General features: G+C 46.0%; 1 protein-coding gene across 1 annotated transcript; it reads right to left on the minus strand.

Annotated features, from left to right (window-relative positions):
• Positions 1–13,482: 13,482 nt before the first annotated feature.
• LOC141273610 (beta-microseminoprotein-like) lies at positions 13,483–65,880 on the minus strand. The gene is made up of 4 exons (XM_073685676.1): positions 65,727–65,880; positions 29,879–29,984; positions 17,424–17,529; positions 13,483–13,712 (listed from the first exon to the last, which is right to left on the minus strand). Exons 1-4 carry the CDS (start codon positions 65,727–65,729, stop codon positions 13,583–13,585), a joined length of 345 nt encoding a protein of 114 aa, XP_073541777.1. The 5' UTR covers positions 65,730–65,880; the 3' UTR covers positions 13,483–13,582.
• Positions 65,881–144,179: the final 78,299 nt, after the last annotated feature.

Below are 144,179 nucleotides of genomic sequence, written 5' to 3' on the forward strand. Positions count from 1 at the left end.
CTGTACTCCTTGGTTATCCAACGAACTGTGACCTCTGCCGCCAGCGTTTTCAGATGGGAATTTTTTTAATAATTCCGCAACAAGGGCGTTCTCGTACTGCCCCATTTTATTAGAACTGTCCTGTAAGGGAATAAGAGACAGAAAGTTCTCCTTGTAGTGTGGGTCTAGAAGTGTCACCAACCCATAATGAGTGTCACCGAAAATTTGGACAACGTGAGGGTCACGGGAAAGGTAGCGTAAAATAAACTCAGCCATGTGTGCCAGACTGCAAAGAAACAAGACTGCCGTGTCCTCACCAAGAGGATGACTGACCATGCTCTCCTCCTCATCCTCCTCCTCTTCCTCCTCCTCCCTGTCCTCAGGCCATCCTCGCTGAACAGATGGTATGACAGTTGTGCAGGTAGTACCGTCTGTAACACAGGAAACTAGCTCCTGTTCTTCCTCCTCCTCCTACTCTTCCTCATTGTCACCCAATCCATGTTGGGATGAGATGAGGCTGGGCTGTCTGTAATCACCCTGTATGGTTCCTTGCTCCATCTCATCGTGCTCCGCCTGCAATGCATCCTCTTTAATTGTGAGCAGAGAACATTTCAGAAGACAGAGAAGCGGGATGGTGATGCCAAAGTCCTCAAAGTTTTGGAGGATGGTACAAATATCTGAAATCCATGTTCACTCCTGAGGTTTTAAGTGTGGAGTCTGACCTGAACACCGACACCTTGTTGATGCTGGTAGTCAACAACTGCCCTGCAGTTCTTCCAACTTGTGACTGATGTGGTCATTTCGGAGATGGAGACTGAAAAAGGAGGAGGAGGTGTAGGAGCTGTAGTATGTGGAAGCAACCCTGATTGACCCAGGGCCAGCAATCCTCCGCATCGGGAGGACGTGTTCCGTCCCAAGGACGGACTGGGTCCCGGCTTCCACTATGTTAACCCAGTGTGCCGTCAGCGAGATGTACCATCCCTGCCCACAAGCACTTGTCCATGTGTCCGTGGTTAGGTGGACTTTCCCAGTAACTGCGTTGTTGAGGGCGCGTCTAATGTTGTGGGACACATGCTCGTGTAATGCGGGGACGGCACACCGGGAGAAATAGTGGCGGCTGGGGACTAAGTGCCAAGGGACGGCCTCCACAATCAGGTTGCGGAAAGCTTTAGTCTCCATGAGCCTAAAAGGCAACATTTCGAGTGCAAGCATTCTCGAAATGTGTGAATTTAGTAGTGTGGCCTGTGGGACGTTGGCTGTATATTTGTGCTTTCGTTCCAAGGACTGGGGTAGGGACAACTGAACGCTGCGCTGGGACAAGGACGTGGATGTGCTTGCTGATGGTGCTAGTTGAGAGTGTGCAGTGACAGGTGCAGGGCGGGAGGCATCTTGGCATGCGCCATGGATAGGGGATTGGCATGCACGCACAAGAGCGGAACAAGCAGTGGTGTCACCCGCAGACACTGTTGCTGGACACTGGGGTTCGGTCCACTTAGTCGGGTGCTTTGCTGACATGTGCCTGATCAAGCTGGTGGTGGTCAGGCTGTTAGTTTTTCTACCCCTGCTGATGCTGGCCTGGCCTTTTTGGTGTTATCTGCAGAGTCTTTAAAAAATAACCAGACTCGAGAAGACCTAACAGTTGTACTGGCAACTGCCGTCTTGTTGGTGTTACGAGTAACTCTTTCCCGCCTTGTGTCTGCGGCCACCACACTGCTTCTTCCTGCCTGTTGTGGTGCTACGCCTCCCTTCCCCTGTGTGCTGCTGTCCTCGCTCTGTATGTCCCCCTGCCAGGTTGGATCAGTAACTATATCATCCACCACCTCATCTTCCACTTCCACACCCTGGTCCTCCTCCTGACTTTCTGGCAATCGTGTCTCATCATCATCATCATCCATCATCCATCATCCACCATCATCCATCATCATCCACCATCATCCACTTCTTGGGACAGTAATTGAATTTTCCCACCGTCGCCTTCGTGTGACTGTGGCTGCTCCAATATTTGGGCATCGCTACACACGTTCTCTTCTTGACTCGCTTGATGCTGGCCGGGCGAGAGGCATGGACCCACAAATGGAAAAGTGAACAGCTCTTCTGAGTGTCCAAGTGTGGGATCAGTTGTCTCCGGGCACTCGGCATGGTGGGAGGAAGCTGGAACAGGGTGAGGAATATGTGGTCCAGACCCACGGCTACTGAGACTTGACCATGTGGAAGACAGGGTGGTGGTGGTGGTGGTGGCAAAGTGACTGGAAGCATTATCTGCTAACCAACCAATAACCTTTTGACATGGCTGTGTGTTCTGCAGTCCCCTAGTAATTGGGAAAGGAAGGTCGAGCGACAAGATGTGGGTGTTTGTTGTGGCACAATTTCAGCTCGCCCACGGCCACATCCTCTGCCTCGGAATGCACCATCACGTCCACTTCCCCATCCCTTGCCACGCACCTTGTCCATTTTTAATGGAGCACAATATTTTCCACGTTCACGAGAAATGGCTGATTTTGGAACGCAGTTATATGTGATACGTCTGACCGAGAGACACAATTTTAAATAGCAGGCCTGTAATTTGCTGATACTACCCTTCACAGACATCTAGTGTGAATAGCTTAACCGACACACTGCAACGGGATGGAAAAGGAGGCCAATATTTTCCATGTTCACTTTAAATTTCTGGATTTTTATTGCTGAAATATGGAACAGATCTGGCTTTATTCTGCAATGAGAACAACCAAATGAAGCAGAAAAATGGTATACTCTGGATTGCTTTTTAAGCAAATAACCAGGATTAAGATAAAAAAACAAATTTCCCTGGCCCCTGATATCTGTGGCTATGTCTACAAATATCTGTAAGAACAGAAGCAGTGGACCGTCTTGCATTACCTCTTGAAACTCATCAAGAGAATGCCAAGAGTGTGCAAAGCAGTCATCAAAGCAAAAGGTGGCTACTTTGAACAACCTAGAATATAAGACATATTTTCAGTTGTTTAACACTTTTTTGTTAAGTATGTAATTCCACATGTGTTAATTCATAGTTTTGATGCCTTCAGTGTGAATGTACAATTTCCATAGTCATGAAAATACAGAAAAATCTTTAAATGAGAGGGTGTGTCCAAACTTTTGGTCTGTACTGTATATGCACTGCAGTCTGCCACATGCACTGCCTGCCTGCCTAATTCTAGCTTTCATCACTGAATATATGCAGCTGGATTAGTCCTCAGAAGGACTATTAGTTCAGATGGATATAGATACAACCCCTCTCAAAAATTATGGAATCACCGGGCTCGGAGGATGTTCATTCAGTTGTTTAATGTTGTTGAAAAAAAAGCAGATCACAGACATGGCACAAAACTAAAGTCATTTCAAATGGAAACTTTAGGGCTTTAAGAAACACTAAAAAGAAATCAAGATTAAAAATGTGGTACTCAGTAAGGGTAATTTTTTTCAGACCAATCAGAAGGAAAAAATTATGGAATCACTCAATTCTGAGGAAAAAATTATGGAATCACCCTGTAAATTTTCATTTCCAAAACTAACACCTGCATCAAATTAGATCTGCTCGATAGTCTGCATCTTAAAATGAGTGATCACACTTTGGAGAGCTGTTGCACCAAATGGACTGACATGAATCATGGCTCCAACACGAGAGATGTCAATTGAAACGAAGGAGAGGATTATCAAACTCTTAAAGAAGGTAAATCATCACGCAATGTTGCAAAAGATGTTGGTTGTTCACAGTCAGCTGTGTCTAAAATCTGGACCAAATACAAACAACATGGGAAGGTTGTTAAAGGCAAACATACTGGTAGACGAAGGAAGAAATCAAAGCGTCAAGACCGGAAACTTAAAGCAATATGTCTCCAACACAGGAAATGCACAACAAAACAAATGAGGAACGAATGGGAGGAAACTGGAAGAAACCTCCTAAAGGAAATGGGATTTACATACAGAAAAGCTAAACATAAGCCATCATTAACACCTAAACAGAAAAAAACAAGGTTACAATGGGCTAAGGAAAAGCAATCGTGGACTGTGGATGACTGGATGAAGAGAACATGCAAATTTCCACAGTCATTGATGATATGGGGCTGCGTGTCAGGTAAGGGCACTGCGGAGATGGCTGTCATTACATCTTCAATAAATGCCCAAGTTTACATTAATATTTTGGACAGTTTTCTTATCCCATCAATTGAAAGGATGTTTGGGGATGATGACATCATTTTTCAAGATGATAATGCATCCTGCCATAGAGCAAAAACTGTGAAAACATTCCTTGAAAGAAGACACATAAGGTTAATGTCATGGCCTGCAAATAGTCCGGATCTCAATTAAATTGAAAATCTTTGGTGGGAGTTGAAGAAAATGGTCCATGACAAGGCTCCAACCTGCAAAACTGATCTGGCAACAGCAATCAGAGAAAGTTGGAGCCAGATTGATGAAGAGTACTGTTTGTTACTCATTAAGTCCATGCCTCAGAGACTGCAAGCTGTTATTAAAGACAGAGGTGGTGCAACAAAATACTAGTGATGTATTGGAGTGTTCTTTTGTGTGTTTGTTTTTTATGATTCCATATTTTTTTCCTCAGAATTGAGTGATTCCATAATTTTTTCCCTCTGCTTGGTCTGAAAAACATTACCCTTACTGAGTACCACATTTTTAATCTTGATTTCTTTTGGTGTTTCTTAAAGCCCTAAAGTTGCCATTTGAAATGACTTTAGTTTTGTGCCATGTCTGTGATCTGCTTTTTTTTTAACAACATTAAACAACTGAATGAAAATCCTCCGAGCCCGGTGATTCCATAATTTTTGCCAGGGGTTGTATATGTAGTGGAATACCTATACTAACAGGACGTTCAATGGACCCTCTTGTGCTGTATAATGCACTGCAGTCTGCCACATACACTGCCTGCATGCCTAACTCCTGCTATCACCACTGAATGAATACATGCAGCTGGATTAATCCTCAGAAGGACTGTTAGTTCAGTTGGATATATATATATTTGTTGTGGAATACCTATACTAACTATGAAGAAGTAAATCTCCTCCTGACGCAGCAGCAGCTCTCCCTACTCTGCCTGGTTCCGGAGTAGACTGTGACGACCATGGCGGCGCCCAGTCTTATATACACCTGATGATGCTGTGCGGCCAGCCAATCACTGTAATGCCCACAACCAATATGGCTACGGCCTTACAGTGCATGGCAGGCAATCCCTGCATGTTGATTGGCTCTCTAAAGAGCCCCAAACATGCAGGGAGGGGACCTGAGCAGTGGAGAGCGCATTCGTTCATCACGAATTACTACACGTGATGGTTTCTGTGCCGTACAAACAACCTAATAGTAATGATTCTGGTGAGTGCATGTGGGATGATTGGTGTTGCTAAACTATATAAGGTTACTCATTTGAGTGTGGTGTCACCCCAGAAGAAGGCTGAAATGGCCGAAATGTGCGTTGCGTCCTTGTTGCCCCTCAGCCCCTTGTCAGGTAATCTGCTTTTCTAGTTTATGTAGCTCGGTTATTAGATAGGACATCTACTGTGCAATGGGTTATGCGATAGCCCATTCCATATGGGTTAACCACAAGGTCGTATACAAAGATTGGTACCCCAGCATAGTGACTATTGGACTACTAACCATTGAGATCTCTATTCCTATAGATCATAGTAACTGATATTGTGGGCTGTGGTGCCACCTGGTGGTTTCCCATTTTTTAAATTGTTCTGTGTTTTTAACGTTTTGTAATTTTCATAATAAAGATTGGTTTAAGATAAATTTTCTTTGTTAATATTTTTCTTTTTGATCTGTTCTGATCTACACTGTCCCTCTATATGATATAAGTCCTATGTGTACAGAACTATGTAGGATATCCATGTAGAATTCTACGCATAATATATGACTCTATGTATAGATATAATAATGCCGTGTGTGTGGACATTCTTGAATGTCCGTATTTGCGGTCCTTAAGAAACAAACAAAATACGAACATACAAAATGGATGTGTGAAGGGGGCCTTATTGCATGCAAAATGGACGTGTGAAGGGGGCCTTATTGCGTGTATAGGAAGAGACCAAATCTGTAGGTTAATAGCTGTTTTAGGACATGACAGGTTTTCTTAAATTATTAATGGCTTGCCTATTAGTTTCTGCAAAACTGTGCTGCCATTAATATGTAACTTTTATCAGAAAGCAAGTAGCTTGCAATTCAGTTCTATTTATGCAAGGGAAGTCGCTTCTCCGCAGATGCATATCGGATGTGTGCACCATGTATGTCAATTGCTGTGTGTTATTATCACAGCTTGAAAAAATGTAACTAGGAAGGATGGAAGGTAGCTGGAATCCAGTATATATTCAGCATACAGCCTGACCATTGCAGTTGTAATGAAATGTAAAATCTTACAGTCATCTTAAAGGCTTTATCAGACAAACATGTAATAATCAGTCCTCATGCCATGTTGATCGATGGCCTGCATCAGAGGCGTAGCTAGGGTTTTGGTTCAGTGGGGTGAAATTTCTGAGTGGGCCCCTAACCAGGTAATCCTGATTACAGCTATGGTGGTGTACCTGTCGCGCCCCCATGGGCCTTACTGTTTGGGGACAGTATATATATATATATCACGGTGGCTGGCCCAGGGCGGATAGTGCACAAAAGGGGTAGCGATTACTATTAAAGTTTGGAGAAATTCATGACGCCACCTGTGGTGTCTGGTGATGGTCACCAGCACTGCAGCAGTCCTCTGAGGCAGGTGACAAGGCAGCTAAAGTTGGTACAGCTCCCCACAGGTGGAGCGGGCCTCAGGGCAGTGTAGATAAATATATGGTGGGTGCGCTGGGCGTTGTTGTGCAGGTAGAGAACGCAGCAGGAGAAACGGACAGAGCCAGGGAGTTTTGCTTTGTTACCTTTACTGGTACAGCTGGTAGATACGGTCCAGGGTACTCTAGGTGAAGGGCGCACTTTTGGACTTCTCCCCAGGGAGCGGGTATAAGGCCTCCTGATCCGTGTCTGCCTCTGTGTAAGCTCCTGGCCAGCCTGCAACTGGGCCTGGCTTCTATGCTAGATCTCTCCTTCACCTGATGACTTGGTAGTAGGACTTTCTTTTGGCAATCACTCTCCCTGGACGCTGGGGCCTTCGTGATTCCTAGTCCTGTATATGAGTTCAGCTTGGTCGACCTGGGACCTGTAGTTTTCCAGGGGTTCCGGTTGTCCCTACTGGGCGTAAAGGGTCCCTGTAGTCTCGGACCCGGTAAATATACTGGGGTGAGCCTGGTATGCTCCTCTGTTCCACTCTTTTCCTCCTCGCCGTCGGCCATGCTCGGGGCCCTCACTAGGCTTCAGGGCTGCTGGAGGCCTAGCTTGCCTCACACAGCAGCCTGCGTGCTACTACATCCTGAGCACACTCTAAACTGTCTGAAGACTAAACACTGACTGAGCTTCCTGGCTCCACCTTCCTTTTATATATCCCTATCAGGGCTCCCTCTGCTGGTATGAGGTGGAAGGTGGAGGTGTTTGCATGTAGTGAGGGCCTCTTGTGGAGAAATCCATCCGTGCACCCTTTTGGGTTCTGTGGCACCAATGCGCAGCAGGGGTGCCACATACCCACATAGTGGATGTAGGAAAGCCTCAGCAGATGACAGCACTGTTAGCGGGTGTGGGGCCTCCTGTTTCTTGCCTTTTCCTGATAAGTTTATGACCTGCCTGGAGCTAGGCCTAACTTGGTCTCTGTCTTGCACCGGCTGACCTGGTGGTATGGCCTTCTGATGGAGTTCACACTCCCTGGTCTCTTGGGCTTCAGTGACTTCTGACCCAGGTATATCAGTCAGCTTTTGGTGTTCCTGGGACATATAGTTCGCCAGGGGTTCCGGTTGTTTCTGCTGGTCCTAGAGATCCTTGCAGACACGGACCCGGTGTCCGGTAAATGCTTGTGGGGTGAGCTGGTTAAGCTCCTCTGCCCCCCATGTAGCTCGCTACTCCACTTGCCTTCGGCCGCTCGGGGCCCTCACTATGCTTCACTCTGGCAGTAGGCCTCGTTACTCTTCACCGCTCTTATGGCGTCGGCATGCCTTAGGCTCACTAACCTGAGCTCCCTGAGTCTAGGCTGGACTGGCATCTTCTCTGGCTGCAGCAGACTGACCTCACAGACTAGACTGAACTGCCTAGCTCCACCTTCCCTTTTTATATCCCTATCCAGGCTCCCTCTGGTGGTCTGAGGTGGAAGGTGGAGGTTTGTGAATGTTACGAGGGCCTCTTGTGGAGGAGTCCGTCCATGCACCCCTCTAGGATCTGTGGCACCAATGCACAGCAGGGCGCCACATATACAGTGGGGAAAAAAAGTATTTAGTCAGCCACCAATTGTGCAAGTTCTCCCACTTAAAAAGATGAGAGATGCCTGTAATTGACATCATTGACATCATAGGTAGACCTCAACTATGAGAGACAAAATGAGAAAACAAATCCTGAAAATCACATTGTCTAATTTGGAAAGAATTTTTTTTCAAATTTGGAAAATAAGTATTTGGTCAATTACAAACAAGCAAGATTTCTGGCTCTCACAGACCTGTAACTTCTTCCTTAATAGGCTCCTCTGTCCTCCACTCATTACCTGTAGTACTGACACTTGTTTGAACTTATCAGTATAAAAGACACCTGTCTGCAACGTCAAACAGTCACACTCCAAACTCCACTATTGTGAAGACCAAAGAGCTGCCGAAGGACACCAGAAACAAAATTGTAGCCCTGCACCAGGCTGGGAAGACTGAATCTGCAATAGGCAAGCAGCTTGGTGTGAAGAAATCAACTGTGGGAGCAATAATTAGAAAATGGAAGACATACAAGACCACTGATAATCTCTCTCGATCTGGGGCTCCACACAAGATCTCCCCCCGTGGGGTCAAAATGATCTCAAGAACGGTGAGCAAAAATCCCAGAACCACACAGGGGGACCTAGTGAATGAGATTTGTTTTCTCATTTTGTCTCTCATAGTTGAGGTCTACCTATGACCTCTTTGACCTATTTGACTTCTGTTATTGCCAACAAAGGATATATAACAAAGTATTTAGATGAACTTTTGTAATTGTCCAAATACTTATTTTCCACCAAAATTTGAAAAAAAAAATTTTCCAAATCAGACAATGTGATTTGCAGGATTTGTTTTCTCATTTTGTCTCTCATAGTTGAGGTTTACCTATGATGTCAATTACAGGCCTCTCTCATCTTTTTAAGTGGGAGAACTTGCACAATTGGTGGCCGACTGAATACTTTTTTTCCCCACTGTATAGTACCTTACAGCTGACGTTCTTTCTGATTAAATTGTTCACTTTTCCATCTGGCCCAGACCGACACGACAACGTCTCCATCCCAGACTCAGAGTCTCAGGTCTGCAGAGATCACAACAAAGACACATTTGACTCCTTACATTTCGGGCCCCGTCCCCATCTATTCCCAACCTGCACAAAAACCCCTTATCCTGCTGATAATCCAATACTGAGCCTCTGTTGCTGTATGTGTCCCTATTACTGCACCTACTGTGTGCCCTCTAGATGGTAAAACACACCTCTAGAATATAGTAATGCTGTGTGCAAGTGTCCTAGAAAACAGTGCCCACATTGTGCCCCCTAGAAAGTAATAATGCCCTCTGTGTGCCCCATTGACAGTCACAATAACCTGAGTTCCCCTCCAATAATAAGTGCCCACTTAACATTTAATAATGTCCTCAGTCTTCCCCTTGTACAGCTCCCCTATATACAGTATGATGCTCTCTTATACACAGTATAATTCCCCCTCACTGCACAGTACCCCCATACAGTATTCTGTCCCCTTAGTAGCCTCCAAACTGATGGCTCCCACACTCATACCTCCCAACTTTTAAAGAACAGAAAGAGGGGAAAATAATGCACGCCGCGGCAAATTTTGGCCACGCCCCTGGCCACACTCCAATCCACGCCCATTTACCATTATCTCCCCGCTATCCCCAGGAGGAGTTGTCAGAGGGGCGCTGGTAGTGAGGAAAATTCAGCAGACGCCCGAGACAGCAGGTTGTAGACCCAAACCCAGGACTGTCCACTGTATCCGGCACAGTTAGGACTAGAGATAAGCAGATGGATTCCTGGGTTTCTGGTCCAGCATCCAGGTCAGTGCCACCTGGTGGGTGGATGAGAGGCCGTGAATCTTTTATCTTCTGGGGCAGCGCGACGTCATCTGTGTGTCCTGCAGATGTCCGCACCAAACTACACAAGAATAATTTTCTTCCCCTTATTTGATGCGTTTTGGTGCAGATGTGAAGCCGTGTTTTTAAGGTGCTTTCTATAGGACAGAAAAGCTTTGATTTTGCACTTAATGAAGTATCTGTGTTTTTTTAGGCTCCACATAGAAACGTCTGAAGAGCGAGATGAGCGAGCGTGTATTGTTAACCCTTTCGGCAAGCATGCTCGGCATTTATGTTTGTGCCGCCACACACATGCAGCCGCTGCGGCTCAAACTTAGATGTCAAACACGCAGAAAATACTCTGCAAGCACCTGAGCGTGCTTGCCGAAAGGGTTAATAATACATGCTCGCTCATCACTACTCTGCGGTTTTGGAGCATTTTCTCTATAGGCTCCTTCTGAAAAAACGAATGAAGAAAAAAAACGCCGCTTCATTTTTAAGTGCAGAATCAAAGCTTTTCTGTATTATTAAAAAGCGTTAAAAACTCTGCTTCATATCTGCCCCAAAATTGCATCAAATAAGCGGGAAAACGCATGAAAGAAACGCAGCAAACACACAATAGTCATAGAAGAATGTTATTGTGTCGTGTGGTGCGAGCACCTGCAGAAAAAAAGCAGAAAAAAAGAATGCGGCATTAACGCTACATGTGAACATGGCCTCAGCATTACAGTTTTATTACATTTTTTATGGGTTTAATATAGAAAAAATATAAGTTACGCCACGGTGGCGCAGTGGTTAGCACTGCTGCCTTGCAGCGCTGGGGTCCTGGATTCAAATCCCACCAAGGACAACATCTGCAAGGAGTTTGTATGTTCTCCCTGTGTTTGCGTGGGTTTCCTCCCACACTCCAAAGACATACTGATAGGGAATCTAGATTGTGAGCCCCAATGGGGACAGCGACGATAATGTATGTAAAGCGCTGCGGAATATGTTAGCGCTATATAAAGATTATTGTTTTTTTTTTTTTACGCCATTTACCAATCCCCATAAATAATCTGATCGCTGTGTTCTGCGGGTCGTTACGATTACAGGGACACCAGATATGTCCATTTTATTTGCTGATTTGTGATGTTCATTATTTTTTACAAAACTCATTAAAAATGACCATATTTATTTCATTATCAAGTGTTTTTCTTTATAATTTTTTAGCAATTTTATAGGATTAAAAAAATCTCTTATTCTGCTGTGTACAATGTATGTATAAAAATACATTCATTATACACAGCAGTGTATTTCTATCAGCCTAGGCAGATTCTGCAGTACAGATGAAGTAGACAGAATTCTAGCACTGATCTCAATGACACAGGATAAGTGTCTGTGTCAGTAATGTTTTGAGGTTGTGGGTTCAAGACCAGAGACTCACAGAAAAAAAAAATGTAATTGCTCATAAATTTACTTATCTTATTTATAGGGCCAAAATAATCATTTTCTTCTGCTCAGTATACAGGCACCATAGAAGTACATTGTTATACACAATGTATTTCTATGGACTTGTATGAGCTGCTTCTGGATGTATTGACTGCATTGCAGAGTCAAGTTAACTTAATCCTCCTATGTTCACCATTGGGAGCTGTAGCTCAATGGTTAGAGCTTCAGCCTCTGGATTCTGAGTCCTGGACAGGTGTCGTCACAGGAGAACGAAGAGGTGAGTAATATAATTTCATTTATTCACTGACCAGTTAGCGGCTACACCCCAACATTGGAGAGCTTCTATAAATAGAAGCCGGGAGAACAGCTGAGCTGTGACTGAGCCCTTAAATCGGGAGAGTCTTGCAGAATACTGGGAGCTATGCACACTGTATGATGGCCTCCACACTGTATGACCCTAACTGTAATCCCCACACTGTATAAATAGCCTACATATAGTATAATGAACCAGATAGTCCTCAATATAGTATAATCCCCCCCATAGGCAGAGTCTGTAGCATAATCCCCCCCATAGGCAAAGTCTGTAGCATATTCCCCCCATAGGCAAAGTCTGTAGCATAACCCCCCCCATAGGAAAATAAATAAACACAATACTCACCTCTCCTCCTCATTCCCTCGCTGCTCTGAGCGCCCACACACCTCTTCAGAACAGCAGGTTGGGCACCAAGTGATGACATTAGTGACATCAGACACAGAGGAGGGACTGATGGGAGAGGGGGCGTCGTGCTCTCTTCTCATCACTGAGCTTGCGGTGATTATGCTGGCACCGGGGGCCCCCCTCCTGCTCAAGGGCAACATAGCGGCCACCGGGCAGTGCAGGGACATCGAGTCTCCCTGCTCTGCCCCGGAGTGTAACTGTATCGATACAGTTACTCTAGCATAGTGCCGGGTGGGCCCCTCAGAGCGCGGGGCCTGAGGCCACCACCCCCTCTCCACCCCCCAGTAGCTACACTACTGGTCTGCATATTAGAAATCTCCACATGTACTACTTTGGTAATACTAATCACGGTTTATTACAAACATGCAAATAATTGAAGATTCTCAGATAAACTCTAAGTAGAAGTATGATTTTCTATTATTAGTTATAAATATAATAAACCAAATTTTAACTTCAAACTTGTAAAAAGAGTTTCCATAACTGGAATATTTATCACCTATTCCATCTCTCCCATTTGCTATTATCAGGCTGGGATGAAACAGAGATATGGTCTCTGAGTACAGATAACTCTTGTTCTCTTGATTACAAAGAAGGACTCGGAGCCCCTACTATTTTAACCTTTTCATGAATGGGGAATTTTATGTTTTTGATATTGCAGATTTTCTGCACCATTTCTGCACATATTAAGTAAATTTGGTTACTTGCATTTTTCCATTGCATTTTGAGTGCAGTTTTTACATGCATTTTTATCGCATTTTTGATGTTGTAATTTTGTGTCTCTATTAATACAGTCATGTGTGCATGTGCGTTTTTAACCTGTGGATTTTCCTATACTAATGCAATTCTATATGGAAAATCTGCACATAAAACTCAGTTTACCCGCAAGAAAAATTGACATATTGAGGATTTGAAACATGTACCACAGCTCAGTTTACACTGAGTTAAAAAGAAGCACAGTGGGCAGGAAATCTCTATAAATCCCCTCCAATTTGTTGGAAATGTAAGAAGCTGCGTTTTTGACGCAGAAAAAATGTGCAGCGTCAAAAACTCATCGTGGGCTCACTGCCTTACTCCCCTTCTTCTAAGAGCTATAACATTTTTATTTTTTGTAGATGTAGCTATATAATGGCTTGAGGTTTTTTTTTTGAGGGATGAATTGTAGTTTTGAATAACCCCATTAATTTTACCATGTAACATACTGAAAAACAGGAAAAAATCCAACAGTGGTAAGATGGTGGAAAAATCACATTTTTTATTTGTGTGGCTTCACATTGTTATTTATCTTTTAGAATCATGAGCATTGAGGTGGTCGTTACAGACAATAGACTCATCCCACCATTCCATACGACAAACACTGTTTGGTTGGATCTTCATTTGGAATCAGTTTGTATTCACAATCCTTGTTGTCAAACACGAATTTGCATCTCTCTTCATCATAATTTACTGGTCTGCCGTAACTATATGGAACAGAAGAGCAATAAAAATATATTATGTATTGCAACTGTGAAGACTAACTACTGTGCAATGCTAGTCACATGTATGCAGTATTATGTATAAGATGGGAAACAACACTTTAGCCCTTATTCACACTTCAGTATTTTTTGGTCAGTATTTCATTAGTAATTGTAAACTAAATGATATGTTTTCCAACCCTGTTTTGGCATAACAATACTGATGCAATAATACTGGCCAAATTCTTACATGTGAATTGGGTCTAATGTATTTTATATGTATAGATCCACAATTATGATAAAGGTGAGGTAAAATTAGGATTTATATTTCTGAGAAAAAAAATGGTAGTTCCAGCAACCGCAAAAATAGTTATATAATTAAAACATCACATTTATTGGAACCAATAAAACAAAGGAAAAATTTAAATCATTGGTAAGACCAAAAGGCATAACCAGATTCTCAAAATGACCCACCGGAGTGTTAAAAGCAATCTTCCATTCATCACCCTCCTTCATTCGCAACAAATTGTATGCCCCCCGGAGATCAATTTTAGAGAACCACTTGGCCCCCACTAACTGGTTAAACAAGTCAGGAATTAACGGCAGTGGGTAGGAATTGCGTACAGTAATTTTATTAATTTCACGAAAGTCCAGACATGGACGTAAACCGCCGTCTTTTTTTTTTTACAAAAAAAATCCAACAGCCACAGGTGACTTAGAAGGTCTAATGTGACCAGCAGCCAAGCTCGTCTATATGTATTCCTCCAAGGCTTTTCTTTCAGGGATAGTAAGATTAAATAAGCGACTCTTGGGAAGAGTAGCTCCAGGAACAAACTCAATGGTGCAATCATATTCCCAATGAGGAGGTAGAATTTGCGACTCCTCCTCTGAAAAAAACTTCCAAAAATCCTGAATAGGTACAGGTAATTCCCCTCTTTCCACAGCAGCAATGCGACCATTACAACATTTATCATAACACTTAGGACTCCAAGATTTAATCTCATTAGTAGACCAGTCCAGTAAAGGATTGTGCAGTTTTAACCAAGGCAAACCTAACACTACTGGAGAAGGTAAATTATTTAATATCACTAAATCCAAATTCTCTTGGTGAATACCATTAATAGTGAGAGGAAATTCAAAAACCTTGTGAGTAACACATTTCAAAGGAGTGTTATCAACAGCAACCACAGAAATAGGAGATGACAAAGGTTTAGGTTCCAATTTAAGTTTTTCCAAAAATCCCTTATGAATCACATTCAGTGTAGAACCACAATCCACAAATACCTGAAATTCAATCAACTCCTCCTGCAATGAGGTACTCCCTGAAAGAAATACTCCCTTAGTGTTTAAACAAGCAATACGGGCGTAACTGACCTTTTTTTCTTTGTTTAACAGAAGCTCACAGTTCTTAACAAAATGGTCAGATTTACCACAATAAAAACACAATCCCTTGGAAAACCTGCAGTCTTTTTCCGGAGAGCGGAGTGACATCGCCCCAATCTCCATCGGTTCTCCGTCGTCCGAGCAGACCCTCTGTTGACTAGGAGCTGCCATAGCAGGAGTTTTCTCTTCATTAACCCTGGCACGCAGTCTCCTGTCCACCCGTATAGCTAATTGCATGGCTTCTTGCAAGTTTCCAGGTGCAGGGAAAGCAATCAGCAGATCCTTAACCCTTTCACTTAGACCATCAAGAAACAAACATTTTAGTGCCGAATCATTCCATCTCACTTCAGAAGACCACCTTCTGAAGTGTGTACAATAATTTTCAACATCACCTGACCCCTGCTTTAAACGTCTCAGTTGTGTCTCAGCAGAAGAGACTCGATCAGGATCATCATACAACAACCCCATAGCAGAAAAAAAATCTTCCACTGATCTAAAACACGGATCATTAGGTTGGAGAGAAAAGGCCCATCCCTGTGGTTCCTTGCGCAAAAGTGACATGATAAACCCAATGCACTGTGATTCATTCCCAGAGGACCTGGGTCTCAAACGAAAGTATAATAAACAAGCATTTTTAAAGGAAAAAAAATCTTGTTGTTTACCATAAAAAAAATCAGGCAGTCCTACCTTCGGTTCAACAAAATGCGCTCCAGGACAGCTACTCACGTGTTGCTGGAGCTCGGCCACCTCTAGAGACAATCCCTGCAGGTGTTGAGCCAATTCCTGAACAGACACCATGTTGATCTCCGGATCTCGTTCCTTAGGATTTTTTTTTTTTTTTTTTATTTTGGGCTGGACTTACTGTTATGATCTGCTACAAGAACTAAGGAAAGATAGGAAAACTGTCCCTACAATAGGACTAAGCTGATTCCCTACGATGCAGCGGGCAACCTGTTCGTTGTGAACAGACCCGCCTTCGTCCTAAGCTAGTCTGAACGCAGACCTATAGATATAAGGGAGGGGTCCCTAAAAGTACTAAGGACTGGGACAAAATTGGACACCTCCTAGCAGAAGTTGTAGCGGAGCAAAAAGACAAACAGACAAAAATACTTAGAGGTCCAAGGATCAAGCAAACTATAGAGATAGGTATAAAGCACCTGGCTAGATTAAGAGTCAAAGTAACACTGAAGTCCAGCAAAGCCAGAAGGGCGGAGCTGGAATAAATAGGCAGCAGATCATGTGACCACAAAATAGAAAAAAACTAACAGGAGGGTTCTAACACTATGCACATGGATACTGCAAAGGAGCCCTGTTGTGAACTATACTTTGGGACTGAGATTGATTCTAATTCCTGCTTACACCTGGAAGGGCGGGAGAGCTTGGTGAGAAGGAGAAGCTGATCAAACCCTGTGGCTGGAGATCAGGGTCTAATTAAAGGTTTAGTTTGTTAACTGTTTGTATATGTATTAAGTCTGAGAGATTTCTCTTTGCTCTTGTAAGAAGAGAAACTGTATACTGTATAGGTAACGCGTTGGTTAAATATATATGAGTTGTCTCTAAGGGGAAAACAAGGATACCCAGATCTCATTGTATTATTGTGAGAGGGAGGTGTAAGGTTATATTCCTGGGAGGACCACGTGTCACGTCCGCGGTAACATCCTGGGTAGGCCCTCTACTGAATAAGGGTGGGAGCGGCATAGCCCAGGGGTAGTTTGGCTCATTCCCGCAAGATTGGCACTTGGGCTCTCTCGAGCTGCATAACTTGTATTTTGTGTTAGTGGCTGTTGTGGCCCATATTTTGTAGAATTGTTTAACCCTGTCAATTTTTGTGACCAGTATAAAGAAAGTTATTTGCCACTATACAAAGTCCGAGTCATTCATAGCAGCGCCGTATTCCTCATACACATTCGACCGGCGTTCCGGTTGTTACATAAGCTCATCTGAATCTGAGCTGTGTGCTGCCGTACCTAAACTTTTTCATAGGCTTATTTTCCTATTTGTAATTTTTAAAATGTAAAAAATGATTATATAGCTATGTATATATATGTGTGTGTATATATATATATATATATATATATATATATATATATATATATATATATATATATATATATATATACAAATATTTGGCCTAAAATATAGCCCTTTTACAGACCATTTCATCTTCAACTCGCTTAACTGTTCACAATAACAGTAATTTTGACCAGGGGTGCCTGAGCTTTTACATGCCACTGTACATGCATTTATTGCAAATGTAGGGCAGATTTTATCATACAGAGTTCTTAATGCTGATATACTATTAATTATGAATGATTAGTGAAGAGGTTATCTTACGCTGTGCAGCATTCGAGACTCCCATAAGAATTACATGAACAGTCTTGACAATCTTTAGTCCGCCATTCACTATTGAGTGGATGCATCCTTCTCCTAAAGTAACACCCTAGAAATAAAATTATTGAAAAAAATCAAACCAAAAGACTTGAACTGTATTTTTTACATATTTAAAGGTAATTTGATGGCAGGTTTTTGTTATCCAGCCATATATCACTTAGGGTACAGGGTCCAGCAGTTATGATAGGTGCACACTGTCCCTGGCACTCAGGAAGCCAGAAGGCTGTGGATCTGTGCGCTTCTCAATACAGACAAGAAAAACTAAGTGGTAGACCCAGGGTACATGATGGGTTAGGTCAGGGATGGGATATCTTTTTTCTGCCAAGGGTCATTTGGATATTTATACCATCATTCAGGGACCACACAAAATTATCATCTTGAAAATGATTCTGTTATATTTGGTCTAACAGTTAATTAACTCACCCCTAATGTAATGTGATTTCTGGAACCGCTTCTTTTTGGTAAGATGTGTGATGTTAGGTGGTATTGATCATGTTGCAGTGCTACTCACTGCACAGTCAACTCTTTAGGATAAGTTTTGCAAAGAACTTACAGCAGTAAGTTTTTCTGAACACAGATGTACATGTGGTAAAGTAGTAGCATGTGCATAACAGGACTAGTGTTGAGCGAGCACTAAAATGCTCGGGTGCTCGAAGCTCGGGCCGAGCTCACCGTGATACTCGGATGCTCAACCCGAGCAACGAGCCCAATATTAGTCTATGGGAGACCCGAGCATTTTTGCGGCGGCACCTCCAGCAATCTGTAGAAAGCCTAAAAAGTGCCTAAAACGATAGTGACAGTGCTCAAATGACATGGGGACAGCATGGGGATCGCCCCAGGAAGCATTTCTGACCCCCAGGTCACTGCTGTCAACAACGTGGTCAGAGGTATTAAGCCACTTTTACGGGCTCACAATAAAACGTTCAAAAACTAAACTGAAACGGTTTTCCTGTGAAATATGTTAAGGAACATCCTTTCCAGGGTAAAGACTTGTGTATAAGGTAAAATAAATAATCAAAAACAAAAATACTCCTCCACACCTTGGGCTATGTTCACAAGTAGCATTTTTTATGCATTTTTGCACTTTTGTATTGCTTTCAACCGTGACAAATGCATTCACCGGGAAATGTTATTTTAACATTTTACAACCTTATCTGGCCATGTGCTGTGTGACACATGCATACAGTGCTGAAAAGACATGGGAACAGCATGGGGAAGACCCCTGGAAGTATCTCTGGCACCCAGGTCACTGCCTAAAAGTGTGCCCATCAGAAGTGATCCTTGCCGCATCAGAAGATACAGACTTGCAGCTATCCCCGTGCAAGTCCTTGTCCCAGGGCAGTGTTCAATTGTACCTCCCCCATTCCTTGCAATGCAAGTGCAAGAATACAGCCTGACCCCCACCCACCCCCAGGCTGCAATACCATACTGCTTGCACTTGAAATTGGGCCTTTTAGGCATGTGGAGGCGGAATCTGGCCACCACGTCATGGCTACGTCGGCGGCCTGGTATCCATACTCAGTCCCCAGCGGCCCGGCGGCCGGGTGTCCACGCTTGGTCCCCAGCCACCAGAGGGTGGCTGGGTATCCATACTCGGTCCCCAGCCGTCCCATGGCCGGGTGCCCACACACGGTCCCCAGCCGCCTGGGGGCGGCCGGGTGACCATAAACGGTCCCCAGCCGCCCCTATTTGTCCTGGTGCGCCTTATACACAAGCGCGCATACCAAAACATTACCTGTGCCCTCCCCAGTGCATTTAGTGGGAAGGACAGCCTAACCACAAACACGTGGACAAGTGAATGTGGCCAGGGATGGTCCATCTCACTGACGCCTTCACACTGGGTTAATATTGTGGAAGCCAGGACACAGTTGGACACTGGGATCCAACATGTCCTCCAGACATAGAGGATTGCGGGTCCTGAGTCAATCAGGCTTCAACACAAAGTTCAGAAGGTAGACAGCAGCAGTGATCGGCCTCCTACACAACGAGTAAATTATTCATGATCATGAGGCCATCCATCTCCTTAGCTTTCTGTTCCTTGGAATGCAAGCTCATGTATGTAGTAGCCGCTAGGCCTGAGGTGGTCAGCGTTTTGGCGCATATCCTACCTCCTCCGAGGATTGCTGGATGTTTTCCTGCTACTATCCCAGTTCTATGACTCCCGTTAAAACAAAGCTTCAGGTGATGAATGATGGATGAGGTGGTGGCAAAGGAGAAGGAGCAGGAGTAGGTGGTGGCAAAGGAGAAAGAGCAGGAGGGGCCGAACCCGTACTAAACTGATAATAACCTCGGCACTCAATGGATATGAAAGAATAGGATTTTTTATTATTCATGCAGTCCAACCAGAAAAATAAACGTTTCGGTCACAATTGACCTTCATCAGTATTGCTGACTGCCAATGAAAATGTACGTGGCTGAACGGCCCGGACAGTAAGTCTCTAAGGCTGCCTGTATGGTGACTTGGATATGGCTTGGGCTACGCGGTATCCTCCGCTGGTAGAGAGCTGTTCAGCCACGTACATTTTCATTGGCAGTCTGCAATACTGATGAAGGTCAATTGTGACCGAAACATTTATTTTTCTGGTTGGACTGCATGAATAATAAAAAATCCTATTCTTTCATATCCATTGAGTGCCGAGGTTATTTACAGTAGCTTAATATGACGGATTAAATGCCCCTTGGAAGAGTGGTGGAGGTTACAGTAGAATAAAAAGACAATACCAATGCCCCATGGAGGAGAGGTGGAGGTCACAGTAGCTTAACAAGACGGTTTTAATGCCCCTTGGAAGAGTGGTGGAGGTTACAGTAGAATAAAAAGACAATACCAATGCCCCATGGAGGAGAGGTGGAGGTCACAGTAGCTTAACAAGACGGTTTTAATGCCCCTTGGAAGAGTGGTGGAGGTTACAGTGAAATAAAAAGACAATATCAATGCCCCGTGGAAGAGACGTGGAGGTCACAGTAGCTTAACAAGATGGTTTTAATGCCCCTTGGAAGAGTGGTGGAGGTCGCAGTGGAATAAAAAGACAATATCAATGCCCCTTGGAAGAGACGTGGAGGTCCCAGTGGAATAAAAAGACAATATAAATGACCCTTGGAAGAGACGTGGAGGTCACAGTAGCTTAACAAGATGATTTTAATGCCTCTTACAAGAGCCATGCAGTACAGCATATTAAAAACATTATTCCCATTATTGGGGAGTGGGTCTCCCATAGTCTTTGCCTATGCCTTCCAAGCAAAAGCTGCCAAAAATTAGGACGGAGGAACTTGCAATGCCCCTTACAAGAGCCATGCAGTACAGCATATTAAAAACATTATTCCCATTATTGGGAAGTGGGTCTTCCAATTGTCTTTGCCTATGCCTTCCAAGCAAAAGCTGCCAAAAATTAGGACGGAGGAACTTGCAATGCTGGCAACATGGACCACGGTCACCCTGGTGGTATAGTGGTGGTGGAGGCTGAGGATAAGGAGAAGAGCAAAATACAGCCGAAATGAGGAAGAGTATACTCATGTGTGGGTGTGAAGCGGTGCATGGGAATACACCTCCCGAAATAACACAGTGGATTTGACTTTATGTTACTCTGCTGTCATTTGGTGGTGATGAGAAGTCTGGCCCAATCCAGCCCTTGTTCATTTTGATAAGGGCCAGCTTGTCAGCACTGTCAGTTGACAGGCGACTGCGCTTATCAGTTATAATTCCCCCAGCGGCACTAAAAACACGCTCCGATAACACGCTAGCGGCAGGGCAGGCCAGGACCTCCAAGGCATACAGAGCGAGTGTCCAGCTTCGATACCCAATAATTAAAAGGCACAGAGGAATCACGGAGGACGCTGGTACAATAGGCAAGGTACTCCCTCACCATCTTTTGAAACTTTCCACTCCTTGTGAGAGTACCCTGCGCCTCAGGGCCTGTAAGCTGGGTGGGTCTCAGAAAACTGTCCCAGAACATTGACAGTGTTCCCCTGCCTCTGCTGGATTGGAGTTGCATCTCTTTCGCCTGTACGCCTTGGTTTGGCAACGAACTGTGACCTCTGCTGCTAGCGTGTTCAGATGGGAATTTTTTTTAACAGTTCTGCAGCAAGGACCTTCTGGTACTGCCCCATTTTTGTAGACCTCTCCACCTCAGGAATAAGAGAGTGAAAGTTCTCCTTGTAGAGGGGGTCTAAAAGTGTCACCAACCAGTAATGACTGTCACCCAACATTTTGACGACGCGAGGGTCACGGTTAAGGCAGCTTAACATAAAGTCAGCCATGCGTGCCAGACTGGTAACGGGCAAGACTTCCGTGTCCTCACCAAGATGATGACTGACCATGTTCTCCTTCTCCTCCTCCTCCTCCTCCCCCCTGTCCTCAGGCCTCCCACGCTGAACCGATGGTATGACAGTTGCACAGGTACTACCAACTACAGCGCATGATACCAGCTCCTATTCTTCCTCCTCCTCCTCTCCCTCATTGTCCCCCAATGCACGTTGGGATGAGATGAGGCTGGGCTGTGTGTAATTGCCCCCTACTGCTTCTTGATCCATCTCATCATACTCTGGCTGCAATGCCTCCTCTTTAATTCTCTGCAGAGAGTGTTGCAAAAGACAGACAAGTGGGATGCTGACGCGAATGATGGCGTCATCACTACTCACCATCTTGGTGGACTCCTCAAAGTTTGTCAGGATGGTACATATGTCAGACATCCAGGTTCACTCCTGAGGTCTTATGTGTGGAGTCTGACCTGAATATCGATGGCCTTGCTGCAGCCGGTACTCCACAACTGCTCTCTTCTGTTCACAAATCCTTTGCAACATGTGGAGCGTAGAGTTCCAACGTGTGGGGACATCACACACCAGTCGGTGTGCCGGAAGCTGCAAACGCAACACAGCAAGGGCGGCGGAAGCTGTAGCCGACTTCCGAAAATGAGATGACAGGCGGCGTACTTTGACGAGCAGATCTGGCAACTCGGGGTACGATTTAAGAAACCGCTGAACCACGAGGTTAAGCACATAAGCCAGGCATGGTACGTGTGTGATCTCGCCTCGCCTCGCCTCAGAGCCACCACCAGGTTGCGGCCATTGTCACACACGACCATGCCTGGATGTAGGTTCAGCGGTCTCAGCCGCAGATCTGCCTGCTCTTTCACAGCTGTCCACAACTCACAAGCAGTGTGAGGTTTATCACCTAAGCTTATGAGTTTCAGCACAGCCTGTTGCCGCTTGACTGAGGCAGTACTGCAGTGCTTCCAGCTTGTAACTGATGTGGTGATATCTGAGATGAAGGCTGAACATGAGGAGGGGAGGAGGATGATACGCAGGAGCTGTACACTGTGGGGGCAACTCTGACTGACATAGGGCCTGCAATCCTCAGTGTGGGGAGGATGTGTTCCGTCCCAAGGTTCGACTGGGTCCTGGCTTCCACTATGTTTACCCAGTATGCCATCAGGGAGATGTACCATCCCTGGCCACAAGCACTTGTCCACGTGTCCGTTGTCAGGTGGACTCTCCCAGTAACTGTGTTGTTGAGGGCTCGGCAGATGTTTTGGGACATGTGCTTGTGTAGTGCGGGGATGGCACACCAGGCAAAATAGTGTCGGCTGGGGACCGAATACCGAGGTACGGCCACCGCCATATGGTTTCGGAAGGATTCCATCTCCACCAGCCTAAAAGGCAGCATTTCCAACGCAAGCAGTCGTGAAATGTGCGAATTTAGGACTGTTGGCTGCAAATTTGCGCTTTCGTTCAAAGGTCTGGGATATGGACAATTGAACGCTGCGGTGGGACGTGGACGTTTATGCTGTTTCTTGAGAAACTGCCATAACACGTGAAGACTGAGAGGAGGGGGATCTTTGCATGCAGTATGGACAGAGGATTGCCTTGCACGCACAACAAGGGGTTCTCTTACATGCACAACAGTGGAAGAAGCAGTGGTGACACCCAATGACACTGGTCGTGGACCCTGGGGTTCGCCCCACAAAGTCGGGTGCTTTGCTGATATGTGCCTGATCATGCTGGTAGTGGTCAGGCTGGTAGTTTTGTCACCCCTGCTGATGCTGACCTGGCAGGTGGTACAAATGGCCTTTTTGGGGTTATCAGCAGAGTCTTTAAAAAAATTCCAGACTCTGGAAGACCTACCGGTTGTACTGGCAACGTCCCTCGTGTTGGTGTTACGGGGAACGGTTGCCCCCCTTCTGTCTGCAGCCACCACACTGCTTCTTCCTGCCTGTTGGGGTACTCTGCCTCCCTCCCCCTGTGTGCTGCTGGCCTCGCTCTGTGTTTCCTCCTGCCACGTTGGGTCAGTTACTAGATCATCCACCACCTCCTCCTCTTCAAATTCCGCACCACAGTCCTCCTCCTCACTTTGTGGCAATTGTGTCTCATCATCGTCCACCTCTTGTGACAAATTGCCAGCGTCGCCTTCCTGTGGCCGTGGCTGTTCAAAGATTTGGCCATCGCTACATGGCATCTCCTCTTCCACCACTTCAAGTGGAGCAGGCGAGGGGCCCAAATCTGGAAATGGACCAGTGAACAGCTCTTCAAAGTGTCCAACTGTGGGATCAGTTGCTGTCTGACGACACTCGGCATGGTGGGAGGAAGGAGCATCAGGGTGAGGAGGAGTATGCGGTCGAGACTCACGGCTACTAAAACTTGACCTTGTGGAAGACAGAGGTGGTGGTGCCCAGGTGACTGGAAGTATTATCTGCTATCCAATTAATAACCTGTTCACACTGATCAGTTCGCAATAGTCGTGTTGTTGTGTGCTTCCATAGTAATTCGGTCAAGAACTGGGAGCAAGAAAATGTGGCTGTTGGTTCTGGCACATTTTCACCTTGGCCAAGGCCCCGTCCTCTGCACGCACCATCACCAGAACGTCCAGTTTCACGTCCCTTGCCACGCGCCTTGCCCATTGTAAATGAAGTAAAATAGCTTACACTCGCACTATCAATGGCAAAAGGGTAATATAAAGGAGATTAGAACCGTGGAAGAGGAAAACCACAGTTCTAGTTCTCTGGCCTACACCAGAATCTTTTAAACAGATATATTTGTGTCTGAACAGTCAGCGAGACACTCAAACTGTTTTTTTTTATGTAAAAAAGGCAAAAAGGTGGAGTATTTAGATGAAAAAAAGAAGGATTTTTCCTGGCCCCTGAGACCTGGGCCTAAGTCTAGCAGCAGCACACAGGACTGTAATGCAGTGTTTGCTGGTATAACCACTGCGTCTCCTATACAGCCTGCCTGCCTGCCTGATATCTGAGATGGATATTAGTCCTCAGAAGGACTGTTTGTTTGATTTTGCAGGCTTTAGAGACCCTAAACTACCTATTTCACAGTATAAATCTCTCCCTAGCTCAGCAGCACTCTCCCTACACTGTCTGATCCGGAGCGACTGTGTCCAAGATGGCGGCGCCCGGTTTTAAATACTCGAGGTGACGCTGTGCGGCCAGCCAATCACTGTAATGCCCACAACCAACATGGCTGCGGCATTACAGTGACTGGCTGGCAATCCCTGCATGTTAATTGGCTCTGTAAAGAGCGCCAAACGTGCAGGGCGGAGACCAGTGCTTCAGCCCGAGTAACCCGAAAATGCTCGGTGTTCGCTGAACATCCCGAGTAGTGAGATGCTCAGGCGAGTACCGAGCAGTGTCGAGCATGCTCGCTCAACACTAAACAGGACACATTGGGCCTGGAGTATATATATCTCAGGAGAAAATGGGGCTTTGTAATATGCATCACTGGAGACACGGTGGCTGCTGTTGTTTTCTTCATCTGTGGAACGCGAACGCATTGCACGCTAACTCTACCAACAAAATACATCCAGACGCTAACACTGGCCAGTGTCATGATGTATTCTCTCAATGTATGTGCTGCAGCATACAGTAGTGCATGCTCACATTGCAAGTAAGAATTAAAGGGCCAGCAAAATGTGACTTTTGGACTGAGCACTGCAGTCCCCTACAATCCTCCTGGGGGCATGAGAGAAAGTCATCATTGTTTGCAAACCGCCCACGGGCCGGAGGTTCTCCATCCATGGGTTAGGTAGTAACTACCCCACAGAGATATAGTGGAGCAAAGACTGACAAATAACACATGGTCTCAAACTCTCGTAGAAGGTAACACCATTTTTGTTTTAGTGGTTTTTCATTATTTCTATTATGAATAGACCATGTACTTTTGTTATTTTCATTCTACCCTTGACAAAGCCACTTGCGTGGGGATACATGTGGGACATTCTTTTTCCCTATTTCCTAACCTTTATTGCTTTCTTACCTATTTTGGTAAACATTTTTTTTTGTCTTTTCTTATATTACACATTAGGCACACTTTACTTGGACAATACTTGGACGTGTTACTTGAACACTATAATATACTACTGGTTATTATTTATCAACTGCTTTGACATTCAGTAATGCTCTTCGTATTATTTATGCTTTATAACACACTATTGGCCATTGCCTATGACCTGTTTTCTCCACTATTTGCTAAGCATTCTTATATTTGACTTATGTTGTCACTAGATATGCTATATCACATATCTATGTGTGTGATTGCAAAGCTTTTTAATATTTCATGAAGATTTATTTTGGGTTCTTTGTTTGTAATTTCATATCCTGGTTCTGATCTGACTGCAGCTTGATATATATTATTCCTATAATTATTTATTGAATTTGACTATAGGTGAGCGGGAGATATGATTGTTGGCTTACCTTAACCACATTCTTATGTAATATTTTTTTAGGTGGTTTTAAATAGGTCTTTTGGGATTTATTCAATGTAAATACTTTTATGACCAAAAATGACAAAAGGATTCTAGGAGTGATACCTTTATTGGCTAACCAGAAAAATTATGTTTGCAAGCTTTCAAAGCACAGAGGATCCTTCTGGCAGCTTTACACAAAAATAAATTGGTAATAAAATTTACAATATTTTAGCCATCGTCTTGCTTTATGCAAGTCTTTGATCTCTTGTGCAGAATCTCATCTGGAAGATCTAAACTTTACCCTATTTTGCTGCATAGAATTCTAAAGTTCAAAATGAAAGTCCACAACAATTGTGGCACATAAGATTCCAGTGCTTCTAAAACTAAAGAGAAATTGTGCTTTCAAATAGAAAAATAATTTGTTTGCATTATTTATCAAAATATTTGTATTTCTATAGGATTTGTTTTATCTACAATACATTGAATTTATAGTACATCATGGATGCTTAAGTGCCATGATAATCATCACTGATGACTGCGAGACAATTTTTCTGGATGAAAATCATACAATTTTTTTTATATGGTCATGTGCGATTAGCATAAGGGCTCTTCACATGTCCTGATTTTTCCGGTAGTGGAAAAACAAGTACCGGAGATATCCATGTTTCATACACATGGCAACAGTGTGCCGCATCAGTATGACACGTACCATTCCCAGGTGTCAAGTGCTGAAGGCAGCTCACATCATTGTCGCCTGGTCTCCCTGAGATCTCCCTGAGATCAGTGCGACCAGGCAACAACGATAGGAGATGTAGTCATCACCCACAGTGTACATTGTGTGTAAAATAAAGAATTAAATGATAAAAACTGTGTGGGTTCCCACCGATTTTTCATAACTAGCAGAGGGAAAGCCGCCCGCTGGGGGCTGATATTACTAGCCAGGGAATTTGTCCATGTCATGTATCATCAGTGTGCACGTGTGCGAGTCGTTTTGCGGCCTGTGCTACTGATAAAAATGGACATGTTAGTGTGTTTTGCCCACAGACACAATGTCCATGGAAACACACTGACAAAAAGAATCCAAAATTTGCAAAAAAAAAAAAAATTGTGCCATTTTCCGGGATCTGGGATTAGACAGGTTCTCCATTTTTCAGGATCTGGGGCCTGATGAGGGCTTATTTTTTTGCGCGCCGAGCTGCCGTTTTTATTGATACCATTTTGGGATTGATACTATCTTTTGATCTCCTGTTATTGCATTTTATAGCAGTGTTGTGGCGACCAAAACAAAGTAATTCTGGCGTTTTGATTTTTTTCTCATTACACCGTTTACTGATCGGAAAAATTATTTTTTTTTAATATTTATAAATCGGGTGATTCTGAACACGGCGATACCAAATTATGCAATTATCTGATTGCCTGTGCAACACACAGCAGGGCTTCAGCCCTGCTGTGTGTCGCAAAAGTGCTCACTTGCTATGAGCGCCAATCGCTGTGCAGCGCTCATAGCATCCAGGCAATGACAACCATTGGGCTTGACAGAGATTGGCAGTGGCATTTAACTAATTAACAGCTGCGGATGGATTGCGATTCCAACCGTGGCTCTTAGTGGCACATGACAGCTGCACTGATCAGCTGTCATGTGCCCGGTAACATGCAGGCTCAGCACTGGAGCCCGCATGGAGTGCAGGGCTACGACCTTTGACGTAAACATAGGTCCAAGGTGCCAAAGGGGTTAATGGTGTTGTAGCCTCTGTGGCCTTTCAGAAAAGGTGTGTATATACTGACAGACCATGTGACACTTACACCGTGTTCCAAATTATTATGCAAAAAGTGTTTAGGAGTGATAAGGGAAGAATGTGTTTGTTTGTCAGTTAAACTCATTGATGGTGATGTGTGTTAGGGCTCTTTATATCACTGTAAGCAATTGCAGACACCTGTGCTAATTAGTTTGGCAGGTGTGTCCAATGAAAGGCAAGACTACTTAAGAAGGCTGTCCCACATTATTAAGCAGCCTACATTTTCTGCCAAAATGGGAAAGAAAAGATGTGTCGGATGCTGAGAAGCAACAAATTGTGGAGTGCTTAGGGCAAGGCATGACTACAATCAACATTGCCAAGACACTTCATCGTGATCATCGCACAATCAAGAAGTATGTAGCTGATTCACAGTACACATGTGTGCGTGCTGATAAGGGAAAATTGAGGACTCTTTCCTACAGGCAATTACGTCAGGTTAAAAGAGCAGCGGCAAAAAAGCCTTGTCATAGCAGCAGACAAGTTTTTGAAGCTGCTGGTGCCTCCAACGTCCCCCGAACAACAAGATGCAGGGTACTTCAGAGGTTTGCAGCTGTGCGTAAGCCATCCTGTCGACCTCCTCTATCCACTGCACACAAGCAGAAACGGCTCCAGTGGGCCAAACAATACATGAAGACTGACTTCAAAACTGTTTTGTTCACCGATGAGTGTCGTTCAACGCTCGATGGTCCAGATGGATGGAGTGGAGGATGGCTGGTTGATGGACACCCCATGCAAACATGGCTACGGCGCCAACAAGGAGGAGGTGGAGTAATGTTTTGGGCTGGAATCATGGGGAGAGAGATTGTCGGCCCCTTTAGGATCCTTGAAGGGGTAAAGATGCACTCCATAATGTATGTTGAGTTTCTCAAACAGCACTTCCTGCCATGGTTCAAGAAGAAGAACCGTGCATTCCGCAGCAAGATCATTTTCATGCATGATAATGCACCATCTCATGCTGCACATTACACATCAGCATCTCTGGCTGCTATGGACATAAAAGGGGACAAACTTATGGTGTGGCCCCCATGCTCCCCTGACCTCAACCCCATTGAGAACCTCTGGAGCATCATCAAAAGGAGTGTCTATGATGGCGGGAGGCAGTTCACATCTAAGCAACAGCTCTGGGAGGGTATTCTGTCCTCATGCAAAACAATTGAAGCAGAAACCATCCAAAACCTGACAAATTTAATGGACGAGAGAGTTCAGAAGCTCCTTTCGAACAAGCGGTCCTATGTGCAAATGTAACATCACCTAGAATAAAGTTTTGAGTTGAAAACTGTTTGATTTCAGTTTGTAATAACCTGCTAATGCTTAGAATTTCAAAAATGACCATTTTTTTTGTTCTTTATTAAAATGAAAAGGTTGAAAACTCTGCTGTGCATAATAATTTGGAACATGCATTTTGAGTGCAGTTTGAGTGTTTTATTTTTTTAAAAATATACTGTTATCATAGGCAGTTTGTACAAAAACCTTTCAATTGTACTCTAATAGTTATTTGACTGGAAAATTACAATGACTGCAATTCATATAGGTAATTTGGGAAAATCTGAGAAAATATTTTGGAACACAGTGTAGATTGCACACAGGAGGACTTCCTTTCACTAAGCATGTGATTTATGAAGGTAATTGCTTGCACCAGAAATTTCAAGGGGCTTCATCGGAAAAGGGGTGAATAGATATGCACATGCCAATTTTCAGTTATTTGATCCCAAAAATTAAATTTATCCCTATATTTTTCTCACTTTATCAACTTAGACTATTAATTGCTGATGCATTACACACAAAACAGATAACAAAAATATTTAAACCCTAGCTGTAATGTAGCAAAATAGGTAAAAAGCTGAAGGGATGAATACTTTCGCAATCCACTGTAACTAATAATAATATTCAACTGCTAATTTATGGTAATTACTCACACTTACCTTTAGGTTCTCTATCCGACTTTATTTTACTTTCACTTCTGAAACAAGAAGCATTGCATACAACCACAAGGATTCCAGTTCCAAAGGCAATTGCTAGAAAGAACTTCTGAAATGTGTAAAACGTATGAAATTGTTAATATTAGAGAATATTAATGAGATATGCAAATAAAACTTAAAGCTCAAAGAAGTTGTCCACAACTTTTTAAGATTCCCCCAATGTATTAACCCTGTGATTTATAAGACTATTTGTAATCACCTTGTAATTACCTTGCTGTGTCTTTACTGCCTGTGAGCAGCGCTATCCTTGGCCGCTCACAGGCATCATGTGAACCCCTGCTGATGTCACATCAGGGTTACCGCGCGCGTCACACCCAGCATCTACCGCGCGTTTTCACAATGAATGAGGAGCGGAAAAGCACAAGGTTGTATGCTGGGTGTGAGGCGCGGGGTAACCCCGCTCACAGACCAGCATCCACCGTGGAACGCAGCAGAGAGAGACCCCCGGCTGCATCCGGAACATGACGTGACATCAGCGGATGTCAGAGCCGGCTACAGCTGGGGGTCATGTGATGCCTGTGAGCGGCCAGTGATAACGCCGCTCACAGGCAACAAGGACACAGCAAGGTAATTACAAAAAGTCTTATAATCCCAGGGTTAATACATTTGGGGAATCTTAAAAGTACTGGACAACCCCTTTAATTGTACCTTCAAGTAACTTTTAAGAATAAGCTGTCATGTGTGTGTACATGAGGAAAAACACCATCTTTCGCTATTACACAACTTATATCATGCATCTTTACCAGTTCCACCCCACCCCCTACATGATCTATTTCTTGATTTGCAATTGGCTCTGAGCTGGTGGGAGAAGACAAGCTGTTTCCACAATTGCATTATTTTTCTCAAAGCAGAATAACATTAAATATAATTAGTGATGAGCGAACGTGCTCGCCACTACTCGGTACTCGCCCGAGCATCATGGTGCACGACAAGCTCGGCGCTCGGCGAATATTTCCGGGTTGCTCGGGCGGGAACTCGGGTCCCCTCTCTTTTTAGAGAGCCAGTGAACATGCAGGGATTGCCTGCCATGCACTGTAATGCCGTAGCCATGTTGGTTGTGGGCATTACAGTGATTGGCTGGCCACACAGCTTCATCAGGTGTATATCAGACAGGGCGCCACCATGCTCGTCACAGTCACTCCGGATCAGACAGTGTAGGGAGAGCTGCTGCTGTGTCAGGGAGAGATTTGCTTGTGTATTAGGTAGTGAGGGAGAAAAACCGTACATTACACATATCCATCTTAACAAACAGTCCTTTTGAGGACTAACTAATCCATCTGCAGAGATATCAGGCAGACAGTGTATATAGGCAGGCAGGCAGGGTATATAACAGACTGCAGTGCACATAGGACAAGAGGCTCCATTCCAGTTCTGCCTTCTGCTGCTGTTATATTTCTAGAAATAGGCCCAGGTCTCAGGGGCCAGGAATAATTTTTTTGCATCTTAATCCTCATAATTTGCTTAAAAAGCAATCCAGAGAACACAGTTTTTCTGCGCCATTTGCTTGTTGGCACTGCAGAATACAGCCAGGTCCTTTCCATATTACAGCACTAAAAATCCACCTATTTAAAACTGTGTTTTCTCCGTCACACTGATCACATATACAGTACAGACCAAAAGTTTGGACACACCTTCTCATTTAAAGATTTTTCTGTATTTATGAAAATTGTACATTCGCACTGAAGGCATCAAAACTATGAATTAACACATGTGGAATTATATACTTAACAAAAAAAGTGTGAAACAACTGAAAATGTGTCTTATATTCTAGGTTCTTCAAAGTAGCCACCTTTTGCTTTGATGACTGCTTTGCACACTCTTGGCATTCTCTTGATGAGCTTCAAGAGGTAGTCACCGGAAATGGTTTTCAGTTCACAGGTGTGCCCTGTCAGGTTTAATAGGTGGGATTTCTTGCCTTATAAATGGGTTGGGACCATCAGTTGTGTTGTACAGAAGTCAGGTGGATACACAGTGATAGTCCTACTGAATAGACTGTTAGAATTTGTATTATGGCAAGAAAAAAGCAGCTAAGTAAAGAAAAACGAGTGTCCATCATTACTTTAAGAAATAAAGGTCAGTCAGTCCGAAAAATTGGGAAAACTTTGAAAGTGTCCCTAAGTGCAGTTGCAAAAACCATCAAGCGCAACAAAGAAACTGGCTTACATGAGGACCGCCCCAGGAAAGAAAGACCAACAGTCACCTCTGCTTCTGAGGATAAGTTTATCCGAGTCACCGGCCTCAGAAATCGCAGGTTAACAGCAGCTCAGATTAGAGACAAGGTCAATGCCACACAGAGTTCTATCAGCAGACACATCTCTACAACAACTGTTAAGAGGAGACTTTGTGCAGCAGGCCTTCATGGTAAAATAGCTGCTAGGAAACCACTGCTAAGGACAGGCAACAAGCAGAAGAGACTAGTTTGGGCTAAAGAACACAAGGAATGGACATTAGACCAGTTGAAATCTGTGCTTTGGTCTGATGAGTCCAAATTTGAGATCTTTGGTTCCAACCACCTTGTCTTTGTGCGACGCAGAAAAGGTGAACGGATGGACTCTACATACCTAGTTCCCACCGTGAAGCATGGAGGAGCAGGTGTGATGGTGTGGGGGTACTTTGCTGGTGACACTGTTGGGGATTTATTCAAAATTGAAGGCATACTAAACCAGCATGGCTACCACAACATCTTTCAGTGGCATGCTATTCCATCCGGTTTGCGTTTAGTTGGACCATCATTTATTTTTCAACAGCACAATGACCCAAAACACACTTCCAGGCTGTGTAATGGCTATTTGACCAAGAAGGAGAGTGATAGGTGTAGCATCGGCGTCCCTGCCTCCTGCTAGGCAGGGACGCTGTTCCCCTCACCTCTCCGCTCCGTGCCCGGCGTCTTCCTCCCGCTCTGCTGGCAGCGCGCGCTCCTTCCCGGCCACGGTGCTTAGGGCGCGCGCGTACTAAGGAGTCCCCGGCCAATGGCCGGAGGACTTCACCATATATAAGGCACCTCCTCCAAAATGGAGGTACCCGAGCAATGTTGTTGCACTGTTCACTACTCTGCTTCAGCCCTCAGGTCCCGTTTCCAGTTACCTGCCAGTTACCTGCCAGTTTCCTGCCAGTTTGCTGTTTGATTTCTGCCTGTTATCCGCTTACTTGCTTGCTAGCCTGAGGTCCGACGGTCTGCCTTCCGACATCAGTCAGTCTGTCTATGGACCAGCTTGCCCGCTCACCTGGGAGCGCTCATCTACTACCTGCCTGTTAGCCTACCTGGAGGCTCCGCCATCACGTGCTGTGACCACCTGCCAGTCCAGAGACTCTTGCCCGCTCACCTGGGAGCGCTCATCTGCTACCTACCTGTTAGCCTACCTGGAGGCTCCGCCGTCACGTGCTGTGACCACCTGCTAGTCCAGAGACTCTCGCCTGCTCATCTGGAAGCACACATCTGCCATCTGCCTGCTAGCCTACCTGGAGGCTCAGCCGTCACAGGTCGTACCTACCCTTTACCCAGAGACTGTCCTGGTCACTTGCCGTGACCTCCTGCCCGTTCACCCAGAGACTGTCCCGGTCACTTGCTGTGACCTCCTGCCCGTTTAACCCAGAGACTGTCCCGGTCACTTGCCGTGACCCCCTGCCCGTCCACCCAGAGACTGCCCCGGTCACTTGCTGTGACCTCCTGCCCGCTTACCCAGAGACTGTCCCGGTCACCTCCTGTGACTACCTGCCTGTTTTCCCTGGTCGCCACCCGCTTCCTTACAAGGACCGCCCCCTTGTATAAGTTGCTCAGAGGTTCCGCCTCCCAGACCCGTTACAGTTTGCTCGGGCCATGGAACCCGGTGGCACCCAAGCTCCCTCGCTCTCGGACCTATGTCATGAACTGTCCCATCAGAGGTCCCAACAGTAGTCCATCCTGAGTCACCTGCGGAACGTCAACTCCCACCTGGACACACTGACTGCTCCACCAGCAACCACCGCTAGTGTCATGACTCACAACCCGGCAGCGCCGCTGCCTACCAACACCATGGTATCCTGTCCTGGACCCCGGCTTTCCGCACCTCCTCGCTTCGGAGGTGACTCCGTCCAAGCTCGGGGCTTCATAAACCAGTGCACCCTGCACTTTGAACTCTTGTCCCACCAGTTTATCTCCGACCGGTCCAAAGTGGCCTTTATCATGTCCCACCTCACGGGGGAGGCTCTGGCTTGGCTAAATCCTCTATGGGAGAGAGGAGACCCCCTGGTGGCCGACTTGTCGGCCTTTCTCACGGCTTTCCGGAAAGTCTTCGATGAACCCGGACGGAAGACCTCATCCGCTTCGTCTCTGCTACGCCTCCGTCAGGGAGGTCTTACCGTGGGCCAATATGCCATACGGTTTCGTACCCTTGCCTCGGAGCTGGCCTGGGATAACGACGCTCTGGTATCTGTCTTCTGGGAGGGTCTGTCCGGCCGTATTAAAGATGAACTCGCCGGTCGGGACGTTCCTACCACTCTCGACGACTTAATAACTCTTGCCACCCGGATTGACCTACGGTTCCAGGAGCGCGCCAAAGAGGTCACCAGTGAGAGGAGGTTTCCACGTCTAGCTCCTACCTTCCAGAGACCCGTCACTCCCTCCGTTACTCCCCAGGCACACTCTCCTGAGCCTATGCAGGTCGACCAGACCAAGATGGTCAAAACCCGTCAAGACTTACGCCGTGCCGAGGGGAGCTGCTTCTACTGTGGCAGTAAGGAGCACCGGATCCGTACCTGCCCGGAGAGGTCGGGAAACGCCTGTGTCTAGGATCGCTCAGAGAGGTCGTCCTAGACAAGAATAAACCCTCTCCATCTCTGCTGCTGTCAGTCTCAATCATCTGCGGGGAGAACCGTTGTTTCGAACTAGCCCAACTTGACTCTGGAGCAGCCGGGAATCTTATTTCACTGTCCCTGGTAGAAAAATACCGCATTCCCACCAAACCTCTGGCTGTACCCTTATCTGTCGCTGCCGTGGATGGGGGCCTCTTACCACGTCCCATCCAACTCATCACCGAATCCATTACTCTGCAGGTGGGAATGCTGCATTCTGAGAGTATCTCCTTTCATGTTCTGCCTGGACTCTCTCACGCCCTCTTATTAGGCCTACCTTGGCTCCAGAGACATGCACCCGTGCTTGACTGGCAGACCGGAGAAGTCCTTCGCTGGGGACAGGACTGCCATAAGACTTGTTTGGTTCCCGTTCATCCCGTCCGTCCTTCTCCTACCCCAACTAATCTACCTGGACTTCCGATTCCTTATTGGTCATATGCTGATGTCTTTAATAAAAAGGAGGCAGAGACATTACCCCCTCATAGACCATACGATTGTCCTATCGACCTGTTACCAGGTACTACTCCTCCCCGTGGGCGTATTTACCCGTTGTCCGCTGCTGAGACCCGGTCTATGTCCGAATATATTGAGGAGAATCTGACCCGGGGATTTATCCGAAAATCTACCTCCCCGGCGGGAGCAGGCTTCTTTTTCGTTAAAAAGAAGGACGGCTCACTCCGTCCCTGTATAGACTATAGAGGCCTTAACCAGATCACGGTGAAGAATAAGTACCCCCTTCCGCTCATTCCGGAATTATTTGATCGTCTGAGGGGGGCTAGAATCTTCACCAAACTGGACCTCCGTGGGGCATACAACCTGGTCCGTATCCGTCAGGGGGATGAGTGGAAGACTACATTCAACACCCGGGATGGCCACTATGAATATCTGGTAATGCCCTTTGGTCTTTGTAACGCTCCCGCCGTCTTTCAAGAGTTGGTCAATGACATCTTCCGGGACCTTCTCTACTCCTGCGTAGTGGTGTACCTGGACGACATCTTGGTCTTCTCTCCGGATCTCCAGACTCACCGGAGGGATGTTCGTCAGGTCCTGCTCAGGCTCAGGCAGAACCACCTCTTCGCCAAATATGAGAAATGCCTCTTTGAGCAGACCTCACTTCCGTTTTTGGGCTACATAATTTCTCAGACCGGCCTACGAATGGATCCTGAGAAACTGTCTGCCATCGAGAAGTGGCCTCGACCGGAGGGGTTGAAGGCTATTTAGCAGTTCCTGGGCTTCGCCAACTACTACCGTCTCTTCATACCGCACTTCTCTTCCCGGACTGCCCCAATTTCCGCGCTCACCCGTAAGGGCACTAATCCCAGAGAGTGGCCGCCCGAAGCAGAGGAGGCCTTTCTTTCCTTAAAACAGGCCTTCTCTTCCGCCCCGATGCTGCATCGCCCGGACGGCAACAAGCAGTTCTTCCTGGAAGTTGACGCCTCCTCCTCTGGAGCCGGAGCGGTACTTACCCAAAAATCATCTTCCGGGAGAATGGTAACTTGTGGCTTCTTCTCCAAACTCTTCTCCTCTTCTGAGCGCAACTATTCCATAGGAGACCGAGAGTTATTGGCCATCAAGCTGGCATTGGAGGAGTGGCATTACCTGCTCGAAGGGGCTCTTCACCCGGTAATAATTTACACTGACCACAAGAACTTGGCTTACCTCCAGCATGCCCAGAGACTTAACCCGCGCCAAGCTCGGTGGTCCTTGTTTTTTGCTCGCTTTGATTTTATTCTTCATTTTCGCCCGGCTGACAAAAACATCAAGGCGGACGCCTTGTCCCGATCCTTTCTGGTGTCTGATCTCGAGGAGGAACTGAAACACATCATCGATCCCGCCAGAGTAATGCAGGTGGCTCCCGTGACTCTAAATCGTCTTCCTCCCGGTAAGACGTTCGTATCTGTACCTGATCGGGAGAAGATCCTACACTGGGGTCACTCGTCTAAACTAGCTGGCCACGCCGGTCAGAAAAAGACCCTCCAGCTTATTACCCGGCACTACTGGTGGCCAACCCTGCACAAGGACGTAATTGACTTTGTCTCTGCCTGTATGTCCTGCGCCCGCAACAAGGTTCCGAGACACCTGCCAGCCGGTCGCCTCCTTCCTCTGCCAGTACCTGCTGCCCCCTGGCAGCATATAGCTATGGACTTCATAACCGATCTCCCCGTCTCTGCCGGTTGTACGGTCATTTGGGTGGTCGCTGACCGCTTTTCCAAGATGGCTCATTTTGTTCCCCTGCCAGGCCTCCCGTCTGCACCCGAGCTGGCTAAAGACTTTAACCACCACATCTTCCGTCTTCATGGCCTGCCCCTCCACATCGTGTCGGATCGTGGGGTACAGTTCACCTCACGCTTCTGGAGAGCCACTTGTAAACTGCTAGGCGTCACCCTGGACTTCTCCTCCGCTTACCACCCTCAGTCTAATGGTCAAGTGGAGCGGATCAATCAGATCCTGACCAGTTACCTCTGGCACTTTGTTAATGCCCACCATTCTAACTGGGTGGATCTCCTACCATGGGCCGAGTTCTCTTACAACAATCACGAGAGCGAATCTTCCTCCAAATCCCCTTTTTTTGTAGTCTTCGGTCAGCATCCTCGGATCCCATTTCCCGTCTCCACCTCGGTGGATAATCCGGCTGCAGAATCTCTTGTTAACAAATTTTCCTCCATGTGGGAGAGTACCCGGTCCGCACTCCTTCAGTCGTCCGAGCGGATGAAAAGACACGCTGACAAAAAACGTCTGGATCCTCCTCAATTCTGGGGATAAAGTCTGGCTCTCGTCCAAGTATGTTCGGCTCAAGATTCCTTCTTATAAGTTAGGGCCTCGGTTCATCGGTCCTCTGGAGGTCATCAGTCAGATCAACCCGGTGGCCTATAAATTGAAACTCCCGGCCAACTTGCGGATCCCTAACTCCTTCCATGTATCTCTCCTCAAACCCGTGGTACTTAACTCTTTTTCCAAGTCTACAGGTACGCCTCCTGCTCCGGTTTCCGCTGAAAACGAGTTTGAGGTAGAGAACATTCTGGCCACCAAAAGGGTAAGAGGAAAGACCTTTTTTCTAGTAGATTGGAAGGGGTTTGGTCCTGAGGAGAGAACGTGGGAGCCCCGGGAGAACATCCATGCCCCTCTCATCCTTGCTAAATTTCTGTCTGGCCTAAAAAAGGGGGGGCCTAAAGGGGGGGTACTGTAGCATCGGCGTCCCTGCCTCCTGCTAGGCAGGGACGCTGTTCCCCTCACCTCTCCGCTCCGTGCCCGGCGTCTTCCTCCCGCTCTGCTGGCAGTGCGCGCTCCTTCCCGGCCACGGTGCTTAGGGCGCGCGCGCGCTCCCTCCCTCTTAAAGGGGCCGCGCGCGCCGTACTAAGGAGTCCCCGGCCAATGGCCGGAGGACTTCACCATATAAAAGGCACCTCCTCCAAAATGGAGGTGACCGAGCAATGTTGTTGCACTGTTCACTACTCTGCTTCAGCCCTCAGGTCCCGTTTCCAGTTACCTGCCAGTTACCTGCCAGTTTCCTGCCAGTTTGCTGTTTGATTTCTGCCTGTTATCCGCTTACCTGCTTGCTAGCCTGAGGTCTGCCTTCCGACACCAGTCAGTCTGTCTGTGGACCAGCTTGCCCGCTCACCTGGGAGCGCTCATCTGCTACCTGCCTGTTAGCCTACCTGGAGGCTCCGCTGTCACGTGCTGTGACCACCTGCCAGTCCAGAGACTCTTGCCCGCTCACCTGGGAGCGCTCACCTGCTACCTGTCTGCTAGCCTACCTGGAGGCTCCGCCGTCACGAGCTGTGACCACCTGCCAGTCCAGAGACTCTTGCCCGCTCACCTGGGAGCGCTCATCTGCTACCTACCTGTTAGCCTACCTGGAGGCTCCGCCGTCACGTGCTGTGACCACCTGCTAGTCCAGAGACTCTCGCCTGCTCATCTGGAAGCACACATCTGCCATCTGCCTGCTAGCCTACCTGGAGGCTCAGCCGTCACAGGTCGTACCTACCCTTTACCCAGAGACTGTCCCGGTCACTTGCCGTGACCTCCTGCCCGTTCACCCAGAGACTGTCCCGGTCACTTGCCGTGACCTCCTGCCCGTTTAACCCAGAGACTGTCCCGGTCACTTGCCGTGACCCCCTGCCCGTCCACCCAGAGACTGCCCCGGTCACTTGCTGTGACCTCCTGCCCGCTTACCCAGAGACTGTCCTGGTCACCTCCTGTGACTACCTGCCTGTTTTCCCTGGTCGCCACCCGCTTCCTTACAAGGACCGCCCTCTTGTATAAGTTGCTCAGAGGTTCCGCCTCCCAGACCCGTTACAATAGGGTGCTACACCAGATGACATGGCCTCCACAGTCACCAGACCTGAACCCAATCGACATGGTTTGGGTTGAGCTGGACCGCAGAGAGAACGCAAAAGAGCCAACAAGTGCTAAGCATCTCTGGGAACTCCTTCAAGATTGTTGGAAGACCATTTCCGGTGACTACCTCTTGAAGCTCATCAAGAGAATGCCAAGAGTGTGCAAAGCTGTCATCAAAGCAAAAGGTGGCTACTTTGAAGAACCTAGAATATAAGACATATTTTCAGTTGTTTCACACTTTTTTGTTAAGTATATAATTCCACATGTGGTAATTCATAGTTTTGATGCCTTCAGTGTGAATGTACAATTTTCATAGTCATGAAAATACTGAAAAATCTTTAAATGAGAAGGTGTGTCCAAACTTTTGGTCGGTACTGAATATATATATATATATATATTTATTAATATTTTGTGATGTCTCAGGGTCTCCAAGTGCAGAGGGGCTTCTGTCCCTCTGCTCGCTCGCTAAATGCTGCAATCGCAGTACTAAGGGGGTTAAAGTGCCGTGAGCGGTGAGGGCACTGCTCCTTGCACTAAGTGCCGGGTGTCAGCTGTCAATCACCGAGAGGTATCTATACATACCTGGTCATTAAGGTCCAGGCCACAGGGACATATAGATATGTCTCACTTCAGCAAGGGGTTCAAAATGATTGGCATTGGCACACTTGTTTAAATATATATGAAGAAAATGAAGAGATAACATTCTGATATTGGGAAGAACTCTAACAGGGATTGTTTTCATATTTAAACTTTAGTGGAAAGTTAATCTTTTCCTTAACTTTGCCAACACCATTTGTTCATGACTTCTTTGGTAACTGGTTAATATTTATCTTAATGTTTGCTGTAGGAGTTTAAGGGGAAGTACAACAAGTGTTAATCAATTTCTCTGAAAACTTGCTTCATTTGTCTGCTGTAGATAGTGTTCTTCTTTGTGATTGTGCTATATTCTTCATTATTTCCTATGTTATCTGTGGTTAGGACATGGTGACTTTTAGATACATGGATACAGTGTTTTATGTTTTTCCATTCTTGTCTGTTCTGTAATATATAGCATATGCTATCATTTCATGTTGTGTTGTAATTACACTCCTTTAATACTTAAAAATGGGACCATATGATACAGATATGACATATCTATCAGTAAACTTCATTGTATTTAAACTGAAGTTTTTTTTAAATTGTTAAAAAATGCAAACAACGCCAAAACACAATATATATATATACACAGGAGACCATCCGCAACCTCATCAGGAGCATGCCCAGGTGTTGTAGGGAGGTCATACAGAAACGTGGAGGCCGCACACAATACTGAGCCTCATTTTGACTTGTTTTAAGGACATTACATCAAAGTTGGATCAGCCTGTAGTGTGTTTTTCCTCTTTAATTTTGAGGGTGACTCCAAATCCAGGCCACCATTGGTTAATAAATTTGATTTCCATTGATGATTTTTGTGTGATTTTGTTGTCAGCACATTCAACTTTGTACAGAACAAAGTATTCAATGAGAATATTTCATTCATTCAGATCTAGGATGTGTTATTTGAGTGCTCCCTTTATTTTTTTGAGCAGTGTATATATAATAGAAATATAATTTAAAAGAATAAGGGTTGAAGCAATCAAAAACAGCAGTGATAATAATTCTTACTAAATATAATTGTGTACAAAAAAGAGGCGCACATTTCATAGCTATTAATCACTATGAAAGTATAAAGTGGATCATTAGTGACAACCCTGCCCTTAAATTGCTTTCCCTATCCTTTACCTTGTCTATTCTAAACGTACGGAGATGAATACAATTATGGTAGTGAGTAGTACAATGAATATACAATAAGTGCTCAGCATAAATGAGTACACCCCCTTTGAAAAGTAAAATTTTAATCCATATCTCACTGAACACAAGAACAATTTTAAAATTCTGACAAGTCTGAGTATTGTAAAACATTGTTTAAACCCATAACATGAGATGAATGTTAATAATCTAACTTTCATTACAAAATCTTCAGATTTACTCAAATTAGTTGATGCAAAAATGAATACACTCCACATCACAAAATGCACCATCTAGTATTTTATATTAACTCCATGATGTTTAAGGACAGCAACAAGTCTTCTAAGCACAGAATGAACAAATTGGCAACATATTGAAGATACTACCATTACTCTGTGTCCTTTGTAGACCTGCACTTTTCCAGCATAATAATGATCCAAAACACGCATCTATTGCATTTCTTTAGAAGAACAAGGTGAAAGTGATTCAGGGAAAGTATGTCTCCCGATATGAACCCATCTATCACCTATGGGGAATTCTGAAGAGACAAGTTGAGCATCACTCTCCATCCAGCATCCAGGCTCTAAAAGAGATTTTTCTTGAAGAATGGAAAAAGATAGATGTTGCAATATTTCGCTAGCTTGTTCATTCCATGTTTATTCAGTATAATATATACAGTGGGTACGGAAAGTATTCAGACCCCTTTAAATTTTTCACTCTTTGTTTCATTGCAGCCATTTGGTAAATTCTAAAAAGTTCATTTTTTTCTCATTAATGTACACTCTGAACCCCATATTGACTGAAAAAAACAGAAATGTAGAAATGTTTTCCAATTTATTAAAAACGAAAAACTGAAATATCACATGGTCATAAGTATTCAGACCCTTTGCTCAGTATTGAGTAGAAGCACTCTTTTGAGAAAGTACAGCCATGAGTCTTCTTGGGAATGATGCAACAAGTTTTTCACACCTGGATTTGGGGACCCTCTGCCATTTTTCCTTGCAGATCCTCTCCAGTTCCATCAGGTTGGATGGTGAACGTTAGTGGACAGCAATTTTCAGGTCTCTCCAGAGATGCTCAATTGGGTTTAGGTCAGGGCTCTGGCTGGGCCAGTCAAGAATGGTCACAGAGTTGTTCTGAAGCCATGCCTTTGTTATTTTAGCTGTGTGCTTAGGGTCATTGTCTTGTTGGAAGGTGAACCTTCGGCCAAGTCTGAGGTCCAGACCACTCTGGAAGAGGTTTTCATCCAGGTTATCTCTGTACTTGGCCCTATTCATGTTTCCTTTAATTGCAACCAGTCATCTTGTCCCTGCAGCTGAAAAACACCCCACATAGCATGATGCTGCCACCGCCATGTTTCACAGTTGGGATTGAATTGGGCAGGTGATGAGCAGTGCCTGGTTTTCTCCACATATACCGCTTAGAATTATCACCAAAAAGTTCTATCTTCATCTCATCAGACCAGAAAATCTTATTTCTTATAGTCTGGGAGTCCTTCATGTGTTTTTGAGCAAACTCTATGTGGGCTTTCATATGTCTTGCACTAAGGAAAAGCTTCTGTTGGGCCACTCTGCTATAAAGGCCCGACAGGTGGAGGGCTGCAGTGCTAGCTGACTTTGTGGAACTTTCTCTCATCTCCCTACAGCATCTCTGGAGCTCAGCCACAGTGATCGTGAGGTTCTTCTTTACCTCTCTCACTAAGGCTCTTCTCCCACGATTGCTCAGTTTGGCTGGATGGCCAGGTCTAGGAAGACTTCTGATGGTCCCAAACTTCTTCGATTTAAGAATTATGGAGGCCACTGTGCTCTTAGGAACCTTGAGTAATGCAGAAATTTTTTTGTAACCTTGGCAAGATCTGTGCCTTGCCACAATTCTGTCTCTGAGCTTTTTGAGCAGTTCCTTTGAGCTCATGATTCTCATTTGGTCTGACATGCACTGTGAGCTGTGAAGACTTATACAGTGGTGGCCAAAAGTATTGGCACCCCTGCAATTCTGTCGGATAATACTCAGTTTCTTCCTGAAAATGATTGCAATCACAAATTCTTTGGTATTATTATCTTCATTTAATTTGCTTGCGAAGAAAAAACACAAAAAAGAAAGAAGCAAAAATCAAATCATTGATCATTTCACACAAAACTCCAAAAATGGGCCAGATAAAAGTATTGGCACCCTCAGCCTAATACTTGGTTGCACAACCTTTAGCCAAAATAACTGCGAACAACCGCTTCAGGTAACCATCAATGAGTTTCTTACAATGCTCTGCTGGAATTGTAGACCATTCTTCTTTGGCAAACTGATTCAGGTCCCGGATATTTGAAGGGTGCCTTCTCCAAACTGCCATTTTGAGATCTCTCCACAGGTGTTCTATGGGATTCAGGTCTGGACTCATTGCTAGCCACCTTAGAAGTCTCCAGTGCTTTCTCTCAAACCATTTTATAGTGCTTTTGGAAGTGTGTTTTGTGTCATTGTCCTGCTGGAAAACCCATCACCTCTGAGGGAGACCCAGCTTTCTCACACTGGGCCCTACATTATGCTGCAAAATTTGTTGGTAGTCTTCAGACTTCATAATGCCATGCACACGGTCAAGCAGTCCAGTGCCAGAGGCAGCAAAGCAACCCCAAAACATCAGGGAACCTCCGCCATGTTTGACTGTAGGGACTGTGTTCTTTTCTTTGAATGCCTCTTTTTTTTTCCTGTACACTCTATGTTGATGCTTTTTCCCAAAAAGCTCTACTTTTGTCTCATCTGACCAGAGAACATTCTTCCAAAACGTTTTAGGCTTTCTCAGGTAAGTTTTGGCAAACTCCAGCCTGGCTTTTTTATGTCTCGGGGTAAGAAGTGGGATCTTCCTGGGTATCCTACCATACAGTCCCTTTTCATTCAGACGCCGATGGATAGTACGGGTTGACACTGTTGTACCCTCGGACTGCAGGGCAGCTTGAACTTGTTTGGATGTTAGTCGAGGTTCTTTATCCACCATCCGCACAATCTTGCATTGAAATCTCTCATCAATTTTTCTTTTCCGTCCACATCTAGGGAGGTTAGCCACAGTGCCATGGGCTTTAAACTTCTTGATGACACTGCGCATGGAAGACACAGGAACATTCAGGCCTCTGGAGATGGACTTGTAGCCTTGAGATTGCTCATGCTTCCTCACAATTTGGTTTCTCAAGTCCTCAGACAATTCTTTGGTCTTCTTTCTTTTCTCCATGCTCAATGTGGTACACACAAGGACACAGGACAGAAGTTGAGTCAACTTTAATCCATGTTAACTGGCTGCAAGTGTGATTTAGTTATTGCCAACACCTGTTAGGTGCCACAGGTAAGTTACAGGTGCTGTTAATTACACGAATTAGAGAAGCATCACATGATTTTTAAAACAGTGCCAATACTTTTGTCCACCCCCTTTTTTAGGTTTGGTGTGGAATTGTATCCAATTTGGCTTTAGGACAATTCTTTTTGTGTTTTTTCATTGAAGACAAATTAAATGAAGATAATAATACCAAAGAATTTGTGATTGCAATCATTTTCAGGAAGAAACTGAGCATTATCTGACAGAATAGCAAGGGTGGCAATACTTTTGGCCACCACTGTATAGACAGGTGTGTGCCTTCCCAAATCAATTCCTCTCAGTTTAATTAAACACAGCTGGACTCCAATGAAGGAGTAGAACCATCTCAAGGAGGATTACAAGGAAATGGACAGCATGTGACTTAAATATGAGTGTCTGAGCAAAGGGTCTGAATACTTATGACCATGTGATATTTCAGTTTTTCTTTTTTAATAAATTTGAAAAAATTTCTACATTTCTGTTTTTTTTGTCAAGATGGGGTGCAGAGTGTACATTAATGAGAAAAAAATGAACTTTTTAGAATTTACCAAATGGCTGCAATGAAACAAAGAGTGAAAAATTTAAAGGGGTCTGAATACTTTCCGTACCCACTGTATAATATATATACAGGGTGGGCCATTTATATGGATACACCTAAATTAAATGGGAATGGTTGGTGATATCAACTTCCTGTTTGTGACACATTAGTATATGAGAGGGGGAAAACTTTTCCAGATGGGTGGAGACCATGGTGGCCATTTTGAAGTCTGCCATTTTGGATCCAACTTTATTTTTTTCAATGGGAAGAGGGTCATGTGACACATCAAACTTATTGAGAATTTCATAAAAAACAATGGTGTGCTTGGTTTTAATGTAACTTTATTCTTTCATGAGTTTTTTACAAGTTTATGACCACTTGTAAAATGTGTTCAAAGTGCTGCCCATTGTGTTGGATTGTCAATGCAACCCTCTTCTCCCACTCTTGACACACTGATAGCAACACTGCAGAAGAAATGCTAGTACAGGCTTCCAGTATGCCTTCAGATGACCCCAAAGATAAAAGTCTAAGGGGGTCAGATTGGGAGACCTTGGTGGTCATTCAACTGGCCCACACCGACCAATCCACTTTCCAGGAAACTGTTCATGTACGAATGCTCGGACCTGACACCCATAATGTGGTGGTGCACCATCTTGTTGGAAAAACTCAGGGAACGTGCCATCTTCAGTGCATAAAGAGGGCAATACATCATCATGTAGCAATTTCAGATATCCAGTGGCTTTGAGGTTTCCATTGATGAAGAATGGCCCCACTATCTTTGTACTTCATATACCACACCATACCATCAAGATATGAGATGTGCAGCATCTGAAATGACTGATACTGGAAACCTGTGCTAGCATTTCTTCTGCGGTGTTGTTATCAGTGTGTCAAGAGTGGGAGAAGAGGGTTGCATTGACAATCCAACACAATGGGCAGCACTTTGAACACATTTTATACGTGGTCATAAACTTGTAAGAAACTCATGAAAGAATAAAGTTGCATTAAAACCAAGCACACCATTGTTTTTCTTATGAAATTCTCAATAAGTTTGATGTGTCACATGACCCTCTTCACGTTGAAAAAAAAAAAGTTGGATCCAAAATGGCCGAATTCAAAATGGCCACCATGGTCACCACCCATCTGGAAAAGTTTTACCCCTCCCATATACTAATATGCCACAAAGAGGAAGTTGATATCACCAACCATTCCCATTTAATTTAGGTGTATCCATATAAATGGCCCACCCTGTATACAGACTGATGAGCAAATGGGTAATAATGCAGCCAAAAGGCATGCTTGGAATGTGTGGTGCTGGTTGCTGAACTTTTCCAAATGGGTAACAATGTTCTGAACTTTTGACTTTCAGGCTCCATATCTCACCATCCACTACATGTTCTAATGTGAGAATACCATCATTTTATAAACAATCATCATGCCTTTCTCATACATAAATTTGACATGCAACTACTTAGCATATGATTGGTTATGCAAATTATTTTCATGTCAGCGCATTGTTACTGTTTTGCTCCTGGTGGTGGAAAAATCTTTTTCTACCTGTATAGTAAATAATAAGAAGACATAGTGTTCCAGCAGGACAACGACCCAAAGCATACGTTGAGATTGGTGAAGAAATGGTTCAATAACAATGAAGTAGAGGTGCTGGAGTGTCTCGCACATTCCCCAGACCTCATCCCAATCGAACACTTACAGTATGGATAGAGTCGAAGAAAAAGCTATATACATAGCCAAGTGAGTTGACCAGTATACACCAACTTTGGGAATGTGTAAAAGAGACCTGGGATCAGATTTCAGTCGAGATGCTTGGATCTGATCGAGAGCATGCCCAGAACGATTCAGGCAGTGTTGAAAGCCAAAGATGAATTTACAAAATACTAACAAAACAATAAAAATTTAAATTTAGATTTTTAGGAGCAAAACAGTAATAATGCAGTGGCATGACAAGAATCTGCATAACTAATCATACGCTAAATAGTTGCAAGTCAAATTTATGTATGAGATAGCCAAGATGATTGTCTATAAAAGGATGGTAGTTCGAAGCTGTAGTGGAGGTGAGATATGGAGCTTGAAAGTCAAAAGTTCAAAACAATGTTATCCTTTTGCTCATCAGCGTAAAAATATAGAAAAGATCCTTAAAAGCTAGACATCATGCTCCTATCCAAAGAAATTCAGGAACAAATGAGAAACAGAGTCATTGAGATCTATCAGTCTGGAAAAGGTTATAAAGCCATTTCTAAAGCTTTGGGACTCCAGTGAACCACAGTGAGAGCCATTATCCACAAATGGCGAAAATATGGAACAGTGGTGAACCTTCCCAAGAGTGCCGGCCAACCAAATTTACCCCAAAAGTGGAGCGACGACTCATCCAAGAGGTCACAAAAAACTCCACAACAAAATCCAAAGAACTGCGGGCCTTGCTTGCTTCAGTTAAGGTCAGTGTTCATGACTCCACCATAAGAAAGAGACTGGGCAGAAATGTCATACATGGCAGAGTTCTAAGATGAAAACCACTGCTGAGTAGAGATGAGCGTTGTTCTACTCGAACTGTTCGCCAATCTCAAATTCGAGCTGTTTTGGGCGGTGTTCGAGCCGGTCGGCGAACACGAACAATTTGAGAAAAATTCGGCTGTTCGAGGTTATATTCGATAACTGTTCGTGCACCAAAATCATAACTGGATTTTTTCTCAGTAATGATGAAAATTAATGTTAATACGCAGTTTGAGTGTACAGCGGGGCGGGGGGAGGGGCAGGGGATGGATCTCTGCAGGAACAATGAAGATCTCCATTTTTTTTTCTCTTTCCCGCATTTGCAGTGGGGAGGTGCAATCTGTCAGCCTATCAGCAGCGCACACACGGAGCGAAGTGCTTTTTTTCACACAAGCAAGGGCATGTGTGATTGGCAGTGTATGTCACATGTCCTTGCCCTATAAGACCAAGCCATTTTCCCCGTCGCCACCATTTTCTCACTGCTGCAGCTGCGTGTTAGACGGCACCGCTGTTGCTGTGTGTGCTATACCTTGTTAATTTCAAGCCAATTTTCGCACAAATATACAGATAGCTTGGGAGTAGGGAATAGTTGTGATTGCAGTCCTTTTAAGGACTAGGTTACAGCATTTCCTACGACTTTTATCAGGGAGGTCTGTGCTCTTAAACAGATAGATTGTGGGAGTAAAGACTAATTGTAATTGGTGTCCTTTTCAGGACTAGGTTACATGAGTTCCTATCAGTTTTTGCCAGGCAGGTCTGTGCCAGTGCTGTGCAAGTTTTTTTCACAGCATTTGGCTGAATCTAGCAAAGCTAATCCTTTTTGGCCTATTGCAGAGTGTGTTAGTCAGTGGAGTAGCCTATCTGTGTTGCAAGATATAACACCTGTGTATAGAATACCAATTTTTTTACTGCACCTAGTGAAGTAAAATCTTTTGGGCATAGCATCATTCTATTAGTCCATCTATACTGACCTCCATCAGGTTGCAAACTGAATATAATTTTTTTCTGCATCTAGCTCTGAAAAAATATTTGGGCTTCTAGCGGTGTGTGAGACTTGGTCTATTAGTCCATCTATACTGACCTCCATCAGGTTGCAAATTAAAAATAATTTTTTTCTGCATCTAGCTCTGAAAAAATATTTGGGCTTCTAGCAGTGTGTGGGACTTGGTCTATTAGTCCATCTATACTGACCTCCATCAGGTTGCAAATTAAAAATAATTTTTTTCTGCATCTAGCTCTGAAAAAATATTTGGGCTTCTAGCAGTGTGTGGGACTTGGTCTATTAGTCCATCTATACTGACCTCCATCAGGTTGCAAATTAAAAATAATTTTTTTCTGCATCTAGCTCTGAAAAAATATTTGGGCTTCTAGCGGTGTGTGGGACTTGGTCTATTAGTCCATCTATACTGACCTCCATCAGGTTGCAAATTAAAAATAATTTTTTTCTGCATCTAGCTCTGAAAAAATATTTGGGCTTCTAGCAGTGTGTGGGACTTGGTCTATTAGTCCATCTATACTGACCTACATCAGGTTGCAAATTAAAAATAATTTTTTTCTGCATCTAGCTCTGAAAAAATATTTGGGCTTCTAGCGGTGTGTGGGACTTGGTCTATTAGTCCATCTATACTGACCTCCATCAGGTTGCAAATTAAAAATAATTTTTTTCTGCATCTAGCTCTGAAAAAATATTTGGGCTTCTAGCAGTGTGTGGGACTTGGTCTATTAGTCCATCTATACTGACCTCCATCAGGTTGCAAATTAAAAATAATTTTTTTCTGCATCTAGCTCTGAAAAAATATTTGGGCTTCTAGCGGTGTGTGGGACTTGGTCTATTAGTCCATCTATACTGACCTCCATCAGGTTGCAAATTAAAAATAATTTTTTTCTGCATCTAGCTCTGAAAAAATATTTGGGCTTCTAGCAGTGTGTGGGACTTGGTCTATTAGTCCATCTATACTGACCTACATCAGGTTGCAAATTAAAAATAATTTTTTTCTGCATCTAGCTCTGAAAAAATATTTGGGCTTCTAGCGGTGTGTGGGACTTGGTCTATTAGTCCATCTATACTGACCTCCATCAGGTTGCAAATTAAAAATAATTTTTTTCTGCATCTAGCTCTGAAAAAATATTTGGGCTTCTAGCAGTGTGTGGGACTTGGTCTATTAGTCCATCTATACTGACCTACATCAGGTTGCAAATTAAAAATATTTTTTTTCTGCATCTAGCTCTGAAAAAATATTTGGGCTTCTAGCGGTGTGTGGGACTTGGTCTATTAGTCCATCTATACTGACCTCCATCAGGTTGCAAATTAAAAATAATTTTTTTCTGCATCTAGCTCTGAAAAAATATTTGGGCTTCTAGCAGTGTGTGGGACTTGGTCTATTAGTCCATCTATACTGACCTCCATCAGGTTGCAAATTAAAAATAATTTTTTTCTTCATTTATCTCTGAAAAAATATTTGGGCTTCTAGCAGCGTGTGGGACTTGTTCTATTAGTCCATCTATACTGACCTCCATCAGGTTGCAAATTAAAAATAATTTTTTTCTGCATCTAGCTCTGAAAAAATATTTGGGCTTCTAGCAGTGTGTGGGACTTGGTCTATTAGTCCATCTATACTGACCTCCATCAGGTTGCAAATTAAAAATAATTTTTTTCTGCATCTAGCTCTGAAAAAATATTTGGGCTTCTAGCAGTGTGTGGGACTTGGTCTATTAGTCCATCTATACTGACCTCCATCAGGTTGCAAATTGAATAAAAAAATTTTCTGCATCTAGCTCTGAAAAAATATTTGGGCTTCTAGCGGTGTGTGGGACTTGGTCTATTAGTCCATCTATACTGACCTCCATCAGGTTGCAAATTAAAAATAATTTTTTTCTGCATCTAACCCAGCCAATAGTTTTGGCCTAATACCACAGTTTGGCCACTCAGCTCTGCTCGGTTACCATCCATTGTTTTTTTGTGCAAACAACTCCAGAGTTGTGAATTAGTTAACCACCAAAATGAGTGGAAAAAGGCCTGCTGCTGGTGGAAAGGGGAATAGGCGTGTTGGGAAGGGGAAAAAAGGTTGTGTCCGTGGGGTAGGTGCAGAAGAAAGACCATCTTCCAGCCAAACTAAAATGTCTACTTCTTTTAGCGGACAATGTGATAAGATCCCTTTCTTACGGCCACGCCAATCGCTACAAATTCCAGATGAGGCACAAAAACAGCAGGTGCTTCAACGGATATCAAGTGCTCCTTTAAGTGGGCTCTCCTCCACATCAACTTCAACATCACAAATACTCCAGTCCTCAAAGGTGTCACCCAAATCGCACTTGCTTCCTCACAGCTCCCAAATATCCAGCTGCCCGTCTGAGTGTGAGGTAGAACAGATGGTTGAGTCTGCAGAGCTGTTTACTCATACTATAGCCTGGGAATCAGAGGTCGACTCCAGCGCTTCTGTGAATCCAGACGAGGAAATGATCTGCACTGATGCCCAGAATCTTTATGAGTCGGATCCAGGACCAGACGCAGAAGGTTCTGACCATAATGTAGACCCTCATTCCCAAACTGTAACTCCTGTTGGTGGAGACAATGAGGAAGACGATGATAAGACTCAAATACCTGATTGGAGCGACAACTTTAGTTTTTTGTCAGGGCAGGAACAGGTTGGCTCTGAGGACGACGGGTGTGATAACGCACAGGGTGATGATGATGAGGTCGGAGATCCCACTTACTGTCAACCCACAGTCAGCCAAGAGATGAGGTCAGCAGAGGAGGTGGAGGAAGATGCTAGTGACGACGAGGTCAGGTTGCGCCTTCCTGGACAGAGACGTAGTACTGGAAGCACGTCAACAACTGCATCCTCAAACACAACTCTGCCTCTCACCACAAGTCGTGGTGGCTCTTCAGGTCGCATGGGTGCTAAGCCTTGCATAGCCTGGGCATTTTTTCAGATCGATAAAGATGACCCAACTCGTGTTATCTGTAACATTTGTCAGCAAAAGCTAAGTAGAGGCCAAAAAATACATAGTTTGAGTACTTCATGCATGAACCGGCACATGGACATGAAGCATAAGTTGCAGTGGGAAGCTCAGTGTGCTACAATGCGGCCTAGCCGGCCGGGCCAATCACCGTCTGCCATATCTTGTGCATCCGCGGCCTCTTCATCCTCTGTGACTGGGGGGACAGCAGTCACACCTGTTTTGGGGCGCAGACCTGCCACCTCTTTACCCGCAACAGCCAGCGTGATTGGCAGGTCATCATTTTCTTTGGAGGTGGTAACACCAGCTGGTGTTGAGCGCTGTCCGACATCGATAGCACCACCTTTGGATCAAGGCAACCTAACATGTCCGCCTGCATCTTCCTCACAGACCGGCAGTTTGCCGGGGACACCCTTATCAACCCCGTCTAAGCACAATAGCCAGCCCTCGGTCCCTCAGATGTGGACAAGTAAAAGACCATTTCCTCCTAGCCATGAGAAAGCTAAGAGGTTGAATTTCACCATCTGCAAGCTCTTGGCTACAGAAATGCTGCCTTTCCGCCTGGTGGACACAGAGGATTTTCGAGACCTTATGTCCGTCGCAGTGCCCCAGTACCAGATGCCCAGTCGGCACTACTTCTCAAAGAAAGGTGTGCCTGCGCTCCACCAGCATGTCGCACACAACATCACCGCTTCTTTGAGAAACTCTGTGTGTGACAGGGTGCATTTCACCACAGACACTTGGACGAGTAGGCATGGACAGGGGCGTTACATGTCGCTGACTGGGCACTGGGTAACTATGGTGACAGCAGGACAAGGGGCTGCTGTCCAAGTTTTGCCGTCCCCACGAGTTGTGCGTCAATCCTCTTTATGTCAAAGTTCCTCCACTGCTTCTGCCTCCTCAACCTCCTCTCGGTCTTCCACCTGCACCCAAAGCCTGTCTGGTCATGCCACAAGCTTTCTAACTGCGCAGAAGGGATCCTGCACACCTCCTTACTATGCTGGCAGTAGGGCTCAACGTCATCAGGCGGTTTTTACATTGAAATGTCTGGGAAATGTGAGTCACACAGCTGAGGAGTTGTGGTCAGCTCTGGAGAACCAATTTCATGAATGGTTGTCTCCACTGGACCTGAAACCAGGGAAGGCCGTGTGCGACAATGCTGCAAACCTGGGTGCGGCCCTTCGCCGGGGCAATGTCACACACGTGCCTTGTATGGCTCACGTGTTGAACCTGGTTGTCCAGCAATTTTTAGCCCACTATCCCAGACTAGATGGCCTTCTGCAGAGGGCACGGTCGCTGTGTGCTCACTTCCGCCGTTCGCATCCCGCAGCTCAGCGACTTACATCTCTACAGAAGTCGTTGGGCCTGCCACTTCACCGGCTAAAATGCGATGTGCCTACCCGGTGGAATTCAACTCTGCACATGTTGCAGCGACTGTGGCAGCACCGACAAGCCCTGGTGCAATACGTTCTGACGTATAGCCTGGGCCAACGAGATTCAGAGGTGGGGCAAATCACGCTGGAGGAGTGGTCTCAGATCAGGGACCTATGCACCCTTCTGCACAGTTTTGAAATGGCGATGAAGATGTTTAGTGCTGACGATGCCATTATCAGCATGACTATTCCGGTGATTTACATGCTGGAGCACATGTTAAACAGAATTCGGAGTCAGGTGGTGGCACAAGAGGAGGTGGAGGAAGTAGAGGAGGAGGAGTTGTATGCGGAAGGGCTAACATCTGCAAGGTCCAGACGGTCGGTAGCACCAAGGCGGCAGGCATGTGAGGGTGGGGGAGATGGTTTTACCAGGGCGCATGGTAGCAGCCAAACTAGTGAGGAAGGTGCAGGAGCCCAGGAAGAAGTGGAGGACGAACTGATGGAAGACTCATCAGATGAGGGAGACCTTGATCACATTTCTGTTGTGCGAGGTTGGGGGGAGAGGACAGAGGAAGGAAGCATGATTGTTACCTCGCCACCAACACAACAGGGACTTGGTGCTCCTGGATGCGCAACACACATGAGTGCCTTCTTGCTGCACTACCTGCAACATGACCCTCGAATTGTGAGAATTAGAAATAATCCTGACTACTGGGTTGCCACACTGTTAGATCCCCGGTACAAAAGTAAATTTGCAGAAATTATTCCTGCCATAGAAAGGGATGCACGCATGCAGGAGTATCAGCAGAGACTGTTGCAGAATCTTACATGTGCTTTTCCACAAAATACCAGTGGTGCACGTAGTGAATCTCACAGTTCCAACTTGCCAACCGTGGGACCGTCAAGTGTTCAGCACTCAAACTGTGACAGAACCACAGTATCTGCTGGTAACATCAATTTTGCGGAATCATTTCACCACTTTTTTAGCCCATCCTTTGCAAGGTCACAGGAGACAAGAAGTCTGACACATAGTCAACGCCTAGAGACGATGGTACAGGAGTATCTCCAAGTAAACATTGAAGCCACGACTGTGTCACTGGACCCTTGCTCTTTTTGGGCTTCCAATCTGGATAAATGGCCGGAGCTAGCCACTTACGCCTTGGAGATCTTGTCATGCCCCGCAGCCAGCGTTCTGTCTGAACGTGTGTTCAGCGCTGCTGGTGGTGTGCTGACAGATAAGCGCACGCGGCTCTCCACTGATAATGTAGACAGACTCACGTTCATAAAGATGAACAAATCATGGATCCGAAACGACTTTTCTACCCCTGTGTCATCCTGGGGAGAGTAAAAGCTTGATGATTGGTTAAAATCACCCTACCAACCGTTTTAAGCTTTCAAATTACTAATCATGTTTATCTGTATCTTGACTGGAAAATAATTTGGGCTTTGTAGCAGTGTGCAGCACTGATCCTATTAGGCCATCTATACTAAAGCTTCACCAGATTTAAAATTAAAAATAATTTTTAGCTGCATCTAGCCCGGAAAATAATTTTGGGGCTCCGAGATGCGCAAGGCACATAAGTGCCTTCTTGCTGCACTACCTGCAGCATGACCCTCATATTGTCAGAATTCGAAGTAATCATGACTACTGGGTTGCCACACTCTTAGATCCCCCAAACTTTTCGATCAACCTTTTCATTTTAATAAAGACCAAAAAAATTGTCATTTTTGAAATTATAAGCATTAGCAGGTTGTTAGAAACTGAAATCAAACAGTTTTCAACTCAAAACTTTATTCTAGGTGATGTTACATTTTCACATAGGACCCCTTGTTCGAAAGGAGCTTCTGAACTCTCTCGTCCATTGAATTTGTCAGGTTTTGGATGGTTTCTGCTTCAATTGTTTTGCATGAGGACAGAATACCCTCCCAGAGCTGTTGCTTAGATGTGAACTGCCTCCCGCCATCATAGACACTCCTTTTAATGATGCTCCAAAGGTTCTGAATGGGGTAGAGGTCAGGGGAGCATGGGGGTCACACCATAAGTTTGTCCCCTTTTATGCCCATATCAGCCAGAGATGCAGATGTTTTATGTGCAGCATGAGATGGTGCATTATCATGCAGAAAAATGATCTTGCTGTGAAATACACGGTTCTTCTTCTTGAACCATGGCAGGAAGTGCTGTTTGAGAAAATCCACATACATTATGGAGTTCATCTTTAGCGCCTTCAGGGATCCTAAAGGGGCCGACAATCTCTCTCCCCATGATTCCAGCCCAAAACATTACTCCACCTCCTCCTTGTTGGCGCTGTAGCCGTGTTTGCGTGGGGTGTCCATCAACCAGCCATCCTCCACTCCATCCATCTGGACCATCGAGCGCTGCACGGCACTCATCCGTGAACAAAACAGTTTTGAAATCAGTCTTCATGTAATGTTTGGCCCACTGGAGCCGTTTCTGCTTGTGTGAAGTGGATAGAGGAGGTCGACAGGATGGCGCATGCACAGCTGCAAACCTCTGAAGGACCCTGCATCTTGTTGTTCGGGGGACGTTGGAGGCACAAGCAGCTTCAAAAACTTGTCTGCTGCTATGACAAGGCTTTTTTCCCGCTGCTCTTTCAACCTGACGTAATTGCCTGTAGGAAAGAGTCCTCAATTTGCCCTTATCAGCACGCACACGTGTGTACTGTGAATCAGCTACATACTTCTTGATTGTCAGGACACTTCATCCTGATCATCGCACAATGTTGATTGTAGTCATGCCTTGACCTAAACACTCCACAATTTGTTGCTTCTCAGCAGCCGACACATCCTTTTTCTTTCCCATTTTGGCAGAAAATGTAGGCTGCTTAATAATGTGAGAGAGCCTTCTTAAGTAGTCTTGCCTTTCATTGGACACACCTGCCAAACTAATTAGCACAGGTGTCTGCAATTGCTTACAGTGATATAAAGAGCCCTGACACACATCACCATCAATGAGTTTAACTGACAAACAAACAAATTCTTCCCTTATCACTCCTAAACACTTTTTGTATAATAATTTGGAACGCAGTGTACATGTGCTTTTCCACAAAACACCAGTGGTTCACGTAGTGAATCTTACAGTTCTAACTTGCCAACCGTGGTCTGTATGGAGTTGTTCAATAAAGGGCCCAAAATTAAGATAACATAGATGGGAGAGGTCTCTATGAATAGGAATTCCTAAGTATTTGATACCCTGTGAGGGCCAGGCAAAGGGAAAGTTGGACTGGATGGAATCCTATATGGATTTGGGGAGGGAGACATCGAGGGCCTCAGACTTCGCTGCATTGATTTTAAAATTTTACCATGTAACAAAGTGATCTATTTCAGCCATAACAGCATGGATGGATATATGTGATTGAGTGATATATACTAGGACATCATCAGCAAATAGAGAGCACTTGTACTCGGTGCCTCCCACCTCAATCCACCTAATATTGGGGTTATGGCGAATTGATGAGAGCAGGTGCTCCGTCACTAGGATGTATAAGAGAGGGGACAGAGGACATCACTGCCTTGTCCCATTGGTGATTGTGAAAGGTGATGAAAATGTTCTGACGCACCCCCTGGGCCTTGGGACACCCGGAGCCGGACCCTTTTTGGTGGATGCTGGTGGTTGTAGTCTTCGTGGCGGCGACCCAGTTCCGTGGCTCAGGGCGGTCAAACCAGTGGCGGAACTATTTATGTGGTTTTCATGTTTAAATGTCCGACTACGCCACCCGTGGATTGCGGTCAGAGTGAACCGCCGCTACAGGGCAGACCACTGAGGCTGGTGTTGTGGGTGCAGCAGAGCGTAGCATAACTCCCCACGGGAGGAGTATAGCCTCAGGGCAGTGTATGCGGAGGATGGGGGTGATGGTGCAGGGCAGCAGCAGTAACGACACGGAGTCAGTGATGCAGTTCAGGGCCTTTACTCACAGTTCTTATTATCCAGACCACGTCTGCAGGTAACGGCTGCCCACGTCGTACTGTGCTCACCAGGTGAGGGGCTCAGACAACTCCCAGATAACTTTGGAGCACTTCACAGGACCCCCTTTGTGTGTCCTTTGTCTGGCCTTTCTTACCAACACTTCTGTCCGGCTGCCTCGGGCCTCCTCTTGGTAAACTTGGCGCCAGTTTCCCTGACCCTATGTGGTGCCTTCCTAGCGGGTGTAGCGAGGGGCTGCGCCACATAAAATGTCAGAGCCTCCGGTTTCTAGCTGAGGGTCGTTTCCTGCCTCCACTAGTTCGGGGACCGGTCTCCCCCTTTGGCCTGACCCCTCCACGCAGGTGGATTCGGGCGTGCGGTGGCGACTCGCCCGTCCGCACCCCTGGGATCCCTTCATTCCTCGTTCCTGGAGCCTTCTCCGCTCCTCTTCCTTCCTTCTCCCTCTTCCAGGCCTGGGCCTCTGTTACTAGGCCCGCCTCCGGAGCAGAGCTCATGCAGAGCCCCTGCTCCCTGCCACTTCTGCTCAGACTTCTCTGCACTGAACTAAGATGGCGCCCACCTTTTATACTCCCTTCTCAATGCACCCAGGAACTGCTTCCTCCCTGCTCCTGCACTACAGGGTTCCCCTTCCTCAGTGTTCCCTCCCCCCACTCCAGCCAGGGACAGGGACTGTCGTGCCCATCTCAGGGGCATATTGGTCGCCCTGCCCCACGGCAATGTGGTGTAATGCATGCAGGTGTCGGGTCCTGATCCACACTCCATCCTTACCTGAGAGTGAGATATCACACCTCTGGGTGAGGTGCAATACGTCTTTAGCAACCGAGCCCTCAGGGTGCTACAGTTCCATTTATCTTCAGCCTAGGTGACGTATTGCGATACAGGGCCGTGATTTTGGCTATAAAAGGGTCCCCTAGACCCCTACCCCAAGCTTTTTAAGAGAATCATATATGGCGTGCCAGGAGACTCTATGAAATGCTTTCTCAGCATCCAACGAGAGTATCTAATTACAAATTTTTAACTGCATCTAGCCCAGGAAATACTTTGTGCCTAGTAGCAGTGTCTGCTAGTAAGCGGATTATCCCGGCTGTTAAGCAAGCTGCACCACCTGTAGTTTAGACACTTAATTTTTTCAAAGGAAATGCTTCGGGACCATGGGATACTTAGTGAAGAGCATCAGGAGGCACCCCAAGGCATAGGGGCTGGGACTGGCAGTAGGATGCCTTGCGGTGGACAGCCGAGCTCGATCCTTATAAAAGCTTTTTAACTGCAGCAGCTTTAGTGGACGCTACTGGAGCTGGAATTACCGCGGCTGCTGGCATGAGACTTGCCCTCCAATAGATCCTTGTAAATGGATTTAAAGTGTATTCATTCAAATTAGAGAGACAATTTAAATTAAAAAGCTTAGAGCTGCCTCCACCACAGGGGGGCTCGCTCGACCCACCAGCGGACAGGCACCAGTATTGGGAGAGGGGGGCTGGCCGTCAGGGTTCACCGCGGCTCTGGCACAAACCCGGCGACACGGAGGTGGCACGGGCAGGAGCGGACTGGCCGTGTCGGCTTCTCACTTTTTGGATTTTAGAAGGGCATGACATGCCTATATCTGTGTCTCCCCCTCCTTTTACTCCTCCACCTCTTTTATTTTCGCATGACTATATGTACTTGTCACTTTTCCATGTGTTAGTTATGTCTTCTGAGCAGTTTGTCAGCTTTTGGACACCTTTGAAGGTGTTTTCTATGTGTTTCTATGTGTTTTTGTTTGCCTGCCATTGGTTTTAACGGTGTTCGAAGGTGTTCGACGAACAGTTCGACGAACAGTTCGGCGAACACACGGGTGTTCGACGAACCGAACCGAACTCGAACACTACGGGGGTGGCTCAACACTACTGCTGAGCAAAAAACAACATAAAAGCGTGTCTCAATTTTGCCAGAAAATATCTTGATGATTGCCAAGACTTTTGGGAGCATACTCTGTGGACTGACGAGACAAAAGTTGAACTTTTTGGAAGGTGTAAGTCACATACTCTGTCCCCAGCCGCCACTATTTCTCCCGGTGTCATCCCTGCCTCCCACAAGCACGGGTCCCAGAACATTACCACTTCCCTCCCCAGTGCACTTAGTGGGAAGGACTGCCTAACCACAAACACGTGGACAAGTGAATTTGGCCAGGGACGGTACGGAGCCAGTCCACAGTAAAAAAAACAGCCATAGAGTGTCCGGGAACCTTCCCACACACTTTTCTTAGCCAGGGATTCTTCTTGGCAGGGTTGGACGGGTCCCAAAGAAAACCGGAGAATCCTCCGGTGGGTCCTGGCTTCTCCTTCAGGAGAGTTCATTGCACAAACCTTGCATATGCTATGGGGCTCTTTAGTGGGGGAGAAAGGTGGTCCCTCAGAATCAAATCCTCTGGTGGGCCCAATGTTCTTCAGTCTGACACTGCTTCTTGGTGAGAGTTGTATTTCACCACAGCCATATTCTTTAGCTCGGTGAAAGGACTGGCATAGAAGGAAACTGTATCTACTCCGGCTGTCATTTCTCCCAGGAAGTCCTCTAATGCAGCTTGTTGCATAAGCAATGGCAGCCCTTCCAACATAAGCTCACACTTCTCTGTGGTACTTAGTCACAGAAAAAGATCTTTCATTATGCCTTGAATTTAATTACTACGGAGTTGTACAATGGCCTGATCTGCAATGCGTTTTAAGAAATAACGTGCATAAGCAAAGCCACGGTTTAGGCCACTGAAGGTCATTAAGCAAAACTCATACAGCTTTCCTACAGACTGAAAGAGGGGTATCAAGACTTACAAGACAGCCAAGACTTCCCTGTCCTCCCCAAGAGGACGACTGTCCATGTTCTCCTTCTCATCCTCCTCCTCCTCATTATCACCCTATCCGAATTGAGATGAGATGAGGCTGGGCTGCATAGTTCCTTGCTCTGCCTGCAATGCCTCCTCTTTAACTGTGAGCACCGAGCGTTTCAGTAGACAGAGAAGCTGGATGGTGATGCTATTTATGGCGTCATCGCCGCTCACCATCTTCATGGAGTCCTCAAAATTTTGGAGGACGACACAGATGTCAGACATCTATGCCAACTTATCAGTTCTTATGTGTAGAGGCTGACCTGAATGCCAATGGGCGTGTTGAAGCTGGTACTCAACAACTGTCTTCTGCTGCTCACAAATCCTTCCCAACATCTGCAATGTTTATTTCCAACATGTGGTGACATCGCACAACAGTTGGTTAGCTGGAAGCTGCATATGCTGCTGAAGCACTGCCAGGGTGGCGGAAGCTATAGCTGACTTTCTGAAATGGGAACACACGCGTTGTACTTTCACAAGCAGCTCTGACAGATCTGGATAGGTTTTGAGAAACTGCTGAACCACTAAGTTGAGCACGTTTATTGCTCTCTCATTACTAATGTGAATCCCTGTATGGAGAACAATATCAGCACCGAAAAATTAGAACATGAAATATAGCCTGGTTTATATACCACGGTACTAAGAAAACCAAATTCAATTATATCTAGTGTACCCCTGTGACAAAAATATCACCACCAAAGAATTAATTTCAATAGAGTAGAACTAGTATAATGGTGACTGACAACTCTTCCACTACAGCCAAACCCAATAGATGGAGACCCAATCAGGATTCTTCACATTTCCAAACATTAGTGGCAGACACCAGCAAAGTGGCATCAATTTTACTTCAATAGAAATTATAGAATTAGGAACGACACTTCTTCCCCTAAAGCCAAATTAGTAGATGGAGACTCAATCAGACGTGTTTACATTTCCCTAAATTAGGGCCTAACACCACCAAAGTGGCATAAATTTCATCAAAGTAGAAGTAGTTTAATGGAGACAGAAACCTCTTCCACTACAGCCAAACCCAATAGATGGAGACCCAGTCAGGATTCTCCACATTTCCAAAAAATAATGGCAGACACCAGCAATTTCACTACTGTAGAAATTGGAGAATTAGGAACCAAAACCTCTTCCACTACAGCCAACCCAGCAGATGGAGACTAAATCAGAAGTGCACCATCCTCTCCAGTCATTCACCACGTGTCAGACTTGTACTCTGTTGTGCAGGTGCACGAACTGGTCTAGAAAATGTGTGAAAGGACTCACAGAAATTGCTTCTGCCACTTACACTACTGCTGCTGCTAATATTTTGGCATTGCCGAATTGACTTGCCGGAGGTTGGAAGTGTAGAGCTGCGATAAACTCTGTATGCCTCACTGCTGGCTTGGGGTAAACCTATCTTAAGATTGTGTAAAAGCATGTTTCCATATTCCAGCATTCGCGGGTCCCTTTCCAGGGCAGGAAACATCTGGTAAAATTTACTCTTATAACGTGGATCTAACAGAATGGCAACCTGGTTATCAGCACTATTTTGAGTCATAACTATACGGGGATCATGTTGCAGATAGTGCAGCAAGAACAGACTCATATGTCGGCCTCTTTCCTGAGGTTCAAAGCCATGCTGTGTTGGTGGCTGGGTATTTCTGATGCTTGTTTCCTCCGTACCCTCCCGCCAAACTTGAACAGAGAGGGGATGATTATCCTTTTCATGTTCTGACTGTTGCTCGCCCATTACCTCTTCTTCTTCCATTTGTTCCTCGCCTTCACTAACACCTTCACTAACCATTTTTATGGTATCGCCAACCCCCCTCAATCGCAGTGAACCACCCTCCCTTGGCATCCTGAGATGTCCCCTAGTGTATGACATTAGTAGCAGAAGAAAGAATTTTTTTAGTGTGGATGAGGCCTGTATAACTTTGGAGATATGCTATGAACAATTTCAAACTGAGATGTCCCCTACTGTATCACATTAGTAACAGAAGAAAGTATTTTTTTTATTGTGGATGAGGCCTGTATAACATATGAGATATTCTCCAAACTAATTCTTCGATTCCTAACGTTATACAGCAGCGGATATCTCAGTTTGAAAGTATTTTTTGACTGTGTATGCGGCCTGTATGACATAGTATATATGCTCCAAGATATCTCAAACTTAGATCTAGCCTGCTGTAACCCATTAGTTAAAAATGGATTTATTTACTCTGCATAAGCTCTGCATACAGCTGAATTTCACCGCCACTAAAATAGTATATGGCTTCTAGCAAAGTGTATCACGTTTGTGACACCAAAAATTCTTTTGTGGACACTGACTAGCAACAGAAAAAATTATTTTTTTTACTCTGAAAACAGCTGAAGTTCACCGCCACTAAAGCGCTAGGTGGCTTATAGCAGAGTGTAACACGTCTGCGACACAAAAAATCTTTGGTAGACTGTGGCTAGCAACAGAAAATATCTATTTTTTTTTAGTCTGAAAACAGCTGAATTTCACCCACCAAAAAAATGACAAACTGGGCTAACACAGCTTGCACTATCACATTAGCAAATGAAAAAACTATTTTTTTGTGCTCTGCACTCAGAAGCTCTGCAAATAGCTGAATTTCAACCTCACAAAATCAAAAAGTGGCCTACAAGGGCTTGCTTGCTTTATCACTTTAGCAAGTGCAAAATAGATTGAAGGTCTGCATGGAGCACAGACAGTACTGTTCTATGCCATAGGCCCTGCTCTTTCTGTCAGAATCTCAGTAATAGCACAAAAACAGAAAAAAGGGCTGCAAGGTCGATTGAACAGGTACACAGCACAGGACTTTTCTACACTATCTGACCTCCACAGAAGCGCCCATCTATCTAGTTAATATCTCTCATTACACAGGAGCTGGGTGTAGGAGCAGCGTCTAACACGAGTGACATGCATGAAATGGCGCTGAGGGAACATGGCCGGTTTTTATATGGAGAGGACATGTGATTTCAGCAGCCAATTGCAGAAGCCCTTGTGTCTGGGACACTGTGGGTGCTTCCTGTGCTCTGACTGGCTAGTTGGGCTTTCCTGACTTAAATTTGCTATCTACAGGAAAAAAAAACAGTGCGCTGCTGACCTGACCTGTTCTGAGCTATCATCAGCCCCCCCAACTCATCTGCCACATATTCCCGCTCATCATACACAAGCACTATACTAGCAAAACTAAAAAACGCTGTAGTTGCTTCGCAATCTCGTAACCACTGAAATTCGCCGAACGTTACCGATTTCCTGAATTTAACACACTTTGCTCGCCTTTCCGATCACGAATCCGAATGTGCCACATTCATGTCGAACTTAAGTTTGGAGATCGGATTTCGAGCATATTCACTTATCACTAATGAGGACCCCTGACGTGGGCTGCAAGCTTGCGTATTTTGGCCAAAATATCTACCAATACCTTATGTATTTTATTCATAATTTTTCATTTTCATCTTATTATTGCAGATGTTTCCATTTTTATGCAGGATGCAGCTAGGCCCTTTAGTGTTGGTTGGGAGAATTGGGGTGTCTGTCCTTGTTGGGTGCGCTTATATAGTACCGGGCAGCCCTCCTGATCTTATAGTATGGGCATCATCAATATTCTGTGCATCACACATATGTCTGACTGGCACCTTATGCAAGCCTCATCCCATCTGCGTGCATTTTTAATACTAGGCAACCACCCTCTTCATGAATTAGTAGGTGTTTGAGTCATTGCTCCATCAGTATTTTGCACCTGTGCTGCCCTGCCTTTACCATGAGGGTCTACTGCATCCTGCTAGTGCCTTGGTAATCAGACCTGGTGTTGGTAAAGCGTTTTCTTTTTCTGTGAGATTTTCCAAGATTTTGTTTCACAGTGTGGCCAACTGCCTGCCGCGCTGCCAATACACCGCCAAAGTACCGTCTAGTAGCACCCTGATAATTTACAATAAGTCTGTTCAAAAACACACTGGCAACAATAGCAGTATAAATAATAAGCTACAGCAATAAATAAATACTATAGAGAGAGAGAGACAAAGTAGGTAAAGAGTGGATTTTAAAGACCATTTCTTTCTTCCTTACAGTATATGTATATATTTAATAATAATCATTAAAAGTTCATTTTAAACATACATACAGTCATATGAAAAAGTTTGGGCACCCCTATTAATCTTAAGCTTAATGTTTTATAAAAATTGGTGTTTTTGCAACAGCTATTTCAGTTTGATATATGTAATAACTGTTGGACACAGTAATGTTTCTGCCTTGAAATGAGGTTTATTGTACTAACAGAAAATGTGCAATCTGCATTCAAACAAAATGTGACAGGTGCATAAGTATGGGCACCCTTATCATTTTCTTGTTTTAAATACTCCTACCTACTTTTTACTGACTTACTAAAGCACTTTTTTGGGTTTTGTAACCTCACTGAGCTTTGAACTTCATAGCCAGGTGTATGCAATCATGAGAAAAGCTTCTTAAAGTGGCCACTTGCAAGTTGTTCTCCTGTTTGAATCTCCTCTGAAGAGTGGCATCATGGGCTCCTCAAAACAACTGTCAAATGATCTGAAAACAAAGATTATTCAACATAGTTGTTCAGGGGAAGGATACTAAAAGCTGTCTCAGCGATTTAACCTGTCAGTTTCCACTGTGAGGAACATAGTAAGGAAATGGAAGAACACAGGGACAGTTCTTGTTAAGGCCAGAAGTGGCAGGCCAAGAAAAACATCAGAAAGGCAGAGAAGAAGAATGGTGAGATCAGTCAAGGACAATCCTCAGACCACCTCCAGAGAGCTGCAGCATCAACTTGCTGCAGATGGTGTCACTGTGCATCGGTCAACTATACAACGCACTTTGCACAAGGAGAAGCTGTATGGGAGAGTGAAGCGAAAGAAGCCGTTTCTGCAAGCACGCCACAAACAGAGTCGGCTGAGATATGCAAAAGCACATTTGGAGAAGCCAATTTCTTCTTGGAAGAAGGTCCTGTGGACTGATGAAACCAAGATTGAGTTGTTTGGTCATACAAAAAGGCGATATGCATGGCGGCAAAAATACACAGCATTCCAAGAAAAACACTTGCTACCCACAGTAAAATTTGGTGGAGGTTCCATCATGCTTTGGGGCTGTGTGGCTAATGCCGGCACCGGGAATCTTGTTAAAGTTGAGGGACGCATGGATTCCACTCAGTATCATCAGATTCTTGACAATAATGTTCAAGAATCAGTGACAAAGTTGAAGTTACGCAGGGGATGGATCTTTCAGCAAGACAATGATCCAAAACACCACTCCAAATCTACTCAGGCATTCATGCAGAGGAACAATTACAATGTTCTGGAATGGCCATCCCAGTCTCCAGACCTGAATATCATTGAACATCTGTGGGATCATTTGAAGAGGGCTGTCCATGCTCGGCGACCATCAAACTTAACTGAACTGGAATTTTTTGTAAAGCGGAATGGTCAAAAATACCTTCATCCAGGATCCAGGAAATCATTAAAAGCTACAGGAAGCGACTAGAGGCTGTTATTTTTGCAAAAGGAGGATCTACTAAATATTAATGTCACTTTTCTGGTGAGGTGCCCATACTTATGCACCTGTCAAATTTTGTTTGAATGCAGATTGCACATTTTCTGTTAGTACAATAAACCTCATTTCAAGGCAGAAACATTACTGTGTCCAATAGTTATTACATATATGAAACTGAAATAGCTGTTGCAAACACACCAATTTTTATAAAACATTAAGCTTAAGATTAATAGGGGTGCCCAAACTTTTTCATATAACTGTAAGTTCCTCTTAGAGAAGGGCTCATACCAGGGTTGCCAACCGTCCAGAAATTCCAGGACAGTCCGTAAAAATAGGGTACATTTATGCCCTGTCTGTTAAAAAAAATATAAGACGTGACGCTTATACAGATTTTATTTTAACTGTAATTATCATTATTATACAGTAGATGTCTTCATATCAGCATTATGGGCTGTAGACCGTTTTCTCTTATAATGATAATAATTTATTATGGTTTTCCAATATATCTGTAAAAAATATTGTCTGTCTGTGATTTTTTGATAAGCTGTCAAAAAAAAAAAAATCATTAATCTATGGCTCTTGTAATGTTTTAGTATGTTTTAATTTCATTTCTTCCTTTCCCAGGTATCTTTTCAATCACTACCTTTATTGAGCCTATTATAAACCCTACGACATGCTTACAGACTATACTTTAGACTAATTATTTTAATTAAATTTATTCTATTAACAAGAAAACAAAAGGCCACCCAGATCCATTTTTTTATAGAAAAAATCACTTCCATAGTCTAACACATAAAAAAAATATTTTAGTTCAACCAACAAGGATAAACAAACACTACTCACCATCCTGGAATACTTTTGCAGGCACTGACCATTTTGCACTTTGAGCCTGAGATTTATACTTGGTGGAGGATTAGGTAAACAAATTTAATGTTGACTTTTCTCTGCATTCCATTTCATCACATTTTTCTTTTGATTTTGTTTAGTTTCAAATAAATGTATTGAATTGTAGCTTTCACATTTAGTAAAACAATAAAGTAAACCATTTTCACGGAACGATTGACTCATAGAAAAGTACAATATACATATGCGTGCTTTGACGGGGGGAGGGAGGACAAAAATGATTAATAGAGTTCAAGAAATAATGAAAAAAAGTATAACATTTATGAATAAAATTAATAGAACAGGCTGGAGACATGACACATGTGCCAAGTGTTCATGGGGCACACAGAACCAGAGCAATATCATAGCAAAATGAATGGCACCTATAGTAACTAGTATAGTGTAACCGCTAAGTAGTGACAGTAATGGACTATTACACAATTACACATATAGCTGACACATAAGGTAATGGATGTAATATGACCACTGGGTTAGTAGCAATAGTAGGCCATAAATATCACTGGCAATAGGCATAATTATGCCTCATAAGAGTAAAAAAGTACAAAGTACAAATAACATTGCCATATATGGATGTTCATAGGTCCCGCGCATCCGCCCCAACGTGCGTTTCGGAATACCTTCGTCAGAGGGCAACGTGTAAGTGGGGTTGTGGAGGTTTCACCAATTTAAGATACACTAGGTAACTGCTCTCCTCCAAATTAAAGATGTCCGAGTGCATGCAAAGAAGCTAATTAACCAAATTTGCTAATCTGGTTGAAAAACTTCACTCAGAGACTGAACCACGCAAAATGGCATACTTTATTATGTAGTCATGGGGTTATATAGTATTCTACTTCTAGGTGGGATTAGTAAAATTCATTGCTCTTTCTGATAACTCGGCACACTGCAATTTGCTCATCCATGTATCTCTTGGTCTCAGTAATGTCTAAGGAATTCCGATGGGAGGGGTGAGTTCGTCTCTCAGCGCCATCTTTGCGAACTCGGCATGAATCTCTCTGTCATCAGCCATGCACATGCATACGTCATTCCCAGGAAATCATTTAGTTGTTCATGTCTAGAATAAAAACAGAAGACGTTAGTTATATATTCATTAACTATTAACATAATCAATGTAATATACACATTTGCATACATACATACACATAGATTATTCCATCATCTCTTTATTAATTCACACTGATTAGGTATTTTAATTAAAAGAAACTAATTGATTTTCTATAATATATATATTTTACCTTGACAGAGACCCCTAAAATCAATTATTTGCTTTTAATATCCATATGCTAAAAATCAGAGGGGGAGAAGGAATTGACCCTATGTTAAGGCTATACTGGAACCCTACGATGTTACGGGGGCCCCGTCCCTTTTAGACGGACCCACCGACGTTCCTAAATCTAACTCAAACAAAGACCTACAGGAAAGGGATGGAGACCCTAAAAGATCTAGTAACTGGGTAATCGAGGGCCACCCCTAACACAGAAATATGGATATTAACTTTGCTAACTCATTTACTTCCGGTAATCTCTCTGGTACAACACCTTTGTTCTAAGGGGAACTGTTTGTTCATAGGCCTCTTCATTCGATTCTTCGGACAAGACGCTGACTGCTGCATCTACTGTTTTGGCAATTAACCTCAGGGAATCACACTGATCAGCAATACACTAATTAGAATTATCACACTTAGTAAAATAATTCCCCCTTGGATTAACCAACTCTTCCAGTCTATCATCCAAGAAAAATATTTATCCCAGCGATTAGTCACACCTGAATTCCTTTTCAGTTCTTCACTTAAATCTGTCAATTTTTTGAGAGCCTTAGTAACTTTCCCTGTGGGGCCAGTATTGTCTGGGATATAAGTACAACAATGCTCACCTATCATTTTGCATACCCCTCCTTTTTCTGCAAGTAACATATCCAGAGCTATTCTGTTTTGGAAGGCCATGGTAGATGTGGGTGCTAGTTGGTCAGCTATCCCTTGTAAGGCATCTTTGGTGTAATTGACAAATCTTTGTTGGTTATAATATATGTAATTTATCCAATCTATGTTCTTGTTAACGGTTATTATGGATATTATGGACTCAAATCCCGCCTTCACTTGGTCTCGGGCCTTGAATTCATCTGGCACCCCCTAGGCACTCCAAGAACATCAATATATACAGTTATATGAAAAAGTTTGGGCACCCCTATTAATCTTAAGCTTAATGTTTTATAAAAATTGGTGTTTTTGCAACATCTATTTCAGTTTGATATATGTAATAACTGTTGGACACAGTAATGTTTCTGCCTTGAAATGAGGTTTATTGTACTAACAGAAAATGTGCAATCTGCATTCAAACAAAATTTGACAGGTGCATAAGTATGGGCACCCTTATCATTTTCTTGTTTTAAATACTCCTACCTACTTTTTACTGACTTACTAAAGCACTTTTTTTGTTTTTGTAACCTCATTGAGCTTTGAACTTCATAGCCAGGTGTATGCAATCATGAGAAAAGCTACTTAAAGTGGCCAATTGCAAGTTGTTCTGCTGTTTGAATCTCCTCTGAAGAGTGGCATCATGGGCTCCTCAAAACAACTGTCAAATGATCTGAAAACAAAGATTATTCAACATAGTTGTTCAGGGGAAGGATACAAAAAGCTGTCTCAGAGATTTAACCTGTCAGTTTCCACTGTGAGGAACATAGTAAGGAAATGGAAGAACACAGGGACAGTTCTTGTTAAGGCCAGAAGTGGCAGGCCAAGAAAAACATCAGAAAGGCAGAGAAGAAGAATGGTGAGATCAGTCAAGGACAATCCTCAGACCACCTCCAGAGAGCTGCAGCATCAACTGTGCATCGGTCAACTATACAACGCACTTTGCACAAGGAGGAGCTGTATGGGAGAGTGATGCGAAAGAAGCCGCTTCTGCAAGCACGCCACAAACAGAGTCGGCTGAGGTATGCAAAAGCACATTTGGAGAAGCCAATTTCTTTTTGGAAGAAGGTCCTGTGGACTGATGAAACCAAGATTGAGTTGTTTGGTCATACAAAAAGGCGTTATGCATGGCGGCAAAAAAACACAGCATTCCAAGAAAAACACTTGCTACCCACAGTAAAATTTGGTGGAGGTTCCATCATGCTTTGGGGCTGTGTGGCCAATGCCGGCACCGGGAATCTTGTTAAAGTTGAGGGACGCATGGAATCCACTCAGTATCAGCAGATTCTTGACAATAATGTTCAAGAATCAGTGACAAAGTTGAAGTTACGCAGGGGATGGATCTTTCAGCAAGACAATGATCCAAAACACCGCTCCAATTCTACTCAGGCATTCATGCAGAGGAACAATTACAATGTTCTGGAATGGCCATCCCAGTCCCCAGACCTGAATATCATTGAACATCTGTGGGATTATTTGAAGAGGGCTTTCCATGCTCGGCGACCATCAAACTTAACTGAACTGGAATTGTTTTGTAAAGAGGAATGGTCAAAAATACCTTCATCCAGGATCCAGGAACTCATTAAAAGCTACAGGAAGCGACTAGAGGCTGTTATTTTTGCAAAAGGAGGATCTACTAAATATTAATGTCACTTTTCTGGTGAGGTGCCCATACTTATGCACCTGTCAAATTTTGTTTGAATGCAGATTGCACATTTTCTGTTAGTACAATAAACCTCATTTCAAGGCAGAAACATTACTGTTACATTACAGTTATTACATATATCAACCTGAAATAGCTGTTGCAAAAACACCAATTTTTATAGAACATTAAGCTTAAGATTAATAGGGGTGCCCAAACTTTTTCATATAACTGTATATGTAGGTCAAAACTGCCTTTGGGGTTAACTTCTCTATTGGTCCTGTATGTACCTGCAAACGCATCCTTTATTTCCTCTTTGGATTCCTGGGACACAGATATAAGGTAAACAACAGACAGTATTGCTTTAGTTAAGGCACATTCCCCAGTCCATTTGCCCTCCAATCTAGTTCTAATCTTCATGTCACCACAAATCCAGTACACGTCACTCAGAGATTGTTTCTGGTCCTGGGCCTCTATACCCTCTATAGTACTGTAATTTCCACAGTAAGCTTGTGGAAAATTCCCTAAGAAATTCCCACTCTCCCAGGTATTTTGGAAACAAGTGTAATTTCGTGGGTAGATGATTATTTCCTGTCCGGAGCTTGATATTCCGGCGGAAATATTTCGTTCTCCAGGGGATGCAGACACTGGAATTTGAAGTCCTGTTGGTATACATATCCAAGAGACACCTTTGCACCTCCTCTGGGAAAATTAGAGGGACTGTACCCAAATGTGGCCTGGCCTTTGAATATACATAACAATCACTAAAGTTATGTTGGGTTGCTGTATACTTCATCCATTCTAACCACCAGTTATGATCTGAAAATCCCGTTTCTATGGTTAGGGTATCCTCATAAGTGGGATTGGCTATTGCTACCATACCTTACATCCTGTGGTGCCGAGGGGCTAATGGGTTTATCTTTGGACCCACTTTATTAGGAATACTGGCCAATTTGAACTTTCCCATACCTCCCATCCTTCCTTCACTCCAGGAGCCTAATATATACATTCCTCCATCTTGCTCTGTAGGGTTCTCTATGGTGATGATCAACCCATTACATGTACCTGTAGCGCTACACCCAGGTTTAAATGGTCTTTTTAGTAGTTTGAAACAGTCAAGCAAAGATTTCCTGTTATTATCCTTTTTGTCCTTAGCAGATTGTGGTTTGTATCCCCAGTCGTAGTCACCTGTGTTCCACCCCAGTAATCACATTTTTGTCCCCAGTAATTGTCAGTGACACAGATATATTGGTCAGCGTCCACCCACAAAGCTTTTAACCAGTCACTACTCAATCTCTCATACCCCCTACAAGATACTATGCCACAGTAATCAAATTGGAAAGTCACCACACTCACGGAAGTGTTGTACCAGAAAACTGGAATATCATTCTCTTTAGTAATAATTGCTTGGAATGCACGTGTTACTGTAACAAAGGCTTCCCCCATAGCTACGGTCATCAGAAAAAGGAACATCAGGGTTGTGGGTCTGAGACCGCCTTCTTGCAATGGGATGCGTGGACCCATGATGTTCGGCCTTTGACCTTCCCAGCCGTAGGTGATAAAAGCAGCACTTGGTAGGGCCCTTCAAATCTGGCATCCAGTGTGCCTCGCATGTGATTCTTTATCCAGATAAAATCTCCAGGCTGGATGCTGTGAGTACCTGTTTCGAGATCTGAGTCTGGAATAGAAGAGTACACTGTAGCATGTGTTAGTTTTAACTCTTTAGCAAGTCCGACAACAAAATTCACAAGCTTATCATTCCCTGAACTAAGCTTCTGTGGCTAGTATCGACCCATTCTAGGTGGCCCCCCAAACAAGATCTCATATGGTGTGAGCCATGTGGGTTGTCTCGGGGTATTTCGGACTGAGTATATGGCAATAGGCAGCACCTCTGGCCATGGAAGTGACAATTCTTTACTGGCTTTAAGAATTTTGTTTTTCAAAGTGACATTCATCCTTTCAGCTTTGCCGCTACTTTGAGGATGATAAGGAGTATGCAGGCCCAAACCCACCCCAATCATCTCCCAGATTGATTTGGTAACTTCTACAGTGAAGGCGGGTCCTTGATCACTTTCAATCACTTCTGGAATCCCGAATCTGCAGATAAGTTCTGCCAGAAACCTTTTCACTGTAGTTCTAGCGGCCATGTTGGCTACTGGGTATGCTTCTGTCCAGCCGGAAAACATATCCACCACCACCAGAACATATTCATATCTTCCACTCTTGGGTAATTGCATATGATCAATTTGGATTCCCTGGAAAGGATACTGTGACTTTGCCAGTTTCTTCTTTGCCACATGTTCTGTTCTTCCGGGATTACAAGTGCTACAAATCTCACAGCTCCTAGTATAGTTTGTAACAAGAACTGAGATCTCGGGTGCAATATAGAGTTTATTGATAGCTGAAATCATCTGATTCTTCCCTCTATGTACCTTTCCATGAGCCCACTCAACCACTGGAGGATACAGTGCTCTTGGCAGACATATTCTTCTTCCCACTCTCCAGATTCCATCATTACAAAACGTTCCTCCCCGTCTCATCCATCCTTGTTTTTCTTCTTCTGTTACCGCATTCTGCCAGTCCGCTAAAGTTCTGTGTGCTGGATTCTCTTCCAGTCTTTGCTCCTCTTCATCGTCCTCCTCTTCTTCTTCCAACCCCAAATTTCTCATTCCCATTTCTTCCTCATCCCCTCGTTGTCTCTGACTTCTGGTGAGCACAAACACCTCCATACCCCCTGACACCTCTGCTTCCTCTGGAAATATTGGTTCCATAGCTGCTGCTTTTGCTGCAGCCAGATGATTCCCCTTGGCTTCTTCCGAATTCAGTATCCCATGAGTCTTAATTTTGATCACAGCCACTTGCCTAGGTAACTTTAGAGCTTCTAGCATACTTCTCACTGCCGCTGCATTCCAGATTGGAGCTGCACTGGCTGTCTTGTAGACCCTCAGGGCCCATATCAGGCCAAAGTCGTGGGCAATCCCGAATCCGTCCCTCGTCCATGTAGATATTGGCCACTAGACTCTCTGCGCACTTGCAGGCTTCGGTCAGAGCATACAGTTCGGCCTCTTGAGCTGACATATAAGATGGCAGTGGTCCAGCAGAAACAACCGTTGGTGGGGACACCACCGCATATCTGGTATGATACGTTCCATATTCATTTGAGTATCTGGACTCGTCAGTATACAGTATCAGATCCGCTTCAGGCAGTGGCTCCTCAGAGACAGTAGGTAGGTGAGAGGTTTCTGCCTTCATGACCTCAAGGCAATCATGGTCACTAGAATCAGGGTATTCATGGTCTTCTAAGGTCCCCCCTTGACAGAGGGAGCAGAATGGAGGGGTTCAAGACAGTACATCGCCGAAGAGCTATATTTTCTGGTAAAAGGAGCTCACCATGGATTCTGACACGACGTTGCATAGATAGATGGTTGTGCTGTGTTTGTGCAAGGATAGATTTCAAATCATGAGGGGCCAGTATAGTTGTAGGATGGCCAAGTACAACATCTGCTGTTCTGCAGAGGAGTTCTGTAGCTGCCAGCACTGCTTTTGAGGCATGTTGGAGCTGTTTGCGCCACTGGATCCAATTTACTGGAATAATATCCGATGGGTCTCATGTGGCCTCCATGTTTTTGTACCAGAACTCCTGAGGCATGGCCACACGCTTCAGAGACAAATAGAAAGAATGGAAATTCATAGTTGGGAATCCCCAGATCAGGGGCTGAAATGATGAGTTATTTCAACTGGTCCATTGCATCCTCAGCTTCTTGGTCAAAATGCAGGTCAAGCTCAGAAGAGTGGACCCGATCATATAGAGGTTGCATGTGAACTGACGCGTTAGGGTTCCAATGCCTGCAGTATGTGATCATTCCCAGGAAAGCTTGGAGTTGTTCGACAGTTCTCAGGTACGGATGTCACAGATGGCAGTTTTCCGCTCTTCAGTGAGATGCTTGGTACCTTGGGATATGCAATGACCCAAAAACACAACTTTGGTACAACACCATTGTAGCTTTCGCAGAGTAACTTTGCATCCAATGGTGGCCAGAAATCGGAGCAAAGAATAGCTGAACCTGTGGCAAGTTTGGTCATCGGGACAACAGAGGAGTAGATCATCGACGTATTGTATCAATGTGACTTCAGGGTTCTCACTCTTCCAGGGTTGGAGACAGGTAGTTAAGGCCAGTGTGAAGTGATGAGAAGAGTTCTGAGCTCCTTGAGGCATAATGGTCCAGGTGTACTGTACTCCTCTGTGTGTAAAAGCAAAAAGATACTGACAGTCTGGATGCAGAGGCACACTGAAGAAGGCTTTTGCCAAGTTGATTACTGTAAAATGCATTGCCTCAGGGAGAATTTCACTGAGTAATGTATGTGGATTTGGCACCACTGGGGTTTCCAAGATTGTAACTGCATTCACAGCTCTCAGATCTTGCACTATCCTAAATTTATCTGGTTCTCCTCTTGCAGTTTTCTTCTTCACTGGAAACAATGGAGTATTAGCAGGAGAAACACAGGGAATTAATGCTCCTTTCTTGAGTAATTCTTGGATCTGGGCATCTAATGATGCTTCTTGGGCTGCTTTCAGTGGGTACTGTGGGAGTCTGGGAATCCTTGTACCTTCTTACAGGAAAACTTGGACTGGTGGGACCGGCCGCCGGCCTATATCATCAGGACCTTGAGACCAGAGTTCAGGTGGTATGAAGTCAAGATAATGCTGTGGTATGGCGGTTGTTGCAAATTGGATGGCACACAATGGGAGGGCATGTACCTTTGTTTGTTCCTCTAATAATAACAGAGTAGAGACATCTAGATGCATTCCATTTTCTTTATATGATATCTGAGCATTTAACTTCTGGAGTAGATCTGCTCCCAACAAATTAAGCGGGCAGATGTCTGAAACGAGCAATCTGGCCAGTAGCTTCTGTTCTTTCCCAATAGGCAATGGAAATGTTAGTCGGGATGAATGTGGTTTTCCATCCACTCCCACACATGAAAGGAAATCATCAGATATAAGCGATTCATAGGGTAAATCTCTTGAGCAGGTGCTGGAGCTGGCTCTGGAGCAGGCCTTGGTACATCATTCAATTGTTTCTCTATAGCTTTAGCAATAAGGAGTACCTTCTGCGAGGACATGTCCGCGTATTCTGGCCTGGAGTCTGTAAGCTTCGCTGAGATTTCCTCTCTGAGTCCCCTAACAAAAAAAGTGACTAGCAGATTCTGTTGGATCCTCTGACCTTCATCAAACCCTTGATCCTTTAACAAAGTATAGATTCTGGTGTAAAATTTTTCGACATTCTCCCCTGATTCTTGAGTACAGTCCAATATACTGGTAGATGAGTCTGTGAGCTGCTCCTTGGCCCATTGCTGAAGTTGTTGACAAAAAGCTCCTCCTGATTGGTAAGTCTCCTTGTCTATCACTTGGCTGTCATTGAGAGCTACTTCAATTATTGGCCAAAAGGCATCTCCTGCTTTAATGCTAGTGATTTCATGAAGATCTTTCCAAGTGGCTGAATAAGTTTGTTGAATTTGTCTGATTCTTCTGTAGAATGCCATAGAGTGTCTGTCTGGGTCAAGTAGTTGACTAATCACTCGATAAACTTGCGAAGGTGTGAATGCCACATATCTATTATGTTGATCTGGCACTGGAGATTCTGACTGAGAAGATGTTGAGGGAGATACCGGCAACACAGCAACAGGAGGTGGGCTGGTTTGTCTAGGAAATAGTTCATTTGGGTTATCTTCTAAGGTCATCTGGCGGCTGAGTGAGTCTGATCTAGCTGTGGTACTTTCCACAGCTCGGGTGAGAATTTGAGATTTATGATAGTCATTGCTGATTAGTCTTATCTCCTCCAATGTAGTTAGTCTTCTGTACTCCTGTATAGCTTGGACTATTGCTTGGGCACAGGCTTGCATAGGAAATCCATACATTCCAGAACTTATAGCAGGAAGAGCAATAGAAGTAAGGTTCCTTGTTCCAGCATAGTCTTTTGGGATGTAGTACGCACCATCCGGAGTGACAACCGGACACACTGGTATAGGAGTAAATGTTGCAGTTGATGTTCCGGGTGTAGTGTGTATTGTGGCCTGTTTTCCGAGTGTGCCAAGATGGCCGCCACTGGAAGGAAGCATACTACAGTAAGGGTGTGTGCCACTGGGAAGGAGCACACTCACTGACATCTGAACAGAAGCCAGAGGTGATGCAATGGGTGTAGTAACATGGCCGCTGCAGGATGAGGATGGGACACTAGGAGTGGCTTGGGTAGTAGCGAGGGGTGGGTCTCCTGGACGGGGCGCAAAACATGCAACACAATAATCTGCTGACAATGTATTCTGCTGGCTACAATTACAACACACCCAACAATTCACTGCGCCGCCATTATAGGGCGGTGGCAGAGGCATGGTGGGGAGGGGAGGAACAGTGGGAGGTCTGGGACGTGGTGCCTCACATGCAAGACAAGTATCTCTATTATCAGTATTCTGCTGACTGCAATTTGTATAGGTCCATCCCCCCTGTCCGCCATTATCGTGCGGTGGCTGAAGAGCAGTATCTTTGTAAAACACATAACATGGCATCTTTCCCATATTGTATGTATTTTCTTCCTCCACCCACCCTTCTTTTGACAAATTCTCTGCTGTTCTATACCAAGCCAAAGCTGTTTGTAACAATCCTTCATCTTCTAGCTTGCCCTTTTTCTTCATAATTTCTTGCCATTCTAGCGGCTGTAACCGGTCCTTATTTGGTAGCTCGCATATTTTAGTTAACTGTTTAAGTTCCTGCACATACTTTTTCCCTTCTTTCGATAAACTCAGTGCAACCTTTTTTCACATGTATGCACTTTGCAACAACCCATTTTCTTTCAGTTTTCCCCTGTTTTCACAAATTGCTGCATTCAACATCTCGTACTGTAATCTACCCCCCGGGTACAACCCACACAATGACATAACTTTTTTGGTTTTCTCTACATATTTCCTTCCTTCTCTTCTAGCAACTATATAATTGGGGTCCTGTCGCTCCTGATCGAGCGACCCCTGCGACACAAACAATGTCTTTAGTTTTTCCATGACTTTGGCTCCAGGTGTCCCGTCTCCTTGGACTTATGATCAGACCAGGCAGCTGATATACAAGTAGAATTGTAACAGGTCCTTACACTCCCTACCAAGCACTGAATTGATTCTTTTACGACTTAATGAAGCACTGAACACCCCATGCACCCGTGTCCTAGTGACATCTTAATATATGGCTTAACGATGCGTTTGGCTCCCTGCATATCCCACGTCTTAATAGAGGATTGGTTAACCCTGCGTGCCCGCGCCCTAATAACGTCTTAATACACGACTTATCGGTAACTTCACTCCCCGCGTGTCCCACGACTTAATACATGACTTAATAAAGGATTGGTTGGCCCCGAGCACCCGCGTCCTGATGGCCTCTTAATACACGACTTATCAGCAACAACGTCACTCCCCGCGTTATAAGCAAATACATTTTCCTAAATTCTCAAGTGTATACTTGTACGCCCCTGCATACAAAGATCATTCTAATGGGATGGAACACCTCAGAAACCACAGAGCAGCAGTTAACCTGCAGCGACTACACACCAGAGTTCTTGGAATTACACAGCGGGGACCCGCCCAGTCGCACGGGGCTGTCCCTAAGGGCCAATCTAGACACCACAAACTCACCAGAGACCGCTCAAAATACGAGAAAGCACTACAGATTCACTAAATCTGCAGACTTACCTTATTCAGTGATGACAGTTGATCAGGCTCTCGCTTTGAGCAGTCCCGGCTCGTCCGTAGGTGGTCCGGTAATGGGTACTCCAAGACCTAGAGTCCCCTCGAGTGCGATCAGAGTCACGGCACCATTTGTGGAGGTTTCACCAATTTAAGATACACTAGGTAACTGCTCTCCTCCAAATTAAAGATGTCCGAATGCATGCAAAGAAGCTAATTAACCAAATTTGCTAATCTGGTTGAAAAACTTCACTCAGAGACTGAACCACGCAAAATGGCATACTTTATTACATAGAAATGGGGTTATATAGTATTCTACTTCTAGGTGGGATTAGTAAAATTCATTGCTCTTTCTGATAACTCGGCACACTGCAATTTGCTCATCCATGTATCTCTTGGTCTCAGTAACGCCTTAGGAATTCCGATGGGAGGGGTGAGTTCGTCTCTCAGCGCCATCTTTGCCAACTTGGCATGAATCTCTCTGTTATCAGCCATGCACATGCATACGTCATTCCCAGGAAATCATTTAGTTGTTCATGTCTACAATAAAAACAGAAGCTGTTAGTTATATATTCATTAACTATTAAGATAATCCATGTGCATATACACATTTGCATACATACATACGCATAGATTATTCCATCATCTCTTTATTAATTCACACTGATTAGGTAATCTATTAAAAGAAACTAATTGATTTTCTCTAATATATATATTTTACCTTGACAGGGTGAGGAAGTTTAAAAAGGGGACCGGAACCTATCACATGCGGACCGGAAGTGATGCATGTGTTACTGTGCCAACTGCGACGCCGGCCAGTGTCTGCATCTTGTGGCAGGCGATGTCAGAGTCACGTTGTATAGTGCCCTGATGTCAGTCACCACATAAAGAACCAGAAAGCCTGTGGGGGCAGCGGGGGCAGAACACGCATGCATGCAGGTCACACAAGTATAAAAGAGTAGATATAAGATGTACAGCACCAATATGGCATAACTGGATTGAACAATGCATGCTAATAGAATATCCATAGTAAGTACACTGAGGCATAGGCAACACTATGTATAGAATACCTGCAGCTCAAAAGCAATATAGAGAAAAATCAAAAGAAGAGGAAATAGTGCCGCACATGTGTTGGACAGGTACAGAAGCAGTAATCAATATATGCAGGCATATAATAAGCCAGGTGTAAAATTACACATATATATATACAGTAGTAAGCTCAACGCATGTTATTGCAAATATAAGATTACAGCATAAACCTATTCACAAAGATTCTCTAACATATCAGGACCATCAGTGGTAAGCTGGATGCGTTTTATTGATGTCCTATTTATCTGGCAGGGCATCAGAAAGGAACTAGATCAATGCCTTAAGCATTTGAATGATAATACTTAAGACCATGTGATATTTTAGTATTTCTTTTTTAATAAATTTGCAAAAATTTCTACATTTTTTTTTTCAGTCAAGATGGGGTGCAGAGTGTACTTTAATGAGAAAAAAAATGAACTTTTTAGAATTTAGCAAATGACTGCAATGAAACAAAGAGTGAAAAATTTAAAGGGGTCTGAATACTTTCCGTTCCCACTGTACATTGCATCCAGGTGAAAATGATGAACCAAATGTCCCTGAAATAAAATTACAAATAAAAAAATTAAAAACAGAAACATAACACAGATAGACGGACAAGAACGTTATATACCGCCCACTCAGCAAACCAAAGATCACAGAAATGGCACGCAGCAAACTAAAAATCACAGAAATAGGACAAAGCTTATATTCTCATTTAATCCAGCCGGATGAATAGTATTTAGAGTCCAGATCCATATGGAGTACTATTGTGCAAGGCTTTGTGAAATTTTACTCCCACGGATATTCATATCAATAAGGTCAATGCCGCTAACACTGAGAAGGTCACTATTGCAATAAAGGTGAATCTAAAATGACGTGGATACACACGGACACATCCACACGCAAGACGATTCCACGTCATTTTAAATTACACCATCAGTGTAATAATGACCTTCTCGGGGTTAGGGGCATTGACCTTATTGATGTGAATATCTTTGGGGGTAAAATTTCACAATGCCTTGCACAATTGGAGTCCAGATGGATCTGGATTCTAAATACTATTCATCCGGTTTGCTGCGTGGGAGGTATACATTGTTTTTGTCCATCTATCTACAGTTGTGCTCAAAAGTTTACATATCCCGACAGAATTTTTCCTTTCTTGGCCTTATTTCAGAGAATATGAATGATAACCAAAAAACTTTTTCTCCACTCATGGTTATTGGTTGGGTGAAGCCATTTATTGTCAAACTACTGTGTTTTCTCTTTTTAAATCTTAATGACAAGCAAAAACAACCAAAAGGACCCTGATCAAAAGTTCACATACCCTGATGATTTTGGAATGATAACCTTCACAGAATTTGACACAAATGGATTTGAATGGCTACTAAAGGTAACATCCTCACCTGTGATCTGTATGCTTGTAATCAGTGTGTGTGCATAAAAGCTGAGTGAGTTTCTGGGATCCAGACAGACTCTTGCATCCAGCCACTGCCGTTTCTGGATTGTGAGTCATGGGGAAAGCAAAAGAATTGTCAATGGATCTATAGTTGAACTATATAACACTGGAAAGGGATACAAAACGATATCCAAGGAATTGATAATGCCAGTCAGCAGCGTTCAAACTGTGATTAACAAATGGAAAATCAGGGGCTCTGTAGAAACCAAACCACGGTCAGGTAGACCAACAAAAATTTCAGCCACAACTGCCAGGAAAATTGTTTGGGATGCAAAGATAAACCCACAAATAACATCAGCTGAAATTCAGGACTCTCTGAAAACTAGCGGTGTGGCTGTTTCAAGATGCACAATAAGGAGGCACTTTGAAGAAAAATAGGCTGCATGGTCGAGTCACCAGAAGGAAGCCATTACTGAACAAATGCCACAAAGTATCTCGCCTACAATACGCCAAACAGCACAGAGACAAGCCTCAAAATTTCTGGAACAAGGAAATTTGGAGCGATGAGACCAAAATTGAACTTTTTGGAACAACCAAAACGTTACATTTGGAGTGAGGTCAACAAGGCCTATGATGAAAGGAACACCATTCCTACTGTAAAGCACGGAGGTGGATCGCTGATGTTTTGGGGATGTGTGAGCTACAAAAGCACAGAAAACTTGGTAAAAGTTGAAGTAAAGATGAATGCAGCACGTTATCAGCAAATACTGGAGGAAAATTTGAACTCATCAGCCCAGAAGCTGTGCATGGGACGTAGTTGGACGTTCCAACAGACAATGATTCAAAACACAAGGCCAAGTCGACCTGTCATTGGCTACAGCAGAACAAAGTGAAGGTTCTGGAGTGGCCATCTCAGTCTCCTGACCTCAATATCATTGAGCCACTCTGGGGAGTTCTCAAGCGCGCAGTTCATGCTAGACAGCCCAGGAATTTACAGGAGCTGGAGGCTTTTTGCCAAGAAGTATGGGCAGCTTTACCATCTGAGAAAATAAAGAACCTCATCCACAACTACCACAAAAGACTTCAAGCTGTCATTGATGTTAGAGGGGGCAATACACGGTATTAAGAACTGGGGTATGTGAACTTTTGATCAGGGTCATTTGGATGTTTTTGGTAGTCATTAAGATTTAAAAAGAGAAAACACAGTAGTTTGACAATAAATGGCTTCACCCAACCAATAACCATGAGTGCACAAAAAGTTTTTTGGTTATCACTCATATTCTCTGAAATAAGGCCAAGAAAGGAAAAATTCTGCTGGGGTATGTAAACTTTTGAGCACAACTGTATGAGACCTTTCTTTTTCATCTGATTTTGTTTTACTCGAAAATCATCTCTTGATCTATAAGCTAATTACAGACCCATCTCTAATCTCCCCTTTATCTCGAATCTCCTAGAATGATAATCCTAGTCCCCCCTAATCAGTTATCTCTCTGCTTATTCTCTTCTTGACAATTTACAGTATCAATTCTTTACAGTCTATTCTTACTAAAAGTATCAAATGACCAACCTCCTAACAGCTAAATCAAATGTCATCTATTTTCTACTGATTGCTGGATCTCTCTGCAGCATTTGATATTGCAGACCACCAGATTCTCCTCAATCTGTCCCACTCTATTGGCTCAAATGATTTTGCTGTTTCTTGGTTCTCTACCTAATTCTAATTACTTGTTCAAGGTCTCCATTGCTGGTTCTATTTCTATTTTTTATTTATTTTCTTTTTTTTTCTCTATTCTTTCCTTCCCTTTTCTGTCTACAAAACCCTTACTGGACTATCTGCAAGTTGGCTTTAAATACCATCTCCATACTGATGACATCCAATTAGATACTTATTCTATTGTCATTTCCCTCACACTATTAAACACCATCTGTCTTTTGTCTAATGATTTGTCCACTCTCCACTACCTAACATGATATTTATTCTGATATTCGCATTTCAGCGATTGGTGCTACCATAGCCTCGGGAAGCATGCCTGATGTCTTAATGATATGTTTGACTCTTGATATTTCCTTTACTCTTACAATCACCCTTGAAATTCTTCCAGAAAATGAAGTATTTACCCAGAAAATTATTGCAATTACAGTGGCATGTAAAAGTTTGGGCACCCCTGGTCAAAATTACTGTTATTGTGGGGCGTGGCCTAGGCTGAAAGCAGACAGGACGTGTACTTGTACAGCTCCTGCTCCTAGACCTTCTAAATATACCCTTTCTCCCACTTTACAGGGTATTTTTTACCTCTCCCTTAATATCTTCTGCTGAAGGGACCCTGAGAAGCCACCTGAAGCCAAAGTCTCTCTTCAGGAGCAACTTTACCGCCTCTTTCAGCAGACTCCTGACAGAGGCATTGCAGCATACAGCGCGGCACCTGACGTGTCGCGCCTGTATAGAGGAGACAGCGCCTGTGTAAGAGGAGGTGAGGAGCATTGGAGCACGGGGATCCCCCCATAGCAGAGGACTCCTTACGGCTCTGGGCTTCCCTGATACTGGCGGCGGTCCGGAGTGTGGCGAGCCTGCAGCCGCGCTTCTCCCTCCACCTCCCCACTTGCGGTGCCCGGGCAGCCTAACTTAGGAAAGCACAAAGGGCCGCTGCCTTGCCTTGCCTCACCTCTTGCTGTCTCTGACGGGTCGCGGTGTGACCACTGGCGTGGCGTTCCTCCTCTGGGACTCTGCTGAGAGGGACAGCGTGGCCGTGACCTCCTCCCTGAAGACGGGCTGTGCCCAGTTGCTGATGCTACCCGTGGAATTGGGCGCCAAAACACGCCATTTGGGAAGCTTGTTGCTCCCTCTTGCCTCTCTCCCCTGCTGCAGGGAAGCAGGTAACTTACCTTTTCTCGGCTCATCTTCTGTGACCTGCACAGAAAACTTCACTCAACGTCTATGACGCACCCCTAGGGCCGTGGGGTACTCGGCAGCCGGGCCTATGGCTGCTTGCAGGGGATATCACGGTGGCTGGCCCGGTCCGTGACCCAGGGCGGTCAGTGCAAAAGGGGGGATATTTCTATATGGTGTTTTGGGATTTTTCATGACACCACCTGTGGTGTCTGGTGAGGATCACCAGCGCTGCAACAGTCCTCTGAGGCAGATGTTAGGGCAGCTTGTGATGGAATGGCTCCCCACAGGTGGAGCGGGCCTCAGGGCAGCGTGGGGTGGACTGGATGGTGGTGCAGGGGAGAGATGGCAGGACGGTCCCAGAGGAAAGACTGACACTCACATGGGGGTAAGCTTCAGTACCTTTACTGGTGATGCTGCAGGCACGGTCCAGGGTACTCCAGGTGAAGGGCGCACTTCTGGACTCTCCCCAGTGAGCGGGTATAGGGCCTCCTGATCCTTTGCTTTATTCTCTAAGCTTCTTGCCTGCCTGGAGCTAGGCCTAGCTCGGTTACTGTCTCTCCTTGTAACTGCTGACCTGGTGGTAGGGCCTTCTCCTTGGAGATCACTCTCCCTGGACGCTGGGGCCTCCGTGACTCCTAGCCCTGATACTATTATCAGCATTTGGTGAACCTGGGACCTGTAGTCCTCCAGGGGTTCCGGTGGTTCCTACTGGGTATAAGGCATCCCTGTAGGCGTGGACCCGGTGTCCGCTATATATATTGGGGTGAGCCTGGTATGCTCCTCTGCCCCCTCACTACTTCTTCCTTCTCCTCTCACCTTCGGCCCACTCAAGGCCCCCACTAGGCTTCCACACGTGCTGTAGGCCTTGGCTCACCTAAGCACAGCAGCCAGCGTGCTGCTCTCTTCACTGCTCTCTGAGCGTCAGCACGCGCTCTGCTCAACTCTGAGCTGTGTTCCTCTCTGTCTCTGAACACTAGACTAAACACTGAACACTGAACTGAGCTGCCTGGCTCCACCCTCCTTATATATGTCCCTAACAGGCTCCCTCTGGTAGGCTGAGGTGATAGGGTGGAGGTGTGTGAATGTGTGAGGGCCTCTTGTGGAGAAGTCCATCCATGCACCCTTCTGGGTTCTGTGGCACCAATGCGCAGCAGGGCGCCACATTCCCCCCTAGTAAAACTCAGTACTCCTGGACTGAAGCATTTTTCAAAAACAGGTTAACAATAACATCTTCTCTTCCCTTTATGGGAGGCTCTTTGCTTGAACGTTATAGGTAACAAAAAGGTAATAAATAATAAATTTATGTACAATAGCTAAAGTTTTTGAGCAATTGTCAGTGAGTCCCCTAGCAGGGTGTCCATTTCACTGCAAAGTACAAGGAGCTTAAGGGACCTGTCCGTAAACCCTCCACGTAGGCCCTGGGCGTGGCTGCAGGGCATAGGTGATCCGGAGTTGGACCACGTCTTCCGCCACGCCAAACGGGTTTTTGTTCAGTGGTTACCTAAAAGGGGTACTCCAGGGAGTACAGTTATGTACAATAAACAGTTTTTGGGCTGCACACAGTCCTCAGCCACCGAGTCCTTTATATATACCCTTACGGGTAACTAAATGCAACAAGAAAAGTGTCCATGTCACCTAAATTGTCCATTGTAAGGCAAAAATACATCAATATATACATGAAAATTACACAAGAATAACATACCCCAAGGGGCAACTATTTATACCATCAGAGTTCCTCTTTCTACTCTTGTACCTGACAGGGGTCTGACCTTGCGTGCTATGTGTTGACCTACGTAGTACTGGGATGCGTGTGGTACTGGTGTTTGTACTACCTCCCATTCTGTCAGTTCTAGGTGTGGAGGAACTGCAAGGCCGCCTTAACCTTCCTACGGGACTGGCAAGTGTACCATTGGCTGGGTCTTCTTGCTCTGCTACTACTGGTGATCTTTCTTCCGGGGATTCTTCCTGAGCAAGCTCTTCTGGGGCACCTACAGGTTCTACTTGCTGTGGAGGGTCTTCTGGCTGTTGGTAGAAGTGGATCACAGGTATTATCACTGCTCCTCCTAGTTGGGGCCAATCTGCTGGGAAATCTCCTAATTCAGTATGTATTACTGCTTCTTTAGGCTCCTCCGGTACGATGAGAGGCACTTCTTCCTGGGGCTTTAACAGACCTGGATACAACTTCAGGTGGTCTCTAGATACCGTTGTAGTCGTTCTTCCTACGTCCTTGGTAATTAAACAGGTCTTCCTGTTATCAAATCTTGAATTTAACACAGTGTAGGGTTCCCTCTCCCACTGGTCATCAAGTTTGTGGTTTCTTCTTTTTCTCTTTAGCACAACTTCTCCAGGTGAAAAGGGTTCTGCTGGTGCACTCTTGTTGTACTGTGCTTCCTGCTTGTCTCTTACCCTATTCAGACTGTCTTCGACACAGGCTTGTATTCTCCTGTACTGTTCCTGTCGCGTCGTGTCCCAGCCTTCTGTGGACATATCTGCTTCGGGTTCTACTACACCAAGCTCCAGGTCCATGGGCAACTTTCCGGGTCTATGAGATATGCTGGAGTACAATTGGTGGAACTCACAGGTATGTGGTTGTACAGATCTACCAGGTCAGGTAGCTTGTCTGGCCACTGTTTTTTTTCTTCGAGAGGTAAGGTCTTCAACAGGTTGATGACTATGTTATTCATATTATTTTCACATAACCCATTGGTTTGGGGGTGGTACGGTGTAGTCCCGATCTTCTTACACCCGTACAGATGGCAGAACTCCTTGAACAATTCGGCTTCAAAGGCAGGGCCTTGATCCATCAGCACCTTATCCGGGTATCCATGGGGCCTGCAGAAGTAGGCTTGAAACGTCCTTGCTGCAGTTTCTGCCGTCAGATCCTTGACGGGGGCTACCACCAGGAACTGGGAGTAGTGATCCACCATGGTCAGGGCATACGAATAACCTGACCTGCTGGGTGACAGTTTGACGTGATCCAAAGCGACGATCTCGAGGGGCTGGGTTGTCTTGATGGACTGCAGGGGTGCTTTCTGGCTGCCATAGTCCTTTCTTCTGAGGCTACAGGGTCCACAATCCCGGCACCATCTCTCTATGGAACTCCGCATTCCAACCCAGTAAAACCGATTCTTCAGGAGGGTTTCTAGCTTCTTCCAGCCCAAGTACCCCGCTTGATCGTGGTAGGCCTCCAACACCATCTGGATGTCCGTCCTAGGCACTACGATCTGCCATACCATCTCATGGGCACAGCTTCTCCCTATAGATGAAAAGCCGGCTTCTCTCATTCCACAGTTGCTTGGCTTGTGGAGACGCGTCCTTCTCTAGGGAGGAACCTTCCTGGGTTATCAGTTCTTTGATATGCCTGACAACTGGATCGCTGTCCTGGGTCTCCTTCCAGCTGTGGTGAGGCAACGGGTTTAACGTCTTACCTCGATCCCTCCTGGAGGCTCGTTGCTCGTGGACCACTCCATTACGGTGGAAGGCAGGTAGCTCAATCTCCTCCAGGTCATCCACTTCTTCCTTAGTATCCGACTGGTCCGGCGTCCTGGACAGGGCATCGGCGTTGGCATTCTCACGTCCTGCCCGGTACTTAATGGTGAACTGGTAGTTTGACAGCCGAGCCATCCATCGTTGTTCCATGGCTCCTAACTTGGCTGTTTCCAGATGAGTCAAGGGGTATCAGTGTAGGCAGTGAACTTACTGTAGGCTAGGTAGTGCTTGAACCGCTCGGTGATGGCCCAGACCAGGGCCAGGAACTCCAACTTGAAGCTGCTATAGTTCTCTGGGTTCCTCTCGGTCGGGTGGAGCTTCCTGCTTGCATAGGTGATCACCTTCTCTCGGCCATTCTGCTTCTGACTAAACACAGCTCCTAATCCCTCGTTGCTGGCATCAGTGTACAGCAGGAACGGTTGGCTGTAGTCAGGGTAGGCTAGGATCTCTTCGCCGGTCAGGATCTCCTTCATCACCTTCAAAGGATTCAGCTTGCTCCTTACCCCACTAGAACGGGGGTTTCTGCCTCTCCCGGACTGTCCTACCAGGAGGTCTTGCAAAGGCGCCGCTGTCTTGGTGTAGTCCTTCACAAACCTCCGGTAATACCCGACTAGTCCCAGGAACTGACGTACCTCCTTGAGGCTCTTCAGCTCTGGCCATTTCTGGATGGCAGTGACCTTCTCCGAGTCCGGTGCTACTCCTTCTGGACTGACGATGTGCCCCAGGCACTGTACCTTTCGCTTGAGCAGGTGGCACTTGGAGGGCTTCAGCTTCATCCCATACCGGGACAGTGACTCAAATACCTCTGCCAGGTGCTTCAAATGGTCCTCATACATTTTGGAGTACACTATCACGTCATCCAGGTATAGCAGTACAGTCTCGAGGTTGCGGTGTCCCTGGCAGCACTCCATCAATCTCTGGAATGTTCTTGGGGCGTTGCAGAGTCCGAATGGCATACTGTTGAACTCGCAGAGTCCCATCGGGGTAGTAAAGGCCGTCTTCTCCCGATCCTCCTCAGCAACAGCTACTTTCCAGTACCCACTACTGAGGTCAAGGGTGGAGAAGTAATTTGCAGACTTTATTCCTCTATACGGGGCAAAGGGTGTGCATCTTTGTGTGTTATGCGATTTACTTGTCTATAATCTACACACATTCTCATGCTTCCATTTTTCCTGACAAGGACCAGGGGAGCTGCCCAGGGGCTACAGCTATCTCTTATTACCCCTGCCTTCCTCATGTCATGCAACATTTCCTTCTCTTTCTGGTAGTGTGCTGGTGGGATTGGCCTGTAACGTTCTTTGATGGGTGGATGGTCACCTGTGGGTATATAGTGTTGCACCCCTTTAATTCTCCCGAAATTAAGTGGGTGTTTACTGAATACCTGCTCGTATTCCTGAACCACCCGGTGTACACCCTGTTTCTGATGGGCAGGAGTGGTGTCTGTCCCAACATGGAGCTGTTGACACCAATCCTCCATCTGGGTTCCCGGGTCATTATCCTCCACTTTGTCTGGTGAGGTTAAGGACTCCGCCTTGTGTATGGAGTTGTTATCTACTGTGTACAGTTTAGCAACAGTGACGTAGCGTGGTAATCTAACCTCGTCCTCCCCATAGTTTAGGAGGCGTACGGGCACCCTCCCATTGCGTACATCCACTACCCCTCTGGCAGTCAAGAGTGTAGGTCTATGCTCCCAGCTAAGGGGCTCTACTACTGCCTGGTAACTCCGTCCTTTGAGACCTATTGCTGCTCTACACCAAATCAGCATCTCACTCATCGGGGGGATCACAATGGGTATCGGGTCTGTCACCCGTACATTACCAATTTCACCACCTGATAGCTTTACCTGTTGCTGGTACATAAGGGCTCGGATCTCTTTCTGGAGCACCCTCCTCTGCCCTGGTTTAGCGGTGTCAGCAATCTGTTGGAGCAAAAACAACACTTCTCCCAAACAGTTACCGACAATATTCGTACCAAGTATCATATATAAGTCTGTATCACCGGGATTAGACTCCACTACAATCAGTCCTTGGTCCTTTAACTTCGCTCTCCCCACTTTCACTGTTACATTCTTAACCCCTACTAGGTTAAGAGGAAGGCCGTTAGAGGCATACACGGAGAGGTTCGGGGCTGGCGGCTGGAGTTCGTCTATGGACCAGAACCTTTTGTAGAGGACATCAGGCTTAATGGTTACCTGAGATCCAGTGTCCAGCAGGGCAGGTGTCGTGATACCATCCAGCACAATGGACAGGAAAGGTCTTCCTCCCACGAACCGATGGTACCAGTTTGATGGGCCTGGTTGATCTACTCCTGGGTGTCGGCTCTCGGCCCCAGGGTTTGCTCGTTTAAAGGACAGTTCCGCGCTGTGTGGCCTACCTTCTGGCAGCGATAGCAGATGAACTCTCCTGGAGGACGATGTTGGTCGTGGATCCTCCCACGGGGTGGCGTTGTCCTCCTCCGGGGTGGCGTTGTCCTCCTCCGGGGTGGCGTTGTCCTCCTCCTTCTTCTCATCCAGGGGACATCCTCAGGGCTGTCGGCGAGTAGTATCCTTCCTTCCGGCTCGGGCTCCTCCTGTAGCTGCAGGGTGCTCAGGACAGTGGCCAGGTTTTTACTTAACTGGCGCATTTCAGAGCATATGCTGTCCAGTTCACTAGGGGGCACTGTTTGCATCTTTGTTTCAGCCATTAATGAAGGAGTGGTGGGTGCTGCGGGCACTGGGGTGGCCCAACCCTGGTAACGTTGGATAGCAGTATCTGTTGTTTCCAGGGGCTGCAGACCCTTTATAGCCATGTCCTTAAGGGTGTCGAAGGTGGCATCTGGATGGTCTAAGGCCCACCACCGTACAGTTCTGCTCTCCTCTTGGGACCTCAACTCCCGGATTAACTGTTACGTCAGCATTTTATTCTCATTTTGTATGCTGGCTGGACTAACCTGTTTCAGGGCCCGCAGGGCTTCCTGTAAGTGCCAGGCGTAGTCCTGGATACTGTCCTCAGGTTTCTGGACACAGTGATAGAACTGTAGCGCCCCGAGGGTTCGGCCGCTACAGGGGTATTGCACCTCAACCAGAGGTGTGATATTCCACTCCCGGGTAAGGATGGAGTGTGGACCGGGACTCAGTTAACTGCATGCATCACACACACCCCATTTCCGGGGGACAGCTCAACAGTGTTCCCATTAGTACAGTAATGCAGGCACGACAGAACCTGTCCCTGGCTGGAGTGGGGAGGGGGGAGGAAAACCCAGTGATGTAGGAGCAGGAGGGGACGGTCTCTGGGCATAGGTAGGAGCCCATTGGTTGCAAGTCACCTGGGCTCATACACTAGAGGGAGGTATATAAGGTGGACACCATCTTAGATCAGTGATCAGTCTGAGAGAGGAAGTGACAGAGCAGGGCCTCTGTGGAGCTCTGCTCCGGAGGCGGGCCTAGCCTGTGAGGCCCAGCCAGCACTGAAAGAGAAGGAGAGAAGTCCAGTCAGAGAAGGAGGGAGAGAAGGAGTTCAGCCGGGAGGGCTGACGGGGAGCTGCGGCTCAGTCTGGGCCCAGCTTCACGAGGCAGGCCTGGAGTGGAGGCCAGAACCAGCAGAGAGGACGAAGCTCTCCCAAGAGAAGGCCCGCGGGAGCTGGACAGACGTAATGTCACTGGTGGGGCACGGCCAGAGAAAGGAATAGAAGGGAGTCCTGTGACACACTCTGGAATTGCCTGGGGGTTGACCGAGCCCTGCATCTGGTGGACGCAGCACGGCTTGGGCAGTCATTGTCAGCGGAGTGACTTGGAATATAAAGAACTGTGAGTAAAGAACTTGAACTGCAACCCCACGTCTCTGTGATTCATCGCCGCACCAGCACTACTAGTGCTGGGACGCCCGTGCACTATCACCCCTACCATCTACTACACTGCCCTGGGGCTGCACTCTTCCTGTGGGGAGTCACACTACCTCAGCTGCATATACCATCAGCCCCATCGGTCTGCCTTGCAGCGGCGGTTCGCACTAACTGCAATCCACGGGTGGCGTAGTCGGACAATCAACCATAAAAATCCCATAAATAGACTGCCACTGGTTTGACCACCCTGAGCCACGGGACCGGGTCGCCGCCACGGAGACTACAACCCCCCCAGAGACCTGGTTCCGGGTATCCCACTACACGTGTACGCTAGGCCCAGGGGGCGAGTCAACTTTGGCGTAGTCGGTAGAATCGTTACCAACCCGCCACAAACGGGTATTGCGTGCCTGAAAAAGACTTTGCACTTACCTGAGTGAAGTTTCCCGCCATCCGGAGCCGTCTCCCGCCATCTTCGGTCGTTTCCCGCCATCTTCGGCCGTTTTCCCGCCGTCGGGCGCCATCTTCGGGACGCCGCGCGGGAAGAAGAGGGGCGTGGACGTCAAAAACGTGCGAAGTCCGAAGCCCCGCCCCACGCGCTGACGCCGCACAAGGTCCTGGAAGGAGCCCAGCGAGCTCTGACGTCAGCAGCGCGCAACGCCAGGTCCTCAACGCAGACCATCTCGAGCGTAGCCGCGGCCTACAGAAGAGGATCGCCGGAAGGTAGGCCACGGTTAACCGAGGGGGAGGAAGACATCAGGAACGGAGAGCAAGATGGCGGACCGGCAGCAGACTAAGCTGCCCAGCATCGGCAGTGCCCCAGCCGTCGCGGGTCCCGACCAGCGCCAGGAGAAGACGCGTGACGCAGGAGCGGTCGCGGGAGCAGGTAAGAGGAGTCTCCCTGTCCCAGACGCTGCCAGCGTCAGCATGCTCCAGGGCCCCCTGGTGGAGCCGCCGATCCCGGGCGCTGAAGACACCGACCTGCTCCAGACCCCGCAATAAGCCCTGCAGCCGAGCCCTCCAGCCCTGGGCGCTGCCACCACCAGCCCTCGCCCTCTGACCCCGGGCGTCATCAACAGCGGCACTCTCCAGGCCCCGCTGCAAGGCCCACTGCACCGCGGCGTAAGGAGCTGGTATGCCTTCAACATCCACTGGGTGGGCGCAGAGAGTCACACTTCAGAGGACCCAGACGGGTCTGAAGATCAATATGAGGAAGGAGCATCAGGAGGATACCGCTACTAGTGAGTGGCAGAGTACCTGTGTACATAGTTGCCCGTCAGGGTAAAAGGAACTGTTTGTCTGATACAAAGTTGATCCCGATTGAACTGTTACCTGGCTGAGGACTGAGAGCAGCCATCCTGTAAATAGTTGCGCTTCCTAAAGCGTCCCCTACTGGTTTTATAAAAAGACTGCAACGTCTACCTCAAGACAAATTTGCTGGACTGTTGCACCTTTAAGAAGAGTGAACACCTGGTCGCAAGTGGCACCGCAGCCAGTACCCCAAGAATGTGTTTTACTTAAGAATGTTTTATACTGAAAAGTTTTATATGCTGCTAAAAGAGTTTTATAGTATTTTATATGTGTGAAGAAAGTCTTGTCATATTTGTTAAAAGAGAAAAGTGTACCAGTAACGTTAAAAGAGAAAAGTGCCTCCCATAAAGGGATGGGTTAAATGGTTATTGACTTATATGCGAATGCACTCTAAAAATTTTGCATGTTTTTGAATTGTCTTTGCTCTTTTCCAGCCTGAGGATGTGCTGTGGTTTACCAGGGAGGAATGTAGCACCCCGAGGGTTCGGCCGCTACAGGGGTATTGCACCTCAACCAGAGGTGTGATATTCCACTCCCGGGTAAGGATGGAGTGTGGACCGGGACTCAGTTAGCTGCATGCATCACACACACCCCATTTCCGGGGGACAGCTCAACGGTGCTCCCATTAGTACAGTAATGCAGGCACGACAGAACCTGTCCCTGGCTGGAGTAGGGAGGGGGGAGGAAAACCCAGTGATGTAGGAGCAGGGGACGGTCTCTGGGCATAGGTAGGAGCCCATTGGTTGCAAGTCACCTGGGCTCATACACTAGAGGGAGGTATATAAGGTGGGCACCATCTTAGATCAGTGTTCAGTCTGAGAGAGGAAGTGACAGAGCAGGGCCTCTGTGGAGCTCTGCTCCAGAGGCGGGCCTAGCCTGTGAGGCCCAGCCAGCACTGAAAGAGAAGGAGAGAAGTCCAGTCAGAGAAGGAGGGAGAGAAGGAGTTCAGCCGGGAGGGATGACAGGAAGCTGCGGCTCAGTCTGGGCCCAGCTCCACGAGGCAGGCCTGGAGTGGAGGCCAGAACCAGCAGAGAGGACAGAAACAGAAAGGAACGTAAAGGGAAGTGAGAAGGAACAGAACACCAAGAGAGGCCCAGAGACACGAAGGCAGAAGGAACCCAAAAGGCCCAGGAGATTGCGGGTGACGGGTTGGCAGAACAGGATACCGGATCCCAAGTTGGTGGAGGAGACTAATCCTCAGCCAAGGACCAGCGGTCGTGATCATATCTTGGTGAGACCCCTCACTACACCTACTAGAAAGGCACACCACATAGGGTCAGGGAGGTGAGCACGAAGCCCTCCCAAGAGAAGGCCCGCGGGAGCTGGACAGACGTAGTGTCACTGGTGGGGCACGGCCAGAGAAAGGAATAGAAGGGAGTCCTGTGACACACTCTGGAATTGCCTGGGGGTTGACCGAGCCCCGCATCTGGTGGACGCAGCATGGCTTGGGCAGTCATTGTCGGCGGAGTGACTTGGAATATAAAGAACTGTGAGTAAAGAACTTGAACTGCAACCCCACGTCTCTGTGCTTCATCGCCGCACCAGCACTACTAGTGCTGGGACGCCCGTGCACTATCACCCCCACCATCTACTACACTGCCCTGGGGCTGCACTCTTTCCGTGGGGAGTCACACTATCTCAGCTGCATACACCATCAGCCCCAGCGGTCTGCCTTGCAGCAGCGGTTCGCACTGACCGCAATCCACGGGTGGCGTAGTCGGACAATTAACCATAAAAATCCCATAAATAGACTGCCACTGGTTTGACCACCCTGAGCCATGGGACCGGGTCGCCGCCACGGAGACTACAACCCCCCCCGGAGACCTGGTTCCGGGTATCTCACTACACGTGTACGCTAGGCCCAGGGGGCGAGTCAGAACCTCATCCTGAGATCTGTCTCAGTGCGGTTTTCAAACACAGTTTGCAGTCTCTTAAAGATGATGGACACTGATTCCTGGTCTGCGGCTGGCCAGGTTTCAACTTCCCTCTCTGCGGCACCAGTCAATTGTCCCAGCACAACAGCGGCTCTCTGTTTACCGGTCATAGAATACATGTCTAGCACACCGCATATTCTTCTCCTGAATCCGGACAGGGTGTCCGGTTTGCCGTTATACTGGGGGAGCCACTTCGCTCCAGGGATATACGGCAGGGCCATAGGTAATAATGGGGTCACGAGCCCCGCTGGTGGAGCTGCCGCTCCGGCCTGTGCAGCGCCGGGTGCAAGTTGGGCATCAGGAGCGTTAACCGGTGCTTCGGCGGCTTGCTGGTCGTCGGCCATGGTTGCGCCCCCTTAGTGAATCGGAGCCTACCTTCTTCACTTTCTTGAACAGGTAGGCCGCAGCTCCGCGGGCGATGGTCTTCTTCCAGGACCTTGCGTCGCTCGCGCCTAACGTCAGAGCGTCCTCTGGGCTCCTTCCAGGACCTGACGTTTCCTGGTTCGACGTCAGGTGTGGGGCGTGCCCTCAACTTCGCGCGCTTCCAGCGGTTACGCCTCTCGAATTCCTTCAGTTACGCCCCTCTTCTTCCCGCGCGGTGACAGGAAGATGGCGGGAAATCTCGGGAATGGCGGGAAAACTTCACCACAGTGAGTACTACAGTCTTTTAAGGCGCACAGTACCCGGTGGCAACGGGCACGGAATCCTGTTCATGACGCCAAGATCTGACGTGCCCCCAGGGCCGTGGGGTACTCGGCAGCCGGGCCTATGGCTGCTTGCAGGGGATATCACGGTAGCTGGCCCGGTCCATGACCCAGGGCGGTCAGTGCAAAAGGGGGGATATTTCTATATGGTGTTTTGGGATTTTTCGTGATGCCACCTGTGGTGTCTGGTGAGGATCACCAGCGCTGCAACAGTCCTCTGAGGCAGATGTTTTGGCAGCTTGTGATGGAATGGCTCCCCACAGGTGGAGCAGGCCTCAGGGCAGCGTGGGGTGGACTGAATGGTGGTGCAGGGGAGAGATGGCAGGACGGTCCCAGAGGAAAGACGGACACTCACACGGGGGGTAAGCTTCAGTACCTTTACTGGTGATGCTGCAGGCACGGTCCAGGGTTCTCCAGGTGAAGGGCGCACTTCTGGACCTCAGTGAGCGGGTATGGCGCCTCCTGATCCGTTGCTTTATTCTCTAAGCTTCTGGCCTGCCCGGAGCTAGGCCTAGCTCGGATACTGTCTCTCCTTGCACCTGCTGACCTGGTGGTAGGACCTTCTCCTTGAAGATCACTCTCCCTGGATGCTGGGGCCTCCGTGACGCCTAGCCCTGATACTGTTATCAGCATTTGGTGAACCTGGGACCTGTAGTCTCCCAGGGGATCCGGTGGTTGCTACTGGGTATAAGGCGTTCCTGTAGGCGCAGACCCGGTGTCCGGTATATATATTGGGGTGAGCCTGGTATGCTCCTCTGCCCCCTCACTACTTCTTCCTTCTCCTCTCGCCTTCGGCCCACTCAAGGCTCTCACTAGGCTTCCACACGTGCTGTAGGCCTTGGCTCGCCTAAGCACAGCAGCCAGCGTGCTGCTCTCTTCGCTGGTCTCTGAGCATCAGCACGCTCTCTGCTCAACTCTGAGCTGTGTTCCTCTCTGTCTCTGAAAACTAGACTAAACACTGAACACTGAACTGAGCTGCCTGGCTCCACCCTCCGTATATATGTCCCTAACAGACTCCCTCTGGTGGTCTGAGGTGGTAGGGTGGAGGTGTGTGAATGTGTGAGGGCCTCTTGTGGAGAAGTCCATCCATGCACCCTTCTGGGTTCTGTGGCACCAATGCGCAGCAGGGCGCCACATCTATATAATTCTTTTTTCATAAACTTTCTACATTTATTGAAGACTCTCTATTGATATAATCTCTCATATATATATTCAATATATAAAGAGTTTTGCTGACATCTATTGTCTATAAGTGAAACTGCAGCCTCCATATTTAATTGAGCTTTAACCATTAAATCACTAAACTGAACTTTATGTACTATTGAAAATTAGCCACCCAGTTAAGCTCGTTTGTTAGCGTGGGTACTGTGTGACACCTACTGGTCTGTAGGAGAAGAAATCTTAAAACTTTTTCTCCTTCACCTGTCTAATTTTACATTTACCTCAAGTAAACAATAACCTATCACTAATGATCTTTTGATATCGCTCTATTTTTTTCATGACAGTGTGACATGTAGTGATAACAGAAGGTGATACCTTTTTATACACGCTCAAATCACTACTTCAAAATGGTTAAAACAGCCAAAGAGCGTGTAAAAGAAAAAGACTCTGAAAGTAATGCCACTCCTTGTAAGCAAGGAGAACTAGACAAGTTTCTTAAGAAAAAAATTCCCACACCCCAAAAAGCCTATAGAAAAATTGCCTCTAACTCACCATTGCTTGCTTCTTCGGTAGGCACAGATTCAGGCAGCGAAGATTCGGACTCGAGCTCTCAATCCTCTAACTCTACTCCAATCTCTAGATCTTTCACAGGTGATAAAACCACTAATGCAAGAATTGTCCAGCCTGAGGGCAGACCTTAAACAAGTAGGTCAGAAAGTTGAATCCCCGGAAATTATACAGACAGATTTACTAGACTTTTCGGACACCCTGAAAAACCAAATGTCCTATCATAAACAACTGAATTCTGCACTGCTCGCTATAGAAGATCAAGAAAATAGGAGTAGGCACCAGAACCTTAGGATAAAGGGAGTCTCAGAATCTTTTTCTCCTGATACCCTTAGAAGTGTCGCCAATGAGATTTTCACCTCTCTTCTTGGTCCAGAAAGAGCCGAAAGAATTACTATTGAACGAATACATCATACTCTGAGACCTAAACCAAAGTCCTCTGACCCACCAAGGGACTTAATTAGCGGTCTGTTAAGTTACGTTGATATTGCAGCAATCCTATCTAAGATGAGGGAAGCGGGTCCTATAACTTACGACAATAACCCGGTACAAATATTTCAAGACATAGCACCCTCTACCTTGTCCAAGAGGAGGAAAATTAAACCCCTCCTAGATGCTCTTCGGATCAATAAGTTGGTGTATAGATGGCTCTTTCCTTTTGGTTTAGCCGTTTTAAAAGATGGCAAACAAATCTACATACGTACTCCGGAAGATCTTTAGGCTTCATTGGATATACTTGAAATTCAAAAAATTGACATACCTTCATGGATGCCATTAGATGAAGAGATTTTCACCTTTCCTCAGCTACAGAGACCTGAAAAATGGTCGATGCAGGGGAAAAGCACCACTAATAGGCTCAGGGGAAGACCACCTAGACATCCCCCTCCATGATGAATTAGACTTCTACCGGTTTCCAGTATGCGATGAAGCTTTTCTTATGGAAAAAGTTGTTATATCCTTCTTCACTTGACTTAATTGGCTGAGAAAACTTTTCTTGGGATTCCACCCTGTTTGTTTTCTCTTTACTAGTTTTGTTCTCACTTGACAAAAAATGTTATGATTATGACTAGCTTTGTTTATTACTGTCATACCTGTTATTGGTTTGTGTCTCTTTAAGGTATCACCTCCTGATTTACCTTGTCTGCTATTCTTGAGATGACCCCCCCCCCCCCCGCAGCAGATAAGTTGTATATTAATTATATTATAGTTCTAATATGTTATATATGTTTATGCTCGTCCCTTGCTGAGGACCTCTTTACATTCTCATGTCTTTGAAAGAAATTATGATGACAAATATAACCCCAAATGTCACTATAGTAATCGCGTCATTTAATGTTAAAGGGTTTAACTCCCTGCAGAAACGCAGTCAAATCCTTCACCTGTTAAATAAAAATAACACTTCCATAGCTTTCATACAAGAAACACATTTTAAAGCAGAACGCACTCCTGACTTGTCCAGATCTAAGTTCCCAATTTGGTACCACAGCTGCGGCTCTTCAGTATCCAGAGGAACCAGTATTGCTCTTCATAAAAATTTACCCTTCTCTTTCAAGGACCAACTTTCAGATGCGGAAGGTAGATATGTTTTTGTTAAAGGAAGTATCGCAAAAACCATTGTTACATTATGCAACATTTATGCCCCAAATCAGGGTCAAGCTGGCTGGTTGGTTAATACTCTGGATACTCTAACCTCCTTTAAAGAAGGCCTCTTAATAGTAGGTGGTGACCTAAATTCCTCATTAAATCCCCAAATTGATGTTTCCTCAGGATTATCTGCTCTTTCTCAAAAGACTTTGAGGAAAATAGATATGTCTCTGAATGCATTACACCTAATGGATACTTGGAGAATCCTAAATCCCTCTTCAAAGGATTACACCTTCTTTTGCCATCCACACTCCACCTATCACAGAATTGACTATTTATTTATTCAAAACTCTTCTTTATCTCTTTTAAAATCTGCCTCAATAGGTTCTATAACACTATTGGACTACACCCCAATCTTCTTGGAATTATCCATATGCTCACTACCAAAAAGAGAAATGACTTGGAGATTAAATGAGTCTCTAATAAACAATGAAGAATATATCTCTAAGATCTCCAAATTTCTGGACTTATACTTCCAGGAAAATTTGAACTCTGGTCCCTCTGTTCCAGTGATTTGGGAAGCCCATAAAGCTGTTATTAGAGGTGAATTAATATCAGTAAATGCCCATCTAAAAAAATCTAGAGATAAAGAATTTTTTTCTTTGCTCCATCAAATCAATACTTTAGAAAAACTTCATAAAAAATCTTTAAAAAAATCCGCTCCAAAGATGGAACCTTAAGTGATGATACGGCAGACATTTCACACTCTTTTAACCACTTCGCACCAGAGCCTGTTTTTGCCTTCGTGACCGGGCCAATTTTTTCAATTCTGACCACTGTCAGTTTATGAAGTAATTACTCTGGAACGCTTCAATGTATTCCCCTGATTCTGAGAATGTTTTTTCGTGACATATTGTACTTCATGATAGTGGTAAAATTTCTTCGATATAACTTGCGTTTATTTGTGAAAAAATCAGAAATTTGGCAAAAATTTTGAAAATTTAGCAGTTTTCAAACTTTGAATTTTCATGCCCTTAAATCAGAGAGATATGTCACACAAAATAGTTAATAAATAACATTTCCCACATGTCTACTTTACATCAGCACAATTTTGGAACCAAAATTTTTTTTTGTTAGAGAACTATAAGGGTTAAAAGTTGACCAGCGATTTCTCATTTTTCCAACAAAATTTACAAAAACATTTTTTTAGGGACCACATCATATTTGAAGTCACTTTGAGGGGTCTTTATGACAGAAAATACCCCAAAGTGACACCATTCTAAAAACTGCACCACTCAAGGTGCTCAAAACCACATTCAAGAACTTTATTAACCCTTCAGGTGCTTCACAGGAATTTTTGGAATGTGGAAGAAAAAAATGAACATTTAACTTTTTTCACAAAAATGTTACTTTAGACCCAATTTTTTTATTTTCACAGGGGTAACAGGAAAAAATGGACCCCAAATTTTTTTGTGCAATTTCTCTTGAGCGTGCTGATACCCCATATGTGAGGGAAAACCACTGTTTGGGCGCACTGCAGGGTTCGGAAGGGAAGGAGCGCCATTTGACTTTTTGAATGTAAAATTTGTCTGAATAATTAGCAGACGCCATGTTGCGTTTGGAGAGCTCCTGATGTGCCTAAACAGTGGAAACCCCCCACAAGTGACACCATTTTGGAAACTAGACCCCTTAGGGAAATTATCTAGATGTGTGGTGAGCACCTTGCACCCCCAGCTGCTTCACAGAAGTTTATAATATTGAGCCATAAAAATAAAATTTTCACATTTTTCCCACAAAAAATGTTTTTCATTCCCTAATTTTGTATTATCATAAGGGTAACAGGATAAATTGCACCATGAAATTTGTTGTGCAATTTCTCCTGAACACGCCGATACCCCATATGTGGAGGCAAATGACTGTTTGGGCACATGGCAGGGTTTGAAAGGGAAGGAGCGCCATTTGACTTTTTGAATGTAAAATTTGTTTGAATAATTAGCGGACGCCATGTCACATTTGGGGAGCCCCTAATGTGCCTAAACAGTGGAAAACCCCCACAAGTGCCACCATTTTGGAAACTAGACCCCTTAGGGAACTTATCTAGATGTGTGGTGAGCACCTTGCACCCCCAGCTGCTTCACAGAAGTTTATAATATTGAGCCGTAAAAATAAAATTTTCACATTTTTCCCATAAAAAATGTTTTTCATTCCCTAATTTTGCATTATCATAAGGGTAACAGGATAAATTGCACCATGAAATTTGTTGTACAATTTCTCCTGAGTACGCTGATACCCCATATGTGGGGGAAAACCACTGCTTTGGTGTACGGCAGGGTTCGGAAGAGAAAGGAGCGCTATGTTGGCTGGAATAGGCAGCAGACACCATGTCACATTTGAAGAGTCGCTGACATGCCAAAACAGCAGAAACCCCCACAAGTGACCCCATTTTGTAAACTACACCTCTCAAGGAATTCATCTAGGGAAGTAGTGAGTATTTTTTAATTTTTAAATTTATACCATTGGGCAGTGAAAAAAGCATAATTATATTTTTACCACAAAAAAATGTTTTACCCTCAGATTTTACATTTTCACACAGGGCAATGGGTAAAAATGGTGCCGAAATGTGTCACACAATTTCTTCTAAAAGTGTCAATACCCCATATGTGGCTGTATCGTACTGCTTAGCCATACGGTGAGATCTGGGGGGGACGGAGTGCTATTTGACAATTGGAGAACAAATTATTGTAGAATAGGCATTTGGATTTGGGAGCACAAAATTTTCTGAATTTCTTTTGGGGGGCAAGGGCCATTTCGCTTTTCCAGAGCCTTTCTGCTACCAGTAACTTGGAAGTCCCTTATATTTTTAACAGATGACGGACCTGAGTGGGGACTAGCTTTTTTTGAGGACTGAGTTGAAGCTTTTATTGGGAACATTTTACGTAACATTTATCCGGCGCTCTAGGCTGAGCACTTACATCGGGGTTTCCATCTAAATTTCCAAGTGATGTAATTCAGATGAAACCCCTGCAGGATCCATTCACTGTAATGAGGCAGCAGAGTTACTCTGGACTCTGTCTGGCCTCTGTTTAGCGGTGTCCTTTTTTTCAGAAGTGCACAAAACTGTGGCCAACCGCACTTTTATGCACGCCTAAAACAAATGACACCGTGGGATCCCAGGCTAGACGGCGTCCACAGTGGCCTATATCTGCCTCATTACAGGGAATCTTCCGTCATGGGTTCCGGCTGAATCATGTATTTCAGAGATTTACACGGAAACTCTGGTGTAAGTGCTCAGCGCAGAGCACAGGATAAATGTGGGCAGAGCCTTACTGGGATCTTTGGGAGACATAATAAACAAATCAGTAGCAGGAGAAGAATTGGTTTTATTTATTTTTTACGCCGTTCCTAGTGTGATATAACTGATTAGATTACTTTATTCTTCGGGTCGGTGCGATTACAGAGATACCAGATTTATATCGGGTTTTTATGACTGACAGCTGTCACACACTAAAAGACGCTTTTTTTTGCAAAATCTAGTTTTTGCATCACCATATTTTGAGAGCTATAATTTTTCCATATTTCGGCCGACAGAGTCATGTGATGGCTTGTTTTTTGCGGGACGAGTTGACATTTTTATTGGTACCATTTTTGGGTATGTGACATTTTTTGATCGCTTTCTATTCCGTTTTTTGGGAGGTAAAATTAACAAAAACAAACAATTCAGGAATTGTTTTTTGAGGGTTTTTTTTATGCCGTTCTGCGTGTGGTAAAAGTGATCAGGCAGCGTTATTCTTCAGGTCAGTATGTTTACAGCGATACTACACTTACTGCATTTTTTTTATTTTTTGGCGCTTTTACACAATAAAACAATTTTATAGAAAAAAATATTTTTTTTGCATTGCTTTATTCTGAGCGCTATAACTTTTTTATTTTTCGGCTGATGGAGCTGTATGGCGGCTTCTTTTTTGCGGAACAAGATGACGTTTTCAGCGGTACAATTTTTATTTCTATTTTGCTTTTTGATCACATTTTTTTCCACTTTTTGTTTGGCGATATGATGAAAAAGCATATTTTTTTGCTCCGTTTTTTATTTATTTTTATTACGGTGTGCACAGAAGGAGTTAATTAGTGTGACAGTTTTATAGCTCGGGTTGTTTCGGATGCGGCGAAACCAAATATGTGTACTTTTTTTGGTTTTGTAAAAATATACGGATTTATTGGTTTAATATTTTATTTATTTATTTTTATTTATTTTGTGATTTTTTTTTTAATAGTTTAAAAACTTTTTTTTACTTTTTTTACATTTTTTCTTAGTCCCTGTATGGGACATTAATTTTTATTTTTCTTATCACTGATCTCATGTAATGTAATAGACATATATTACATTACATTACATGAGATCTTCCCTGACTGTTTCAGTCAGAGTCTCCTGTCTGGCTTAGCTGCAGCTGAGCCAGACAGGACACCATATATGGCAGAGCTGGAGGCGGTCATGTGACCTCCAGCTGCCATAGCAACCCCAGGTCCTGGAAGGACTCGGAGGTCTTCGGAGAGGTAAGTAAGACGACCCCCTCTCCTCCTGCTGTCTCCTATATGCCGCGATCACTATAGATCGCAGCATATAGAAGACAGCAAAGGGTTAACATCACTGGGACCTGATCTAATCAGGTCCCGATGATGTTTTCTGTCAGAGCTAACGCTCTGCACCGGAATCGCAGCGCTTGCAGGACCCTGGGGGTCCGGAGCGCTGCGAGACCACCCACCGTTTTTAAACGTCGGCGCTGCACAGAGCCCAGCAAGCGCCGACGTTTATCTACAGTGGGCGGTCGGGAACCGGTTAAATCTTACTATCAGGAACTATATAATATAGAATCCCGGCCTTCTATGCTTGACCCATATTTGGCATCTACAAAAATTAAAGATTTTTTAAACTCGCTGAACCTTCCCACTCTTAAACCAGAAGACATACAATTATTAACAAAGAATGTCACTCAACAAGAAATTCTGGACACGCTAAAATCGATTCCTAACGGTAAATCACCTGGCCCAGATGGCCTTCCCATAATTTATTATAAAAAAAACTTATCAAATCTTTTCTCCCACACTTAGTAGAATTATTTAATGCATTCCTGTCAGGAGATGCCTCGACTACTCAAACTTTGGAGGCACATGTTTCGGTTATTCACAAGGAGGGCAAAGACCCTACACATTGCGGTAACTACCGTCCAATTTCTCTATTGAATACTGACATTAAATTATGGGCTAAACTCCTTGCTAGGAGGCTGGAATATGTGCTCCCATATCTAATACACCGCGACCAGGTGGGTTTTGTTAAGGGTAGGGAGGGAAAAGATAACTCTAGTAAAATCATTCACGCCATTGCCTATGCTAGGAGAGGGGGCACCCCTTTGATTTTGCTCTCTACAGACGCCGAAAAGGCGATCGACAGAGTGAGCTGGAGGTTTTTAGCATATACTTTAGAAAAATTTGCTTTCCCTGAAATTTTTGTAAATGCCATCTTCTCTTTATACTCCTCCCCTTCTGCTAGAATGCTGGTAAATGGTAGTTTTTCACACAGTTTTATTATCAAAAATGGGACGAGGCAAGGCTGCCCCCTCTCGCCCTCCCTCTTTATACTCCTCATGGAAACACTAGACAGGACCCAGATATTCAGGGAATTAAAATTAAAAATACCAAAATATTGTCGGCAGTTTTTGCAGATGACCTGCTCCTCATGCTTTCCAATCCAATTAAAGCATTCCCCAAACTTATGTCTATTTTTGAACAATTTGGAGAGCTCTCTAATTTTAAAATTAACTACGAGAAATCGGAAGCATTAAACATTTCCACCCCCACATTTGATGTTGAATTTCTACAGAGTTCTACCCCCTTTAAGTGGCCACACGACTGTATCAAATATTTAGGGATGCAGATCACTAATAACCCAGATCTTTTATATGAGAAAAACTTTACACCATTAGTTGAGAAAATTAGATCCCTCCATAAAACTTTTGACAACCCACTGTTATCTTGGATTGGTAGGAAAAATGTAGTTAAAGCATACATTCTCCCTAAAATCATCTACCACATAAATATGCTCCCCATATGCCTCCCTTTGTCTTTCTTTTCTTCCATAAAACAAGTACTAGCTCAATACATATGGAAACATAAAAGACCTAGGCTCTCACAGAAATTATTTTCCCAACCAAACCATAGAGGTGGCATTGGGCTTCCGGACATCCTAAGATATTATAAATCCATTCACATGCTCAGATGACTAAAGATGGCCAATGCCTCCAAAAGGAGAGATAATACAGATATTGACTATCTTCTACTAGGTAACAACCCCCATAAGTTCATATGGGCAGATGTAATTCCTGTTTCTGAGATGTTGAGAAGCACCATTACATCCACCTCTCTGGCTATTAAACGTAACCTATTTCAAGAACTCCATGATGATACTATCCCTATGTCTGATGCCCCAATATCTACTATCCCATACTTTTTAGACCCCAAGTACACAGACCCTTATAACCTCTGGTCAGAGTTACCAAACTATTCTATTAAACAATTCCTTTCAAATGAGATCCCTATGCTAGACTCTTGGCCAATCGGTACCTCGACGCGGCCCAAAAACTTCCTGCAATATAATCATGTCTCTCATATTTTCTTTTCAGAACTAGATTCTCTAACATTAGGAAGGGCTCTTGGATTGACATGTTAAGTAGACTTTCTTTCCCTTTTTCCAAAGGTATATGACCCTTTGACATTATCCCAGCTCTCTCAAAAGCCTGCTTTCATATATTCCTGGGAGAAGGAATTAAATATTACATTGTCCGAAGAGGAAACTGACTCCATCCTTTCCAATTCACATAACTTATCAAGATGTATAACTTTACAAGAAAATTCATATAAAATTTCACGTTTGTACAGAAACCCGGAAATATTACACCATTTTGGTCTGAGTGACTCTAACTTATGTTGGAGATGCAAACTAGCTGTGGGTAATATGACACATATCGTTTGGTCATGCTCAAAGATTAGACCATTTTGGGGAAAAGTAGAAGTGACCTTAAAAAAACTAGGCCTGATAAGACACTCATTAACCCCTAAAGAAATCCTATTCTCCTGCCTAACAGATAACTATAAGCCAAAAAAACATGACTTGATCCCCCTGTTGATGGGTTCAGCAAAACAACTGATCTCTCTACATTGGAAGCAGGAATCTCCCCCCACTCATTCTGAATGGATAAATAAGGTAAACATGATAAGACGTTTAGAGGAACTCACCAGTTGAGAAACCTATAGTCACGCCAAATTTTCTAAAGTTTGGAGCCAATGGAGACAGGAGGTTTAATTTTTTCTTTGTCCCCCTCACCCACCTGGAAAACCATATCAATCTCCTGATATGATATTCTTACTATTCTTATTCCCTTGCCCTTTTGATTACACCCATCCACTCCCGCATCCTTCTGCGAATAAATTACTCCCTTGGTCGAGAGTGTTCATTAACCACTAACTTTTTATGTCACTAAACTTTATTCAGAAATAAAGAATGTTAAAAAAAATTACTGTTATTGTGAATTATGCAAGTTGAAGATGAAACGATCTCTAAAAGGGTAAAAGTAAAAGATGACACATTTCCTTTGTTTTTTTTGGCTAATATATACAGTATATAGTCATTTTTTACTTTTTAAAATACAAAAAGTAAAATGGGTCAATGCAAAAGTTTGGGCACCCTTGGAGATTTGTGTGCTCAGATAACTTTGGACAAGGTTTCAGACCTTAATTAGTCTGTTAGTGTTATGGCTTGTTCACTATCATCGTCAGTAAAGGCTAAGTGATGAAAACTTCCCAGCTTTATAAAAACCGAGCCTCCTCTAACCTTGTGCCAAAAAACTGCAGCCATGGATTCTTCTAAGCAGCTGTATTGTACTCTGAAAATGAAAATGGTGGAGGCCCACAAAGCAGGAGAAGGCTATAAGAAGATAGCAAAGCGTTTTCAAGTTGCCCTTTCCTCAGTTTGAAATGTAATTAAGGAATGGCAGTTAACCGGAACAATGAAGGTTAAGATAAGGTCTGGAAGACCAAGCAAAATTTGAGTGAGAACTGCAGGTAGGATTGCAATAGAGGCAATCGGAACCCTCGCTTGACTGCAAAACACCTTCAGAAAGATTTAGCAGACTCTGGAATAGTAGTACCTTGTTCTACTCTTCAGAGACACCTCCATAAATATGGCCTTCTTGGAAGAGTCATCAGAAGAAAACCGCTACTGCATCTTCACCATAAAATTCAGCGTCAGATGTATGCAAAAGCACATCTAAACAAGCCTGATTCATTTTGAAAACAAGTCAGTCCTATGGACCAATGAAGTTAAAATAGAAATCGTTGGCCATAATGATCAAAGTATAGTATGTATGAAAAAAGAGCACAGAATTTCAGGAAAAGAACATCTCACCAACCTTTAAACATGGAGGTGGATCAATCATGCCTTGGGGTTGTGTTACCGCCAATGGCATGGGGAACATTTCACGGGTAGCGGGAACAATGGATTCAATTAAATTTCAACAAATTCTTGATGCAAGCATAACACCATCTGTAAAAAAGCTGAAGTTGAAAAGAGGATGGCTTTTACAAATGGATAATGATGCTAAACACACGTCAAAATCCACAATAGACTACCTCAAAAGGTGAAAGCTGAAGGTTTTGCAATGGCCCTCACAGTCCACTGATCTGAACGTAATTGAAAATCTGTGGCTAGACCTCAAAATATTAGTGCATGCAAGACAACTCAGGAATCTCACAGAACTGGAAGAATTTTTCAAGGAAGAATGGATGAAAATCCCTCAAACAAGAATTGAAAGACTCTTGGATGGCTACAAAAAGCGTTTACAAGCTGTGATACTTGCGAAAGGGGGTGTTACTAGGTACTAACCATGGAAAGTGCCCAAACATTTGCATCGGACCAACTACCTTTTTGTAAATATTAAAATGTAAAAAATTACAATATATAAATAAATATATAAATATATATATCCTAAAATGCAAAGTAAATTTGTCGTCTTCATTTCATCTTCAACTTGCTTGACTGTTCACAATAACAATAATTTTGACCAGGGGTGTCCAAACTTTTACATGCCACTGTAATTGCAATAATTTTCTGGGAGAAATACATCATTTTCTGGAAGAATTTTAAGGGTGCTAACTAGAGATGAGCGGTGTTCGATTCGAACTGTTCGCCAATCTCAAATTCGAGCTGTTTTGGGCGGTGTTCGAGCCGTTCGGCGAACACGAACGATTTGAAAAAAATTCGGCTGTTCGAGGTTATGTTCGATAACTGTTCGTGCACCAAAATCATAACTGGAGTTTTTCTCAGTAATGCTGAAAATTAATGTTAATACGCAGTTTGAGTGTACAGCGGGGCGGGGGGAGGGGCAGGGGATGGATCTCTGCAGAAATAATGAAGATCTCCATTTTTTTTCTCTTCCCCGCATTTACAGTGGGGCGGTGCAGTCTGTCAGCCTATCAGCAGTGCACACACGGAGCGAACTGCTTTTTTTCACACAAGCAAGGGTATGTGTCATTGGCAGTGTATGTCACATGTCCTTGCCCTATAAGACCCAGCCATTTTCCCCGTCGCCACCATTTTCTCACTGCTGCAGCTGCGTGTTAGACGGCACCACTGTTGCTGTGTGCGCTATACTTTGTTAATTTCAAGCCAATTTTCGCACAAATCTACAGATAGCTTGGGAGTAGGGAAGAGTTGTGATTGCAGTCCTTTTAAGGACTAGGTTACATCATTTCATACGACTTTTATCAGGCAGGTCTGTGCTCTTAAATAGATAGGTTGGGAGTAAAGACTAATTGTAATTGCAGTCCTTTTCAGGGCTAGGTTACATCAGTTCCTATCACTTTTTGCCAGACAAGTCTGTGCCAGTGCTGTGCAAGTTTTTTTCACAGCATTTGGCTAAATCTAGCAAAGCAAATCCTTTTTGGCCAATTGCAGAGTGTGTTAGTCAGTGGAGTAGCCTATCTGTGTTGCAAGCTACACCACCTGTGTATAGAATACAATTTTTTTTTACTGCACCTAGTGAAGTAAAACCTTTTGGGCATAGCATCATTCTATTAGTCCATCTATACTAACCTCCACCAGGTTGCAAATTCAATATAATTTTTTTCTGCATCTAGCTCTGAAAAAATATTTAGGCTTCTTGCAGTGTGTGGAACTTGTTCTATTAGTCCATCTATACTAACCTCCATCAGGTTACAAATTCAATATAATTTTTTTCTGCATCCAGCTCTGAAAAAATATTTCAGATTGTAGCAGTGTGTGGGACTTGTTCTATTAGTCCATCTATACTGACCTCCATCAGGTTGCAAATTCAATATAATTTTTTTGTGCATCGAGCTCTGAAAAAATATTTAGGCTTCTAGCAGTGTGTGGGACTTGTTCTATTAGTCCATCTATACTAACCTCCATCAGGTTGCAAATTCAATATAATTTTTTTCTGCATCTAGCTCTGAAAAAATATTTCAGCTTGTAGCAGTGTGTGGGACTTGTTCTATTAGTCCATCTATACTGACCTCCATCAGCTTGCAAATTCAATATAATTTTTTTCTGCATCTAGCTCTGAAAAAATATTTCAGCTTGTAGCAGTGTGTGGGACTTGCTCTATTAGTCCATCTATACTGACCTCCATCAGGTTGCAAATTCAATATAATTTTTTTCTGCATCTAGCTCTGAAAAAAATATTTCAGCTTGTAGCAGTGTGTGGGACTTGTTCTATTAGTCCATCTATACTGACCTCCATCAGGTTGCAAATTCAATATAATTTTTTTCTGCATCTAGCTCTGAAAAAATATTTCAGCTTGTAGCAGTGTGTGGGACTTGTTCTATTAGTCCATCTTTACTGACCTCCATCAGGTTGCAAATTCAATATAATTTTTTTCTGCAACTAGCTCTGAAAAAATATTTCAGCTTGTAGCAGTGTGTGGGACTTGTTCTATTAGTCCATCTATACTGACCTCCATCAGGTTGCAAATTCAATATAATTTTTATCTGCATCTAACCCAGCCAATACTTTTGGGCTAATACCACAGTTTGGCCACTCAGCTCTGCTCGGTTCCCATCCATTGTTTTTTGTGCAAACAACTCCAGAGTTGTGAATTAGTTAAACACCAAAATGAGTGGAAAAAGGCCTGCTGCTGGTGGAAAGGGGAATAGGCGTGTTGGGAAGGGAAAAAAAGGTTGTGTCCGTGGGGTAGGTGTTAAAGCAACAATAACATCTGCAGAAGAAAGACCATCTTCCAGCTAAACTAAAATGTCTACTTCTTTTAGCGGACAATGTGATAAGATCCCTTTCTTATGGCCACGCCAATCGCTACAAATTCCAGATGAGGCACAAAAACAGCAGGTGCTTCAATGAATATCAAGTGCTCCTTTAAGTGGGCTCTCCTCCACCTCAACTTCAACATCACAAACACTCCAGTCCTCAGAGGTGTCACCCCAATCGCACTTGCTTCCTCACAGCTCCTAAGTCTCCAGCTGCCCGTCTGATTATGGGGTAGAACAGATGGTTGAGTCTGCAGAGCTGTTTATGACTCGCCCCCTGGGCCATGGGGCACTCGGAACCAGGCAATAGGGAGACGATGGGGGTAGTAGTGGCAACACGGTCCGTGGTTCAGGGTGGTCAGACCAGTGGTAGTCCTTTATAGGTTTTAAGTGATGTCCGACTACGTCACCCGTGGATTGCGGTCATTGCTAACCACCGCTGCAGCGCAGACCTCTGGGGCAGATGTGAATGTGCAGCTCAGAATAGTACAACTCCCCACGGGAAGAGTTGGGCCCCAGGGCAGTGTATGACGGATGATGGAGGGGATGATTCCGACCGCGATAGCCAGGAAACGGAGGCCACTTAAACAGTTCAGGGTCTTTATTAGAACAGGTAATATGACCCAGAAACAGGCTTGGCTAGGAGGGGGCCTGGATGTCTGAGAACAAGCGGGAAGCTGGCCCTGGTCAGGGTGAGGGTGTAGGCCTACGGTGCTCTCTGTGCTCCTTCTGGCTATTTCCCTCCTTGTAGGGTAACAGCCCACGTTCCCGAGCTCACCATGTCCTCTCGCCCATATGGCTTGCAACGTGGGTCCCTTTCTACTCCCGGCCTGATACGGCTTTGCTGATCCCTTCTGCTGTGGCGGAGCCTCCGGCTTCTTAGGCCAAGGAACATACAGTCCCCTGCGGACTGGTTTCTGCTGTGGGACGTGGAATCCTCACAGCCTCAGACACCAAAGTCTGGTAGAGTAGTCTCTTTGTCTGCCAGGACAGGTGTACTTCACCTCTTGTCCCTGGCTTGTGGCTCTCCTACTGCCACACGTCCTCTTAGGCTGCAACACAACTGTCTGTCCCTGCTCTGGGACACCTCTTTCTTCAGACACAGGTTGTCCAGTTCTCCCTAACCCTGCCCCCAGTTCCAGCTTTTATAGGGGCAGCTTGCTCCCCCTACTGGCCTGAGACAGGAGGTATTTCATGCTAATGTTCCTCCTGACAAGAGAACCAGCCCCCTTGCTCTCAGACACAGCTTTATTATATTTGTGGCATCCAGGCCAGGGTGACACATTTACTCATACTATAGCCTGGGAATCAGAGGTCGGCTCCAGAGCTTCTGTGAATCCAGACGAGGAAATGATCTGCACTGATGCCCAGAATCTTTATGAGTCGGATCCAGGACCAGACGCAGAAGGTTCTGACCATAATGTAGACCCTCGTTCCCAAACTGTAACTCCTGTTGGTGGAGACAATGAGGAAGACGGTGATGAGACTCAAATACCTGATTGGAGTGACAACTTTAGTTTTTTGTCAGGGCAGGAACAGGTTGGCTCTGAGGACGACAGGTGTGATAACACACAGGGTGATGATGATGAGGTTGGAGATCCCACTTACTGTCAACCCACAGTCAGCCAAGAGATGAGGTCAGCAGAGGAGGTGGAGGAGTATGCTAGTGACGATGAGGTCAGGTTGCGCCTTCCTGGACAGAAATGGAGTACTGGAAGCACGTCAACAACTGCATCCTCAAACACAACTCTGCCTCTGACCACAAGTCGTGGTGGCTCTTCAGGTTGCATGGGTGCTAAGCCTTGCATAGCCTGGGCATTTTTTCAGATCGATAAAGATGACCCAACTCGTGTTATCTGTAACATTTGTCAGCAAAAGCTAAGTAGAGGCCAAAAAATACATAGTTTGAGTACTTCATGCATGAACCGGCACGTGGACATGAAGCATAAGTTGCAGTGGGAAGCTCACTGTGCTACAATGCGGCCTAGCCGGCCGGGCCAACCACTGCCATCTTGTGCATCCACGGCCTCTTCATCCTCTGTGACTGGGGGGACAGCAGTAACACCTGTTTTGGGACGCAGACCTGCCACCTCTTTACCCGCAACAGCCAGTATGATTGGCAGGTCATCATTTTCTTTGGAGGTGGAAACACCAGCTGGTGTTCAGCGCTGTCCGACATCGATAGCACCACCTTTGGATCAAGGCAACCTAACATGTCCACCTGCATCTTCCTCACAGACCATCAGTTTGCCGGGGACATCCTTCTCAACCCCGTCTAAGCACAACAGCCAGCCCTTGGTCCCTCAGATGTGGACAAGTAAAAGACCATTTCCTCCCAGCCATGAGAAAGCTAAGAGGTTGAATTTCACCATCTGCAAGCTCTTGGCTACAGAAATGCTTCCTTTCCGCCTGGTGGACACAGAGGATTTTCGAGACCTTATGTCTGTCGCAGTCCCCCAGTACCAGATGCCCAGTCGGCACTACTTCTCAAAGAAAGGTGTGCCTGCGCTCCACCAGCATGTCGCACACAACATCACCGCTTCTTTGAGAAACTCTGTGTGTGACAGGGTGCATTTCACCACAGACACTTGGACGAGTAGGCATGGACAGGGGCGTTACATATCGCTGACTGGGCACTGGGTAACTATGGTGACAGCAGGTCAAGGGGCTGCTGTCCAAGTCTTGCCGTCCCCACGAGTTGTGCGTTAATCCTCTTTATCTCAAAGTTCCTCCACTGCTTCTGCCTCCTCAATCTCCTCTGGTCCTCCACCTGCACCCAAAGCCTGTCTGGTCATGCCACAAGCTTTCTAACTGCGCAGAAGGGATCCTGCACACCTCCTTACTATGCTGGCAGCAGGGCTCAACGTCATCAGGCGGTTTTTACTTTGAAATGTCTGGGAAATGTGAGTCACACAGCTGAGGAGTTGTGGTCAGCTCTGGAGAACCAGTTTCATGAATGGTTGTCTCCACTGGATCTGAAACCAGGGAAGGCTGTGTGCGACAATGCTGCAAACCTGGGTGCGGCCCTTCGCCAGGGCAATGTCACACACGTGCCTTGTATGGCTCACGTGTTGAACCTGGTTGTCCAGTATCTTTTAGCCCACTATCCCGGACTAGATGGCCTTCTGCAGAGGGCACGGTCGCTGTGTGCTCACTTCCACCGTTCGCATCCCGCAGCTCAGCGACTTACATCTCTACAGAAGCTATTGGGCCTGCCACTTCACCGGCTAAAATGCGATGTGCCTACCCGGTGGAATTCATCTCTGCACATGTTGCAGCGACTGTGGCAGCACCGACAAGTTCTGACGTATAGCCTGGGCCAACGAGATCCAGAGGTGGGACAAATCACGCTGGAGGAGTGGTCTCAGATCAGGAACCTATGCACCCTTCTGCACAGTTTGGAAATGGCGACGAAGATGTTTAGTGCTGACGATGCCATTATCAGCATGACTATTCCGGTGATTTACATGCTGGAGCACATGTTAAACAGAATTCGGAGTCAGGTGGTGGCACAAGAGGAGGTGGAGAAAGTAGAGGAGGAGGAGTTGTATACGGAAGGGCTAACATCTGCAAGGTCCAGATGGTCGGCAGCACCAAGGCAGCAGGCATGTGAGGGTGGGGGAGATGGTTTTACCAGCGCGCATGGTAGCAGCCAAACTAGTGAGGAAGGTGCAGGAGCCCAGGAAGAAGTGGAGGACAAACTGATGGAAGACTCATCAGATGAGGGAGACCTTGATCACATTTCTGTTGTGCGAGGTTGGGGGAAGAGGACAGAGGAAGGAAGCATGATTGTTACCTCGCCACCAACACAACAGGGACTTGGTGCTCCTGGATGCGCAAGACACATGAGTGCCTTCTTGCTGCACTACCTGCAACATGACCCTCGAATTGTGAGAATTAGAAATAATCCTGACTACTGGGTTGCCACACTTTTAGATCCCCGGTACAAAAGTAAATTTGCAGAAATTATTCCTGCCATAGAAAGGGATGCACGCATGCAGGAGTATCAGCAGAGACTGTTGCAGAATCTTACTTGTGCTTTTCCACAAAACACCAGTGGTGCACGTAGTGAATCTCACAGTTCCAACTTGCCAACCGTGGGACCGTCGAATGTTCAGCACTCAAACCATAACAGAAACACAGTATCTGCTGGCAACATCAATTTTGCGGAATCATTTCACCACTTTTTTAGCCCATCCTTTGCAAGGCCACAGGAGACAAGAAGTCTGACACATAGTCAACGCCTAGAGACGATGGTACAGGAGTATCTCCAAGTAAACATTGAAGCCATGACTGTGTCACTGGACCCTTGCTCTTTTTGGGCTTCCAATCTGGATAAATGGCCATAGCTCGCCACTTACGCCTTGGAGTTCTTGTCATGCCTGCAGCCAGCGTTCTGTCTGAACGTGTGTTCAGCGCCGCTGGTGGGGTGCTGACAGATAAGCGCACGCGGCTCTCCACTGATAATGTAGACACACTCACGTTCATAAAGATGAACAAATCTTGGATCCGAAATGACTTTTCTACCCCTGTGTCATCCTGGGGAGAGTAAAAGCTTGAAGATTTGTTAAAATCACCTCACCAACCGTTTTAAGCTTTAAAATTACTAATAATGTTTATCTGTATCTTGGCTGGAAAATAATTTGGGCTTTGTAGCAGTGTGCAGTACTGATTCTATTAGGCCATCTATACTAAGCTCCACCAGATTTAAAATTACTAATCATGTTTATCTGTATCTTGGCTGGAAAATAATTTGGGCTTTGTAGCAGTGTGCAGTACTGATTTGATTAGGCCATCTATACTAAGCTCCACCAGCTTTCAAATTAATAATAATTTTTAGCTGCATCTAGCCCGGAAAATAATTTTTGGGCTCCTAAATGCGCAAGACACATGAGTGCCTTCTTGCTGCACTACCTGCAACATGACCCTCAGATTGTCAGAATTCGAAGTAATCCTGACTACTGGGTTGCCACACTCTTAGATCCCCCACACTCTTCGATCAACCTTTTCATTTTAATAAAGAACAAAAAAATTGTCATTTTTGAAATGATAAGCATTAGCAAGTTATTAGAAACTGAAATCAAACAGTTTTCAACTCAAAACTTTATTCTAGGTGATGTTACATTTGCACATAGGACCCCTTGTTCGAAAGGAGCTTCTGAACTGTCTCGTCCATTGAATTTGTCAGGTTTTGGATGGTTTCTGCTTCAATTGTTTTGCATGAGGACAGAATACCCTCCCAGAGCTGTTGCTTAGATGTGAACTGCCTCCCGCCATCATAGACACTCCTTTTGATGATGCTCCAGAGGTTCTCAATGGGGTTGAGGTCAGGGGAGCATGGGGGTCACACCATAAGTTTGTCCCCTTTTAAGCCCATATCAGCCAGAGATGCAGATGTGTTATGTGCAGCATAAGACGGTGCATTATCATGCATGAAAATGATCTTGCTGTGGAATACACGGTTCTTCTTCTTGAACCATGGCAGGAAGTGCTGTTTGAGAAACTCCACATACATTATGGAGTTCATCTTTACCCCTTCAGGGATCCTAAAGGGGCCGACAATCTCTCTCACCATGATTCCAGCCCAAAACATTACTCCACCTCCTCCTTGTTGGCGCTGTAGCCGTGTTTGCGTGGGGTGTCCATCAACCAGCCATCCTCCACTCCATCCATCTGGACCATCGAGCGTTGCACGGCACTCATCGGTGAACAAAACATTTTTGAAGTCAGTCTTCATGTATTGTTTGGCCCACTGGAGCCGTTTATGCTTGTGTGCAGTGGATAGAGGAGGTCGACAGGATGGCTTACGCACAGCTGCAAACCTCTGAAGGACTCTGCATCTTGTTGTTCGGGGGACGTTGGAGGCACCAGCAGCTTCAAAAACTTGTCTGCTGCTATGACAAGGCTTTTTTGCCGCTGCTCTTTTAACCTGACTTAATTGCCTGTAGGAAAGAGTCCTCAATTTTCCCTTATCAGCACGCACACGTGTGTACTGTGAATCAGCTACATACTTCTTGATTGTGCGATGATCAGGGTGAAGTGTCTTGGCAATGTTGATTGTAGTCATGCCTTGACCTAAACACTCCACAATTTGTTGCTTCTGAGCAGCCGACACATCCTTTTTCTTTCCCATTTTGGCAGAAAATGTAGGCTGCTTAATAATGTGGGACAGCCTTCTTAAGTAGTCTTGCCTTTCATTAGACACACCTGCCAAACTAATTAGCACAGGTGTCTGCAATTGCTTACAGTGATATAAAGAGCCCTGACACACATCACCATCAATGAGTTTAACTGACAAACAAATTCTTCCCTTATCACTCCTAAACACTTTTTGCATAATAATTTGGAACACAGTGTGCATGTGCTTTTCCACAAAACACCAGTGGTTCACGCAGTGAATCTTACAGTTCTAACTTGTCAACCGTGGTCTGTATGGAGTTGTTCAATAAAGGGCCCAAAATTAAGATAACATAGACGGGAGAGGTCTCTATGAATACGAATTCCTAAGTATTTGATACCCTGTGAGGGCAAGGCAAAGGGAAAGTTGGACTAGTTGGAATCCCGTATGGATTTGGGGAGGGAGACATCGAGTGCCTCAGACTTCGCTGCATTGATTTTAAAATTTGACCATGTAACAAAGTGATCTAGTTCAGCCATAACAGCAGGGATGGAGATATGTGATTGAGTGATATATACTAGGACATCATCAGTAAATGCAGAGCACTTGTACTCGGTGCCTCCCACCTCAATCCACCTAATATTGGGGTTATGGCGAATTGATGAGAGCAGGTGCTCCATCACTAGGATGTATAAGAGAGGGGACAGAGGACATCCCTGCCTTGTCCCATTGGTGATTATGAAAGGTGATGAAAATGTTCCATTTATCTTCAGCCTAGGTGATGTATTGCGATACAGGGCCATGATTTTGCCTATAAAAGGGTCCCCTAGACCCCTACCCCAAGCTTTTTATTGGAATAATATATGGCGTGCCAGGAGACTCCATGGAGTGCTTTCTCAGCATCCAACGAGAGTATCTAATAACAAATTTTTAACTGCATCTAGCCCAGGAAATACTTTTTGCCTAGTAGCAGTGTCTGCTAGTCAGCCGATTATCCCAGCTGTTAAGCAAGCTACACCACCTGTAGTTTGGACACTTAATTTTTTCAAAGGAAATGGTTCGGGCCCCCGGGACACTCAGTGAAGAGCATCGGGGAGACACCCCAAGGCATAGGGGCTGGGACTGGCGGTAGGACGCCTTGCGGTGGACCGCCGAGCTCGATCCTTATAAAAGCTTTTTAACTGCAGCAGCTTTAGTGGACGCTACTGGAGCTGGAATTACGCGGCTGCTGGCATGAGACTTGCACTCCAATAGATCCTTGTAAAAGGATTTAAAGTGTATTCATTCAAATTAGAGAGACAATTTAAATTAAAAAGATTAGACCTGCCTCCACCGCAGGGGAGCTCGCTCGACCCACCAGCGGACAGGCACCAGTATTGGGAGAGGGGGGCGGGCCATCAGGGTCCACCGCAGCTCTGGCACAAACCCGGCGACACGGAGGTCGCACAGGCAGGAACGGACTGGCCGTGTCGGCATCGCACTTTTTTGGTTTTAGAAGGGCATGACATGCCTATATCTGTGTCTCCCCCTCCTTTTACTCCTCCACCTCTTTTCTTTTCGCATGACTATATGTACTTGTCACTTTTCCATGTGTTAGTTCTGTCTTCTGAGCAGTTTGTCAGGTTTTGGACACCTTTGAAGGTGTTTTCTATGTGTTTCTATGTGTTTTTGTTTGCCTGCCATTGGTTTTAATGGTGTTCGAAGGTGTTCGACGAACAGTTCGATGAACAGTTCGGCGAACATACGGGTGTTCGACGAACCGAACCGAACTCGAACACTACGGGGGTGGCTCAACACTAGTGCTAACTCTTTCGGCTATGACTATATTGTCCAAACACTTGGCTCATGTCTCCAGCACTTCAAAAACATCTCCAGAATCTGCTTTTTCCTGCCATGCTGTGATTCTGGCTCGTCTTAGTTACCCTCACTAAACTTTTCTTGTCCAAAGTCAACACACTTGTCTGTCATAATTTACAGGTAATTTGATCCAATCATATAATTAACCCCTTTCTGACCCAGGGTGTATTAGTACGTATCTGTGCCCTAGGCCTTATGGGCCTGATACGTATTAATACGCCATGGCGATTTCACCCGCACACAAGCGGTGCGGGCGAGATCGCCGCCGGGTGTCAGCTGATTGTCACAGCTGACACCCGGTACTATGTGCAGGGAGCGGTCCCGCACTGCTCCCGGCACATTAACCCCTGAAATGCTGCAATCAAAATCGATCGCAGCATTCCGGTGACAAGAGGAGGTAAGCGCTATACTTACCTTCTCTGCCGGCGTCCAGCGGCGTCTGAGTCCTGTCCCGGATGTTGCCATGGTGACCCGACGTCATCATGACAACATCCGGGTCACCAGGAGGCAGTAAGTTGCTTTGGTCATGCGCAGTGCACGACCAAAGTAACTTCTCCCTGTGCAGTGCTGACAGGCTGCATGGCATAGGGAGCTGCTGCACTCTATGCCATGCAGGCGATCAGGCTGCAAAAAGTGAAAGTCCCACAGTGGGACAATGTGTAAAAGAAATAAAAATGGCAGAAAGTGAAAAAAAAATTAAAAAAAAATTGTAAAAATATTTTTTTTAAAAAAATGAAAATAATAATAATAAAAAAATCTATATATTGTACCCATAAATAAATAATCTTATGAAAAAAAAATACCGCCAAACAAAACGCGATCAGAAAGAGGAATGTAAAAAAAATGGTACCGCTGAAAACGTCATCTTGTCCCGCAAAAAACAAGCTGCAATACAGCTCCAACAACAGAAAAATAAAAAAGTTATAGCTCTCAGAATAAAGCGATGCAAAAACAATTCTTTTTTCTATAAAATAGTTTTATTGTGTAAAAGCGCCAAAATATAAAAAAAATCAAAAAATGCGTTATCGCTGTAAACGTACTGACCCGAAGAATAAAGCTACCTTATCAATTTTACCACACGCAGAACGGCATTAAAAAAAAAAAAAATCAATTCCTGAATTGTTGGCTTTTGTTTATTCTGCCTCCAAAAAATCGGAATAGAAAGCGATCAAAAAATGTCATTTGCCCAAAAATGATACCGATAAAAACATCAACTTGTCCCGCAAAAAACAAGCCATCACATGACTCTGTCGGCTGAAATGTGGAAAAATTATAGCTCTCAAAATATGGCGATGCAAAAACTAGTCTTTGCAAAAAAATGCGTCTTTTAGTGTATGACAGCTGTCAATTCTAAAAACCCGATATGAATCTGGCATCGCTGTAATTGCACGGACCCGAAGAATAATGTCGTCTAATCACTTATACCACACGAAGAACGGCGTAAAAAATAAACTATAGAGTTAGGGTTGTGCTAGGGTTTGGGTTAACGTTGGGCTAGGGTTAGGGTTGGACTAGGATTGGGGTTAGGGTTGGGCTAGGGTTGGGGTTAGGGTTGGGCTAGGGTTGGGGTTAGGGTTGGGCTAGGGTTGGGGTTAGGGTTGGGCTAGGGTTAGGGTTAGGGATGGGCTAGGGTTAGGCTAAGGTTAGGGTTAGGCTAAGGTTAGGGTTAGGCTAGGGTTAGGGTTGGGCTAAGGTTGGGGTTGGGGTTGGGATTTTTTCAGAAGTAAAGAAAAAAAAATGACAATGATATGGCGACTAGTGAGCGCAAGTACTCGCTACTTGAGTTTGCATCGGCTGAAAAAAACTTGCAGGGATTGCCTGCCATGCACGAGCTATCCCCACATGGTTTTTTTTGGGTGTCTAATAAAAAAAACATACGGGGCAGGGACTCGAGCATGTCACTTGAGCACCCGCGATACTTGGTGCATACCCTAGTACCTGATGTAAACTCAAGTAGCGAGCGCTTGCACTCAAGACTAATGACAACTTATTCAATATGATGACCTAATGTTATCAAATTCTGTGTCGTACCTCTGGGTTCAAAATGTTCACTATACCCCTTGATAAAATCCTGGAGGGGTGTAGCTTCCAAAATGGAGTCACTGGGGGAAGGGTGGGGTGGTTTCCACTATTTAGGCACATCAGGGACTCCCCAAACGTAACCTGTTACCCTTGTAAAAATGCAAAATTGGGGGCTGAAAAACATTTTTGTTGAAAAAATGTGAAAATGTTATTTTTACAGCTCAATGTTATAAATTTCTGTGAAGCACCTGGGGGTTCAAGGTGCACACCATGCATCTAGATAAGTTCCCTAAGGGGTCTAGTTTTCAAAATGGTGTCACTTGTGGGGGGTTTCCACTGTTTAGGCACATCAGGGGCTCCCCAAACGAAACATGGTGTCCGCTAATTATTCAAGCAAATTTTACATTCAAAAAGTCAAATGGCGCTCCTTCCCTTCCAAACCCTGCCGTGCACCCAAACAGTGTTTTTTCCTCACATATGGGGTATCTGCGTGCTCAGGGGAAATTGCACAACAAATTTTGGGGTCCACTTTTTCCTGTTACCCCTGCAAAAATAAAAAAATTTGGGTCTAAAGTAACATTTTTGTGAAAAAAGTTAAATGTTCATTTTTTTCTTCCACAGTCCAAAAATTCCTGTGAAGCTCCTGAAGGGTTAATAAACTTCTTGAATGTGGTTTTGAGCACCTTGAGGGGTGAAGTTTTTAGAATGGTGTCACTTTTAGGTATTTCTGTCATAAAGGCCCCTCAAAGTCACGTCAAATGTGGTGGTCTCTAAAAAAATGGTTTTGTAAATTTTGTTGTTAAAATGAGAAATCGCTGGTCAACTTTTAACCCTTATAGCTCCCTATTAAAAAAAAAAATTTGTTCCAAAATTGTGCTGATGTAAAGTAGACATGTGGGAAATGATATTTATTAACTATTTTGTGTGACATATCTCTTTGATTTAAGGGCATAAAAATTTAAATTTTGAAAATTGCAAAATTTTCAAAATTTTCACCAAATTTCCGATTTTTTCACAAATAAATGCAAGTGATATCGAAGAAATTTTACCACTATCATGAAGTACAATATGTTACAAAAAAACAGTCTCAGAATCAGGGGGATCCGTTGAAGTGTTCCAGAGTAATTACCTCATAAAATGACAGTGGTCAGAATTGTAAAAATAGGGGTTAATCACATAAATGATTATCAGCCAGTTTAAATGCAGCCAACAGCCTCCACAGTCTGAACCTCCCACTCCATCTCTAAACCTTTACTCGAGCTGTACCATTTTTCTGGTATGTGCTACCCAAAATAATTAGGTTAATTACAAAAGTCTACAGTTTTATGCGCATCATAACATATCACTATAACTTTTCTCCATTTCCCTCTTTCTACATTTTCATCAGAAAAAGTCTTTTCTTTTAACATTATCCCCAAACAGTCAATAGCATTTCCTACTAGCCGGCAATTGGCTCATGTAACCTAATTTATTATAAAAGTTGGCTGGACCATACAATACAAGCACTTTCACCTTTTGTGTCATCACCTCCTCATAGATTGTAAGCTCTTGTGAGTAAGGCTCAAACTCCTCTTGTTGGAGTTGCTGAATAATGTGTTTCTTTGTAATTTTATATTTTGTTTGTACTATAACCCTCTGAATTGCAAAGTGCTGACTTACAGTACAGACCAAAAGTTTGGACACACCTTCTCATTTAAAGATTTTTCTGTATTTTCATGACTATGAAAATTGTACATTCACACTAAAGACATCAAAACTATGAATTAACACATGTGGAATTATATAGTTAACAAAAAAGTGTGAAACAACTGAAAATATGTCTTATATTCTAGGTTCTTCAAAGTAGCCACCTTTTGCTTTGATGACTGCTTTGCACACTCTTGGCATTCTCTTGAAGAGCTTCAAGAGGTAGTCACCGGAAATGGTTTTCACTTCACAGGTGTGCCCTGTCAGGTTTAATAAGTGGGATTTCTTGCCTTATAAATGGGGTTGGGACCATCATTTGTGTTGTGCTGAAGTCTGGTGGATACACAGCTGATAGTCCTACTGAATAAACTGTTAGCTGCTTTTTTCTTGCCATAGTACAAATTCTAAGTAAAGAAAAACGAGTGGCCATCATTACTTTAAGAAATGAAAATCAGTTAGTGCGAAAAATTGGGCAAACTTTGATAGTGTCCCCAAGGGCAGTTGCAAAAACCATCAAGCGCTACAAAGAAACTGGCTCACATGAGGACCGCCCCAGGAAAGGAAGACCAAGAGTCACCTCTGCTTCTGAGGATAAGTTTATCTGAGTCACCAGCCTCAGAAATTGCAGGTTAACAGCAGCTCAGATTAGAGACCAGGTCAATGCCACACAGAGTTCTAGCAACTGACACATCTTTTCAACAACTGTTAAGAGGAGACATTGTGCAGCAGGCCTTCATGGTAAAATAGCTGCTAGGAAACCACTGCTAAGGACAAGCAACAAGCAGAAGAGACTTGTTTGGGCTAAAGAACACAAGGAATGAACATTAGTAGTGTTGAGCGAACATGCTCGGCACTGCTCGGTACTCGCCCGAGCATCATGCTACTTGGGATGTTCGGCTAGCACCGAGCATTTCCGGCTTACTCGGGTGGGAGCTCAGGTCTCCGCCCTGCATGTTTGGCGCTCTTTACAGAGCCAATGAATATGCAGGGATTGCCAGCCAGTCACTGTAATGCCGCAGCCATGTTAGTTGTGGGCATTACATTAATTGGCTGGTCGCACAGCATCACCTCGTGTATTTAAAACCGGGCGCCGCCATCTTGGACACAGATGGCTGGGATCAGACAGTGTAGGGACAGTGCTGCTGATTTAGGGAGAGATATACAGTCATGGCCAAAAGTATTGAGAATGAGACAAATAGTAATTTTTCCAAAGTTTACTGCTTCATTTTTTGTAATGGCCATTTGCATATACTCCTGAATGTTAAAGAGTGATCAGCTTAACAGCAATTACTGTACTTGCAAAGTCAATATTTGCCCAGAAAATGAACTTTAACCCCCAAAACACATTTCAACATCATTGCAGTCCTGCCTTAAAAGGAGCAGCTAACATCGTTTTAGTGATTGATCCATTAACACAGGTGTGGGTGTTGATGAGGACAGGGCTGGCAATCAATCAGTCATGATTAAGTAAGAATGACATCACTGGACACTTTAAAAGGAGGCTGGTTCTTGGTATCATTGTTTCTCTTCAGTTAACCATGGTTATCTCTAAAGAAACACGTGCAGCCATTATTGCACTGCACAAAAATGGCCTAACAGGGAAGAGTATCGCAGCTACAAAGATTGCACCTCAGTCAACAATCTATCGCATCATCAAGAACTTCAAGGAGAGAGCTTCCATTGTTGTCAAAAAGGCTCCAGGGTGCCCAAGAAAGACCACCAAGCGCCAGGACCGTATCTTAAAACTGTTTCAGCTGCGGGATCGGACTACCAGCAGTGCCGAGCTTGCTCAGGAATGGCAGCAGGCTGGTGTGAGTGCTTCTGCACGCACTGTCAGGCGGAGACTCTTTGAGCAAGGGCTGGTTTCAAGGAGGGCAGCAAAGAAGCCACTTCTCTCCAGAAAAAACATCAGGGACCGACTGATATTCTGCAAAAGGTACAGGGAGTGGACTGCTGAGGACTGGGGCAAAGTCATTTTCTCTGATGAATCCCCTTTTCGATTGTTTGGGACATCTGGAAAACAGCTTATTTGGAGAAGAAGAGGTGAGCGCTACCACCAGTCTTGTCTCATGCCAACTGTAAAGCATCCTGAAACCATTCATGTGTGGGGTTGCTTCTCAGCCAAGGGAATCGGCTCACTCACAGTCTTGCCTAAAAACACAGCCATGAATAAAGAATGGTACCAGAATGTCCTCCAAGAGCAACTTCTCCCAACCGTCCAAGAGCAGTTTGGCGCCCAACAATGCCTTTTCCAGCATGATGGAGCACCTTGCCATAAAGCAAAGGTGATAACTAAATGGCTCATGGAACAAAACATAGAGATTTTGGGTCCATGTCCTGGAAACTCCCCAGATCTTAATCCCATTGAGAACTTGTGGTCAATCATCAAGAGACGGGTGGACAAACAAAAACCAACAAATTCTGGCAAAATGCAAGCATTGATTATGCAAGAATGGACTGCTATCAGTCAGGATTTGGTCCAAAAGTTGATTGAGAGCATGCCAGGGAGAATTACAGAGGTCTTGAAAAAGAAGGGGCAACACTGCAAATATTGACTTGCTGCATTAACTCATTCTAACAGTCAATATAACCTATTGGTACTCATAATATGATTGCAATTATATTTCTGTATGTGATGTAAACATCAGGCAAACACTAATAAAAACCAGAGGCCAGCAGATCATGTGAAAATATAATTTTGGTGTCATTCTCAAAACTTTTGGCCATGACTGTATACTGCGAAATAGTTAGTGTAGGGTCTGTAAACGCTGCCAGATCAAACAAACAGTCCTTCTCAGGACTAATATCCATCCCAGATATCAGGCAGGCTGTATAGGAGACACAGTGGTTATACCAGCAAATGCTGCATTACAGTCCTGTGTGCTCCTGTTGCTGAAATTGCTGGTCTTAGCTCCAGGTCTTGGGAGCCAGGAAAAATCCTTTTTTTTTCCATCTAAATCATCTTTTTTTTTTTTTTCCTCCTTCACACTGTACAAATACCCATTTTATTAACCTTTTGGTGTGTCCCCCCTGTTAGGAGTTGGTCTGGGGTGGATTCAAAATGGGTCCAGGATCTTCTGTGGTGTTCCATTCCAGGCCAGCCAGGGCTGATGCTGCTCAGCATTGTTGTCAGCCTCAACGCCTAGCTGTTCCACGAGCCCTGCAGATTGTCTCCCAGACATTTGTGCCTAGCAGTGTTAAACATAGGCTGCAGAGGGAGACAGGGCTCGTGGAGTCTAAGTCCAGGATTCGCCTCACTAAGCATGTCCGTGACCTGGCGGATCATGATTGGTGGTTTGGCATCCACCTGACCTGGTGACCTGGCACCGCATGATTGGTCACGGGTGTCGTCACCAATGGTGCGACAGTGGGGCAGGGCTTAATCTTTAAAAGGCCCGCCCACAAACATGGCGGTGCGCTCAGATCATTTGAGCTAGCTGTTTGTGGTGTGCACGCTGACTCTGGGCTCAAAGAGCCATAGTTTCCGCTAGGCAGGTTTAGCTCCATAGAGGCAGGTTAGCTTCATAGAGGCAGGTAGCTTCGCTTCGCTGACTGGCTCTGACCAGGGGGTTCGCCCTTACACCCCGAGCCGCCTGTGAGCTTAATAGAGCGGGTTTGCTCAGTCCGGTAGCACGCCGGCTGAGTGCTCGAATACCCGGCGGGAATCACCCGCAAGCTAGCGCCGTCTCCTATAGCGTAGTGCCTGTACCGAAGACAGGGCTACTGCTCATAGTCTGGTCACACGTCTCCCTGCGGTTCTTGGAGATTGTGTGAACCGCTTTAGCGCCAATCTCCATAGCGTAGCGCCTGTATCAAAGACAGGGCTACTGCCGTTCCCACGGACGCACGTCTCCCTGCGGTTCTTGGAGATTGTGCGTTCCGTCTTACCCTTCCGTGTGCGTTAACACGAAGGGATAAGATTATTGTTAGGTGCATCGCCGGTCGCTCTGTCCTCCGTGGCGTAAACGGAGATAGAGTGTACCGCTATACCCTGTCCGGTGTGAAGTTAACACAGAAGGGTTTATCATTTAGTTGTCGTTTGCCTTTCCACCCGGGAAGTGTTCGGCAGCAGTCCTCTAGGCTGCATCGCGGACCCCGGGGTCGGTTGCGTTCCATTAAATAAAGTTGTCTGCAACCGATCCCCCTAACAACTCCCCCCCCCCCCCCCCAAAATAAAAAAAAAAGTGTGTCTCTGATTTTTCAGACACAAATATATCTGTTGAAAATAGTCTGGTGTAGGCTAGAGAAACAGAAGTGTGGTTTTGCAGTTCCACGGTTCAAACCTCTGTATTATCCACTTTTGGGCCATTTGAATCTAAAAAAAAACAGTTTGAGTGTGTCGCTCAATATTCAGCCGCAGATATATATATTTAAAAAAGTCTGGTATACACCAGTAAATTATAACTGTGGTTTTGCTGTTCCACGGTAAAAAATCTGTATTATCCTGCTTTTGGTTTTTTTTGCCATAAAAAAAAAACTAATAGTGTCTCCCTGATTTTTCAGACACAAATATATCTGTTGAAAATAGTCTGGTGTAGGCCAGAGAAAAAGAAGTGTGGTTTTGCAGTTCCACGGTTCCACGGTTCAAACCTCTGTATTATCCACTTTTGGGCCATTTGTATCTAAAAAAAAACAGTTTGAGTGTGTTAGGCATCGGTCTGGTGTTGGATTCGAAATCGGTCCAGGACCTTCTGTGGTCTCCCATTTCAGTCCAGCTAGGGCTGATGCTGCTCAGCATCGCCATCAGCCCCAACGCCTAGCTGGTCAGCGAGCACTGTTTGTCTCTCAGGTAGTTGTGCCTAGCAATGTTAAGCCTGGGTTGCAGAGGCAGACAGGGCTTGTGGAATCTAAGTCCGAGATGCGCCGCACTGAGCATGTCCGTGACATGGCGGACCATGATTGGTGGTTCAGGAACCTGCTGATCCGGTGACCTGGCATCGCCTGATTGGTCACGGCCCGCCCACAAACATGGCAGCGCGTTCAGATCATAGAGGCAGGTTAGAAAAAGTAGGCAGGTAGCTTCGCCTTGCAGACTGGCTCTGACCAGGGGGTTCGCCTTACACCCCGTGCCGTCTTCAGTAGCCGTTCTCCCTGTTCCGCCTGTGAGCCACATAGAGCGGGTTTGCTCAGTCCGGTAGCATGCTGGTTGAGTGCACAAATACCCGGCGGGAATCACACCCGCACGCTAGCGCCAACTCCTATAGCTTAGCGCCTGTATCGAAGACAGGGCTACTTCTTCTCCCACGGTCACACGTCTCTCTGCGGTTCTTGGAGATTGTGTGAACCGTTATACTAGCGCCAACTCCCATAGCGTAGCGCCTGTATCGAAGACAGGGCTACTGCTTCTCCCACGGTCGCACGTCTCCCTGCGGTTCTTGGAGATTGTGCGAACCGTCTTACCCTTCCGTGTGCATTAACACGAAGGGCTAAGATAGTTGATAGGTGCGTCGCCGGTCGCTCTCCCTCCGTGCAGTTAACGGAGATAGAGCGTACCGCTTTACCCGGTCTGGTGTGCTGTTAACACGGACGGGTTATCAGTTTAGTTGCTGTTTTCCTTTCCACCCGGAAAGTGTTCGGCAGCAGTCCACCAGGCTTCATTGCGGACCACGGGGTCGGTTGCGTTCCATTAAAATAAAGTTGTCTGCAACCACCCTCCTAACAGAGTGTGTCGCTCACTGTTCAGCCGCAAATATATATATTTAAAAAAGTCTTGTATACTTCTTGACCGAATTACTAGGGAAGCACAGAACAACACCAGTATTGCGAACTGATCAGTGTGAACAGGTTATTAATTGGATAGCATTTAATACTTCCAGTCAGACAGCAACTGATCCCACAGATGGACACTGAAGAGCTGTTCACTGGTCCATTTCCAGATTTGTGCCCCTCGCCTGCTCCACTTGAAGTGGTGGAAGAGGAGATCCCATGTAGCGATGCCCAAATATTTGAACAGCCACGGCCACAGGAAGTCGACACTAACAATTTGTCACAAGAGGTGGACGATGACGAGACACAATTGCCAGGAAGTGAGGAGGAGGATCGTGGTGCGCAAGTGGAAGAGGAGGAGGTGGTGGATGATCTAGTAATTGACCCAACGTGGCAGGAGGACATGCAGAGCGAGGCCAGCAGCACACAGGGTGAGGGAGGCAGAGTACCCCAACAGGCAGGAAGAAGCAGTGTGGTGGCTGCACACAGAAGGCAGGCAACAGTTCCCCGTAACACCAACACGAGGGACGTTGCCAGTACAACCTGTAGGTCTTCCAGAGTCTGTAATTTTTTTAAAGACTCTGCTGATAACCCCAAAAAGGCCATTTGTACCACCTGCCATGCCAGCATCAGCAGGGGTGACAAAACAACCAGCCTGACCACCACCAGCATGATCAGGCACATGGCAGCAAAGCACCCGCCTTTGTGGGGCGAACCCCAGGGTCCACGACCAGTGCCAGCGGGTGTCACCACTGCTTCTTCCACTGTAGTGCATGTGATAGAACCCCCTGTTGTGTGTGCAAGGCAATCACCTGTCCATACTGCTTGCAAAGATGCCCCCTCCGCTCAGTCTTCACTTATTATGCCACGTCCACGTCCCACCGCAGCGTTCAATTGTCCATAACCCTGACCTTTGAACGAAAGCGGAAATTTGCAGCTAACACCCCACAGGCCACAGTTCTAAATTCGCATATTTCGCGACTGCTTGCGTTGGAAATGCTGCCGTTTAGGCTTCCGCAACCTTATGGCAGTGGCCGTCCCTCAGTACTCGGTCCCCAGCCGACACTATTTTGCCCGGTGTGCCATCCCCGCACTACACAAGCACGTGTCCCAAAACATCTGCTGTGCCCTCAAAAACGCAGTTACTGGAAGAGTCCACCTGACAACGGACACGTGGACAAGTGCTTGTGGCCAGGGATGGTACATCTCCCTGACGGCACACTGGGTAAACATAGTGGAAGCCAGGGCCCAGTTGGTCCGTGGGACGGAACATATCCTCCCCACAATGAGGATTGCGGGCCCTATGTCAGTCAGAGTTGCCCCCACAGTGTACAGCTCCTGCGCATCATCCTCCTCTCCCTCCTCATGTTCAGCCTCCATCTCAGATATCACCACATCAGTTACAAGCTGGGAGCACTGCAGTACTGCCTCCGCCAAGCGGCAACAGGCTGTGCTGAAACTCATAAGCTTAGGTGATAAACCTCACACTGCTTGTGAGTTGTGGACAGCTGTGAAAGAGCAGGCAGATCTGTGGCTGACACCGCTGAACCTACATCCAGGCATGGTCGTGTGTGACAATGGCCGTAACCTGGTGGAGGCTCTGAGGCGAGATCCCACACTTACCATGCCTGGCTCATGTGCTTAACCTCATGGTTCAGCGGTTTCTTAAATCATACCCCGAGTTGCCAGATCTGCTCATCAAAGAACGCCGCCTGTCAGCTCATTTTTGCAAGTTGGCTACAGCTTCCACCACCCTTACTGTGTGGCAGCAGCGTTTGCAACTTCCGGCACACCGACTGGTGTGTGATGTCCCCACACGTTGGATCTCTACCCTCCACATGTTGCAAATGATTTGTGAGCAGAAGAGAGCAGTTGTGGAATACCAGCTGAAACAAGGCCGTCGATATTCAGGTCAGACTCCACACATAAGACCTCATGAGTGGACCTGGATGTCTGACATATGTACCATCTTGACAAACTTTGAGGAGTCCACCAAGATGGTGAGTGGCGATGACGCCATCATTAGCATCAGCATTCCACTTGTCTGTCTTTTGCAACGCTCTCTGCAGAGAATTAAAGAGGAGGCATTGCAGCCAGAGTATGATGAGATGGATCAAGAAGCCGTAGTGGTCGATTACACACAGCCCAGCCTCATCTCATCCCAACGTGCATTGGGGGACAATGAGGGAGAGGAGGAGGAGGATGAACAGGAGCTGGTATCATGCACTGTAGTCGGTAGTGTGGAACCCCAGGGGTCTGGTTACCACAGTAATAGCAATATTACGTCTGAGAGCAGGTGGGAGGTCTCCTGGTCAGGTATCCTAAGCATGCCACACCTCCTGCCCAGTCCTGGGAGGGGAAGAACTTCCCCTATATAAACTGGGGGCTGAGGCAGGGTTAGGGAGAAGAAGAGGAGTCCCAGACAGAGACACAGTCTGGTCTGGAGTGGAGCAGATACAGGGAAAGTAAGATCAGGAGCTCTGTGGGAGCAGTGATAAAAGGGGTCAGAGACTGGAAGCTGTAGAGCTCGTCCTGACTGAAGAGATCTCACCGGACACGGAGTCCGAGGCTGTGGGGACTGATCCATACCCAGCAGCAGAAACCAACCGGCAGGGGATTTCAGGTCCTCTGGCCAAGAAACCCGAAGGCACGGTCACACGTAAGGGACCAGCACCGCCGGCGTGGAGCGGAGGCTACCAGAAGGCCCTGAGTCACCGGCCATACGGGTGAGCACCACACGGTACACTCAGGGACGTGGGCTACTTCTACCCGCTTCTAGCAAGGTAGCCAGGAAGAGTACAATTAGTTGGGGAGGCCTACAACTCCGCCTGGCCAGGGGAGATCCTATCTGCTCACGGACTGACCAGGCCCCGATCGCTAACCAGTACTCCCGGGAGGGTCTACCTTTGCCACCAGTAAAGACCCTGAACTACACCGCACCGTCTCTGAGTGGTTCCTGGTGCCTACGTGCAATTCTGCTATCCCCATCATCCACGTCCGCTGCCCTGAGGCCATACCCCTCCCGTTGGGGGTTATACTATCCACGCTGCACAACCGTACCACCGGCCTCAGCGGTCTGCCCTGCAGCGGCGGTTTCATAACCGCATTCAACGGGTGGCGTAGTCGAACTCTATAACATCTTATTCTAAGTTCTGCCACTTGGTTTGACACCCTGGGCACGGACCGGGTCACCGCCACGAGGACTACTACCCCTATCAGATCCGGCTCCGGGTATTCCCCGAACAGGCCCAGGGGGCGCGTCAACTTTGGCGTAGTCGGCAGGATTCCGTGCCCGCAACCACCGGGTACTGCGTGCCTGAAAAAGACTGTTAAACTTACCTGTGGTGAAGATTCCCGCCATCCGTGAAGATTCCCGCCATCCGACGCCATCTTCTGCTTTCTTCCCGCCATCCGTGGAGTTTTCCCGCCATCCGACGCCATCTTCTGCTTTCTTCCCGCCATCCGTGGAGTTTTCCCGCCATTGGACGCCATCTTGAGGACGCCGCGCGGGAAAAAGAGGGGCGTGGACTCCGAAAGCGCGCGAGAACTGAAGCTCCGCCTCACGTCCGGACGTTGCGTAAGGTCCTGGAAGGAGCCCAGCAGACGCCGACGTCACAGGAGCGCGACGGAAGGTCCTCAACCCTGACGATCCACTGCGGAGCCGCGGCCTACGGAAGAGGATCATCGCAAGGTAGGCCACGGTCCACTAGGGGGGAGGAGGATGTCGGATACGGAGGAGAGCTTCACTGCCACAGCCACCGCCAGCGCCACCGCTGCTGCGGTCATGCCTTTCACCATGCCCTATATCCCGGGGGCAGCCTGGCTACCCCAGTACTCAGGGGAGTCACATACCCTAAATGACTTCAGAGAAAAGCTGGATAGCCTCTTCCAGGTGTACCCCCTCACAGAAGAGCAAAAAGTGAGCATCCTGGTGGCTCAATTAACAGGGGCAGCCCAAAGGGAGGCAAAGTCCTGGCCACTTGGGAGGAGGAGGACTGTCGCAGAGATACTAGCCCGGCTGAAGGACACCTTTGATACCCGTACCTCAGCCGAGATCAAGCTTAGATTCTACGGGTGCAAGCAGCGAGCACATGAGAATATAAGGGACTATGCACTAAACCTACAAGAGGCCCTGAGAGCCATTAAGCAGGCTGACCCTGACGGCGTGGGAAACGAAGACAAGTTGTTGACTGAACAATTTATAGAGGGTCTACATTGCAATGCCCACCGAACCCAGTTGTGGGCAATGGCCTTACAGGACCCTCATCTGGACTTTGCACAGTTCAAGGACAGAGCCATCCGGGTGCTCCGAGAACCGGCACCAGGTGGCGCTGTGACCCACAGACGCCCTACTACCACTTACCACCAGGAGACGGCGCCCTTGTCGGCAGGGCCTGTGGGAGCTGATGCGCAGGCTTTAAACAATGACCCGGCTACAGACCTGCACCATCAGGTCCAAGAGCTAACTAAAAACGTTGCCGCGCTAACCCGAAATGTGCAGTCTTTACAGGTTTCTACTCCAGGGAAGATCCAGCTGGCATCCGGACCGGAGGATATCCCGTGGCGCCGACCAAGGAGGACCCCACCGGCCAGAGGAAGACCCAGCGACCGATACAACGAGGACGGACAACCCATCTGCCGCCGCTGCAATCAACCCGGACATATGGCAAGGTACTGTCCTTTAAACTGGCACAACCTGGGGTAGAGGGCCAACCCCTAGGAATAAGATCACCAGGCCCATCGAACTGGCGTGACAAATATGTGGGAGGACGTCCAGTCTTGCCTGTGGTACTGGATGGCATTCCTATGAGTGCCCTACTGGACACCGGGTCACAGGTCACCACCATCCCGTACGTGCTCTTCAAGCAGTACTGGAATGACTCGGATATAACCCGCTACCCTGACGACGACTTGAGTATCATCGCCAGCAATGGTCAGCCCGTGCCACAGATCGGATTTAAAGAGATGACCATTAAAATCGGTAAAGTCGAACTGGCAGCACAGGGACTGATCATTGTGGACATTGACAAGCGTGAGAGTCACCCAAAGATAACTCTAGGAACTAATGTGATTGAAAATTGTCTTGCAGAGGTGATTCTCATTTTACAGCAGGTTGCCAAGAACGCCAGCTCCGGCCAGCAGCGAGTGCTCCAAAAAGAGATCCGGGCACTGATGCGACGGCAACAGGTGGAACTCTCCGGTGGTGAGATTGGTAGCGTGAGAATGTGTGACCCTTTCCCTATTGCCATGCCCCCGAAAAGTGAAATGATGATTTGGTGCCAGGCAGCTATTGGTCTGAGAGGTAGAGATTACCAGGCAATGGTAGAACCAGTCTACTCAGACAGTAGGCCCACCATTTTGACGGCACGGGGGGTGGTTGATGTACGCCATGGGAGGGTGCCCGTTCGCATAATAAATATCGGGAAGAGGGAAGTGTGCCTGCCCCGGTATGCTACGCTAGCCAAATTGTATACCATCAACCAAAAATCTGTACAGTCCGTGGAACCCTTGCCTCCATCTCATCCAGAGGAAGGTAACGGCTCTAAGCAACAAATGGAGGACTGGTGTCAGCAACTGCATTTGGGTACTGACTCCACACCCGCTCACCAAAAGCAGGGAGTCTACCGGGTGATCCAGGAATACGAGAGAGTGTTCAGTAAACACCCGCTAGACTTCGGGCGAGTAAAGGGAGTGGAACATCACATCCCCACGGGAGACCATCCTCCCATAAAGGAGAGATATCGTCCCGTACCCCCTTCACACTACCAACACGCCAAGGGGATGCTTAGAGACATGAAGGAGGCTGGGGTAATCAGGGATAGCTGTAGCCCCTGGGCAGCTCCACTAGTCTTGGTTAAAAAGAAAGACAACACCATGAGAATGTGTGTAGATTACCGGAAAATCAACCGTATCACACACAAAGATGCGTATCCCTTACCAAGGATAGAGGAGTCTTTGGCTGCTTTAAAATCTGCTAACTTCTTCTCCACTTTGGATCTCACTAGTGGGTACTGGCAGGTTCCAGTAGCAGAGGCGGACCGGGAGAAGACCGCATTCACCACCCCGATGGGACTTAGCGAGTTTACCTGCATGCCGTTCGGACTCTGCAACGCACCAGGAACCTTCCAACGATTGATGGAATGCTGTCTGGGACACCGGAACTTTGAGACGGTCCTGCTGTACCTGGACGATGTTATAGTTTATTCCAAAACCTACGAGGACCACCTGAAACACCTGGCGGAAGTGTTTGAATCCCTGGCAAACTACGGTCTGAAGGTGAAACCGTCTAAGTGTCACCTGCTAAAACCAAAAGTGCAGTACCTGGGACACGTGGTGAGTGCTGACGGAGTGGCTCCCGACCCTGATAAGATCACCGCGATTAAGGAATGGCCAAGACCCTCCAGCGTAAAGGAAGTGCGGCAGTTCCTCGGGTTGGTAGGCTACTACCGAAGGTTCATTCCCGGTTTCACCAAAAAGGCAGCTCCTATGCAGGACCTCCTGATAGGCCAGTCCAGGAAGGCCAAGAACCAGAAGCCGCCCTTCAGATGGGAGAAGCTGGAAGAAGAGTCCTTCCGTCAGCTGAAGATGGCCCTCACGGGGGATGAAATCCTGGCGTACCCTGATTTCAGCCAGCCCTTTATCCTCTACACCGACGCAAGTAACATCGGGCTAGGAGCCGTACTGTCCCAGATCCAGCAGGGAAGAGAACGGGTAATTGCTTACGCCAGCCGAAAACTGCGACCCACCGAAAGAAACCCTGAGAATTACAGCTCATTCAAGCTAGAGTTCCTGGCAGTGGTGTGGGCAGTCACCGAACGCTTTAAGCACTACCTCGCCTCTTCCCGGTTCACCGTGTACACGGATAACAACCCGTTGACACACCTGGACACTGCAAGACTCGGTGCCCTGGAGCAGAGATGGATGGCCCGCCTGTCCAACTATGAGTTCACGATCAAATACCGGGCAGGACTCTCCAATACCAACGCGGATGCCTTGTCCAGAATGCCAAACCTACCGGACGTAGGGGAAGATCCAGAGGAACTAGAAGAAGTTGAACTCCCCGCGTTCCACCGTCATGGGACTACCCAGTATTCCCACCGTGTAAGGGGTAAGCAATCCGCTACGTTCAACCCCTTACCTCATTACAACTGGGCGGAAACGCAAGACAGTGACCCCGCCGTCCGACTGGTGAAGGAGATGCTGACTCAGCCAGATGCTCGCCTTGACCCAGACGCTCCGGAGGAAACCAAGCAACTGTGGGCTGAGAAGAGTCGACTGTTCCTTTACAAGGGGAAGTTGTGCCGCAGAATGGTTAACTCCCGGACGCATGAACTGATCTGGCAAGTAGTGGTGCCAAGAAGAGACGCGGCTATGGTACTGGAGGCATACCACGACGGAGCTGGGCACTTCGGATGGAAGAAGCTGGAGTTCCTGCTGCGCGGGCGGTTCCACTGGGTAAGCATGAGAGGAACCATCGAGAGGTGGTGCAGAGACTGTGGCCCATGCAGCCTAAGAAGGAAGGACCGTGCCAGCCAGAAGACTCCCCTGCAGTCCATCGTCACCAGGCAGCCGTTGGAACTGGTAGCCTTGGACCATGTAAAACTGACCCCCAGCAGAAGTGGCTACGTCTATGCGTTAACCATCGTGGATCACTACTCCCGGTTCTTGGTTGTAGTCCCCGTCAAGGACTTAACGGCTCAAACAGCAGCTAGAGCCTTCCAGCAGCACTTCTGCCGTCCACACGGATACCCAGAGCAGGTGCTGACAGACCAGGGACCTGCCTTTGAAGCGGAAGTCTTCCAGGAGTTCTGCACTCTGTATGGCTCCTGGAAGATAAGAACAACACCCTATCATCCGCAAACCAATGGACTCTGCGAGAAGATGAACCAGGTGGTGATAGACCTTCTGAAAACATTGCCCCTGGAAGAACGCAGTCTGTGGCCTGAGAAACTGCCTGATCTGGTGGACCTATACAACCACATCCCTGTAGGTTCTACCAACTGTACCCCGGCTTACCTAATGAGAGCAAGACCTGGTAAGCTGCCTGTTGATCTGGATATGGGAGTCCTGACACCCGAGGACACTTCACCAGAAGCAGACTGGGACACAGAGAGGCAGCAGCAGTACCGGAAAGTACAGGAGAGCGTTGAGCGAAGTCTCTGTCAAGCTAGAGAAAGACAGGAGAAGACTTACAACCAGTATGCTCCCGCTGTTCCCCTAGTACCTGGAGAGCAGGTCTTGAAGAGGAAAAGACGGCTCCACAAGTTGGACGACCAGTGGGAGAAGGACCCGTACACCGTACTGCCATCAAGCCATGAAAACCCAAAAATCTGCACAATCAGTAAGGATGGAGGAGAAACCACAGCCATTGTCTCCCGAGATCACCTGAAGAAGTGTCCCGAGCAGCTACGAAACCCTGAAGAAGATCAAGAAAACCCTCGACCCGCAGAGGAAAGGGAAGAGATGGTCAGTACTGTACTCGGAGACTTCCCTCGGTCTTGGACACAAGTAAATGGCGCTGTTGTGGTACCCGTCCTCACCTTCCTCCAGCCAGCATCCCAAGTGCCTACGGAAAAACAGGTAGAGCTGGAAGAGCAGCCGGTCCAGGAGGCAGAAGACCCCACACAAGCAGACCAGGAGAGTCGACTCTCTGCTTATAGTGAGCCTGCCGTGCCCCTAGTGAGCCAAAGAGCCCGTAGACAGCTGCCCAGCTTACCTTTGACAGCTCCTACACCCTGTAACTCAGGACCGGTCAGTAAGCTCCGTAGGTCTATTAGGGCCACTAGAGGCCAGTTGCCAGTACGTTGGAGGATCTAAAGTGTTCAGACTGTTTTATTGGTATTTACCTGTTTACTGTTGCTTGTAAATAATTATGTTTTTCCAGTTATTTTATAGGTGTCTTTTGTGAATTAACCGGAACTCTGTTGTATATATGTTTGGAGCGTAACCCAGGAACGGACTAAAGACTGTTAAAGACTCGGGGCAGGACAGACCCCTACCTGGTTACGGCTCCCCGTTCTTTGGTGAAATGGACACCCTTATTGCTTCAAAAACTGCACCCGGTTGCGGACACGCCATGACCACCCTAACGTGTTTTTCCTTATTGTATTGTTCCTGTTTATACCCTGTTATGTTTTCAAAAATATGTTAAGTCCCGGAGTACTAAATTTTACTAGTGGGGAATGTGGAACCCCAGGGGTCTGGTTACCACAGTAATAGCAATATTACGTCTGAGAGCAGGTGGGAGGTCTCCTGGTCAGGTACCCTAAGCATGCCACACCTCCTGCCCAGTCCTGGGAGTGGAAGAACTTCCCCTATATAAACTGGGGGCTGAGGCAGGGTTAGGGAGAAGAAGAGGAGTCCCAGACAGAGACACAGTCTGGTCTGGAGTGGAGCAGATACAGGGAAAGTAAGATCAGGAGCTCTGTGGGAGCAGTGATAAAAGGGGTCAGAGACTGGAAGCTGTAGAGCTCGTCCTGACTGAAGAGATCTCACCGGACACGGAGTCCGAGGCTGTGGGGACTGATCCATACCCAGCAGCAGAAACCGACCGGCAGGGGATTTCAGGTCCTCTGGCCAAGAAACCCGAAGGCACGGTCACACGTAAAGGACCAGCACCGCCGGCGTGGAGCGGAGGCTACCAGAAGGCCCCGAGTCACCGGCCATACGGGTGAGCACCACACGGTACACTCAGGGACGTCGGCTACTTCTACCCGCTTCTAGCAAGGTAGCCAGGAAGAGTACAATTAGTTGGGGAGGCCTACAACTCTGCCTGGCCAGGGGAGATCCTATCTGCTCACGGACTGACCAGGCCCCGATCGCTAGCCAGTACTCCCGGGAGGGTCTACCTTTGCCACCAGTAAAGACCCTGAACTACACCGCACCGTCTCTGAGTGGTTCCTGGTGCCTACGTGCAATTCTGCTATCCCCATCATCCACGTCCGCTGCCCTGAGGCCATACCCCTCCCGTTGGGGGTTATACTATCCACGCTGCACAACCGTACCACCGGCCTCAGCGGTCTGCCCTGCAGCGGCGGTTTCATAACCGCATTCAACGGGTGGCGTAGTCGAACTCTATAACATCTTATTCTAAGTTCTGCCACTTGGTTTGACACCCTGGGCACGGACCGGGTCACCGCCACGAGGACTACTACCCCTATCAGATCCGGCTCCGGGTATTCCCCGAACAGGCCCAGGGGGCGCGTCAGTAGTATCTGTGCAACTGTCATACCGTCGGTTCAGCGTGGGTGGCCTGAGGACAGGCGGGAGGGGGAGGAGGAGGAGAGCATGGTCAATCGTCATATTGGTGAGGACACGGAAGTCTTGCCCGTTGCTAGTCTGGCACGCATGGCTGACTTTTTGTTACGCTGCCTTAACAGTGAACTTCGCCTTGTCAAAATGTTGGGTGACAGTCATTACTGGTTGGTGACACTTGTAGACTCTCGCTACAAGGAGAACTTTCACTCTCTTATTCCTGAGATGGAGAGGTCTACAAAAATGGGGCAGTACCAGAAGGCCCTTGCTGCAGAACTGTTAAAAAAATTCCCATCTGAACACCCTAGCTGCAGAGGTCACAGTTCGTTGCCCAACCAAGGCGTACAGGCGAGAGAGACGCAACTCCAATCCAGCAGAGGTAGGGGAACACTGTCAACATTCTGGGACAGTTTTCTCAGACCCTCCCTTCGGACAGACCCTGAGGCGCAGGGTACTCTCATAAGGAGTGGAAAGTTTCAAAAGATGGTGAGGGAGTACCTTGCCGACTGTACCAGCATCCTCCGTGATTCCTCTGTGCCTTTTAATTATTGGGTATCCAAGCTGGACACTTGGAATGAACTCGCTCTGTACGCCTTGGAGGTCCTGGCCTGCCCTGCCACTGGCGTGTTATCGGAGCGTGTTTTTAGTGCCGCTGGGGCAATTATAACTGATAAGCGCACTCGCCTGTCAACTGACAATGCTGGCAAGCTGACCCTTATCAAAATGAACAAGGGCTGGATTGGGCCAGACTTCTCATCACCACCAAATGACAGCAGAGTAACATAAAGTCAAATCCACTGTGTTATTTTGGGAGGTGTATTCACATGCACCGCTTCACACCCAAACATGGGTTTACGCTTCCTCATTTCGGCTGTTTTATGTTCTTCTCCTTATCCTCAGCCTCCACCACAACTATACCACCAGGTTGACCGTGGTCCGTGCTGCCATTATTGAAAGTTCCTCCGTCCTTAATTTTGTCAGCTTTTGATTGAAAGGCATAAGCAAAGACTGTGGGAGACCCACTCCCCAATAATGGGAATAATATTTTTAAGATGCTGTACTGTATGGCTCTTGTAAGGGGCATTAAAACGTCTTGTTAAGCTACTGTGACCTCCACCACTTTTCCAAGGGGCATTAAAACCGTCTTTTTAAGCTACTGTGACCTCCACCACTTTTCCAGGGGGCATTAAAACCATCTTGTTAAGCTACTGGGACCTCCACGTCTCTTCTGAGGGGCAGTAAAAGCGTCTTGTTAAACCACTCTGAACTCCACAGCTCTTCCAAGGGGCATTGAAATGTTGCTTTAAATTAACTCTAACCTCCACGACTCTTCGAACGGGCATTGCATTTCCTCCTAATTTTTGGCAGCTTTTGCTTGGAAGGCATAAGCAAAGTCTATGGGAGACCCACTCCCCAATAATGGGAATAATGTTTTTAAGACGCTGTACTGTATGGCTCTTGTAAGGGGCATTAAAACCATCTTGTTAAGCTTCTGCGACCTCCACCACTTTTCCGAGGGGCATTAAAACCGTCTTGTTAAGCTACTGTGACCTCCACGTATCTTTCAAGGGGCATTAAAACCGTCTTGTTAAGATGCTGGGACCTCCTCGTCTCTTCCACGGGGCATTCAAACCGTCTTGTTAAGCTACTGCGACCTCCACCACTTTTCCAAGGGGCATTAAAACCATCTTGTTAAGCTACTGCGACCTCCACTACTTTTCCGAGGGGCATTAAAACCGTCTTGTTAAGCTACTGTGACCTCCACGTCTCTTTCGAGGGGCATTAAAACCATCTTGGTAAGCTACTTGGACCTCCACGTCTCTTCCGAGGGGCATTCAAACCGTCTTGTTAAGCTACTGCGACCTCCACCACTTTTCCAAGGGGCATTAAAACCGTCTTGTTAAGCTTCTGTGACCTCCACCACTTTTCCGAGGGGCATTGAAAGCATCTTGTTAAGCTACTGTGACCTCGACGTCTCTTTCGAGGGGCATTAAATCCATCTTGTTAAGCTACTGGGACCTCCATGTCTCTTCCAAGGGGCATTAAAACTGTCTTGTTATGCTACTGGGACCTCCACGTCTCTTCCGAGGGGCATTCAAACCTTCTTGTTAAGCTACTGTGACCTCCACGTCTCTTCAAAGGGGCATTAAAAGCGTCTTCTTAAGCCACTCTGAACTCCACAGCTCTTCCAAGGGGCATTGAAATGTTGTTTTTAATTACCTCTAACCTCCACGACTCTTCCAACGGGCATTGCATTTCCTCCTAATTTTAGTCAGCTTTTGCTTTTCAATGCAAAGTTGAAAACTAAGGGAGACCCACTCCCCAATAATGGGTAGAAGGTTTTTAGTACTCTGTAATCCACGTCTGTTTCAAGGGGCATTGCAGTTCCTCATAATTTTTGGAAAGCCTTCCATTCACTGCTTAGGCCAACAGTGTACAGGAGACCCAGTTGCTATAAATGGAAAAAACGGTTTAGTTAAGGCCCTCTGACCTCCATGTCATTTCCAAGGGGCTTTGGAGTGCCTCAAAATTTTTGGCAGGCATTGCACTCACTGTATGCCCTATAACTGTGTTGCCGAACCGCTCCTTTTGTTACAGAAACATATCCTACAAGACATGTGTGGTTGACTGGCCTGATATTGATGTGAATGGTCCCTGTTCCTCCTGCTCTTTTCTCTTTTTATCACCTGAAGCTTTGTTTTAACAGGAGTCATAGAACTGGGATAGTAGCAGGAAAACATCCAGCAATCCTCGGAGGAGGTAGGATATGTGCCAAAACGCTGACCACCTCAGGCCTAGCCGCTACCACATACATGCACTTGGATTCCAAGAAAACAAAGCAGATGCTAACTTCTATCATCATCATCATGCTCCTCACCTTGGCACTCTCAACTCCTCTGATGGAGAAGCCAGGGCCCACTGGAGGAGTCTGGTTCTCTGGTGGGCTCGTCCAATACTGCCCTAAAGCAGGCCGGGCTAAGAAAAGTGTGTGGGGGGAAGTTGACAGGAGAAATAGGGGCGGCTGGGGACCGTGTATGGACACCCGGCTGCCCCCAGGCGGCTGGGGACCGTGTGTGGACACCCGGCCACGGGGGGCTGGGGACCGAGTATGGACACCCGGCCGCCTCCTGGCGGCTGGCGACCGAGTGTGGACACCCGGCCGCCGGGCGGCTGGGGACTGAGTATGGATACCAGGCTGCCAACGCAGCCATGACGTTGTGGCCAGATTCCGCCTCCACATGCCTAAAAGGCCAAATTTCAAGTGCAAGCAGTATGGTATTGCAGCCTGGGGGTGGGTGGGTGGCAGGCTGCATACTTGCGCTTGCATTGCAAGGAATGGGAGAGGTACAATTGAACACTGCCCTGGGACAAGGACTTGAACGGGGATAGTTGCAAGTCTGCAATGACAGGTGCAGGGTGGGAGGCATCTTCGCATGTACCATGAACAGGGGTTTGGCATGCACACACTATAGCGGAATAGGCTGTCCCTCCCACTAAATGCACTGGGCAGGGCACAGGTAATGTTTTGGTATGCGCGCTTAATCTTATGTATAAGGCACACCGGGACAAATAGGGGGGGCTGGGGACTTAGTATGGATACCAGGCTGCCAACGCAGCCATGACGTTGTGGCCAGATTCCGTCTCCACATGCCTAAAAGGCCAAATTTCAAGTGCAAGCAGTATGGTATTGCAGCCTGGGGGTGGGTGGGTGGCAGGCTGCATACTTGCGCTTGCATTGCAAGGAATGGGAGAGGTACAATTGAACACTGCCCTGGGACAAGGACTTGAACGGGGATAGTTGCAAGTCTGCAATGACAGGTGCAGGGTGGGAGGCATCTTCGCATGTACCATGAACAGGGGTTTGGCATGCACACACTATAGCGGAATAGGCTGTCCCTCCCACTAAATGCACTGGGGAGGGCACAGGTAATGTTTTGGTATGCGCGCTTAATCTTATGTATAAGGCACACCGGGACAAATAGGGGGGGCTGGGGACTTAGTATGGATACCAGGCTGCCAACGCAGCCATGACGTTGTGGCCAGATTCCGTCTCCACATGCCTAAAAGGCCAAATTTCAAGTGCAAGCAGTATGGTATTGCAGCCTGGGGGTGGGTGGGTGGCAGGCTGCATACTTGCGCTTGCATTGCAAGGAATGGGAGAGGTACAATTGAACACTGCCCTGGGACAAGGACTTGAACGGGGATAGTTGCAAGTCTGCAATGACAGGTGCAGGGTGGGAGGCATCTTCGCATGTACCATGAACAGGGGTTTGGCATGCACACACTATAGCGGAATAGGCTGTCCCTCCCACTAAATGCACTGGGGAGGGCACAGGTAATGTTTTGGTATGCGCGCTTAATCTTATGTATAAGGCACACCGGGACAAATAGGGGGGGCTGGGGACTTAGTATGGATACCTCGCTGCCGAAGCAGCCATGAGGTAGTGGCCAGCTTCGGCCTCCTCCAAACTAAAAGGCCCCATTTCAAGTGCAAGCTAGCAGTATGGTATTGCAGCCTCGGGGTGGCAGGCTGCACACTTACGCTTGCATTCCAAGAAAACAAAGCAGATGCTAACTTCTATCATCATCATCATGCTCCTCACCTTGGCACTCTCAACTCCACTGATGGAGAAGCCAGGGCCCACCGGAGGAGTCTGGTTCTCTGGTGGGCTCGTCCAATGCTGCCCTAAAGCAGGCCAGGCTAAGAAAAGTGTGTGGGAAGGTGACAGGAGAAATAAGGGCGACTGGGGACCAAGTATGGACACCCGGCCACCCCCTGGCGGCTGGGGACCGAGCGTGGACACCCGGCCGCTGGGCGGCTGGGGACTATGGATACCTTGCTGCCGAAGCAGCCATGAGGTAGTGGCCAGCTTCGGCCTCCTCCAAACTAAAAGGCCCCATTTCAAGTGCATACTAGCAGTATGGTATTGCAGCCTGGGGGTGGGTGGGTGGCAGGCTGCACACTTACGCTTGCATTCCAAGAAAACAAAGCAGATGCTAACGTCTATCATCATCATCATGCTCCTCACCTTGGCACTCTCAACTCCCCTGATGGAGAAGCCAGGGCCCACCGGAGGAGTCTGGTTCTCTGGTGGGCTCGTCCTTTGCTGCCCTAAAGCAGGCCAGGCTAAGAAAAGTGTGTGGGAAGGTGACAGGAGAAATAGGGGCGGCTGGAGACCGTGTGTGGACACCCGGCCGCGGGGCGGCTGGGGACCAAGTATGGACACCCGGCCGCCGGGCGGCTGGGGACTATGGATACCTTGCTGTCGAAGCAGCCATGAGGTAGTGGCCAGCTTCGGCCTCCTCCAAACTAAAAGGCCCCATTTCAAGTGCAAGCTAGCAGTATAGTATTGCAGCCTGTGGGTGGGTGGGTGGCTGCATATTTGCGCTTGCATTGCAAGGAATGAGGGAGGTAAAATTGAACACTGCCCTGGGACAAGGACTTGCACAGGGATAGTTGCAAGTCTGCATCTTCTGATGCGACAAGGATGACTTCTGATGGGCACACTTTTAGGCAGTGACCTGGGTGTCAGAGATACTTCCAGGGGTCTTCCCCATGCTGGTCCCATGTCTTTTCAGCACTGTATGCATGTGTCACACAGCACATGGCCAGATAAGGTTGTAAAATGTTAAAATGACATTTCCCGGTGAATGCATTTGTCATGGTTGAAAGCAATACAAAAGTGCAAAAACGCATAAAAAATGCTACTTGTGTACATAGCCCAAGGTGCGGAGGAGTATTTTTTTTTGGTTATTTATTTTACCTTATACACAAGTCTTTACCCTGGAAAGGAACTTCCTTAACATATTTCACAGGAAAGCATTTTCAGTTTTGTGTTTGAATGTTTTATTGTGAGCCCTTAAAAGTGGCTTAATACCTCTGACCACGTTGTTGACAGCAGTGACCTGGGGGTCAGAAATGCTTCCTGGGGCGATCACCATGCTGTCGCCATGTCATTTGAGCACTGTCACTATCGTTTTGGGCACTTGTTAGGTTTTTAAAAGACTGCCGGGGGTGCCGCCGCAAAAATGCTCGGGTCTCCCATAGACTAACATTGGGCTCGTTGCTTGGGTCGAGCACCCGAGTATCACGGCGAGCTCGGCCCGAGCTTCGAGCACCCGAGCATTTTAGTGCTCGCTCAACACTAGACATTAGACCAGTGGAAATTTGTGCTTTGGTCTGATGAGTCCAAATTTGAGCTCTTTGGTTCCAACCACCGTGTTTTTGTGTGAAGCAGAAAAGGTGAACAGATGGACTCTACATGCCTGGTTCCAACCGTGAAGCATGGAGGAGGAGGTGTGATGGTGTGGGGGTGCTTTGCTGGTGACACTGTTGGGGATTTATTCAAAATTGAAGGCATACTGAACCAGCATGGCTACCACAGCATCTTGCAGCGGCATGCTATTCCCTCCGGTTTGCGTTTAGTTGGACCATCATTTATTTTTGAACAGGACAATGACCCCAAACATACCTCCAGGCTGTGTAAGGGCTATTTGACCAAGAAGGAGAGTGATGGTGTGCTACGCCAGATGACCTGGCCTCCACAGTCACCAGACCTGAACCCAATCGAGATGGTTTGGGGTGAGCTGGACCGCAGAGTGAAGGCAAAAGGGCCAACACGTGCTAAGCATCTCTGGGAACTCCTTCAAGATTGTTGGAAGACCATTTCCGGTGACTACCTCTTGAAGCTCATCAAGAGAATGCCAAGAGTGTGCAAAGCAGTCATCAAAGCAAAAGGTGGCTACTTTGAAGAACCTAGAATATAAGACATATTTTCAGTTGTTTCACACTTTTTTGTTAAGTATATAATTCCACATGTGTTAATTCATAGTTTTGATGCCTTCAGTGTGAATGTACAATTTTCATAGTCATGAAAATACAGAAAAATCTTTAAATGAGGTGTGTCCAAACTTTTGGTCTGTACTGTATATGTTACCATTGTATAAAGACAAGTTTTATTATTCATAAGGTACAAAAATACTTCCATAGTCTATCAAAATAAATATTATAGCTGATAAACCAGCAAAATCTAACAATTACTACACAATATTTTGTAATTATGGGCAAACAAATGTAAAAAAACAAATTAATACTTAGGAAGTTAACACAAAGTTATATACAATCCTACTAACCAAATTAGTAAATGCTTTTGGTTGATTTATAGTGGCAAATTGATTACTATGTACTGTATATGACGCGCCCCTGGGCCTGCTGTGTCGTGCGGCATCGCGCGCACGGGGGCTTACCCGGAGCCGGATCAGATGGGGGTAGTAGTCTCGTGGCGGTGACCCGGTCCGTGCCCAGGGAGTCAAACTGGACGGCAGTATATTTAACAGTAGATGTTGGACGACTACGCCACCCGTTGAGTACAGCTAAGGAGCTGCTGCTGCAGGGCAGACCGCTGAGGCCGGTGGTAGGATTGTGCAGCGTGATAGTATAACCCCCAACGGGAGGGGTATGGCCTCAGGGCAGCCGACGTGGATGATGGGGGTAGCAGGAACCACTCGGAGACGGTACGGTGTAGTTCAGGGTCTTTACTGGTGACAAAGATAGACCCTCCCGGAGTACTGGCTAGCGATTGGGGCCTGGTCAGTCCTTGAGCAGATGGGATCTCCCCTGGCCAGGCGGAGTTGTAGGCCTCCCAAACTAACTGTACTCTTCTGGCTACCTTGCTAGAGGCGGGTATAAGTAGCCCACGTCCCTGAGTGTACCGTGTGGTGCTCACCCGTATGGCCAGTGACTCGGGGCCTTCTAGTAGCTTCCGCTCCACGACGGCGGTGCTGGTCCCATGCGTGTGACCGTGCCTTCGGGTTTCTTGGCCAGAGGACCTGGAATCCCCTGCCTGACGGATTCTGCTGCTGGGTAGGAGTTAGTCCCCACAGCCTCGGACTCCGGGTCCGGTAAGAAATCTTCTCAGTCAGGGCGAGCTCTGCAGCTGCCAGCCCCTGACTCCTTGTAACACTGCTCCCACAGAGCTCCTGATGTTCTGTTCCTATATTTGCTTCTTTTCTCTGTCTCTACTTCTTCTCTACTCACTAACCCTGCCTCAGCCCTAGGTTTATATAGGGGAAGTTCTTCCCCTCCCAGGACTGGGCAGGAGGTGTGGCATGCATAGGATTCCTGACCAAGAGACCTCCCACCTGCTCTCAGACATAACATTGCTGTTACTGTGGAAACCAGATCCCTGGGGTGCCACATTCCCCCCTAGTGAAATTTAGTA

The sequence above is a fragment of the Phyllobates terribilis genome, unplaced genomic scaffold, assembly GCF_046119375.1.
Source record: "Phyllobates terribilis strain yellow unplaced genomic scaffold, ASM4611937v1 Scaffold_5__5_contigs__length_657084704, whole genome shotgun sequence".
Lineage (NCBI taxonomy): Eukaryota > Metazoa > Chordata > Amphibia > Anura > Dendrobatidae > Phyllobates > Phyllobates terribilis.

What these genes read in the sequence shown, in the direction of transcription:
- LOC141273610 (XM_073685676.1), bottom strand. An exon ending in GTCGGATAGAGAACCTAAAG is followed by an intron (nt 17,530 to 29,878) that starts GTAAGTGTGAGT and finishes TTTTATTTCTAG; the next exon opens with GGTGTTACTTTAGGAGAAGG. An exon ending in AGTCTCGAATGCTGCACAGC is followed by an intron (nt 13,713 to 17,423) that starts GTAAGATAACCT and finishes TGTTCCATATAG; the next exon opens with TTACGGCAGACCAGTAAATT.